We start from the raw sequence: 140,747 nt of genomic DNA on the forward strand, positions 1-140,747 counted from the left end.
GGGACACATACAACCAGTCAATCAAGTTCCAGATAGAATACCTCACACTGTCAGGTCTGTAGGAATTGGTAGTTTGCATCACCCACTATGGCACTGGAAGACACCTGTTTTAACTAGCAACACTAAAGAACTCTCTGAGAATTAACCTGTCTATTTGTGACAAAACACTATTTGTATTTGGCATTAATGACTCACCTCTTCTCCTGCATTTGAGAGCAATGGCATGGCTGCTTTCAGGGATGAGAAGGGAAGTGAAGGATATTGGCTGTTCTCAAGAGCATTTGTATTTTTCAATAGTCTTATGGATGGAAACAGCTGAAATGCGATGATGCAGAAATGTAACACTAATGGACACGTTAATGAGCTTTATTAATGGAGGATAATGATAACAAAAAAGTGAAATTAAGCAAATCTGCACAGGTGCAAATGAATGTATCAAAACCTTTGATAAGCCCAGCATGTTTTTAACATGCTGCAGAATTACATCACTGCAAATGGAGGTTGGCTGTCAATTCATGTCACTGCCAAAGCTTCTCTAAGAAAGAAACATCTCCAAAGTGAAGACTTTTGGCACAAACTGGGAAGTCATTTTGGAGGAAGGATCTTTCCATACTTCTGTTTCTTTGAATAAGTGTCTGCAGCCTTTGAGTAAGTGTCTGTTTAGAAGAAGGTAACCGACTGACAGACCTCCAGGCTAATCTATAATCCATTCCTTATCAGCATCTTTGACTTACATGTGCAATGGTTTTTCATTTTTTTTTTTTTTTCAGGCTGTTGTGTCTGATGACAGACAGAAGCCTTGCTGCTTCCTTTCCAGACTTCTGAAAGAATATTTTTTATAAACATACCAAATCAAGAGCTCTACTAAAAGACTGGAGTACATTAAGTCCAGTGCTGCATGTGGGAAATGGAAAACATCCAGGCTATCACCTTGCCTGTAGTCAAGACAACAGTAAGCATGCCTTAGAGCACAGTGAAGCACTTCTAAATTGAAGAAGGATCAATGCACAATTTGTGCTTTTATCATAGATACTTTATGTCTAACTGAATTGGTGACTTTCCTTAGTAACTTATTTTCTAGACAAAGGAAATGTGCTGGTGTTCTTTTGTATGGATTTCAGTGAAGCATTGATCAGTAGTCAGATGTGAAACTTATGATGGAGATAAAGAGAATTACCAAAAGAAGCTAGATTTTGGGAGATAAGTAGCAAAAATAAAGAGGAGCAAACAGCACTGAAAGAATTGAGCTTGGCAGATACTGAAGACCTGAAGCAATTTCAGAGAAATGACATCCACCACACTGATGCTGCTGTGTGACACAAGGTTTCCAGTATAAAAGCCTTTGTTCCATGGGTGGAAAAAGACAGTTAGGGGAGGATAAGTTTCTTGAGTGAGTTTCTAGTATCTAATCCATGGCTGGGTGAAAAATATTTTTTCTCTTGGTAGTGACTCAAATTTAAGTCTCTTGCCTTCATCCAACTGAGACAGATATTTTATTAAAACTTTAAAGCAAACCTTCCTTGAGACCTCTGTCCTTTTATAAACTTGCCTGAAATCAGCTGTTTTATAAACTTGGCTGTAATCAGTTGGCAGGTGAAAAATTTTGGAAAGGAACGGAAAAACTGTTATAGTTTTTCTGCATGCCCACATATATTATTCCATAGCCTTTTCCCTCTGGGAAGCCTTGTTTAAAATATTCATTATATATTAATAATGTATTAAGTTATTTATAATTATAATACTAAAAAGAGCATCTGTAGCATTGAAAAGTGTAAAGCATTATATGAGGTTGTCACAAAGGATAGTCTGCATTGCTACTAGATGTTCAAAGCTCTTGCATATTAACCCCCTCAGCTTGCAAGCCTTTTGTTTGATACTAAATTTTGGCAGTCCCTTCTCTGAAGGACAGTGGAAAAAGGGACCTGGTGAGCTGACCTGGAGATGGTGTCTGCTGTTGTTGCTTACAATGTTGAATCTGTCTTCCTTGAAGGTAGAATAAAGCAATCAAGTTAATGAAAGAGGAATGCCGAAGTACAACAGAAAATACAGCTTCTGTGGCTTAGCATCAAGTGTCCAACTTTGAAAGTCCCTCGTGCTGGTGGAGGGCACAACCAGCACTTGTGCCCATTTTCAGGCTCTGCATAAGATTCTTATCCTCATATGCAGTCCTAAAGATAACTAAATTAACTACAAACTTAGTTAATTACACAGCCTCTGTCAAGCAGAGGACAGATACTAAATGGTATTTTCCTAGCAAGAACCAAAAACATAAAACCCCAGTTGTCTTTATTCTGCTGAAAGAATAAACTCCAAACAACAAATTTGTAACCCTGGGGATTCAGCAGTTTCACTGGTTCAGTGAGATAACCGGAGGACCTCAGTGTCCCACTGTTGTGGATGAGTGATTCAGGGTTCTGCTTACTACAGAGCAATGTTACTATCACTTAAAGTACGACTTAAAAGAGTTCAAGGGCAAGGTTCACTCTATTACTTACTACATTGAGGAAACATGCCAAGCAGAATTGGATGAGAGTTGTTTCAGAGTGATTTCTATAGGGCAAGAGATATGAAAGGATAGAGGGAGGCCCTCCCGTTGAGTCACAATGTTCAGAATGGACTCCCTTGCTTTCTGAGCGCCTTCTCAGAGAGGAGCCTAGGTGCGGCTGTATCCAAACTTAGTTCCAGACTTGATGTCTAAGACATGTAGAGAGTAAGGTAAAACAGTTAAGGGTTTCTATGTACTTATGGCCAAAGGATTCTATGTGCACACCCGATTCTTTGTATTGCTCGGCCAGGATTTCAAAGTTTCACAAATCCACATCTCAACCTGCTTACCTCCCCTCCAGGGCCTTGGTGTCAGGTTGCTCTGAAATCTGGATTCTAGGCCTCTCAAAGCAAACTCTCAGGCATCAGAGTTTGTGTAAATAAATAATTTAGTAGAGTAGTATAGCAGCATGTTAGCTTGAGCTGGGTGCCTTTGCAGAGGTCCCAGCCAATCACAGAAATCTCTGGGTTTTTATATCCCTGCAGACTATTTACCTACCCCTCACACCGTGATTCAGTCCAGTAGCAATATTTGAGTCTGAGGTCTTCTTGCTTGTCATTGGATCCTTTTCACTGATCCCAGATGGGCCTTTGTTTTGTTTAACTGTAATATATTCTTTATAGCTCATAGCTTTGAAGGTGTTGTTCTGTCTGAATGAATCCTATTTCTTCCCAGTAAAGTGCAAAACAGGCCTTATCTCACTGATGTTCACTGTAGCTGCTTTGTTTATATTAAGTAGATATAAGTTTGGCAAATATCAGCAGAACTTTACAGCATAGAGCTTAAGATTTCAGCAAATTCAGCTTACTAGGTAACATGAAGCATATAGTATATTAAAAATCACTCAATCTTATAATTCTAAGTGATTCGTTCTATTTAGTATTAATTTACTTAAGCTAAATGATTGGTATGAAACTTAAATTTGGCTTATCCAGGGATCTGTGAGTAGTAAAACATCATTGCCATGTATAGTAGAGAGACCTCAAAGTAGTCTCACCCAGGCTACCATATTTATCGAATAAAGTGGCTGATTCATAGTCAAATTGTATACAGAGGGAAAAGTAAGCACAAGCCTCCTTGTACCTACAATGTATCGGTGTTCAGTGTGCTGTTCTACTTCCTTGTGCATTTCCTAAAAGGAGTTCTTGGCCTGGCAGCATCTTAGGCCTTTACCTCCTTCGGAGTCTGCTCCTGGTTTGGCTCGTGGGGGAGAAAGGGTGTTGAGTGTATCATCTGCCACATCCACGTGGGCAAAAGGGTATATAAAGGGCTAAACAGCTAGAATGTTTCGTAAGTTTGGGAAAATATTTTGGCAAGGATGAAACTACACTGGCAATCAAATTGTGCAGGAAGAACCCATATTGCTTTTGAATAAACTGACAACGTGCCCAGATACAGAGGAAGGACACATCTTGAAGGGCTTCCAGCTTCACCTAGAGACTTATTCTCTTCCTGGTGTACTCTCCTGCAATATTCTCTCGTCTCATAATCCCTCTCTGTTGGAAAGTAAAACGTGGGAAAGCAAGATGTGCAGTTCCAGCCACCTGGATGATAAAGGAAGATCAATACTAACATGACCATCTGGATGGTCAAAGACATAATACTAACATAATAATATATAAAGGGCCTTGGACAGATTACTTTGAAGTACGTTTCTCATAATTGTAAAAAGTTATAGCCCAGACTTGTGAGAATGGTATCTTGGGCTGGATAACCACCCCCAAGTGCATGGGATGTGTGAATGTCCTTGGGCCTGGTCTGTGAATGAGTGGAAAAACAAGTAAGACAAACATCACATGAGTTCAGTGTGTTTTTAATAACAATTAGTGGAAAAACACCTTCTGTAAACATCTTAGTCCAGGCCCATACCTGTAAATCCTATACATTGTCAATGGTGAATAAAGAAGGCAGTCTAGGCCTAGGTCAGGTCTCTGCTTGGCCAGGCTCTGCGCTCCTTCCTGAACAAGATCTCTGCCTCTGCGTGAATTTCTGTCTGCATCCTGGTATGCGTCGTTTCTAATCGCCACACCTCTCCTGTCCTGCTATATTTGAAAAGAGGAACCGGTTTTTAATCCAGCTCAATGGAATCCTCTTCTTAATAGGAACTTTTAGAGACTTGTTCAAAGCAAAAAATTAATAAATAATAATTATGCACACAGTGCAGAACCACGGTTGCAAGCTTCACATTAGTATTTCCTGTCTTTTAAGTGCCCAACAACACAAAATTTATACCCTTTTAACACAGGTTTTCTGAGGGAGATCGAAATTGCTTGTAAAGTACTTTGCACATGAAAAGCCTCTGTTTAAATGATGTATTTATGATTAATAGTAATAACGTAGGTGCAGAGCAGCCAAGTGTGATTGCCTTTTTGAGGATCACAGATGCTCCCCGCCAATAAGAACAAAAAAGCACTTCAAGCTCTAGACCCAACAGAAATATACGTAACTACTTTAGTACAAAGCTCTTGACTCAACACTAAATAAAGTATGAGGAAGTCAGAGTGGCATAGGGAAGAGCTATGGAGGGAGGAGATGCTGGCTAATGCCCTCTACATTTGGGACACTCATTGATCCATGATGAAGAAAGCCTCCTAACACTTAAATGGGAAGCAGAGTTCCTAGGGGCCTGTGAAATAAAAGAGACTCCAGGATGTATGCTGTTTCAGTTGGTACAAGTAAAAGCAGCAAAAAAGCAACAACAGAGTCTCTAGCACAAGCTAACAAGCAGCATGTCAGTCCCCTGCCTGCTGATCCAGTCAACATCTCCACTTCTTTCCTTTGTCCCAGGAAGCAGCATGGTGGGAGGTGCCTGTAATAGAGACACGTCCAACGAATGTCTCCCTTTTCTTACCCTGCTCAACAGGGCTCCTGCTCAGCAGATTATACAGATACCTGTGCTATTTGCTGTCTATTCATGTTTCATCATCTCTGCAATAATTACAGTTGAGTGAGAGAAAGCATACTTTCACGGTACCATCTCCAGCTGTATCACCCATATGTAGGATCCATTCCACCATAGTGGCCACATGTACTGACACATCAGCCAGAAACACAAATGGTAACTGTTGATTGGGCAGCTAGATCATGAGCTGCTTATAAACATTTACATCTACCAAGATGCACAGAACTTCACAGGCATGTGAAACAGAGACACGCTAAACACAGACATGGGAAATGAGGTTACTGTGAAGTCAGTAAAGCTGTAATGATGTTTGAAGAGAACAAGGCAGATGTGATGGGGGACATCAGATGGGAACAATTCTGTTATTTGGAATGGTGAAAGACCATCAGGCTACCAACACTTTCCCTATAGGGAAACTTGTTTGGAATCTCATTCTCCAGGGTGTTCCCAAGGAGATCACAGACGTTACCCAGGAGTTACTTAGGTTTATTCATATGACCAAGTTTGAGCCTGTCAGGGACCGTATTTTAAGTTGCCTCAAAGTCTGCTTGCTCCTGTCTTTGCTGCAAATGATGATGTCACTCTTCAAAAGCCTCTCCAGCTACAAGAAACATGCCTAGCTACAATTAATAGGAGACTTGTCCTGTGGGGATCCTGCCTGGCTACAGGTAATGGGAGGCTGGCCTGGCCACAGGCCGATCACCTGCCTCTGCCAGAGCATGCGTGGTGCTGCACAGGATCAGCGTGCCGGGACTGGGGGAGTGTGTGTAAAGGCGCTGTAAAAAACTGTATAACCATGCAGAATGCGTGTGACCCGGGGATCCCCACCACCAACCAGCACCATGCGTACACCTCCCGGGGATGTAAGGGGCAGCCACGTCATGAGCGACAGATGAGCTGCCTCCCTGGGACATGCCGCTCTGCCTAACAGAGAAGATGATTGGATCCTGGATCCATGGTGGTAATTTCTCTCTTGCAAACCTGTCCTCACCACCTGCTAAGTCTCCTACTTTCCAAATATTTTCATTTCCATCCTGTCCTATCACTATTTTCTTTACCAGTGTTCAATAAAGTTCCCGAATTTGGTGGCATTTGACCTCATTTGCATCTTAATCTCACTCCAGGCAATATTAAAGAATCTCTCTGGTTCAGGGCTTCCTGGACCAGAAGCCAACAGAACCCAAGAAGCCCTGCCTCTCTCCTATTAGAAGTTTGGTGTCTAGCTGGAGTACAGCTAGTTCAAGCATACACAAACAAAATCTCAGCATGTCTTCCACCCTCAGTGAAATCCATCCTAGTCTTTACAAAGTAAATCCCAGTTCACCAGAGTCAAAAGCTGTTGTCAGTTCCTCTAAGCTGGCAGAAGATACATGAACACCTACATGATTGTATTGATTACTTCTGTGGGATCCAGAGCCTCACTGGGGAACAACTGTAGATCACCACAACCATTAATGTCAAAGACAAAGTATTAGAGGTCTGAACCACAAAGACTCCAACCCCAAGACCAAAGAAGTCAGACAGATTTTTTCGAATTACTTCCACACACTCTGAAATTTGAAAGAATAAACACTCTGATAACTATTTTCCTAAGAGAGTTAGCTGTAGCTGTGTAACAGTTATACAGTTGAATACAAAGAGCTAACCCCATAATAGTCGTATAGCTACTGTTTGAATCTATGTCAGCTCTTAGGTATGCTCATAAGCCATGATGTATTCTCTATATAAGCAGACTTAAGAGATTAAGCTTCTTTCTGGTTTTGAAACCAAAATCTGTTATTATCTTACCCAGGAATTCTAACTCAGATAATTTTATTTGTGAACACTGTTGCACAAGTTTCAGCAGCCTGAAGGTATTTAGCATACAAAGGGCAGTGTTAAACATCAGTGAATTAAGTCAGGTGGCAATATTTGGCAAGAAAGTTGTTGGTCAGATATCTTTTAGCATCTTATTAATGACCTGGAAGATGAGGGTCAACAGCATGCCAGTTAAATTCACTGAAACACTTAATTTGGAAGTGTCATTACCATCCCTGGGGTCTCAGAAAGTGATGTGAAACACAGAAAGGAAAAGGAAACGCATGGTTCACTTGGAAAATACCATATTCTCAGGAGGTCAGCCCAGAATACATGATTAATAGTTACCTTTGGCAGAAGACACAGTATTTGGTGAAGCTTTCCTTCACATTCCAAGATTGCCGCAAGCATTCTTAGATAGACAGCCAGGACCATGCTAGTCCCTTCCACCAGAGATCATCCTTCAGGTTTTTCAAATCTGTTATCATGCAAGAGGATTCCTCATGTGTTTTCATCATGTTTACAGTCTCCACAAGTCTCTTTGACCTTCAGCCATAGCTTCCCAAGAGCAGGGCATGGAAACATGGAAACTGTGCTAGACTCTCTCCCCTTCCTTCTTATCAATAGAAGATTCACTTGCAGAACTCTCTGCAGACAGAGATCCTGCTTGGTCCCTTTGTAGAAATAAATTCACCACTTGGAGGAGGTGAGTCAGCTCTCTCTTCTGAGAGGAAAAAAAAAAAAAGCTAAATGCAGTTTGGTTTTGTTGTTTTGTTTTTGTTTTGTTTTGTTTTGTGTTGTTGTTGTTTTTGTTTTGTTTTGTTTTTTGGTTTTGTTTTTGTTTTTTCCCCTCGGTTCAGCCCTGAGCTCTCTTCAGGCTCAGACTATATTTCAGAAAATCAGGGCAAAGTTCATATGTTCCCCAGCTCTTGCTTATCTCCTCCTTCTCTCTTCAAAACTCTTTGTTATACAAAACAAGGCCCTGTCATGTTCAAGGCTTTGGTACCCCTTATGGTCAAAGGATAGAATTGTCACTCACCATCAACATTGTCTGTTGAGTGACTTGTTCAGTAGCTGTTAGTTCCTGTTGCCTTCCCAAAGAGACTGAACCTTGCACACCCATCTTCATTCACTGTTTCCCACATTCTCTAAATGTAGGATAAGGAATAGGTAAAGAAATGAAGAAACCAACTTAACAACAGAGTCAATTATACTTTTAAGCAGCATTCTTTATTTTATCAGCGCTGGAGAGCTCTGGAGATCGTCCTCCATAAGTGCTCCAAAGACCTGATGCTCTTGCCTTGCTTATATTAATATAATTATTACATATGAGTTACAATTTTTGAAAATTTTGACATATATCTATACTAAAAAAAATTGATGATATTAGTTATAATGGTTTAGTTTATTTCTTACAATACATCTATTAATTATTAGTTAAATATAAACTAAGCACTCTGCTTCTAAACAATGTGTTACTTAATCTTCTGTCTCCCTCTTGTCATGTAGAAGGATCTAAAACTTGAAAAATATCCCCTTTTTTTGCAGGTGGTTAGAAAACATTTATCATGTCAATTGGTTAATGATGGGTACATCTTTTGTAACTTAATAACAGTATACATTAATTTAGCAGCTTCTCTTCAGTAAAACAAGAGAAAGCATTTGCTAGGTCAGCACTAAGTCATAAGAAAGCAATTGACTCCTGACTCCCAGGCTCTATCTCGGCTGCTTGCACCCAAAGTGCTTATATCACAGATGCAAAGTGAATACAGAGTTCAGTTAGCATGCATTGAACAGTTTATGTGGATGACCGCCCTTCTGATTCATAACATACACAGCTGTTCTGTGTTCTTTGAAGGTTTTTTTTTGTTTCCCATCAGTGTCTTAAAAGCACTGAGAAATTTTCATCTGCCTTCACACTTTTCACTCTTCCTTATTTTTCAGTTCATCCAGGGTCTTCAATTTTGCACACCTGTTTGCAATCAAGACTACTTCACTGTCACATTTCCCCTTCAGTGTAACATCCACGTCATTATTAAGACCACATACAGTTCCATAAGAAACTGGACCATTTCTTCTAGGAAAGGAAACAATCAGCACAAGCGTATTATTAGTCCCACCATTATTTTAGGTCATAGTGGATTTATGATGGCCTTTTTGGTGTTTGGTGTGCTGTTTGTTTTACAGTATGGTCAACCTGAAGTCAGCAAAGAGATATATGACTAAAGATATAGAAAAGCAAAATTGTTCAATGGAATCTACATCTAAATCAAAATAAACTGGTTTTGTAGAACACAGAGTTAAACAAATGAAGTGTAAACTGATTCTTATCTTCTTTCCCTGCAATAAGTTTATCAGGTTTACCTTTTTTCCATTATCATTTGTTTCCTAAAAAGTCACATTTATAATGGAGGTTAGTGGGTCTGGAACGGTGTTGAAGGCAAATATTAAAAAAAATTGAAGCAAGTCAAGCTACTGAAATTCTGATCAGGACCGGTCCCTGGCTAATCAAACTTGTCTGCACTAGAATCATTAAAATGGGATAATCAGAACACTTTCTATCCATGCATAAGTCCTGTGTTCTAGGAGAGGCTTGTCCCAAAAGTTGTTATAACTGATCAGTTGTAATTCTTCTTTCCATGGAAGAACTTTTTACTTAGGTCACCTAAGCTGCCCTGCCTGTAGTGCCAGGCTTGAAATTTCTCCCAGCATGCCCTTGTTACAGGACTGAAACTGCAAATATGAAAGAAGAGTATGGAAAGGGGAAATAAGAATGACTTTGCAGGCAAGGGCACCCAACCAAGTAATGCTGATTTCAGTGTTTATGTTCAGAAGGTGGTAAAGAAGATGTATTCTCCAGCAGCAGCTAAAGCATCATCTCTTAGCATTTTAATGTCTTCTGGCCTCTCACGAGTGAAATCCATGCAGATCATGGGAACACAAGTTCTTCGTCAGCATAGCATCCTGCCTACACTGTGAATGGTTGCACCCAGGGAGTTGTATTTGAAAACTAATGATGCCTGCCCCTCTGAAGGCTGGCTGTAGTTTCTTACTGGGATGTACTTACCCACTGCAGACAAACACTGGTCTCTCCAAGGCATACCGTGACCTGCCAGCTATATCCATGATCTCTGTTCCAGTTTGGCCCCTTGAAGCTGTGGTCCTTCATGTCATGCCTTCGACACCCATAGTGCCCTGAAGGCAGAGAGACAGTGCCAAGAACCGAAATAGAAACTGCCTCTCCACTCCTCACAGCATGAGGCATGATAAGGCCATGGGCAAACTGGGGATGCTGAATAAAGATGCAAATCTAGACAAACTTTTCTGAAATAAAAGGGGGAAGAGGAAAGGAAAATGGAGAAAATAATTAAAAGAAAAAGACGAAAGACAGCAGCAGCAATGTTATCCTTCACTAAGCCAAATGCACAACAGGTAACTTTGCAAGCCCAGGAAACACACTCACTCTACCACGTCAGAGAAACCATCTCCCAAGGCAAATGACAGTCATGGCATGCTGGTCACACCTTTAAGTCCTCCAGAAGTCTTATTGAGTTCAACAATAGCTGTTGGCAGCTCCAGACTTTCATGAGATAAGCTGATGATGATAAGCACAAGTCTTCCCATGTATGTGAGCTTCGGTACCAGAATAAGCACAATAAGCACTTCAAGGAAGTCACACATCTCAAAGTGGGAAAGGAGGTTAAATCATCATAATAAAAAAATTTATTTCTGGAGTATGTCAGTGACATTTCAAGTTCTCTGGATCTTTTTCCATTCAAAATCATGGTTTTGTTGCCAACAGTCCCAGTAAGCAAAACACAGGATTTTTCAATCACTCACTGTAATAAAGCAAAAAAACCTATTTAACAGAATCTGAAAATAAATCACTAGGAGAACTAGATCTGCGTTGTCACTTTTCAGACTGGTTTCTCAAATCAATAAGCTAGCCTAGAGACCTGTTTTTCATCTCATTATTATTGAAAGGAGTTCAAATCAAATGAAGCTATCAGAAATCAGAGTAGGTTCCCCAAATTAAAATTATCAGTAGAAGTGTTAAATTGTAGTGCTTGATTACACTGTATAATCATTTCAGGTTGTATAACTGATGCAACATTAAGTGACAGAACTGAAGAAATGCCAAGAATAACACATTAACTGAGAACAGGTTCCAGGCTCTCAATGCAGAATAGTTGTAACCAAGAGCTGCAGCTATGGATCTTTCATTTGGTGGAGAGGTTTCTACAGGTCAAACAGTAATTTGGATCAAATGTCTTTTTCAAAAACAGGCACATATGCAAATTCCTTCAAATCCTACCAATTCTTCATATGATTTTAACCAAGAGATTTGAGGTCCTGTCTGTTTTTCTCTGGTGTTCTTTTCCACTGATTTATTTATATACTACTTTGTCACAGAGGCACCCCAAAAGTCAATTTTAGGTGGACAAGAAGTTCCATAACAGACTGTATTCTAGCTGGAAAAATGTAGCCCATAAACTGACTAGAAACAGGGTTTATACAATTATTTAGCACTCCAACAACATAAAATACAGATTTGGATATTAGTTGAGGAGATTATTGGGGTATGACGATATAAGAATAATGAGGGTCCACAACGTGCACTCATTCAGTCACAAGAAACAAAACAAGAGGCCTCTCACTCATGGCTACCCAGAAGAAATAATCACTCGCCTGCGTTAGGCAAGGGCTCACACTTGCTTGGGTTAGGCAAGGACTCCTTCAAGGATATATCCAGTAGAGAAAAATAATCACTCATGGAAACAAGGACGTGAGCCACTCTCAGTCCTGGAAAGTCTCCTTAGACAGCTTCCCAGTCTAACGAGAGCGCTCCAGTTGGCAGACCTGCTGCTCTGAGAAGACCACTCAAAGGGGGTCTTTGTTGGGGATCCTGTTTAATAGCCTGGTCAGATCTGGCTGTGGGCATTACAACATGGTCCAGAAGCTTCTCAGCTTCTCTGGGCACCTCCCTTATTGAGGACCCTGTCAATCGACTAAGGGTCCCACCCTTCCTACACCACCCAGCTGGGTGGAGGTGAAGTCACCTTGCCTAAGGATAGGGGATGTCACAGCTATGAAGTAAAATTTCTAATACCAATAATGCCAACAAGGAATATTTTGCAGTTTCAGATTTGACCTGTGCAGACATTTCTTTCAGTTCCTTTTGGGCTATAATAGCTTTCACTAAAGATTAGTGTTAACACCTAACTAGGAATAAAAGCATTTGTTACTGCAGTTATCCCTTCTAGAGTCACTAAGATAAATGCTGAGAAAACTGTGAAGTGGTAGGTCTACTAGTTATGACCTGTCCTGCTTCTTATCTGATGCTTTCTTCACTCTTGAATAATGAATCCAGGCAGGTTGCTCTTCAATCTTGATTGCAGTAAAGGCCATCAGCAACACCTGGAATGGTTCATTTCACTTCCCTTCTAAAGGTGGACCTGAAAAAGCTTTAACATAAACTTAATCTCTTGGCTTGAAAGAAAATACTCCTTGGCTCAAGGCTTAACTCTAATTCTGAGCAGCACTAAAGGTAGTGCTTGTTTTTGCTCCAAATTAGCTTCTTGACAAATTTTATTTAACTGCTGTTTGATTATATGATTAAATTGCTTTTCTACCTGTCCACTTGCTTAAGGCTTGTAGGGAGTATGCAACTACCAATCAATCTCTAACGTTTTACTGACTTACAGTACTACCTATGCAACAAAATTGCCCTCTATCAGAGGACATCACAGTAGGCACCCCAAATCGGGGTATGATTTCATTTAACAAAGCCTTAGTTACTTTTCTGACTTTACTAGTTTGGCAGGGAAATGCTTTTGGCCAACCTGAGAAGGTATCTCTTAATACCAGCAAATATCAATACTCCCCTTTTCTAGGGGAGTCTGGAGAAATTTATTTGCCAATATTGTCCTAGTACATTTCCCTTTTCCAATTGTTCTTATTTGTACCCAGTTTAAGATTGTTTTATTAAGATTGTTTTCCAGACATAATTCGCATTGCTGTGTCACTTGTTTCTAAATAGTATATAAATTTGCTCTTACCTTTTAATCAAATCTTGGTATGAAGCATAAGCTCCCCAATGAGTTTTGTTGTGTTCTAATACAATTTCCCATAACATACTGCAAGGCATATTTTACTGATGTTGGTTTGAGAAGACAGCCCTCCAGGATCAGATGTATCACTTTCAAATCTGCCTCTGTCATTTCAACAGCTTGTCTCACAGTATAATCTGCCCATTTATTTCCAATTTCCTGATCAGTGTTTCCCTTTTGATGCTCCTTGAAATGCATGATGGCAACTTTTCTAGTAACAGCACAGGTTCCAACAATTGGAGTATCATGTTTAATCTGTTTTCCTTGTGTTGTTAATAAACTTTTTTTTCAAATGGATCCATAGGTATGCACCATTCTAAAAGCATACCTTAAATCAGTCCAAGTATTAACATTCTTCTCTTTGGATAATTTTAATGCTCATGTGAGTGCAGCTTTCTGGGCAGAAGTCCTAGGAGGCAAAGGTTTAGCTTTGATTACCTTGTGGGTAGTTGTCACCACAAACCCAGCTTTACATGCTTCTTACTTTACAAAGCTGCTTCAGCTAGTGAACAATGAGTCTTGAGCATCTTCCAGTGGCTGTACCTTTAAATCCAGTCTGCTGGAGTAAACAGCTTGTGTTGTTTTCAAGCAATTGTGAACCACAGGCTCTGAAACAGATCCACTGAGGAAAGAAGCTGGATTGTCAATATTAGCAGTGACTATATTTACATCATCTTGTTCTACTAACACCACCTGGTATTTCAGGAATCTTGAGGGGGATAACCAAAGCTTACCCTTCTGCTCCAGTACAGTTGTGACTGTATGGGACACAAACACAATCCTTTTCTGTCTCATAGCGAATTTGTGAGCTTCCTGTATATTGAGTACAACCCCTGCTGCAGCTCGAAGACATCCAGGTCAGCTTTTGCTCACTTCATCTAATTGCTTAGAGAAGCAGGCCACTGCTCACTTATAGGGTCTTAATCGCTGTGCTAGGACACCCAGAACAATGCCTAGCCTTTCATGTGAGAATAACCAAAATGGTTTGGTGACATCTGGGAGGCCCATGGCCAGAGCCCTCATCAGTTCCTTTTTAAGTTGTGAAAAGCCCGCCTGGCTTCTTCTATCCAATTCAACTTGGAATTGTTTTCTTTTCACAGTTCATACAAAGGCTTTACTAAAAGTTCATAATTATAAATCCAAAGTCTGCACCAGTCTGTCATTCCAAGAAATGTCTGGAGCTCTTTTAGCATTGCAGGTTCTAGTGTCTGGCAAATAGCTTCTTTTTGCTCTGTCCCCAGCTCTCGCTGTCCTCTGGAGATCTTGAATCCCAGATAAGTTACTTGGTGCCATATCAGTTGGGCTTTCTTTTGGGAAACTCGACACCCGCTTAATCCCAGAAAATTAGTAAAATTACAGTCCATTGCACATGATCTACCTTGTGGGTTTTTTTTTTGTGGCTAAAAGGAAATAACGAAGTCCCATTTCCTGGAAGAGCTTCCCAGGCTTCAAGTTCCCTGCAGTAACACTGTCCAGGTTAATTGGGTCTTTCTCCCAGTATTGGGATTTTCCCATTCAAAAGCAAAAGCTTCTGACTCTCTTTGGCTAATGCAAGACAGAAAAAGGTGTCTTTCAAATCCAACAAACTAAACTATTTGTGATTATCTCACAATGTATTTAACAATGTGTAAGGGTTAGCTATTACTGGGTATAAATCTTCAGTAATTTTGTTTATTGTTCTCAAAAATTGCACTAACCTATAGCTTTTACCATCTGTTTTTTTACCGACAGCAGTCTGTTCTGTCTGTTCTTGACTACCTTTCTGCATAATCTCACTCTCTATTCTGTGTGTATGAGTGCTGCAAGGACTCAGTGCCAATGGCTGGGCAACTGATGTGAGAGGACTGGGTGTCAGATGGGTGGTGTCCGACTCACTGGAGCAAGTGGGGGATCTTAGTGCCAGCAACGGGAGCAAGGGAGGTCCTTAATATCTAGCCATGGGGGCAGAAATGGTGTGTGTGTCCCCAAAATCAGCTGCAGGGGGGATCAGAGTGACAAAGGGGCTCAGTGCTGGCAGCTGGACCTGGACCATGAGTCACGATATGTGCCTTGTGCAGGCTGCTGAAGTCGGTTTAATCTAATTATGATTCAGTTGGAATAGATTTGGCAAAAAAAAGCAGGGCAGTGGAGATTTTTGCATGCCAAAGTAAAATTGCTAATTGACCGACCATCTAAAACAGTTTGAAGTATAGCCTAAAATCAATAGGAAACAAGAAACTAGAAGATATCTGGGAGATGGACTTGATAAAGAAGGACTTTCTCAATCATGCGGGGACAGTATAAGATCCAGGGCAAAGGAGGGGCTAAGGACAGATGCATTACTAAGTGGGCTATGGATGCTTCCAGGGTGGATTCAGCTGGGCTGCAGGAGAAAAAGGGAATGAGAAAAGTAAAAAATCAACAATGCATCAGAGAATTACATTGCAAGTCTATCTACAACCCAACATTAAATTTTGACAGCAGAGTCTGGGTAACAGCCACGTGGTAAAAGACATGGAGGCTGGCCAGTCTATAAGCATTAGCTTATCATGGAATGAAAAGGAAAAAAAAGAAAAAAGCCAATCAATCACCAAACAGAAAGATTTTCCAGGTGTATGATCATGGGTGAGGAGGCTTGCATTGAAAGAAAAGGCACTGCTTCCACAATACACAGCTAAAACCAATGCAGATTGTTCCCAGACAGCAGGCAATGATGCAAGGTGTGCTGTATAGCATGAAGAATACAGGATTTCATGCAGAGAGAAGATGACTGATGTGGCCTTGTGAATCCATCTCTCCTTCCAGCCTATCTCAGCTAAGTGCATCACTTTTCTTCATATATCAATGAGGTACCAGGTATTATCCAAGATATTGGTTACTTGTGTAGCTTCCCCTGACCGTACAGCCCTGTAGAACTAGATCTAGGCTGAAGATTATTTGGTCTTGGCCTTGTAGAAGCAGCTTTTAAGATTCATGTTTCCTCCTGTCTTACTGCCCTCTCCCATCTGCTACAAAACCCAAGCCTGGCTTTTCCTCCTATTCCCAGTGGCTTAGATCCAGAACCATTTCTATTAGCTAGCCATTGCTGTTCCCTCTCTAAGGCATTTCTTACACCTTTCACATACCCTCATCAGGCTACAGTTAAGATGCCACAGGAGAAAAAAAGAAGAAAAAAAAAAAATCAATTTATGCCATACAAATCTTCTCTGCTGGACTTTTAAAATTCAATTTGCCCAGGTCCAAACTGTGAATAATTCTACAGCTCTCCAATTTATTTCATTTAGATGTACTGTGAGACCTGTATACTCCAAGACAAGTTCAAAAAGTCTGCTGCATTGGTTGTAAAGATTGCCATCTGTACAGTAAATTCACTGCCAACAAAATCAGAAGGAACAGGCAGTCACATTACCTGAGATGCTAAGATGGATCATTGTTAGAGACATCCCAAATTAGCATTTTTATTAAGTTTTTTTAAAGAAAGCATCAATTTTTTCTTACGTTCGCAGATGACATTTCTGACTACCAGGTGAACAGCTTTTCCTGTCCAGGCTGGTGGGACCAAGGCAGGAATGAACACACAGTTCAAGGGGAAGAGCCTGCAAAGCAGAAGATGAGGTCTTCCTCTGAAAGAGTGCAAGGCGGGGAGAGAGGTGACTTCTAGAAGCATTAGGTGTTGGTAGCTGCTAACAACTGTTTAGTAGACTGCTATAAGTTTTCACATATTGCAACACAGTGCACAGTCAGTGCACCTGTGGGCAGAAGGTGACAGTAGTAACCATATCACATCTCTACACTGGTCCCACGGGACTCCTCCAAAAGCATGCACCTCATTTTGTCTCATTGCTGGCAGTCAGTGACAGAACAGCCAGAAGGATTCATTTAGAGTTGAAAGTAATGAACTGTGACATGGTTATAGCACAAGTGAACAGGGACTACAGTGGTCTACAACATGTATCTAAAGTATTAATTACCTCATAGGAAGGAGGAAGTACTCAGAGCAGCACAAAGAAATGGAAAAAGAGAAAAAGGACCCAGGAAAACATTAAAGTTGTCATCAGGAACTTCACATTGTCAGTACTAAGTGTGAGAGCCAATTTTAATTAGAAGGGGAGACTATGCAGAGACATCAGACACTCCAATAAACTAGGCACTGGAAATTCATTACATTTAACTGCTGTGCCTTAAGCAAGCAGAGAACTAGATCAACTCATTATATCTTACATCTACAGTCTTTGTTATGCTTGAGCTTTTGCTGTCTGTTAGATCACCAAGAGAAATTCACTGAGATTTCCACTCAGTGGAATTACAGCGAATAGTGGCTTGGCAGAAGTGTGTAACTGTATCATAAAACTTGGCAAGACTTTAACAACAAAATTCACAAGATATTACTCTTATGTGCCCACAATAAACTTAGAAAAAGAGAAAGAGACAGAAAAAATAAATAGATTAAGATATAAGAAGAAAGGTAAGATCTCACCACTCCATTGATCCATCTTGTGGGGGGTACGAAACTTGGTTAATGCCAAGTGGCACACACATACACATACATGCAAACACACACAAAAAACCACTAACACAAACAGTAACACACAAGTATCCCATGAGGAGGTTTTATAACCCAGTCTATTTGCATGCAAGATAGGAGAGGTCAGCTCCTCTCCTCCCTCTATTCACTATTCGTGTTAATTAAGAGAATGGTTCCAGAAGTTAGTCCAATGGTCAAAAAATTAGAGGAAAGGTCGCACTGCTGACCAGAAGTGTGTTGGTGGTTTTGATTTATCCTAGCAGCTGATAGTCTGCTAGATGACCCATCTTGGCCATCCCAATTAACTGGTAATGAGGACTGATACCTTGGTAGGCTTCATGGAAGAGACATAGTTAATTTTCTTTATCTCAAAAAATTATGCCTTCATTTTGCAGGACATTGAGGTGAAAACATAGAGTGTATGCCTTTGCAACACCTATGTTTTCCCATCCAAAATTGCAAAAACCAGCTGTTTAAGGCATAACCTATACTGTTAATGAGTTGTCTGTTTTGAAAAGGATGGGGGTTGCTTCAAGGCTGTCACAATATCATCACCCTCATCAAGCTCTAGACAATCAAAAACCTCCCTAATGTACAGGGCTACCCCATCCCCTTTCCTTCCTTGCCTATCCCTGCACCAACAGAGGCTGGCAGTTCACTTGATGATGACTAATACAACAGCATGGGGGATCACTGCTATGAAAACAGCCCAAACTTCCAGAAGGCTTCTAAAGAAAAAGCTTGTTGCTAGAAACAGCTCTGCATTGATGCAGAACCAGATTTTCTCTGCTTCTTTCATCTTAATTCATAATTCCATTATACAAGGTCTCAAAAATTAAACACATCTAATTACAGAACTTCAAAATGCATCCAGAAATAGGAGGAGAGCAAGCTCACAATTAGCACAGTCCTTAATGCAATAAAGCCCAAAGCAATTAAGATGCAAAGCACCATAATTTACATAAGCAGACAAAAATAGCGGTGGGTGTAGAAATGTTCGCTTCAGAAACAAAACAGATATTACAAACAGCTCTAATACAAGACTGTACAAGAAGCTACAGCATGGACAACTGTACTGGGTTGGCTGAGATAGGGTTAAAATCTACACAGCCAGGACAGCTGACACACAACTACCCAAATGGGGTATTCGATACCACATAGGGTCATGCTGAGTTTAAAAAATGGGGGGGTGTAGCTTCTCTTTCTCTTTCTCTCCCTGCTGGGAACAGGGCAGCCAGTGAAGCTCCTGGTTCTCTCTGGACCATGCGTTTTGGTGTTTTTGTATTTCAAGCACAAGCTGCAGTTTGGGGCGAGGGGGCAGTTTTGGCACAAGCTGCAGCCAGGGTGGTGGGAGGTTTTGGTGCAAGCTGTGACCAGAAGTCCCCTTGATGCTTCAGAGTTGGGGTGGGCTGCCATGGCAGGACTTCCACGGGGTAGTTGCGCTGTCTGTCCATTGCTTTGCAGGTTCTTCCATTATTGTTACTGTTGTTCATTTTTCTTCTCTGTTCCATTAAACTGTTCCTATCCCAAGTCATGAGTTTTGCTTTTGTTTTCTGATTCTTCTCCCCATCCCACTGGGGGAGTGAAGGAGGGATGAGTGAGTGACATGTGGTTTTAGCTGCCAGCTCGGGGGGTCTGGAGCTAAACTACTACAATAATATTGTTTAGTGATTCTGACTGCTGCCTCCATAGACTTGGCTTCCTTCCAGATGGGACAGCAGTTGAGAAAGAGAGGCTGGGAAAGGACGGACTGCTTCTATCAGAGGTTCCCACAACACAGCACAACAGCTAAAATATGCCAAGAGCTATGAGACAGCTAAGAAAAAGCTCTTCCACATCAGTGTCTGGTCACAGAGCATCCAGGATGCAAAACGAGATCTTCACCCCACATTTTAAGTGACAGCCTGTGACTACACCCCTGAAACTTCTGCAGGAATGTTACAAATCTCAGCATTTACACACTTTGCTGGACAGCAAATCACTACAATGACAGGGTGCTCCCAGGAATCCTACATATTCCAGCCCTCCCCCCTACCCACTGCCATGGTGAGAAGTGTCTTGGCCCCATAAGAGAAGGGGAGTACAAATCACTTTCAGAAGACCTCTCTGAGGAGTAACAGCACTTAACTTCATTGGGAGAAGTTACTCTGCACTCTCATTGAGTATCTCCTCAACTACTCAGTGTTGTGGCTGCTCAAGACAATGGGAACAGTTAATCTTAAAGCTCCCTCACAGCCTTTGGGCCATGCTGTCTAATCTGAGTGGGCAGGGGTCAGTCCTGGCTCCAATGGCCAACGTTTTCATATAAACAACTAATCTTTCAGGATCTGGAGAGGACACGCCAGTTCTCCAGACTGCTTTTCACCTAACTGCCTGATGGGTAGGGGCTCTGGGGCTTCCAGCTTATTTCAGCCATGCTGCTGAAAAACAGGAGAAATTTGCCTCTAAAAGTATATTCACAGGCTGTGAGAGAAATATGTCATTTCCCCTTTTCATAAGAGTGAAAAGTATGTGGAAATGTCACAAACAATATCCCCACAGAAGAGGAATCCCTCTTTCAACCAGTTCACCTCTGAAACTCATCAGCATTCTGGTGTCCTTGCTGCCACTTTGGACAAAACAAGCATAGCCAGAGGACTGCTCAAAGAGACCTCAGCCAGTCAATCTCTACATAAACAAAACCTGCCCTACCTGGGATCACCACAGCATGTTCAACATATTCCCAGCTGCTCTGTATTTGTTAGGCATGGTCACTGTCAAGTGAGACAGCACAGGTGTTGACTCTGAGCTCTGAGTCATCAGACCAAAGACCTGAGTGGTACCTGTTCTCCAGGGGTATAGCCAAACAAAACCGGCCTGACTGCATGGCTCCCATAGCAGCCATTGTATTCCCTGGGATGTGTCCACCACAGTGCATTCACAACTCACTCCTCTTTAGTCTGAGGAGCAACATAGGAACCTCACTGCCAAATGTTACTGACGGCACCCAAGAACTGGTCCCAAAGCAGAGTTTGCCTGGTAACTCACTTCTCTGGAAGACAGCCATTTGGGATCTGGCTGCAGGTGGCTCCCTCACAGCTCTTTAGGATCTGGCTGCAGGTGGCTCCCTCACAGCTCTTCACACATCAACACCTGCATACACCCTCTCAGAGAAGCAGCTGGGTCCTGGCTGACATTAAGAGGCACAAATTTCCATCCTGTTCCTGGCACTGCCATCTGCTGAGTAAAAGTACCATGTCAGCACATGCCAACCCACCAAAAGACTTCAAGCAAAACCAGAGTGCCAGTACAGATCTTTTAATCCTTGGAATTATTCTCTTCCCCCTGTGCAGTGGATGGAAGTTATTATAAAAAAAATAATGCTCTGAAATGCTACAAAAGGTCAAAATCATTTAAAAGTAAATCATAGATTCAGAACAAAGCTGCTGTGTTTATGGACTGACATCTCTGGCAGGACACATCACTGTGGAATTCACAGTTGTACTGGCCATGGCCACAAGTGAAGAATAAAACAAATATTTAGGAGTTTTATCTTCAAAGACTTCCCAAGTGTTAGAACAGTGAGAAAAGCAAATCTTCTGGTCAGGCCTGTATCTCCTTACTGCATTGTCAGTGCAAATCCAGTGGCAAAAGAACTGACCTTCTCCTTGAAAGCAGTTTGGCTCCTTGCGAGAGGTTGAATTTCTGCCAACTTAAGCACATTGGACATTGCTGTAGGATTTGATTTGCCATTGGGATGGATTGAGTAAATTTTTATATCCACTACAACGTTTAAGCAGTTTTTCTGAGGAAGTTGTATTTGAGCCCACACCTCCATCCTGCAAGATTTAACACATTTGCTGAGGGTGGGAGCTTGAAAGATGCTCAACTGCACCTCCTGTAAACAAATCAGCTGCATTCATACTTGATACCTATGGATCTTCCCCTGTCAGTGTGGATTAGAAGTTTTTTAACCTAAACGTACTAGGCTTGAGAAGATTCATAGCCCTCAAAGGACTGCATATCTACAGTTTCAAATCTGACCTCCTTGGCACTACATTACTTTCAGGTCGTTACCTACCTGCAACCTATTTATGAAAATTTTGAGGGGCACAAATCATGTAAGAGGCTACTAAGCCTTTCACTATCTTTAAACCATGGTTGCAGAGTAGGAATTCATATAGTCTACTTTCCTGCTGTACTGGTTGATTTTTATTATTTGAGAACTTCGCTTTGCATTTAACCACAAGACTTGGGATTGTGTAATGTTGTATTTCAACTACTAATACCACATGCTGGTTTGATTGGATTTTTTAAACTTCTAAGATTTATCTGTCTTATTTTGGGCTGAAATTTTCTGTGATTTTTTTTCATTCCCAAGGTGGTCTGAGAAAAAAATCTGATCATGGTTGTTTCTCAGTTCTGCTTCCATGTAACCTATACTATATCTTCATGTTTCAACTGCAAACTGATAACTCAATATCTAAAACATTGCATAATCTTTACATTTTTCCTATATGCTGAGATGGCTCCACTAAATGTTAGAGGTTATATAAAGGGAATTCACTTAATGAACATGTGTTTCAATATTTGCAATTGGCAAATTTGCTAAATTTCACCAGTATCACGTATCCATATGCTGACTACAATAACAACACCTCCAATATCAAAATGTTGAGGTCTGTGTTGCTTTTTAATATCTAGCTCGCTCTGACTGTAGATTCTGTGGTCCTTAGGATACACTGGAAAGTTCTTAACAGCTCACATGGAGAAATCTGGGCAATTACAGCTCCATGCCTATGAAAAGCCTTGGCTATGAATGCTTATGCTTCACCAGCTGAAGAGAGACTTTACAGGGTCCTTTATCTATTAATTTCAGAGAATTTCTATCCTAAACTCTTCTCTGCATTACTTTCTTAAATACAGGGTTAAAAATCAGGTGAAAAAGATTTGGATTAAATCAACATGTCTACACCACATCTACAACTTTCTTTATTCATTGCCTCAAAACTCTGACAAGACTCTTCATAAAACAGGGGTTTCACAGTCCTGAGGCTACTAAGTTAAACAAAAATTCTGTTCTAATGTGTTTGAAACAGAAACCATGCCTTCACACATTAAAAAAAAAAAAAAAAAAAAAAAAAAAAAAAGAACAAAGCCACAAGCCAGAGCATCTTTTCTCCACGCCAGTATAAAAAAAAAAAATATTGACGGTAGCTGTGACATTCACATCAGTTTATTCAGATATGAGCACAGGTCTCTGACACGTTGAGGAAGCCTGTGCTGTCCATAGGAGCAGGCCAGCCTGGACTGAGGGCAAGAAAAGTCTACCACAGAGTAGTCAGCGGTGACATGAGCCTTTCATTTCTGATAAACTGAAGACTCGGTGGAAGCAGGGGAAAGGGATTCAGATAGTTTTGTTATTTGCTATAGTTGAGGAACATGTTTTTAAACTCCCCTCCGTGCAGCAAAACTCAAGAAGATTTCCTTTTTTTTCTTGATTTCTTTGTTCTGCAAAATCCATTTTTCTGCTTAAGAGTTTTTTTTTTCTCACAGCAGAATGGGGATATATTCCTTAGGACAAATGACTTGGTGTATTTATATACACCAAGCAATAGACAATACAACTATGTTTACCAGAATACTCTAAATTGCTGAGTGACATATATTTGGATTTCTGTTGCATACTGAAGTCACAAAGCAGAGGCCAGACCTTTGCAGCAAACACAGGCAGCTTTAGTATTGTTCTGTAAGGCACCTGCTGACAGGCAGATCTCGCAGTTGGCCTTCTATCACAGCACCCACGGACAAGGCCACACAGAAACCCAACAGCAGCTTGAGCCTGGAAACCAGGAGAGCACATGAGGTGTCAGACTTTGAGAAGGTACCCTGTCCTTCCCAAGACTTCACTAAATTGCAGAGGTAATGAACTGGGATACACCTTGCTCAACTGTGCATGGGAGCTGGAGACACAAGTACTGGCCATATAATGTAGACCAAACCAGGACCATCCATTCTCAAAGGTTTGACTGCTTAGAAGAACATTTTACATTATAGATCCAGATTTTCATCTTTCCTCAAGCATTGACAATTCATAAAATCATAGACTCATAGAATGTCTTCAGCTAGAAGGGACTCCCAGGGATCATCAACTCCAATTCCTGTCACTGCACAGGACAACCCCAAAATTCACACCATGTGTCTGAGGGCACTGTTCAAATGCTTCTTAAATACTGTCAGGCTTGGCCCAATGACTACCTACTTGGGGAGTCTGATCCAGTGTTCCATAACCCTCTAGTTGAAGAATCTTTTCCTAATATCCAACCTAAACCTCCCCTTGCATATCTTCCTGCCATTGTCTTGGGACCTAGCGTTGGTCACCAGAGAGAAGAGACCAGCATCTGCCCCTCTGTAAGACACTGAGAGGGTAATGTCTCAAACATTGTAGCAAAACCAGTTTGGCAACATCCAGCCAGAGAAGATGGGACATCCCTAGAAGCAGGAGGTGGGAAATTGTGAATTTACATTGTGATTAAATGTCAATGACAAGCTAAGAACCACAGACAAAGGCTGACTGGCTGATACAGGAGACGGGGGACATGTTGAAGGACACATAGCTTCATGTTCTGATAGGCCCAGCATGACACTAAGAGAGAAGACCCTCGACCCTTCAAGGTGGCCCAAGACCCTTCAGAACTCTTCCCTCCTTCACAGTCACTGCCCAGTGACACCTGCACAAAAGATCAAAGATGATGCAAGCAGGCAATTCAAGGGACTATAAAAACCCCACCTCTACAAGCACTGACACTGCATCCACCAACCTGAGGACTACTTTGCTCACAACACTCACCACAGGAACTGAACAAGACACCACAGGACAATGCTGGATCGAAGACTACAAACCCCATCCTACACATTGTGGAGCCATAAGGGTGGTGAAATCTCTCTCTCTCTCTCTCTTTCCTTTTTATAAGTAAAATAGTAACGTAAGATTTGCAGCCCCACATGTGCCAGCAAACTTTTTATGTTTACCAATTGAACCTAGATAACAAAATTCCTTCTGCCAACAAATCATTTGCCATTTGGGCCAAGCTGCAAAATAAAAGTCTTTCATTTATGGACCTCAAGTATTGTGTATACTCTTTTCCAATCAAGGGACTGATGAATCTTAGTCACCTCTCCCCCCACACACACCTCTGAACAGGACGTGACAACATGGCACAAGGCAGACCCATCCAAAACATAAAATTCAGGGAAAAAAAAGAAAAAAAATCATTGCCAGTGATGGGGGTGAGACAGAATCTCCTCAGACGCTGATGACTGGTACAAGTCTCAAGGAAGACCAATGGCAGATCAATGGATAATTGCATCAACTAACCAAAGGGTAAGTACTAAAAAACTAGTCCCATGGAGTCAGTCAGCCAAAGACAAGGGTTGGAATGAACAGAGGATCCCAGAGAAGAATAAATATACCCCAAAAAAGTTGTCAGCCTGCAGCCTGTAGTAAAAGCTCAATTGCTGCCACGATTGCCATGAAGACTTCTTAAGAAAACAGGTTTATAATTGTCTTTGTTTTAAAAATGTTTGGAACTTAATTTTGGGAGCAAATTCACTTTTCCTTTTGAAATGTATATGTGCAGAGGCTGATGGTTTCTTTTTTCCTATTTTCAGTCCACAGTTTATTTTTAGATCTAACCTCTTGTTCTGAGCCATGAGGGGGAAAAAAATACAGCAGTGAAAATTCCCACAGAGCAGAAAAAAAAAAGATGTTGCAGAACACCAGTTCTTGAGGAAGACACAGACTGACCTCAGCCCTTCCTCAAGCCCCCACAAGATGATCTGTCTAACTTTGCCTGTGGCACTGTTTTAGCACCCTCTCCTTCCCCAGACTGCTACAGCCCTGCCCTTTAGAAGACTTCCTCCGTGACACACTATTTCCGTCTGTTCCCAAGAAGGGTTGCTGCAATGTACAAAAGCCACATAGCAGGCAGGTCATCCCAAACATTGCCTAAGATCACCATAATTGCATAGATCATTGGAGACTAGCAAAGTACATTAGAAAATGTGATTATTTAGAAAATACTGTAACATCGAAACATCCTTTAGCGACATAGGGAAAGATGGAAATATTTCACAGAAAGAAGACCAAAAAAAGTAATGTGCTTTACACAAAACCCATTTAAGTGCTTCTGTGTACAACTGATGTCACTGCTGATAAACGAAGCTGTTTATATTACAAAGTGGGGAGAAAAAAGAAGAAGAAAAAAAAAAAGATTTTCACCAACTGGGGTTTAGCTTGATTCCAGGATAATATCATGGACACAAGAAGTTTCTCATTTTTGCTTCCTTAGTCTATCATTTCAAAAAACATTTTTCATAAGGAGAGTGATGCCTCTTAGTTTACAGTGCAACAGGCACTTACAAATTTTTCAGGGCAACAGATGTTGGCACTAGAAAGCTAGACTGCATTGTTTAAAATTTGAATATGCATAACTGCTCTAAATTGCAACCTGCTTGGGCATGTTCAAACCCAGAAACTGTATCAAGAGCCACGTATTATTACATGGCTAAGAAACTCAAGTGGCTGTGAAGCACTTACCCAGCATGGTTTGAAAGAAGCAACACTGGCTAGGGGTGGAGAAAAGTATGCACCACACATGGATTGTGATTACCCAAGTCCTTTCACTTTGAAGAGCAGCAACTTTCACACTCTCAGCTCTTTCACAAAGGTACTGCCCAGATGATAAGGTTAGTGAACTCCTTTGCCCACACCGACTTTAAGCCTTTATAAGTACAGGGGCTTGGCAGTGCAGCAAATTCTGAATGTAAGCTGCATGTCTTTCCTCTAGCATATTGTCTGGGAAACAGCTGCATGAGTGGAGTAACCTATTGCTCTCCCTCCTCCCTAAAAAATCCCACACAGTCCTCACAGGCAACCAGCATGGGAAGCTGTCTTCTAAAGGGCAGCTCCTAGGGAATGCAATCCCAAAAGAACAAAAACCTGCAGAGAAGCAGCATCCCTTTTCTTGTTATTTAGCACCCTGAGATGCCAAATTCCACTGCTGTGCTGCCAGAACAGAAAAACAATCAACTAAGTCATCTTCTAACTGAGGAAAATTCTGCCAGAGGAGACAGATTGAAGAAAAGCATTTGCAAACACTGTTTTTCTAGCAGAGGGACATCTATTTCTCTAGTCATGTTCTCAACACAAATTTTTCCCATTTATACATATGTCATGATACAGAAAGGATCGTGATTGAAGGTAATCGATCACTAAGGTCAGAATTAAGGCACAACTGAGGTCAAATGGCAGGAAGATACCAAAACTAGACTCATTTAACTCAATTTGAGAGAAGGACAGAGCAAGAGAGAGAGTCACCACTATGGATCCAGCAACATCGCCTACAACCATTGTCCTCTTACCTTGGAGAGTGGTGAGGGGCAGGGCAGTGGCACTTGTGATATATAAAGGGTGAGTGTCACGAGGATGGAGCCAGGCTCTTCTCGGTGACAACCAATGATAGGACAAGGGGTAATAGGTTCAAACTGGAACACAAGAGGTTCCACTTAAATTTGAGAAAAAACTTCTTCTCGGTAAGGGTAACAGAGCACTGATCAGGCTGCCCAGGGAGGTTGTGGAGTCTCCTACTCTGGAGACATTCAAAACCCGCCTGGATGCCTTCCCGTGTAACCTCATCTAGGTGTTCCTGCTCTGGCAGGGGGATTGGACTAGATGATCTTTCAAGGTCCCTTCCAATCCCTAACATTCTGTGATTCTGTGATTCTGTGAGCCTGTCATCAGCTTTCATAGTCTTTGCCTTGGTGAGGATCTTTACCTGTTGCTATGTCTGCACTCTTCATGACACATTGTTACACTGTGCATGGGCAGAGCTGCCAGTAGCTCAGGTAGCTGTTCCCGCCATGACCGCACCACACCTTGTTGCAGTCCACGTGACGCTGCACCATATATGCCACTCTTCTAGCGCATACGCTAAGCAGGGGGTAGGGGTTGCCAGGAGCATCCCCTCCTGCTTTGGGCAGATGCCTTCTTGTCCTTGTTCCATTGTATCAGAAAGCAGGGACTGCTGCTCTTTCCACCGAGTCCAATGTCTATCAACTTAATGCTTGAGAAATGAAGTCCATCAGAGCATTACAACATATATAGCTGAAAAGGTTTTTTTCTTTTCAAACAGTTCCCCAACTATTTTTTTCCAAGTGGGATAAGACATGGGATGGCCCAAAATAGCAGCATCTTTCTCCATTGGTGAACTCCTACACCATAACACTCTTGTACAGATACAGGTTGTGCCCTTTCTTTGGCTTTCCTCCTATGGTTTCAAAGGATCCCAATTTCCATTTGATTAAAGCATGGAAGAGGATAGAGGCATTTTTTTCCTGAGTATTAGATGGTGCATCTTTGAAAGGACTTCATAATCCTTTTCTCCCAATTTACGCAATGCACTTGCTGGTGCATGCACCACAGCAGTTTTTCTTTATGATCTCTTTTCACCTCTGCAGTATTTGTCCTTTGTGTCATAACAACACACAGAGGCTGCTCTGTACTGCCCACACACACACTGCAAGAAGAGGCGCAATAAGGCCATTCTGAACTACATGCCTGCGAACTGGAACCAACAGTAGAGCACAGCACAACACCATTCTCAAAACAAGGGAGATGAAGAGACATGCCAAATCAAGTACATTTCTACATCTTTTTCCAAGGTGTCATAAAGCCTTCTCATGGGGTGAGAGGGGGGAGGTAATAGAAGCTGTGAACCTGACTGCCATCACAGAGGTGCTTAGGAAGAACTGTGATTCAGCTTATTGATTCTCAAAGACTCGGGAATTGCAAAGGAGCAGATGCTGTCACAAAAAGGCTGTGACTGTGAATTCATCAGCAGCACCACTAACCATCTAACATCTTTAGAGAAGCCTAACTCTACAGAATAAGAATGGTCTAGTACCTAAAAATTCATATGTTGATCCCTAAGTATGTCTTCTGGGGGAGGGAGCAGAATCTTCATATATCTGCACATGCACACTGGCCATTCGATGAATACATATAGGAAAGATTTATGGTGCTGATACAGATCTTTTTCAGTCACCTAAAGGAAAATGCTTACATTACTATGAAACCAGTGCTGCTGAAAACTGAACAGAAAATTATGGAATCGGTGATAACAGCTTTGGAGAGGGGGAAATTCACAGTATTACATTTTACAGCTTTGGAAGCCTTTATGATCTGGAGACAAGGTTACCATTTTTCTATTATATCAACATGGAAGTGATCACGATGTGTTGAACATTAAATGCATCTCTAGGCCGTAAGCTTTTCAAGCTAGGAATCATTACTTTCTCCTATCTGTATAGCATGTAGTATAATGAAGCCTTCACTCTAGTAGTAACATGTAAAATGAAATCTTTCTGCTATTACTACCGATGATTGCACTACACATTTGCCAGTTTCTGTTCTTTGAGAAAAGTTTAATGTCACATTCATGGGCCAAGAATGGTACAGAAATGTTTTGCACAAGATGTACTGCTTCCTGAGCAGCAACTGCTGGAAGCAGCCCACGGTGACAAGAACAACTGAAGCAGTCTTAGGGACAATGGGATGAGCACTCATGATGGGCAAAGGTGAATATAAAAAAAATACTCTTGATGTGACTCTACAATTAACAGCCATGTCACATCTCCCAAGCATGTGTTTGCTTGTGCACAGGGAGAGAATTAGCTATACAAACACAATCGTGCACTGCCATTGATCATTTTCTTTATCTGCCATAGTTCTTCACTATCAAATACCACCACAACTGGGGATAAATATCCTTACCACTATGAGTCTATCATCAGTTCTCATCTGACAAAGGAACTGACTTTAATTGAGACCTAATAAATATAACCTGGCTGCTTGCTTTTATGCTGCTGCTTCTCTTATTTACAAATCATTAACAAGGAGATGGAAATTCTTCTCATTTCTCCACTTTCTGCATTAGTTTAGCTAAATGTCAGACTACGTATACCTGTGCATCCTTCCGCCAAAAACCAGCATTCTGTCACTAGTTCTTCCACTATTTTTAAACATCTTTTAATTCCTCACTCAAATTTCTTCACGCAACCTCTGTCTTTGCCGTTTTTCCACTCATAGCAGAGAACTGAGTGCTCTTCTGTTCCTTTTTTTGCCCAGAGCTCTAAAGGACAATGGAGAGTTTTTGTAGGTGCTTCTCTCTCTATTTTTGCTTTCCAGCCCATTCCCAGGTAAATCTACATGTATCTGACCTGGTTAACATGTCCAGATTCTCCTGCTGGTGGGAACCTCCCTAAAGACCATCAGGTCACCAACAGCCAGAGCCATGAGATCTGGGGAGTCACAGACCTACAAGTGTGCTGTCCGTACCAGGTGAACTAGTAGAAAGTCTTCTAGAAGACCAGAGCTGACAGGTACATGGATAAATCAGAGATATTGAGGACAGGCCATAGTGATTTTAGCGAAGAAAAGCTATGCCTTACAAACCTATTAGTGTTCTTAGGGTGGCTTGGCAAACATGTCAGCTTGAAAACATTTTGATGGCTTTCACAATAGCCCTCAGGAGACATGAATCATCCATGGGATAACAGGTTAAATTCCTCATACAGACTTAAGCAAATGGTTAAAAGACAAGAGATAAAGAACAGGAAAAAGCAGTAATTTTTTTCCAACAGAAGACAATCTCCAGGGAGGTGTGCATTAGTCAGCTTTGCTGTTCAATACAATCTCAAATAAGCTGTAAAAGGTCAGGAGAGAAGCAGGGAGGCCAGAGACTTCACTAGCCTTATCAGAGTCATCCAGACAAGAGCCAGCTTTGCATAAGTATCTGGTAATAATGAGTGACTAGGCAATAAAACAGCTGATAAAATTCCATGTAGGTAAGCATAAAGTGATGCACATGGGAGGGAAAGAAACGCCATTGATTTCACATATAAAATTACGGTGTCTCAGCTAATCATAACCATATAGGAGTGAGATCTTAAGTGATGATACATCAAAACCACCAGGTCTGTGCTCAGCAGTAGTCAAAACCACCACATATTCAGAATTATTACAAAAGGGGTAGAAGGTATTGGAGAGAATATAATCATCATCTTCCTGTATAAATGAATAGAACTGGAATGCTCTGTGCATATTTTTTTTTGGCACTGAAGAAAATATAATGGATTTACAAAAGGCAGCAAGAGGAATGATTACATATCTGAGACAGCTTCTACCTAAGGAAAAATAGTTGGAATGAGGGGAACATCTTATAACATTGGCTGCATAGTGTCCTGATTCAGAACAAAGAAAGGGAGAGCTATATGAAATGACAGGAAGCTCAGAGTGACTAGGACATACTGTTTCAACTGTTTCCTCTGGTAAAAAGTTGGGTACAGATGAATCTCTATGTTATAAATTCAAAGCGAATGACTTTTGAAACAACGTGTAGTTCATCTATATGACTGCCCGCTACAGGATGCTAGAGGTTTACACAAGTTCAAAGAGAAACATGGAGAAATTAATAGATAAAAGTCTGTCCAGGGCAGATAATTTAAATCTACCATCTGCAAGAGTCCAGAGGACAGTGCTAGGACAGGGGACAGTCCTAAGCAACAGGACAGGGGTTTTGGATCTGCCAGAGCCCATCAGCAAGTTCCAAATGGTTCTGTTTGTTCTTATGTCCTATCTGAAGCTGAACTTGAAATTGCTTTAACTGGTGGATAAGCACAAGTTGCAATGATAACTCACTATAATTACGGGCCTATAGTTAGGTAAGTAACTATTTAACTATATCCTCACTACAGACTCTAACTTGCTTCTCTGACCTGTTAAAAGCTGTCATTGTGTTTATTCCTTATGTGTCAGCACAGCACAGTATCTTAGAGAAGGGGGTACAGAATATTAAGGAAACAGAGCTAATAACTGGAGGAAGGAGGAGTTTACAGGGTTAAATAACTTGGGTAAAACTAACATCATTCTTCACAGCATGTTTTCTAGGCTGTGTGCAAACCTATCTAATTATAGATTATAATTATAAAGCCCAGCATGCTGGAATAGTAGCACCTGCCAAAATCAGTAATGTCAAAAGGTGGACATAATTAGAGACAATATAATTATAATCCTGTCAAGAATTTGCTCTGGCACACTGTACTAAACAACTCATAGCAGAGCTGTTCCAGTGGGTTCATCAGCATCCTAATAAAGCTACATCAGTGGGTTCATCAACATCCTAACTAAGCTACAGATGTTTTCTAAGGTTTATAATTGCTGCCACCAACTAATGCTATTTTCCCCTTGTTCACTTTTTCTTCTAAAGAAAAAAAAGTGCTCTGATCTATTTAACCTCAAAGTACACAGGTTCCATGTCTTATGAGTAATTTCTGATTGTAGTCTGACCACAAATCAAACTATCTTACTCCTCACTCAGCACTCCATTTCTACTAGAAGTTCTTCTACTTAAATTGTTTCAGCTTATATCAGACATGGGCTTAAAGCAGAAGTGGATGCTATGAGCAGCTGAAATCGTTAGAGGTCTATCTCTTTTATTTCCATTTTCAGGTGTCCTTTATGCTGCCTAGTGTTAGTAATGATGCACCGATCATAGCATATATTATCCTATCAGGAGGGGTACATCTAGCTGAACCAGTAAAATTTCCTTTTCCTCTCACAGTTTCTACCTTCCAGAGGTGGGAGGGAAGCACATTCAGGCAGGTCTCATCAGTGCAATAACAAATGAAATTCACTGACCAGATGGAAGAGTCACAAACCTGCACAGGCCAAATAATGAGATATCTTCTGAAGACCTCCTGCAGAATAATCACTAAAATATCTAGTAATTTACCTTCATCCGTAACACTGCCCTGCACAAACACATTGTGCAATGAATTTGAGGGATCAGACTGCTGTGTTAGGGTCCTTGTCAGGGAGGGGAAAATGTTTACCCGATTTTGCTTATTAAAATTCTCTCCTGTTGATATGGCTATCACGATTTCCAAGTAACCTTCTGTCCAACCCCTCTTGCGTATACCCAGGAGAGCCACCCCAAGCAGCCCTCTCCAACTGCTTGGTGTCAGGAGACTTAGAGAAGCAGAACAGAGCTGCTGGTGACTAGCCAAAATGTTTACAAGAGCAATCATACACTTTGTGGCTCCAGCTGTTAGGCTGCATACCAAGCATCATTCCAAGTTACATTGCTATGAACTTTACTTTTCAACTGTGATGTAATCTGTCACCCATCAAGGCAGAGAAGCAGGCAGGCAGGGCCTTTCAACAGCTTCCTCAGAAACCTCTTCCCAGCTTCTGGCTCCAAGGCTGCTCCTGCAGACCTGAGGAATACCAGTGTCAGCCATTTCTCCATAAGTTGGAAAGGGCTCCTTCTGTAGAAGGTATTAATTAGCATCTTACAACATCGTCAGCAGTGGGGTGGGAGACGGCAGGAAGCAGGGGAAGGTGAAAGAGCTTAGCGCAGGGTTAGTGTCCAACCCTTTGTCCCCCAGCCTGCAGATCTTGGAAGGATTTCATTCTGTACCACCCCAAAGGGACAAAGTTTGCTTACTGTGTGTGACAAAGCATCTGTGGATTCAGAACAAAGAAGCAATTCATGTTTTAACACAGCTGAATCCAAAGGATGTTCCTTCCGAACTCTCCCCAAGACTTTTCTGTCTCCACTGGGGCCAGTTTCCCTGGCCAGAGCTTGTGACATGCCCAGCTGTTCCTGCAGCAAGGCTCCTCTGTAATGTGAAAACAACCTTGCTGTCTTTCTGGAGATGGAAAAAGAGAGTGCCCCACTGCAGAGTGCTGAAGGTTTGGCCATGCTGCTCAGCCAAGGCTGATGTCATTGAATTGGTCTCTTAGCCCAAAGCCATGTTGGAATTTCAGATGCTCCTAGGCAAGGATCCATCTAGCAATAGCTAGCAAAGCGTGAAATATGTGTAATATTTCAATGAGAGCCATCTCACATTATTAGATGTATCTGTAAAATTCATGCTCTCTTAAAGGGAACTTACACACAGATGTGTGACAGGGATATCTCTTCCACACAATTTTTAAATTTAGTTTATCATAATAATACCCTCTCTCTTTTGCCAGCAGAGAGCTGTCAAGAGCACTTGTCCCCTGAAATGCTCACTGTGACCAATTTTTTTACTGTTTCTCTGGTGAGGAAACAAGGCTCTGAACAAAAGCACTCAAAATTCTTCACCAGTTCTTATAGAGTGCGCAAAATTAGTAAACAGTGGTTATTTCAGCCCTAAATCAGTCTGATGGTTAAAAGCAGAAAACATTTGTCCTTCCCATCTCTGAGCTTCTTTCTTTGCCTCTTGTCCACACTGACATGCAGAAAAGTTCCACGGACAATCCATTCTATTGCAAATTCTATACAAGAACACAGAACTGAAAGCAAACACTATTCCTAGCCAGAGAAAAACATTTTATCTCTGTGTCTGTGAAGGCTATGTTTAATTTCAAAGTCTATTGTAACTTGCTGTAAAAAAACAGATACTGCCATTCATTTTGTAGAGCTTGGCAGTACATCAAAAATTATCTATTCTGATACTCAATTTTTGAAGGTATGTAACAGTAATAAATTATAAAGAATTAAGAAAAACAAATTAAAATATGTAGCAGTACTTTCACCTGTACAAAATCATGTGCATGACTTCCTTGGTCTCAAGGGGCTAAAATGTTTAACTAAAAAACAACTCACTTATCAAACCACTTGCAGAAAACTTATTTTAGCATTAATTTCAAGGTGGAATCTGGCTCTCCCAGGGCAACTGCAATTCACTTTTTTGACCTGACATTTGGAAGCAGACTAAGCAAAGCAAAGGCATAGAAATACACTGAAGAAGATGGCTGGGAAATGTGCAGTGACATTCTCTGCATTAGTAAGCAGTGAGACATGGACTTGCACTCTCAAAAAAAAGTAAATACACAATGACTTTGCAGGAAAGCAAAATAAATCCAGACTAATTAATTGTATTTAGCATTGAATTAACAAATATTTTAGTATAGCTCATATCATTACAGAATAGACATTTTCTGAGTATTTATGAAGTGGGATTTTTCTTTTATCAGCAACCCAAATTACATTACTGCAGTTTGACTTTCAGGCTGTGGTCTGCAAAATTAAGTAGTGGAATTTAAGTGATGAGTGAAATTGTTGGTCAATGCTAAAATAGTTCTGCTAATGTATTTTCAGTAATTTTGCCAGCTGGACCAGTTCTTAGTATAAATCAGAGGTAATAAAGGCAACTGGCTGCTGTCACAGAAGACACAAAGCCCTCTGAAAAAAGAATTGAGGTCTTGCAGTGTAAACCGAGGGGGTGGTGGACACAGTTGGCTCCCCCGCGGCAGGGTCAGGGAAGCAACCACCAGCAGAGCGTTTTGATTTCCCCTTTCAAAAAGTGTTCACATCTACTTTCTTCATCGGAAGGGGCTGGTTTGGGGTAGACAGTACCGCAATTTTGTTAGAGGTGAATTTTACGGTGGCCCCATGTGGTTGCTGAGGGCGAGAGGTATAATGTAGGTGAAGCAGAGTCTTGTGAAAAAACAATTTTGTTCTGGCTCTGAGGGAAAAGTCTGGTACTGCAGGATTTCCCCAGGACTGGACGAGGTAATTCCTTTATAAAAACATTGCCAGGATCAGAACTTCTGTGCACTGAAAATGAGTCATCTAAAGTAGGTTGTATGGGAGTGAAAAGTTAAGTGTGAGTCACTGCACTACCATTACATATATTTAATTAAATCTCTCCCAAGAGAAGGTATGGGGATTCTCATGAGAACTGCAAGTGATGGGTATGTAGCAAGATAGACTGAAGATTTTGAAATAACTAAAAGTTAAGCTAATAACTAAAAGCTGAATGTTTAACTTTTCTCTCTTTGGATCACCTTTTTGCTTAATAAAAGGTGTTTGATTAATAAAAAGGTGATCCAAAAGAGAAGGATCATTTTTTTGAAGACTCAATATATTACTCAGAGATGCTTATATCATTTACTTTCTCTTAATTTATAAAAACAGCTATAGGGTGTCAAAATAAATACATGCTTACTAGCTCAGCTAGGAAACTCTCAGTTGCAGCTAGTGTTGGCCAGTCAGGGAACACAGAAGAAATAGTAACACTTAAACTGTTTGGATGGCAAGCTATCCATTTCAGCTGCCTTTCTAAAATAAACTTATACACAAATCTTTTCTTCAATCAACCCATGCTAATATTACAACAGATATGAATGAACAAAATGCACTAAAAAAAGAAGATCAGAAAATGTGTACATGCCAGCAATTTATCAGAGTCATTAGGACTGATTTAGCTGTCTACCTCTACACAATTGGAGAACAATGCTAACCAGCATGCACAGGGACATAAGGAAATCTATCAGCAAGGCCAGTGCACATACAAACATCCCAGGTTACTTCTGTTAGAGATTCTGACTGATGCAGCTCAAGTCTCTGCAGCCACAGTTTGAAAAACACAAACAGTCTGAACGGAATAAAGATGAAAATCTGTAATGACAATGGAGTTTTACTCAGCCTTCCACTAGCATGCACCTGCTACCTGGCCAGGCAGGGTCTAGAAGTCTCTGCACAGTGATGTTGGCTGCTGATGGCACCAAGCTGCTGGGCAACCGCACAGGCGCTCAAATCAAAGGCCTGTTTTCTTCTGAAAACCTGAAGTAGCCACGTGTCAGTTGGCTTATCAAAGCATAGTACTGCCTAGAGTATAGCTGTCTAAAAGACAAGGCAAAGGGAGGAAAGGAAAAACGAACAATTCCTTCTGCAATTTAGCTAACTTTGGTTACTTCAAAACAGTGCTGCTGTAAGTGACCTCAGAGTCACTAAGAAAAGCAGCAGGTGACTCCACAGTTCACAAGCTGTGTCAAACTACTGGTGCTTTCCCTCCAGCAGGCATGTATTAGCTATTTATCATCAAGCTATGGGGAGAGTTGGTTCTCTGCGAAACAGTTCTGGTTAGAATCAAGTCGGCTTGGCGCTTGTTGCCTGCCTAAATAGACTTTTGGGGTGCTTCCACGGCAGTTTCTCATGCTGGTATTTAAATTGATACAAATGATTATCACCCATCTATACAAAAGTGTGGTGCAACAAGCCTATCATTGCAAAAATGTGCAGACTGTATTGACCAATCAGCTAACTAGAAGTATCAGGAGGGAGATATCTATTTTGCATAAACCACAACTTGAACCTCAGTGACCCTTCCTCCAATGTCCATGCTTAATTGCCTTATACATATTAACTTCTCTACCCTGCCTAGAGTGAGATATAACGAACATACAGCAGGTGTGTTGGAAAGTTGTAGCCTCTGACTACCTCAGCCAATGGGGAGAGGAAGGATCCTGCAGCCAGGAGACGAGGAAATGAGTTTTTAATCCTTCTGTGCATTGAGAGACCCTGCGTGGACCTGCCTTGTGGGTTCATTGATGTCCCTAATGGACTCTCTCTTTATTTGAATACAATGACCTCTTCTATTCCTGTCTCCTTTTCTGAACATTTACCTCTAGCGAGGCAAATTTTGGTACAAAATGAACCTAGTAAGTGGCAAATGCCTAATGTCCTCAGGACAATTATACATTGATACTATCAGTGCAAATAAGAAATATGTGTATGAATAAACCCCTAACTTCAAACCAGCCCATTGTTTTTGGCAATTTCTAACAATCCAATAGCAGGAATACAATCCCTTCCTGCCTTCTAAGTATGCATAGAGCAGTTCACAAGCTATACATTTGCATTACAGCATGTAGTAACTGCAAGGAACTCGAACTACTGTAGCATCTGCTTTGCAACTTTATTATATCGACTACGCATTTCAATTAATTTTACCCTAAAAACTCCCCCATACCTTTGACCTGCTATTAAAATAAATCTCGAGGATTTTGAAGAAAAAAACAAAAAACCAACAAAACCTTGTCAAGTTACAAAGAGGGCATGGACCAATGTTTGCCAGATACCACAAAAGACCAATTTTTTCAAAAGCAAAACATATTCAGTTAATTAATCAAAGCATCCCCTAAGAGACCATTTTTCCCCACTAGCAGCTCAGCAAAGTAAAATTAAAATAATAAAATAACATAAAATAAAATAACATAAAATAAAATAACATAAAATAAAATAACATAAAATAACATAAAATAACATAACATAACATAAAATAACATAACATAAAATAAAATAACATAAAATAAAATAACATAAAATAAAATAACATAAAATAAAATAACACAAAATAAAATAACATAAAATAAAATAACATAAAATAAAAGCAGAATATGTGTGAATATGTTTTCCAGTTTGCCATGTGTCTAAGTGAACATCTGTATTCCAGAATGCTGAAGCTGGCCTCTGCACATCAACATCACCAGTTAAGGGTAAGATTAAAAGTAACACATACAAGCCAGGTTAAGTAATTTTCCATCCACAGATATATAAAGAGATCAGGGCAGCTGTGTTTCTCCTCTTGGTAGCTGAAATTATTTAATTTATTAACTGTGGTTCCTTGCAACATACTTTGTCACAGGCATAGTGCCATTCTGTGCAGTGGAGTAATACTTTGGGCCATGCTTGTGTTTTGACTAAAAGGCTGATTATGACAATGCAATACCGCACCACCACTGTTTCAGTCACACTGTGTTTGTTCAGCACTGTGATATTTTGATGGCTAGTTCCTTATGTTCTTGGAGAAAAATGGGACAATAACTTCCAGCGTGGCAGTATTTCAGTTACTCTGCTTTTATTAACAAGCATATAATATTAATTGGCAAAACACTGGATACAAGCTTCACTATCATAAAATCAAAACATTAAGCAATAATCCCAAAAGGCTTATTCAGACAAAACTAGCCACCAATAGTACAAAAATTACACAGCAACACAAAGCATAAAAAATTGTAAACTTTCAAATGAAGCTAAGCCAAAAATATGGTCTTACACTGTGACAGTTCCAGAATCTTTATTATGCCACATAAAAGGATAAAGGCTTAGTGGTTGCATTGGCTTATTGTCCCTTAACCATAAAATAGTCTTGTTGCAGAAGAACAAAGTCTCCTTTTGTTGAGATAAATCACTTAAATTCAAGATTCTATTAAGCCAATGCTTTGAGTTTCAAATAGAAATTAAAAAACCAAACAACAACAACAACAACAACAAAAAAAACAAAAACCAAACCAAAACAACAAAACAAAACTGGAACATCAGTATTCAAGAGTCAGGGTCCCTCCTTCAGCCACACCTAACCATTCACATGAATTACCCTACTGGTTTGTATAAACCATCCAGCTTATCAGTAAAGTTATCAATGTAATTGTTCACAGAATTGGACACTTAGCTCCTACCCTACCACTAGGATCTGGGCAGGTCATTGAGGCTTTGGAAGATTTCCAAGAAGCCCTAAAGATGATCAAACATAGATCAAATACCAGGACCAGCGCTTTAACTTTTATATAAATAAATCATAACTCCACAGTAAGACACTACTGCTCATTTGCCAAGTTCCAAGTTCAATACAAGTTCCTAGAAAGTGTACTGATTGCAAATTTTGATTAAAGCAGAGATCGAAGCATTGTTCCATGTTCCTTAATGCTGTTATCTCTGTATCTTTTTACTTCAATAACAGATCTCAAGACCCTAGTTCAGTTAATTATATCTTACATAGAGATTCTATTGTACAGGACAATTTTTTGCCCTGTTAACAACATTAGACAGACTAACTGAAGGTTGCAGGAACATTTCCAGTGAAAGATCCAAACTGAATTGATTACCTGAGGAAATACAGAAACTAGATTTTTCTGTACAGTCAAGCCTTCTGCACAAAATGCATTTTAAGTACTCATTAAGATTCATCTTGCTGATGTACAAGCAGGTTGGCTTTTTCCTATTATATTTAGTTCAATGCTATAAAATACACTAGTTGTATGGTTATATTTATCATCCAGTAGAAAAAAAAAAAAACCTCAATGAATCTCCCAGGACTAACTATGTTGTTATAAAGACAATAAGAGCCAGGTAAGCTTTCAAAGGCTCATAGCCTATTGGAAAAAAAACCAGCACCATCATAGTTGTAGTCTGATACTTCCTATAGTCCCATATCCCCAGAGGTAACGGTGTTGTGTATACTGTTGCACAGCCAATACAAATATTCCCAGGTTTGATGGTACATAAATATATGAGACATAACAATGGCACAAAACATTTTTAGATAGGCTGCAAGCCTTGACAATTGCTTCCACAATTCACATTAAGGTTTCTTGCAAGATCATGTATTTTGAAGTATTGCTGACAGATAGTTCTTGTACTTACACAAATTAAAATCCCACACTTCACTCTTAAGATTAAAAAGGAGTAAATCAAAAAACAACACCCCCAAATAATAGCTCCAAATAAAACCCCATTCAAAGAAGTGAGAAAAGCCATCTACATTCCTTTTAAGTTTAATGGTAAGTAGATGCCACATTTACAATTTAAACATACGCTTAATTAATGCATGTTTCAAATCTATTGCACAAAAGCATAAGTAATGCTCTTTATCCATATAAAACAAAAACATACAAATAAAAGCTACTCAAACTCAATGTAAAAGGAAGAAGCTTGTAAAAACATCTTACAATTTCATTTTATATGCCCGTAAATAAAGCTGGACCACTAAAACCAAAAATACTTGGATGGTAAAATAAGACAGAATGCTAAAAATAGAATAAATAATTTTATAAAGATAAAATTTAAACCCCCAAATCTTATTTAAATTCAATATTATATATCTATCTGAATTCTCTATTTTTAATGAAACTATTAATGAGACTCTGAGCCTGGGTGATTCAGTCTCATTGCTGCTGAGGATAATGCAACAAGATACATCTTTACTGCAATTATTTACCAGCGTAAGCAATTGTGAAAACTACTTCATGGTAATGGCATCTTCACGAAAGCCAAAATGAACTAACATGATCTCACTAAGACTAACATATCTATGCTGAGTCCAACTTTTTGTCCAACTTAGAACAGTATCAGGCTTATTTTACACAATATAATCTTGATATAAATTAACTGTCTCTTAAGCTTCACAGAAGTGAAACAAGGCTCTGACCCAAAGGACCTCACTCTGACCTTAATTGAATTGCATTGTAGTCTTTTAGTAAGGCTAAAGGAAATAAAAATACGGTCCAGACACTCCAGTCACATCCCTCCTGAGGGAAAGAGTTTCTGTAGCTAGATCTTGCAACATGTGATTCAGAAAAATAACTGGTGGTTTTATATTTGTTTGTATTTGACTCCTTTTGTTGTGTTGTCTTTTGTGTGTCTGTTTGTTTGTTTTACTGGTAAGGTTTTATCAGACTAAACATTGCAAAAGCAGTTACACACAAATATTAGAAAAAAAAGTTGTAGGTATTAATACTGGCTTGGATTTATGTATCCATATAGGTATGTATATATATGGATAGCACCATAACAAATTCAAGTGAGTCTAAAGATGGTTATAAACTTGTATTTTCTGTACTGCAGCTTGTTACAGTAAGAGACAGATTTGAAAGGCTTCTGAATTTGTGTGTTTGTAACTAACTTCTCAGTTGCACAAGTACACAGGAAAGTACTAAAATCCTAATGCACTTTAACAGTACTGCATCAATATCTAGTCATACAAAAAGTTTCTGCAGTACACACATTCTGAGGTAGACAGATCTCTCTCACACACAAATATATATATATATATATATATATATATATATATATATATATATATATATATATATATATATATATATATATATATACACACACATATATCCTGACCAAGGTGGTTCATCAGATTGCTGTCTGGCAGCTTTAGTTTCATGTCTACATCAGGTACAGCCAGTGTCTGTTTACTCAGGGTGCACAGAAGGTGAACAGTAACAGCCCTGTTCATACTCGCAGTGCCTCAGTGGCTAGAGCAAGTCCCTTATTTACACTAGGACAGTAACAAGTACATTAACAGCTCCAGAAGGGCCCAGTATGTCAGTGTACACATCCATACCACCTGCATTCACTGCTTCATGAGAAGATAATAAAAATGGTAGATCCATAATCTCATTTGTTCTCTTATGCCAGTTCAAGTAATTTGAAAGACAGGAAAAAAAAAAAAAAGCGAAAATACAGGTATCTGAGTCCACAAACAGTAAGATAAAACCAAAGCCAAGGTTGATTCCAATGCTTGTGTGCATGCACACACACTCCCCCTCCCACAAACCCAGCCACCTGGCCTCGCTGTGGAGCTGTGCCTAAACCAAACATTGAAATGCAGCATCTGCACTTTTGGTTTTTGTGTGGCCCTTCTTTCCATTTCCACGTTTTAGTAGGCTCCCTTTTATTCTCTGCTTGCATACTTTTTTTATTTCCTTCACATTCTTGTCTATGACTGCAATTAAAAATGAGGAACCCTGTTTTCAAAGGTAAACACAAGTTGTATCATCCCTTCTGAAACAGCACAGCTGAGAAAGGAGGACTGAAGAATTTAAAGTAGGAAATTATGGGACACGTGCTAAGGAATGTTGTACTTTGAAAGCCCAAGAAGAGGAAGAGGATTTAAAATGCTTGGATAAACCTCTTGCAGTATCAGCTTCCTGTTATCAAGTAATACTTTATAGCACAAGAGGGGAAGAAACACAGCTAGACGAAGCAGGGCAGTTACAAGAAAACTTGTTTTCTTATCCAAACACAATTTATATAAAGACCACAGGGTTTAATAATAGGAATAGCCACTAGCATTTTCAGGTGACTGTAAAACTCTTACAGAAATTAGAAGGTTAACTATTTCCAGCTGCCAATAATATGGCAAAACTTGTCTTCAGTGACTTGACACCTGTGCTAGACAAATACTCTCGCAGTCATACTATATATGCTATATTGTATACAGTTTGCAGAAATCACTTTCAACTATTGTTTTTAAAAAGTCAACGATTTCAAAAACCCTTAGAAAAAGTGCAGTGAACCCTGCTAAGTGCTATTGAGGGTGTATTCTATAACATATGTAGTTATGTGCGTGTATAGATGTAAACACACATACATGCATACATATTAACTTGCATCCATTAGGACTGATGCAAGTAAAGTTATCATTTAAGTCCAGAAGGTGCTAGAATAATCTCATCTGACCACCGCCCGCCTCCCCCTCACCCCCCCAAAGGACAGCTAGGAATTGCACTACAGAAAATGCTATAGTTTCATAAGAAAACAGGTAAAGGAAATACAAAGCTGCTCATAATGATCTTAGGAATTTTTAATCACTGAAATGAAAATTGTGCAATAACACCCAAAATTGCCCAAGTGCCAGTGTTTCAATAGCTAGTGAGAGAAAATTCTCTCTAGATTAAAAAATGATTTCTGCAAGATTTCTACATAAGAAGTGTTTATTTTCTTAAAATTTCACACATCTAGAACTTTGAGTATTTGTCATTATTTGGTGCAATTTATGCCAGAGCAAAATATCAGGGCACATTAAAATTGACTGCAATTATTTCTGTTAATCTTACCAAATCAATGTGCATAGGTGACTATCAAAACTTTACTGAAACACAAAATGAAGAAGAGTAATAACTGGGCAAAAATTACAAACTCATTGGCTTCCCAGATTTTCAGAAATTTTCAATGCAGCATAATAAATTATTACCAGTCACTATATCATTATGTATGTTCAATGCCCTATAGAATAATATGAAAAAAAAAACAATGCAATCAGGCATACTATATAAGACAACAACACTTAGCAAAAATATATTTTTTAAAGATTCAGATTGTGAAAAGTAGCTAAATGCAACTTGGTGTCAAAAGCAACATTTTAAAATCACCTCACAACATTCTAACTTATTTCTGTGTAACTGTAAGAGAGAAATCAGGCTGAGCTACATGGAACTGTGAAGTGTTTTCAGTATCTGTAAACTTAGTGCTTGTTGAGTTGCGACTTCTTTCTTCCATACAAAAAAAGTATAAATATTTTATGTCCAAAAATCTAGGTAACACATCCCTAGAAGAAATTTTCAGAAGGACAGTCCGCTATGAAAGCACTACGGTCTTCCGAAATTATTCAGCTGGTTTGTGTCATGTGATTAGTGATGCACTAAGAAGGTGCCAGATGATAGTCTCTGCAAAAAACTCTGTCCAGAAGGACAATAAAGTTGTCTTACAGCAAGTCCATTTTGGGTCTGTAATGTAGCAGTAGAGGTGCTTTCTGCAACACAAAAACACCAGATAAGAAACAAAACCAGAACTAACCTGTTCAGTAAACAACACTTTTATTTCATAAACTAAAGCTTAAAGTAACTATCAGGGTAGCTATCTGACATGTCAAAATTCCACCAAGACAAAGAAACGATGTAATTTCATCTGTGGAGCTCAAACAACAGATGAAAAATCCTTTCCATTTTGTCTCGGGAGCTGATGAGTTTTACCAGATCTGTTTACCCTGGAAAACCCATCCCTAGTAAGAGAGAAATTACAAACAGGTAAACTTCTCATATCCACAATTTCCTGCACCAAGGTGTTCTGTGTCTCCTCTTGTTTGTTTTGGACCTCCCACCTCTCAGTTTCATTTTATATCCCCTACCTCTTTCACTTGAGAAGGCAGTTAGCAGTTCCATTTTCTGTGTGACTTACAATTTCATAGATTTCCATGATACAGATGAACAGTAGACTTCTAGAGATGCACATCAATTTGATGCTCTTGTTTGGTTTTCTTTCAGCCATCCGTCCTTCACACCAAATCCCTAACATTTGCTTTGTATCCTTTTATGTTTACCTACATGGAACTTAAGGTGCTCACTAAACATCGGTCACTCAGAACTGTAAAGGCTTGCTTTAATCCTTTGTCATCAGTCTTCACTATCCTAAATAACCACAATGTTGTCAGTGCGCTCTTACTGCACTAATGAAATCCCTTTCCAGGTCATTCAGGAACATCACATGAAACTGATTCCAGTAAGAGTCCACTTGTGACCTCTCTGCATTTCAAAGACTGACCTTTGACTTCTATCCTGTGACTCTTATGCAAGTCAATTATTTTTCTACATATAGACAGAAAAATGCAGCCCTACTCCCCTGTGCACCTCTTCTAGATACGCATCAAAAGCCAGCAAGTGGTTCTACCTCAGTGTACATTGTAAGCTTAGACTGTGTTCCTTGTCCATTATGAATACTAACTCCTAGTTCAAATATCCCCAAATACATATACGCTGACTCTCTAGGTGTGATGTGCCTCTGAAGTGTTCAATTTTGCAATTCATTCTTACACCCACTTAACTTGAGCTACCTTTATTAATGTAATAACTAATACTCAGAATGAATGCCCTACTGTTTACTATTCGGTTTCCAGGAAGTTGTTTAAATAAACCACAATAAGCAAGTCAAAGACATACTCAAATATCAGCCTTGCTTATGCCTACTAAATGCTGCTAGAAGTTTCCTTAATTAAGGCAGACATGCATTGCAATTACTGCCCCTCCTTTAGAAAACAGCCTTCTTGAGTTACAGAAGAGAACTGTGTTGAAAATGTCTGCCTTTTCTGCATCACAATCTATTTCCTTACCTATGTCAATTAAAGGCAGTTTTACTTGAAGTAGCTAAAAATAATCACAGAATGTTAGGGATTGGAAGGGACCTCAATAGATCGTCTAGTCCAATGCCCCTGTCAGAACAGGAACACCTAGGTGAGGTTACACAGGAACGTGTCCAGGCAGGTTTTGAATGTCTCCAGAGAAGGAGGCTCCACAACCTCCCTGGGCAGCCTGTTCCAGTGTTCTGTCACCCTCACTGTGAAGAAGTTTCTTCTCATATTTGATTGGAACCTCCTGTGTTCCAGTTTGTACCCATTGCCCCTTGTCTTATCATTGGTTGTCACTGAGAAAAGCCTGGCTCCATCCTCGTGACACTCACCCTTTACATATTTATAAACATTAATGAGGTCACCCCTCAGTTTTCTCTTCTGCAGGCTAAAGAGACCCACCTCCCTCAGCCTTTCCTCATAAGGGAGATAATTTCTTTTGGCTTCCACTTCTTTGCCAGACTTGAAAACAATTTGACAATCAGTGCAGTGTCCTCTTCTCATTTTCTTGGAAACAAATTAATACTTGGCATTCAGGGATGCTGTATTAGATATTTATTAGAGTGTCTTTCTATTGAGTTTGCAGTTACTGCAGTATAGTTCCAAATTATGCCTATTTATAAACATTTTATTTTGCCACTTCATGGTTTACTTGGAACCGCTGTATCATACCTTAAATCTCCATCTAGTAACGACTACAAACTTGAGCGTGTGGTCCTTGCCAAGAATCTCTTCATTGCATAATATGTCCAGCTGACAAAACAAAGGCAACAGTTAAATCATTGGGACACAGTACATGAAACATATTTCAGATAATATTACAAATGTTTTACAAGATCGTTTTCCTCTGAAGACACTGGAACCATTCATGTTGTAGTTGCTCTGCACACAAAAAAAGTACCAGGAAAGAAAAGCAAATCTATTTTCTCAACATGAAGTGCTGAAAGACCATGCCTGTGCCTACCTAGGAAATACGGCATGAATTGGACTTAAATGTTTGATTTAGCTTCCCAAGCTGTACTAATGCACTTTCCTGAATGCTTTAGATGTTTTTAAAAATGTCCAATAAAATAATGAAGGGGAGAGAATTCACAAATCTCAAAGATGGCTGTTATTTAATATACTATGAATTTTTTTTACCTAATGTCAGCCAAGTGGCTGGTACAAGGATACTTTTTTTCAAAAAAACCCTGTCTGCCACCTCCCTTAAATACTGTATTTATGGATTTTTTTTTTCAGATATTCAACAGCTAGTTTTATTTTTCTGTCTCAGTATTTAAAGATCTAGATATTAGAAACAGTGAGGTTTAACCATAAATACATGAGGATCATATGACTACTAAGAGCTGATCTACAATAGCTGAACATGAACTAAAACAGTGAACATGCATGAAACAGTAAGTGCTACCATGGTGGCTTATATTAAAGATGACTTATCACACAACCCAGAAAGGTCTGAATGTACATGCAGACTACTTACATCGTTTATCTAACCGGCAATAACTCAAACCTGCAGTAATCTATAGCAATCAGCTAAGTGCCCACAAGCTTAAATCCTTCTGCTATGCACCACTTACTTGGTACTGGTACACTGATTACAATACAATTTATGTACTCTTTAAGAAGATTGGAAGGGATAGCAAAGGAATAAATAGTACTCCTGAAAGTTTGTTCCTTCAGTAAAAGCCAAGGAAGGGATAGCAAAGGAATAAACAGTACACTCCTGAAAGTTTGTTCCTTCAGTAAAAGCCAAGCAGGTTGTTAAGTCACAGACTGGCACGGTGGAATGAAGGGCTTAAACACATAAACACACTCAAAAACCCCTCTTTTGAACAGTGATGGTAGAAGGAGTCAAACACTTCCCAGTGGGCTGAGGACAAGACTGGAGATACAGTTTTGTTTCACAAAGACTAGCAGAGTTTGGGGACATACTCCAACCAGAAGACAGAGTGTTGAAGTGTACAGAAGCTAGGAAGGAAGAGTGACACAGATACAAATTGGCTGTTGTAAAGTTTGAGCAGAAAGATGTGTTGACTCATGGGACTGGAAAGCAGATTATTTCATTTGAATAAAAATCTTAAAGAAAGTCAGTGAACCAGTGACATTAATATGGGGGTGGGAGATGTCAAGCTGAGAGTCAACTGAGATGTCTAGAGGCTATGACCAAGACCCAGTAAAGTGGTAAACATACACTGTATTCATATGTTTGCCATGGGTAACTTCAAATCTGAACTAAGAAGTGCAAACAACCACCTTTCTTTCTGTACCTTTCATTACAAATTCTTCCCATGATTCCAAGTATTCCCTACAAAGGAAGGGAAGTGTATGTATCTGATAACACTCTGCTTGTGGTAGGTAGCAACTTCGGGTTAAGCTTCACTGAGAGCAAAAAAAGAAACAAAATATGCTTTCTCTTAAGCTAGGCTTCAGTAGTATTAAAGTGCTCCCTGCACTACATGTGAAATATGTGAAAGGGTGTGGTATACTTGACTACAAGTTGTGAAACAAAGCACCTTACCAGAGTCTATTTCAACATATGTGGAAGCACGTAACAAAGCCTTTTAGCTCAACTATTTATATATGGACATGAAAAGATGCAGTGCAAACTAAGTGGCAAGTCCTGGATAGACCCAAGTAAAGAAAACAAAATGACTATGTAACATATAATTCACAACACGGTGCATGCTTCTATTTTCTGAGAATATCAGACTAAAAGACATTCCTTTGCAAAGGAACAATCCAACACTTTTTTGTAAGGCTTTCATATCTTCAAAGTAATTTTAAAAAATTACAATATTACCTCATTAAAAGAAGAAAGGTTAAGTTTTTTGGCAATGAACTTCTTTAGATGCAAGACTGTCGCTTGTGCTGAGCAGCGAATCCATTTTCGCTTCAATCCCCGCAATTTGCTGCTATTGCACTCCAAGCAGATGCTTACCTTCATGAAAAGCAAACAGGGTTGGTTGGAACAATTTTCTGCAGTCCTCATTATGTATCCACATGCAGTTTTTATTAATTAAAAAAAGTGGAAAAGTAGAGTACTAGTATTTCTTAAACTGAAATGCCTGTAATCCTATTAAAACTTGGTCTAACATCTTGTCAGTTTAATGATAAGCACTACTGCAACCAAAACAGATCTAGACAACAAAGTTCACAAAATAATTTTTGATGTTGGAACAAGCATGCCCTAGTTCAAATTCATAGGCTGCCAATAGCTCAAGGTGACCCTAAGTCAAAAGCTAGAGTAAGATAAACTGTAAGAATATCATTGCCAACTTTTAATGATTGCTTCTAACGTAACTTAAAGATTACCACCCAAAACGCCTCTTCTCTAATTTCTGTGCTTCAGTTCTTACTTTTCTCATGCAGCTATTCATTGTTTAGACTACACTTTTTGTAATTATTTACTTTATGCGCTAAGAGGATCTAGTACTAGGTACAATCACTTTGAAAGTACCCTTACATTATAATTGAAAAGAAAACTAAACCAAATTTAATTTACTCTGGACACACATAAGAGGAAAACATAAAAGAAATTGCTTATTTGTCCCAAAAGAAGATTTCACTTTCAAACATGATTAGTGTCTAAAACTTAGTGGTGAACTTCCTGGCTTTCATACTATTTTTATGGTCTTGTCTTAGTATTAGAGGTTTAAAACAAAATAAATAGTAAGTTAATAAAAGTGCAAAAGGTTTTATTCATAATTATTGAAACACATTCAGCTCAATATATCACAATAACACTGGGATATACTCCTTCAGAAGGGGGGGCCAAATAAATTTGTTTTGAATGCAAATTTTGGAAACTCATAAACAAACAAGTCAGAACTACTAAATCTTAATGCAGATGCCTTTAACATATGCTCCATTCGTGCCAAAAACCAAACATGAAACTCATGCTTGCACAAAAGTATTGAGCAACACTGCACCTTGTTCGTATCAGAAGACAGAAAACATAGCTTGAAACACTTACTTTTCTTCTCTTTTAGCTTACCAATACACTAAAGCTAAGATAAAACTAAAACATGCCCAATGAGCTCACCTGTTCATCACTTCGATGGTAGTCATTATCTTCTTCCTGTTTTTCCTCAGAAGTTTCTTTGTTTGAATTTTCATCTGCTTTAGTTTCACCTTAGATAAGAAAGCAGATATATGGGATAACACTCAGCAGCAGCTTGTAATGCTAATGTGATTAAAACAGCACAGTTCAGGACTACAATATAGAATTAACTTTGCTACTCCCAAGTTGCACTCTTCTTCTTAGGCAACCCCAGCTGCCAACAGCCCACACATGAAAGAGAGGCATAACATATAGAGCAAAATCTTCAGGCCAACTAGTAGCAGCCCAGAATTTCAGAGTCCCCATGTAGGCACTACTGTAGAGATCTCCTTTGCCAAGAGTAATATGCTACGACCAGCTAAAAAGAGTCTATGCACAAATACGAGACGAAGCAACAATCCTACACCTACTGTACTGTGCAGTGTTACAAAACAATAGTGACTGTAATAAACCAACTAGGCACATAGCACTCACAGGCCTGTTCATCAATTTACTGGCCCTCACCCACCCAAGACAGAATAAATAAAGGACCATTTACCGTTTCTGTGGGAATCTAGGTGCTGTTTTGTAGAACATGTCTCCCCTTTGATGTCCCCTGGAACTTCCATGCCCAGTTTGTGATAAAACTCTCTTTGCTTTTTCATTTCCGCTGTTTAAAATTGTAAATATTAATAACTGTAATAAAGTTTTAATGCAATGTTTATGAAGTTATTCCAAATCCCTTCCCTCTTAAGTGAAACAGGCTTACCAACAGTCATTTTGTCAGTATTTGCTACCCTTATGTCTTTGCTATTGCATCAAGTCATGCCTCGTTTTCAGAGTTAGAATACTGCAAAGTCATGTGTATACCTACTATTATAGCATTCCTATTAGAATGAGACAGTATTTAAAATACTATCCATTATTTTGAATCTTCCCCCCCACCTCCCACCCCCTATTTCAGTCAAATAACTAGTTTTGATTTTTTATTGTTCTGGTTTTCAATCTGCTAGAAATAATTTTAAAATAATCTATTTAATCTTGGGAATGCTTGTGAATGTTCCGGGTTTTCAGCTTAAATGGATTAAAATACTCTATTTAAATGAAAGTTGTAACATACATTAAGACAGAAAATTACTGAGCAGCTACTGTAAGGTACTACTTTACTTGAACAGATCCAGTCTCAAAGATTATTATTAAAACACAAATTTAAAGTCACATGCTAAGAAAGGACTCACACAGTAGCAGAAACTTCACTGAAACTAAAAGCTGTTCTGTATTACATTCTACTTCTGAGAATTCTAGAAAGCTGGTTTAAGTACACAGTTTAACAAGAACAAATGAGAGTTACATTGTGCCAGCATTCAAAAGCCGAACTTCTATTCCACTTTACATAATACTAATTTTTGAAGAAATACCTCATCTTTCCTCCTACAACCCTCACTCACACTTTCAGCTACTACAGGTATGAAATTAAACTAAAAATGACACAAATGAAGGAATATATTTTCCATTGTATTTTTCCTCAGTTCTCCCCACTACTGCATTTTCATGGCCTGAAACTACATTTTTCTTTTTAAGTTGCAAAAGAAATATGTGCAAAATGACCTCTAAAAAAGGTCATACCACAACATACCTTCTTGAAGGCCTGGCACAAGTTTGTAAACAATATCTTGCATTGTTCTGTCATGACTAGTAAGGGGAAAAAAAAAAAAAAAATATATATATATATATATCTATCTATCTCTCAAAAGTTCAAGTCAACCATCTTGATTCAAAACGTTTCTCTTAAAAAAGTTCCAGTACTAAACTAATGTAAAATCTCTAAATTCACTTAAGAAGAATTTCAATTCTCAAATTATTATTTATATCAAACAAGACAGGACAGTAAAATGAAACTAATTATGAAAAAGCATAGTCTAAGACAGAAACCTAATCAAAGTTAGGGAAAGAATAGTCTCAAACATCTGGAGGATGATGCCCCATGGAACATAGCATCCTGCATCAAGGGAAGTTATGTCATAAATAATCTCAAAATTCTTTGACAGCTTTGGGGTAAACTCATTTTTATTGCAAAAGAATCAAGTGTAGTCCATTTATTACCCCTACAGACTCATCTCTCACATTTGCAGATTACTTAGTTGTCTTTACTAGGTCTTCCAAAAATGCAACAAAACAGCTTACAGAAAAAGACCACAAGAACAAAAATTTTACTTTACTCTTAAAAGCCAACGTTTTAACTGTGAACAACATTGTGTAGCTCAGAAGCCTTTAATCCCACTGGAACTGGAGCAGCAGAACCAGTTAAGATTCTAAACTTTAATTTCCAGCTTATCTAGACAAAATTCTGTTTTAGTCAGAAATAAGTCACTCTCTGAAAGAAAAAAAAAATCTAAATAAAAAAAAATCCAATTGATAAATAAAATTAGAAACATTTCAAATGTCTGTCTTGGCTGCAACAAGGTCATTAACCCAACACAGCCTGCAATGCCAAATCCTGAATCTGACTTAAACATGAGAAGAGGCTTACAAGAGTAATCTCAGGCCCCTTATCACCTGACATGAGCACTTGGAGATGAGTGAACAAGCACAGAAATGGTGACAAATCAAGAGATTTACCATCAACCACCACAGTCTTTAAAGTGGTACTAGAAGAAGAATCAAAATATCATTAATTCTAAATTCATGTCTTTTGAACCAGTAGCAATGCCATTTGCACAGGCCGGGATTTTCAAGCGTCACATATGGAGTGTAGAAACATCTCCAAAAATATTTCAACATGAGCAGTAAATCAGCCACCACTATTAGATCAGAGGTAAGAATTTAACAGCATTCAGAAATGTGAAATAGGAGACACATTTGGTTTACCTATTTCCCAGGTAGAGGGGGATGAATAGCACTGCACATATACATTCTAAGACATATTGTAAAATTCTTGACTGTCAATTCTTCATTAAAAGTATATGTATATCCAAAAGTAGACTGGGCAAAGGCTGTTTCAGTCTCAAAAGGGCAGTATTTTATAACTAGCTCAGGCAAAATACTTCCTTTGTAGTGTATTCAATAACCAACAACAAGTAGTAAATTCCTTTCTAGCTCAGTTCTCAATTTGGTGCTGTTTCCTGGCCCCTTTTAGCACAGAAAATAAGCTTCTGAACTAGGGCACTGGTGTATTCCTTTTGCAGAAGACAAACGTACTGTCTTAAGTGTCATTTATTCATGCTTGCCTATTGGCATCTACTTGTCCCTTCAAAGCGTACACTCATATAGGGTATTATAATTGTATATACAATGCTTTATCAGTGTACATTATTATTCTTCAAATGCAGAGATGGCATAATTGGTTTCAGGCTCCTCAATCAGGATCGGCTTGAGCAATGTAAGTATGTATGGAACATCTGCAGTTTTCTGTAAAGTGAAATCAGACTCATTTTCTATAAGTATTGCTTCAGAAGTTGTTCTAGAACTGAGAAATGCATTTGAAAACTGCCACAAATGAAAGCAAACTCTTCATAAGGTAGGCGAAACACTTTTGCACTTGCACTTTGCTAGGGCAAACACACTGTCACAATGGATTTTCATCTGCAGAAGTTACTACAGTTCAGTAAAATGAAAGGAAAGCACTGAAAAAAATGAATGTCTCCTTTGAAAAAAAACAAGCAAACAAAAAACCCTTAGTAAAAAAAAAAAAAAAAGAAACCCATGAACAATACCACATGCATGGTAGGTCAGAAAGTGAGAGCATTCTGTGTGGAGATCAAAATAGAACAAAGGACAAGATTATTCCATTCTAGAGATCAAAGGCACTGGTCTAATATTTTTGCTGCCATATTGTTTCCTGTTCCTATGAACCAAACAGGCCTTTGAAAGATTAACTGAACAATAAAGCTGACAATTATTTCTCTCATTACTCTGTCAGACACTGAAAAGCACCATTAAACTATGACTAATTATTTTGAGGATTTTGTAGAAGTACAATTTCTACAAATGTTTCATTTATTTGACTTTTACGACCCAAGCATACGAAATGAGGAATGACTAAATTCACACAAATTAAACAGTAAAGTGCATGCTTTGCTTGCTTTTAAGTGTGCAAGAAGCTAACAGGTGTCAAGGAGTTGCAAATTCATAGCAAAGTTTGATCCCATATCTCCTCAATCACCTTCAACCTTCCTTTTAAATGTTTAACATGTTGAAAAACAAGTAAGAAAATTTAGGAAAAAGCCGTGCTGTATTAAAAGAGGCTGAAACAGTCGAGGGTGAAGCTAGTTGCACTTTTACTGTCATACTTACCCAATATACTGTAGTGGGTGGCTCTGATGTATAACAATTCTACAGGTTGGACAGGTGTTGTTTTCCTCCAAATATTTCACTAGGCAGCTTCTACAGACTGGTAACACGGACATTGATAATTAAAAAGAAACAAAAGAAGCATAATGAAAGAAAAAATAAGTTTTTATACAGTCACAGAAAGGTGCCTTACTGAAATTCACACAAAGTTCATCTTTACCTCATGTAAACATGATGTCTGATCATGCAGAATACAGTTTCTAGCATATTTCATTAATGTTCTTGATACAGGGAAGTGATGCACTAGAATTAAGGCATCTGTACCTAGCCAAGTCTTCATAATATAGCCCTCAACACACAGTCTCACTCCAGAATTTACTAGAACAGCAATTTCTAGCAAATCAGCTCCATGCTGCTTGCACCATTCAGCTTGCACAGATGATATTACAGGAACTGTGTGCCATTAAGATACTAAGCCTATTTTCTTTAACCATGGCCACATACAGAATTAAAGTGCATGGTGGCAGTGAACCCAACACAAAAACAAGAATATTCCAAAATTGGATACTTCTTAAAAGAACAGAAAATTTTCAAAAAGTGGATATCCAGGTGCTATTTTAACTCTAACTTTCAGAGAGTACACTACAGGTAAACTTCCACCAGTAAAAAATTTAGATGGACAGAGACCTTCAGTATTTGTAAAATGTCCTAGTAAAATTTGCTAAAGCAGTCACTCATTATAAAGCTACATGCTTTTGGAGCTGTTTCCACATGCATACACATAATCACCCATATTTCATTCAAAGTATACTATTTACAATTCCCCCTCACTCCCAGAAAGAAGTACTCATAATATACACTACTCCATGATATCCTTACTCACTTGAAGCTACAACTCAAAAATGCAGGAAAAAAAAAAAAAGAAAAAAGAAAGAGAAGGGGGGAAAATAGCTTTTTCTTAAAAAGCAGAAGTTCATGTAGTCCTGATATTAGCATGATCATTCTTATCACATAAAATGAAAAATTCTGTAACTACAGTGCCATCTACCTCTGAGACAAGACGATAGTACAATTAAACAAACACACATTAATACCCCCCAAAATAAGCAGCAGCAAATAAGCATAATAAGTTTTCATTCTGCATTGTATTTACACACTTGAGATGACAGTACTCTTGCTTGTAGAGGTTATGGTTGGACCAAACTTCATAGCTTTGCACACTAAGCACAGATGTTGCACAGCAGTCTGCTCCAGCGGAATGCCAGAGCAGTAGATACGTTTACAAAAGTTAAGCCAAAGCCTCGTCTTACCAAGTCAATGAAAGCAGAACTTGACAGTGGAAGCAGGGACAGGTATCCTGGGAAAAGCAACTACAGGGACCCTGTCTAGTTGCAAAGGGATGGAGTCAGGAAGGCCAAGGTACAGCTGGAGCTGAACATGGCAAGGGACACAAAGAATAACAAGAATAGCTTCTTTAGGTATGTCAGCCAGAAAAGGCAGGTCAAAGAGAACATAACCCCTCAAAGAGCAAGACTGGCAAACTGGTAACAATGGATGAGGAGAAGGCTGAGATACTCAGCAACTTCTTTGCCCCAGTCTTCACTGTCAAGCCCTCTTCCCACACCCCTCAAGTGGCTGGACCATCAAGGCAGAGATTAGGAGAGCAAAGAGAAGATCAGGTTTGTGACCACCTGAGGAACCTGAACATACATACGTCTGTGGGAGCTGACGAGACACAAGTCCTAAGGGAATTTTCTGAGGTACTTGTAAAGCCACTGTCCATGATATTTGAAAAGTCATGGCAGTCAGGAGAAGTCCCTGGGAAGCAGAAAAAGGGAAACATGGCAACTATTTTTAAAAAGGGTAGAAAGGGAGGTTCCCTGGAACAATCAGCCTGCCAGCCTCACCTCTGTGCCTGGAAGATCATGGAACAGGTACTTCTAGAAGCTATGGTAAGCCACATGGAGGACAGGGAGGTGATTTGTCACAGCCAGCATGGCTTCACCAAGGGCAAGTCCTGCCTGAGCAACCAAATGGCCTTCTATGATAGAATGACTACATCAGTGACAAGGGAAGAGCTACAGATGTCATCTATCTGGTCTTCTATAAGGCCTTTGACATGGTGCCCCACAACATCCTCCTCTCAAAACTGGAGAGATAGGGATTTGTTGGGTGGACTGTTCAGTGTATAAGGAATTGACTGGATGAGAGATTAGGAATCCAGAGAGCAGAGCTCAGCAGATCAATGGCCAGATGGACACCTGTGACAAGTAGTGTCCCCCAGGGGTCTGTACTGGAATCAGTGCTATTTCATATCTTCATCAATGACATAGACAGGGGGATTTAGTGCATCCTCAGCAAATTTGTGGGTGACAACAAGGTGATTGGTGCAGTTGATGCACCTGAGGGACAGGATGCCACACGGAGCGACCTGGACAAGCTCAAGATGTGGGCCCATGCAAACTCATGAGGTTCAACAAGGAAAAATGCAAAGTCCTGCACCTGGGTCAAAGCAACCACCAGTATCAATACAGGCTGGGGGATGAAGGGATTTAGAGCAGCCTTGTGGAGAAGGGCTTGGAGGTACTGGCGGATGAAAGACTGGACATGAGCCAACAATGTGTTCTTGCACCCCAGAAGGCCAAGTACATCTTGGGCTGCATCAAAAGGAGCAAGAAAGTCAAGAGAGGTGATTCTGCCCCTCTGCTCTGCTCAGGCCTCACCTGCAGTACTGTGTCCACGTCTGGAGCTCTCAGTACAGAAAAGATAAGGACTTGTTGGAGATGGCCCAGAGGAGGGCCACAGAAATGATCAGTTATCCCATCTCCCCTGCCATTGCATCTTTGTGCTCCTTTGTGGGTATGCATTTATGTTTACCATGTAACCTAACAGATCTCTCTAAACATGTTCACAGAAGTATATTCCAAATAAATTGGAGAGAGATGAGTTTGATGGATGGATTGTAAGATGGATGAGGAATTGGCTGGATGGCTGCATCCAAACAGTTACAGTCAATGGCTCAGTGTCCAAGTGGACACTAGGAATGAGTGGTGTCCCTTGAGTGTCTGTATTAGGACCAGTAATATTTGATATCACAATCAGTGACATAGCAGGATTGAGTGCACTCTAAGCAAGTCTGCAGGTGACACCAAGATGAGTAGTGTAGTGGATACGCTTGAAAGAAGTGGTATTGCCCGAAGGGACCTGGACAAGCTCAAGGTGTGGGCCCATGGAAACCTCACAAGGTTCAACAAAAAAAAGTGCAACGCCCAGTATCAATATGAGCTGGGGGATGAAGCGATTTAGAGCAGTCCCACAGAGAGGGACTCGGGGGCACTGGTGGACAAAAGAGCCAACAATGTGTGCTTGCAACCCAGAAGGCAAAACATATCTTAGGCTGCATCAAAATAAGTGTGGCCAGCAGGTCGACGGAGGTGATTCTGCCCCTCTGCTCTGCTCTGGTGAGGCCTCACCTGCAGTACTCTGTCCACCTCTGGAGCCCTCAGTATGGGAAAGACCTGTTGGAGAGGGTTCAGAGGAGGGCCATTAAAAAAGATCAGAGGGATGGAATGCCTCTCCTATGAGGGCAGGCTGGGAGAGTTGGGGTTGTTCAGCCTGGCAAAGAGAAGGTTGCAGGTAGACCTTATTGCATCCTTTTGTTACATAAAAATGGGCTTATAAGACAGGGACACAGACTTTTTAGTACAGCCTACAGGGACACAACATGGGGTAATGGTTTTAAACTAAAGGAGGGAAGATTCAGGCTAGATATGAGCAATTTTTTTTTTTTTTTTTTTACAATGAAGGTGGTGAAACACTGGAACAGGTTGCCCAAAGAGGTGGTAGATACCCCATTCCTGAAAGCATCTATGGCCAGCCTGGATGGGACTCCGAGCAACCTGATTAGTTGAAGATGTCCCTGCTTCCTTGCAGTGCAGTTGGTCTAGGTGACCTTTGAAGGTCCCTTTGAACCCAAACTATTCTATGATACCTTCTAAAACAGGCTCCAATTTCACTACATCTTCCAGTTTGGACTAGCTATACATGAACTCCTCCTAAACTGAACTCGTCACAAGTTGGCTCAGGTTCCGGCAGGTTTACTAGTCTAAGCATAGCATCAAAACAAATGCAAATAGACAGTTTATGGATGGTGCTGCAGTGTTCTAGATTGTCACTTTTTTTCACAGGGTCAAGCTGGGATTCACAAACTCTTGTCAAACTGGAAGTCGTAGGAGTATAGTACAGCCAATATGCGAACCATTCTAAGGTCTGAAACAATAGTATTTTTAGACTTTTTCCTGCACCTGGGATTTTCAAAGTCTCCGATTTCCATTTACCCAGATATTTTGGTACTGTTTGTAGGGTGAACTGAGCTGTATATTTTCTGGTTACTTTTATAGTACATTTAAACGTATCAGGGAACTGTCATTAGAAAAAGGCAAGGTTAATCTTTACCTTTTTTCCCCCAAACAGTTATATTCCTCTTAACTTCTTAAATTTCTCTATCCAGTTCAAGAAATACAGTTGGTCTTCCATTACCCCTATGAATCCACAAAACAATAGCTTTCATAACATATGAGGCTTTCCCTTTCATAACGTACAAGGACAGCTTTCATATGTAAACACTAATGAAACTCAAATTAGAAATGTAAAAGTTTAACAAGACCTGGATACATCTTCTACGCTGGAATTCTAATCAACAAACAGGTGTAAGCTAGGAAAGATTTAACAAAGAGTTACTACTAATGAAGCTTTTAACTACTGGCTTATAGGACTGCTTGCCATCAAGAAACTAACGATATAGCAGAGAAATAAGTAGTAAAGGGATCAAGAAGCTTGTTTTCCCCTGAATTCTGTTTTACAAAAGAAGTAGGCCCTGTCCCTTCAAAGGACTGGCCCTGGTCCTCCATATGACTCTCACTAAAGGACCAAAGAACTACCTTTACTACTGAAGTGAAGAGTCTCTGAATGTCTGAAGTACAGGAAATTGGAGAAAAATTTAAGATAAGAAAATTGTGATGTTCTGAGTTGAAACAGAAATAAAATTTCAAGGTAGTGTAATTCAGCACAGAATTCACTATCTCAACTGACAGGGAACTTTCAGGATAGTTTTTACAATGATGCTTTACCAGGAACATAGATTATTAGTATTAACATACACAACACAAAAGATGCCAATGTGTATAAAGATCTTAATAAAGAGAGGCCTCTGTCCCTCTTCTTAGAAAACTCTAATTCTACAGGATACAAACTCAAGGAGTATTCTGAAAATACAAGCTGCCAAAACAAGGACAGGGCAAACCACAACAAAAAAAAAAAAAAAAAAAAAGAAAAAAAAAAAGAAAAAAAAAAGAAAAAAAAAAGAAAAAAAAAGAAAGAAAGAAAGAAAGAAAAAATGCTAGCAAGGAGCATTCCCTGGCTTTTGACGCAAGCACTGTATCGCTGGGGATTAATCTAAACATTTCCACGATAAGCAAATGTAAGAAATGGTGTAGATGATGTGATGTGAGTTCAGCAGGTTTTGTGGGTTTGTTTGGTTGCTTTTTTGTTTGTTTTGTTGTGGGCTTTTGGGTTAGTTGGTTGTTTTTTGAAGAACAACAAAAAATTACTGTCTAACTCCACATCAGACATGTTAACTTATTATATAATAATACTTGGTTTGTACAAAATCTGGTTAATAGCAGCAGTAAAGAATTTTAGGCAACAAAAAACTCATTAAAGCTGATGAGCAGAACTTCTAAATGAAATATGATGGAAAACAATCTCTGACAAATCACGAGCATTGTATTTCCCCTTTGCAAGAAATTTTAGGTGAAGAATTAGTCTGCTGAAACTTTCATTTTGTGGAGATGAAACCACTGTCACCAATTAAAGCTTAGGACTATGGGTCATTAAGCTATTGAAACAACATAGTAGCTTTATAACAGAAGCATTTTAAAACATGACATGTTTGAAGTTGCATGACAAATACTATTTAATAGATTAATGCAGGCATATGTAAACAAAACAAATTATATTCTCTGGACAGGCAAAACTGGACAAATGGAAGCTCCTGGGTGACAATGACACATCAGTAAATGGCAGGGATTCTGAAGACACAGCTAGGAAATGTACATTTTGTAAAACCCTCTAATGTAATGTGTAAAGTCATTAATGTGTCTGCTACAGATGATATTTAATGTCACTAAGGTCTGGATATTTAATATCACTAATGTTTGGCCTGATGATTAATTCCCCAGCTGATACCTACCTTGGCAAAGGAAACTGAGGATCAGGAAAGATTCATGACAAAGAGTTTTGGAGTTACCACTTTGGACTACAAGGTTGCTTCTCCTCAGAAAGAACTTTTCTAGATCTGTAGTTGGAACTGTGCTAATATGCCAGGTTTCCATCAGAATATTGCAAAGCCTAGCACTTCTATATCCCACAACATCAACAACAAAGACGCACTTAAACCTTCAGTTTTCTTAAAGCTTAAGGTTTTGCAAGATACTAGGGTACAGTTCACTGATGTGAAACTAGAAATTGACAAAGTAACTGAACAACAACCAACTCCCTCATCACTATATTTTGGTGCAAATGTTTATTTCTTGGGTACAAGACAATATATATATTCTCTATCAATAAACTATGGCTGCTTTCTGCAGAGGAACAGGAAAGCAAGATGCATTTGGAAGGTTCCAGCTGGAGAACAAATGCTATGTCAACAGAAGAGAGAACTAGGCATTCCACATTTCTTCAGCAAGACGACGGACTGCATTCTTGAAAGCATACACTACCACTAATTGTATATGGCTTCAAGTACATGCAGTACAGCTTTAATGTTCTCTTCATTTGCTTTGTTGAAAAAGCAGATCATCTGTTAAAAAAAGCAGTGTCTAGTAAAGCACGCACTATTTGAGCTGATGCACAGGTTTTAAATTTCAAGTAAAAACCATTAAAACATGTTGCACATCAAATTAAAACAAACAAACAAAACCACACAACAATTTATCTTAATTATACTTCTACTTACAAGTATGTAAGCATTCTGTTACAGTAGTAGCATCAATCAGGTATCCATTGCACAGACGACAGGTTATATGGGCATTAATGTCCCAAAGTTTAATCTTTCTCGTTAGCATCTTTGGTGTCTGCAGAAAAGACATACCATAAATTAACACAGCTGCAGTGATCAGGTAAAAGTCATTCAGGAATAAGTGATCAACAAGAATTAACCCTAAAGATATCTTTATACTGCTTTATGCTCTCATATAATGTATAGGTGCGTGCATGCACACACAATGATATCACTAACTTTTAAAGTATGTGACATAAAGCAATGTGAACATGGTATTATTAAGTTCCTTCAACAAAGGGACTTGGATTTAAGGTGAAACACTGCTAGTCTAGTGATCTAAGTTATCACATTTGGTCTAGTAATGAGGAGAAATTAAAAAAACTTGGAGAAAGAAAATCCTCAAACAAATTTGAGAATTAAAAGCATTTTAATCATAACTAAGTCTGATTTGGCATAGTACATTTAACCACAGTTTTTAGTGTTTGCCTTGTGGTAGTATGGTTAAAGCATAATTTTTAAGCTGTGCCTCAATAATGGAGCTAAAAATACAGCTTCTGAAATCCCACCTCGTTTAAACTCAAGGTAATTAAAGAGCACATTACAAACTAAAATAGCCTCATTGGCAGAAATGCAGTTTGCTGTATGTGAACTAGAAATGTGAACTAGAAATTTTTCCTCAAGAGCAAGGGATGGCATAACCACCCTTAAAGAGGAAGAAAAATCAGAAATTATAAATGAAACATGAAACAGTTTTTTTTTGCAGCAACCTCATTGTTTTTTAGAGAAAACACGAGAAAATAGCACATGCCTTAATAAACTAACTGTTACCTTTTATATACAGTTACTATTTTTCAAGATATACTGGAAAGAAAATTCTACTGTTACATAAGTTGACAGCATTCAAGGTAATTAACAGAGCAGGTTAAATTTGTTTAGAACCTATTACATGTGGTTCCCACACTGCAGAAGTCACCAAATTACACTGATTTCCATTGAAGTCCCTGACTCAAAAATACTAATTTTCATCTACCTTAGTTTGCAATACATTTCAGAATTTGAATGGTGACATGTGTTCACTAAATTTCACATAGACATATCCTAAGAAGGTTCACAGAATCACAGAATGCTAGGGAATGGAAGGGACCTCGAGAGATCACCTAGTCCAATCCCCCCGCTGGAGCAGGAACACCTAGATGAGGTTACACAGAAAGGCATCCAGGATGGTTTTGAATGTCTCCAGAGAAGGAGACTCTGCAACTTCCCTGGGCAGTCTGTTCAAGGTTGTATCATCATTAATTTAATTTGTCATATTCTTTTTCTATGTTTAATAAAGTAGCACTAAACCAAAAGAGCTATCAAAAGGCAAACTCTCACACTAATTTGAACTATACCAGCAATTTCACATGGTCCTCCATGACATCCTTCTCTTGAAACTGGAGAGACAGGGATTTGATGGGTGGACTGTTCAGTGTATAAGGAATTGGCTGGATGGTTGAAGCCAGAAAGTAGGAAGCCAAAGGGTAGGGCTCAGCAGATCAATGGCCAGATGGACACCTGTGACAAGTAGTGTCCCCCAGGGGTCTGTACTGGATTCAGTACTATTTCATATCTTCATCAATAACATAGACAGGAGGATTGAGTGCAAGCAAGTTTGTCGATGACAACAAGCTGATTGGTGCAGTTGATGCACCTGAGGTACAGGATGCCACCCAGAGGAGCCTGGACAAGCTCAAGGTGTGAGCCCATGGAAACCTCATGAGGTTCAACAAATAAAGGTGCAAAGTCCTGCACCTTGGTCAAGGCACCCCTGGTATCAATTCAGGCTGGGGGATTTGATAGCCGCCTTGTGGAGAGGGGCTTGGGGGTACTGGTGGATGAAAGACTGCACATGAGCCAACAATGCGTGCTTGCAGCCCAGAAGGCCAAGCACATCTTGGGCTGCATCTTCAGGCTAGATACGAGTATTAATTTTTTTTTTTACAATGAGGGTGGTGAAACACTTGAACAGCTTGTCCAGAGAGGTGGTAGATAGCCCATCCCTGGAAGCATTTATGGCTAGCCTGGATGGGGCTCTGAGCAACTTGTTTCGTTGAAGATGTCCCTGCTGATGTTACCCCGTGCAGCTGGTAACACAAATCAAACTTATTTCATTGTATTTGACATTTCTTAATTAATCTAGTGACTAATCATTACAGAAATATGAAAACACAACTTGGTTTTGCCATACACAAGACAGGTGAGAATCTATGCTAGGAAACTAGCTTTCTAAATTGTGTTTTATAGATTTATTTCAAATCAACTGAAAACCAGCCACATCTTAAAACTTCGGAAGTCAGTGTCTGATGTCTCCAGTTACAGAAGCTACTGCATGAAATAAGTAGATTTCTATGGCACAGAGGAGGAGTTATTCAACATCATTGTTTAAGAAGAGTTCAGAAGATGGTTTAAAACCACCAGTTAAACAGAAAGTCAGCACATTGGAAAACATAATTTATGACAGCCAAATGAGACATTAAGCTACAAGAATACTTAAAAAGGCAGTATCAATATCACTCTAGTTACTTGCCTAGGCAGGAATTCAGAAAAAAGGTGTTCAGGATCACCAGACTGAATGTAAGTACTAATAAGGCAGAAAAGCTAAAGATAGTATGGTGGAAAAAAAAAAAAAAAAAAAGTAACAAAGAATGGGATGGGGTAGAGACAGAGAGAGAGAGAAGAATGAATGAACCATATAATGAACAAGGTAAAAATACTACAGAATGGTAATGAAGTCCACTATGCCAGAAAAAGAGGATAGCAAAGATAATACATTCTTCACTGACTGAATAGGAAACAGAATCATATACTTTTTGGCAATGTAAAAATGTCTTTTTGAATATCCAGAGCAAGCCTGTCAAATCAACCTAATGAAAATTTTATATACCTTTCAAGAAGGATGCAAAATCCCTCTCATTAGATGTTTAAAGACTAGAAACCAGGAACTATTGGAAGAAGCAACAGAATGGGAACAGCTGTTTTCCAGGGCACTAGACACCTTAGTTTCAAAGCAAGACAAAATGTAGTAGAGGAGTTCCCCATAAGGCTTCGTCCACATTGCTATCTTATAGCTTCTAAAACAAGAGAACAAACTCTTCTCTGCATTTGCAGAGGCGCAGACATGATAGTATCAATGCAGTTTGGATCTCCAATAAGCAATGTAACTTCTAAGGTTTGTAGGCAAGCTGGCAGTGTCAGACTCCACTTTAACCTGCATCTTGTGCAGTTGAGACCTGTCCTCTAGTCTCAGGAAAAAGAAGAAAATGGGAATGCCTCTCTTATTTTTCAAAGCAGTCAACCTGTAACAATTGGAGGCTTCACTTAAAACAAACAAACAAACACAGACGAAAAAAAAAGGCCAGAGTGGTTAATATCTATTTAGAAAGAAAGGGAGTAGATAGCAACAAAATGGCATATTACCAAAATGTCAGTTCAGTTAGACAACGTATTTAAAGACTCAGACGTTGAAGACTTCTTGAATTGTTTCCAAAACAGAAAAAGGAAAAAAAAAAAACCAACAAAAACAAAAACAACAAACAGCAGAACTACTGACATATATAAAGAAAATATAAAAGGACTAACCTTACCATCTCATATAAGAAATTAAATTCATTAATAACAGCAACAAATTAAAAATATAAAGTAATTCCACGTTCATCACCTGTCCTGTATAATTTCAGAGGAAAGTAGAAAATATAATTGCAAATTCCACTTACTTTATCATTATTAATGTATTTTAAAAGGATACACAGTCATACTACAAAATATGAAGCTAACCTACCACTCAGAACACTTAGGAAGAAACTCTCCATGTGGGTAGATGGCTAACATAGGATGTCTTCCATGCTCCTATCTGGAATATGTTAACGGCTATCAGCTCAGACACGGTACTAATCTATTTGAACCTCACATCTGCTTGAGAGGGACTTTCAACATTCTCATGTTCCTACAGCCTACTGCCAAATAGAAATTAAAAGTCACTTTCATCATACAAGACAGCCAAGCTCTTATCACCTGTCCTGGTTTTAGCTGGAATAGAGCTAATTTTCTAGTAGCTGATAACACACTGATGTTTTAGTATAAGCACTATGTAGCAACAACTAAGTCGAGGACTTTTCAGCTTCCCATGCCCTTCCAGTGAGGAGGTGCACAAGAATCTGGGAGGGGGCACAGCCAGGACAGCTGAGCCAAACTGGCTTAAGGGATATTCCACACCACACGATATCATGCGCAGTATATAAAATGGCCAGGAGGCTGGATCATTGCTCAGGGACAGGCTGCGTATTGGTCAAGGGGTAGTGAGCAATTGTACTGTGAATCGCTCATTTTGTATATTCTGTTATCTTTACTGCCCTGTTTTCTGCCCTGTTAAACTGTTTTTATCTCAATCAATGAGTTTTACTTTGTTTGATTCTCCTTCCCATCCCACCAAGAGAGGGAAGGAGAGAGCGAGCAGCTCCATGGTGCTCAGTTATCAGCTGGGGTTAAACCATGACATTACCCCACAAAAAGAAACACCCCAAATGTATTTGTCAAGTAACCATATATACACTGAAGTATACTGCTCTAGCAGAAAAAAAAAAAAAAGTGGATTAGATCTGAGGATTAGAAGCAAACAGAAGGTACAAAAAATTTCCAAGATATTAATGCTCACAAGCGTAATATAAATAAATCCCCAAGCACTATTTCTATGTCATCTTAACTCCACCTTGATTGTTATAAAGACTGTTACTCACATTATGAGTACAGTAATGAGTTAAAAATCTATTTATTAAAAGTTTAAGATTTTACATCAGTCTAATCAGCTTGCAAGTTGTACCTGAAATACTGAGTTTACCAACCAAGCAACTGAAAACTTAGTTAATTTTTTTTAACTGCTGGGCTCTCATGAAATCAACTTGACATATATCTCGAGAAAATCTCAGTATCCTTCAGAAGTCTCAGCATCTGTATTTGTAATTTAAGTATCACTCTTGAAGAGTTACTTTTACCTTATTAACATGTAGTAACACAAAGAAAAGAGAAGCAGGACATTCACTAGCCTCTGGATTTCTCTGAACAATTCTGAATGAAGTCACATCCTTCTGCTTAGACTGACAATTTCTGCACACACAATTAATTCATGTTAGTAATCTCATACAAGTTGGAACTAAACAACAAAACTACACAATCTTTAAAAAAGAAGTTTCACTAAGAACCATCAAGATTAGCCAGCTTGTTTTAACCAATCTATTTTTCTGTTTTCTAGGCAAATCCAAGTATCCTTTTAATACCTTCCTTTTGAAAAAGAACATGAGGTTTTCCCAAATCTGAAATCCAGAGGATTTCTTCCACAAATCTCATCTTCCCCTCTCTCTAACAGTGATATGTTGAAAAGAAAGCTAAAAGTGAATTCAGGAATTTCCAAAACAAGTAATCTAACCTTAAAAAGAAAAACAACAGAAGTCCAAACCATCTCTGAAAACACTCTCCCAAGCAAGCTTGCAGCTTAGGGCCTGGAAACATTCAGACAACTGGAGAAAACACTGAGCAACCTGGTCTAATCTCACAGATTAGACAGTTGGATTACATGATCTTTTGATGTCTTCTCCAATCTGGATTGTCCTATGATCCTATGAACTTACTACACTATTACACTACCTTCATCTATACATGCAAGCAGAATTTCTTACTGTTTTGACTGCTCTGAAGCAGCAAATTGAGTACTTCAAGCAATGGTTATTTGGTCAGAATCACACAGACATCTACTTAATGAAGTTAGCATGAGCTCAAAATCTAAAATTGGTTGCTTTAAAAAGAAAACTGGCAGAATCAGGTTGAGCTTAAAGTCACACATATGAGCTTAAAGAAATAACAGGAGGGGACGACAAGTTTATTCTTCCAAAGCACCACCTAGGCTGATGTCTTCTTGCATGACATTTTAAATATCTAAAGAAAACTAAAACATATCTCCAAATTGAGCCTTATTTTTAACAGACACTTTATAAACTCACCAGACTTCACATGACTTAGTATGAAAAATATACCTATACAAAAAACTGAGGCTATTTGAATTTGCCTTATTTTGTGATGTGTAATAGCCCCTTTTTCACAGTTAAAAACTGCAGATCTCAGGCTCCCAACCTCTATGGCAGTTAGCAGACAACCGAAATATCATACCTTAAATTGAGTTTTTAAAAAGCTAAAGCCAAATAAGGCAAATCTGTCAGACACAAAGGTTCCTTAGGTCTTCTACACAGAGTTACCTGTTTGAATAGTAACCTACTACACCAAGCAATCTCAAACTTTAATAACTGTTGATAACTTTGAGACTCTCAATCCACTGACTGAACAGTGACATTTGATAAAAGATTTAAAAAAAAAAAAAAATCTAAAAGTTTTTCTCTCTTTATCTAGTCAACAAGTGAACACTAGAGCCAAAGAACAACACACTTCCCTCAAACCATGTTGCTGGAATAGGAACAAGTTACTCTGACTCCTCAGTTCTATAATCACAGAACACTTCTCAAATACAGTTGCTTCTTTTTTTAAAACACAAACAAACCAACAGCCACCTGAGCCTCACCTGTTTTTATAGGAAATGCACAAAAAGTGGCCCCGGAGCAGGTTACATAGATTCATAGGATAATGTAGACTGGAAGTAACTTCCAAACTGCTCTAATCCAACCTTGGACTCAAAGCAGGCCCACTTAAACTGAATTGCTGTGAGCCTATTCCTGCTGCATTCAGATAGCCTTCAAAAATGGAGATTCCACAACCTTTTTAGGCAACCTGTTCCAGGGTCTGACCACCCTCACTGCCAAAAAATGCTCCCACTGTCTCAAAGGAATGTTCTGTGTTGCAACTTGTATGCAATGCCTCTCATTCTACAAGTGTGCACCTCCAGAATTAGCACAGCACCATCTTCTTGATTTCATGCAACAAGTGTATTGCAAACAGCAATAATACTTTTCCTTATTCTTAGCGTCATTTTCTTCAGGACCTTTGTAAACACAGCATAAGAAACAGCAACAACAGAATCTCAGTCAATAGCTGAAGAGCCACTTTTAACCCAAGTTGTTAGTACTTTACACAGGGAATTATTTTTGAGTCAGAACGAAACAAATTAGCACTATACTGCTTTTAGAGAAACAGGAAACCTTTTAAAGCTTCAGAGACCTGAATCATGCCTAAGAAAGAATTAAGAGGTCCTGTTTAAAAAAAATTAAAATGAGAGCCCTGAAAAGACTGGATTGGACAAATCTTTCTCTTAGAAAGACAAACATGGCCTACTTTCTTAAAATCTGCCACTTATGAATCCTGAAATGGATGTGAGACATAATAGACGAGCTATCCAACTCTATTTCAAGAGACTGCTTTCCTAATGGCTGTAAATAATCCATTATTCAGAAACAACATATTAACAATGGAGAGAGAACAGGCAGTCTCCTTAAGAGCCGGAACACGAAATCCCAAATAAACACACAAACATTCCAAATACACAGCTAATATGCAAAAATGATCACTTGTACAAAGATTAATATTCCTTCATGTTGGTTCCAACTGATATTCTTTTATAGCACACTGTTAGCATGGTGTCAGCCTCTCACTGTCTGTCACATCTTACATCACACAAACAGGAAGTGAGTCAAGACAATTACAAAGGCATCTGGACTATATTCCCAGTTAAAAAAACAAGGAAACAAACAAAATCCCTCATATAGAGCCAGGAGAGGCTGGCAGGGCATACAAACATGTCAGATAGTCAACTGGTTTTGTTTATGCTATGCTTCATCCACTAAGGCAGTGATCTCTCTGCTGAAACTGTCACCAAGAAGGGAAGCCTGGCTCTGTACAAGCTTTCACATTTCAGAGAGATTTCAGCACTGAAAACTATTATTCATGCAAGGATCAGCAGAGGGACTTCTTCAAAGTACAGCCTTATCATTTGTATATACACTAGTGAGGAGTATTTTGGCCCACATGAGGCGTACCTCTTAAAACAGCATTTCTTTTCAGAGTCTGCCATCCAGAGACCTGAAAAGACAAAAACAGTCTGAAAGTTAACATCCAAAATTCCATAAAACCCATCTGCCACAAGAAATTCTTAGCTCACTAAATTCAACTGCAAGTATCTAAGTATCTACACTAACTGAAGGTAACAGTGGGGCAGGTACACGTCTGAGTAAGAAAAATAATTAGATCCTCAGGAAAAAAAAAAGGGGGGGCTGGGGGGGAAGATGTAATACAGTCTCCTATGAAAGGACACACATAGGCAAGGAAAATTACTCAAAAATCCAAGTAGTCCTGTCACCATGTGATAAGAAAATGAAATTCATTATCTTCACAAATGACAGGGAAAATAAGCAAATAAATAAGCAGGAACCTTGAACGACAATTTATGGACTAAATAGTGATCAACCTATAACAAAAGAAAACATTTTAGATTGAAGATCCACAGCCAGATGAGTATTATTCTCATTTTTCAAGTTATACTTGCAAGTAATCTGCTCTTTTCTCTTAAGTTTCAAAAAATACTTTCAAGGAAATAATCAGCATTTCCAGAATCTTTAGTTAATTTTCAAAACTGAAATTATATTTAAAAAAAAAAAAAAAAAAAAAAGACCTTTGTATCACCTTTAGCCAAAGGATGAATAGATTAGCTTGACAGATAAAGGCAATTTTTCTTACTAAGTTTATTCACACAGGAAATACTCAGGTGTTACAGAGACAGGTAAAGAGTAGTACTGTTTCCATTGTCCTTCGAAAAAACCAAAGGCATAGCCTGTAGTTACAGATCTTACTGTTATATTGCTAAGGGAATTATAAATACAATGATACAAGAAAATATTCATGATAGCACTAGGTGAGAACTTCAGTACAATGCAAATAATCCCTTGGCTATTCCACTGTAAATATTTTTTACTGTATTCAGAGAAAAAAAAAAATTACTATAAACTGAGGGCAATGCAGAGTTGCATAGGATGCTCTTTTGTTGCAGCTGACAATAAAAAGTCCTCACTGAAGATGAAAAGCTTTTCATATGGACAGGGGAAGAAACTCCAGAAAAGATTTGCCAAAAAAAAGATCTATTTCTGCAGCAAAATGTGGAGAACAGAGCAGTCAATGGCACTGCTTCTCAAGAAACCAAGTCAGAGGCATATCACCTGTCCAAGAGCACATCACAACATAAACTTCTGAGTAAAAACTTTTCAAAAGGAATTGCCATACATCTTCCATCACTGCTACAGGAAGAGGACAAGCTAACAGCTGGAAGAAGAGAGTGGCACTCAACAACAAAGTTGATCCTACATCACCATCACATTCTTCATATTCTGGTTACAGGAAGATAGTGACGCATTATAAATGCTAGAAGACAGTGAAATTCAGTCCATTTTTACATCTAGAGGGTTGCTGGAAACCAGGCAAATGGATCACTCTACTCATCCTGCACGCTAACAAGTCAGAAGTGAGTACTAATATTCCAAAACAGATTTTATTTACAGGACTGTTCAACTTCTATGACTGCTCTTGATAACTGTAATTCTCATTTGCACCACCTAGCTTTGTAAAGCAAACCAGCAAGTTACCCTTATGAGGTACAGATCCAGAACTGAAGTGAATGCCTGAAGGATTTACAAACCATTACAGCCTTGCTCTATTTTAAAAGGATAAAAACATATATATATTTCTTTTGCTGCAATATAGCATAATAATGTTACTTAATTAAAAAGCAGAACTGGAGAGAGCCTGAGAAAAAAAGCTATCCTAGCAGATCCTAGCAATAGTGCTGAATAAATACTGAAATGTACTACGGCCACACAGCATTGAAAGCTGAATGACAAGAGAATAGAAGCAGCAGGTATACCTAAATTCACAAGGACAGTGTTATCAAAGTGAAAGTCATAGGTCTAAGAACAAAACATTACAAGACCTGAACTTTCCTCTGACCCAAAACTTAGTGTGGGAAAGAAAATTTTAAAATCTGAAGTTTATGATTGTATGGTTTATGGCAGGCATAAGCCTCGTGGACTTTTGTGAGTAGCTGCATGCAGATGAGAACCAGTAGACAAACCTAGGTTCACAATGAGATTCATTAAACTGTGGAAAAAGAGACAGTCCCTGCTATGGCAGCCAGTTTAATTGTTCTCAAAGACATCCAATAAATATTGATACATTAACTATGTAAACATTAATTTAGACATTAATATTAAATTCTTAAATATCATTAAATATTTTCAACTTTAACAGCTGTTTCCATCTAATTCCACAATCTACATTAGCTGAACAGGCCTCCAAACAAATCATTCCATCAAGACCGGGTCCACAAACAGCTCCTGATATTGTGAACATAGACATGTAACCAAAGAACTAATGGCTGGTTAACAGGGAAGTCTAACTCACACTTTCAATACAATGCATCTTCAGGCAGTGTTGCATGGTCATGAGGTCACAGATTATCAATAAATAGAAGCACAGCATTTGTGCCTCCTCAACTAGCTGGATTCAAACATAAAACTAGTCTGTTACTATAATAAATTGCAATAGAAAGATATAAGTTGTTAACAGCTGAACAGACAAGGAAGGAAATTCATTGTGCAAGGAAATTTATCTGGCAGTAGCTTAGTAGAATAACATTATGCTGACCCACAACAGATCAAAATAATTATGGCTAAGTGAAATGAATTAAATTACCCCACTAGCTTATCATAAAGTCACTTGTACTTCTGCAAATCTTTCCATCACAGGGCAAGATATTTATGAGTCAAAATTTATTTCAAGAGAACTGGAGAAGCAGTCATAGTTCTACTTTCATTGCTAACAAAGTCAAGACAGCGTATACTGTAGTCCAGAAAATGATGCGGATATTACCTCAGGTAAACAACTTAACATGCAGGACACCTTTTTAAAGAGATGGCAGGATAAAGAAAACAATATTTGTGGCTGATTTGGCTTCAGATATCCAAGTTGTTTATTTCAACTGCTGTCACGTTTATGTTGTTGAATTTTTACTTTCAAACTTAATGTATCAGCCACTTAAAAAAAAAGAACAGTTACTCAAAACGTGCTAACAGTGAGAATTTTACACTAGCTTTAGCAAAACGCAGTAACAGAAGAAAAATTTTCTTCCAAATTGAGATTTAAAGTACTGTAAACTTCAACAAAATTCTTTGTGTTGTGTTTGCAAATAACTATTTAATAAAAGAAACTACTAGAAATGCATCTTTTTATTGAGCAGAAATAGGATTAAACATTTAAATTTGCTTAGCAAGCCAAGTCATGATTAACAGCCCATGTGCAGCCTTTTATGACTTACTTCATCCACATAATTATACATTAAGGCAGCAAATACATCTTTTTAGTACCATATCAACAGTTTCTCAATTCTCAGTGGAACACCTTAGAAGTAATTTTCCCCATTTCTGAGAATGCATTACCACCACCAGATGGCACCACTATCTTAACGTCAATAAAGCAGCTCTACATGTTGATAACATAAGGAGGACCCCCTCTGAACAGAAAAGGAAATGAAAACCAATTTTTACACATTTGTTGTCTCTGTCTTCTTAAAACAAAGATCCACTGAGCACAAACACATCATGCTGTTAATTTGAATCAGTACACAATATTTTGACATTATTGCGAAACCAGCACTACTCCCAGAATACAGAGAGCAGCATGCTTCCTTATGCATTTTTTCAGCATGTTTTCTTGTTATTTTACCTGCTGCCGAGTGGAATACTGCATTTCAGTTCTGTGCCTACTTCATGGCTGCGCTGAGCAATTTGCAGAGATGACATCACATATGAACTGACAGGTCAGGTCTCCCTTGTTCCAGTGGAAATTAAGGTATTAATTTTTAATAATCTCAGAAAAAATAGAGATGGCCTACAAGAATAGTACACTGCTTTTTTCATTTTCCTGTGTATTTGCTTCACTGTTACATCACTAAAACACTACTAAAAACTGACATGCAGTTAGTCTGAAAGAAGGATTTTAAATAATGTAATATGACCTACAGAAATGAGTGCTATACTCTATTACCACACTTTTGCAAGGAAAGCCATTTGCCTGTCACCCTACTTACAGTAAGTGTTCTTTTCCTCCAAAAAGATTCAGGAATGATAATTGATTTCTCTACTGGTGGACACTGTGGAGGTGAAAGGCAGAGCGACAAAGAAGACTTAAGAGAAAAATCACTGTACCTAGAGGCCCAAAAGGGGTGATGCCACAGCAGCTCCAAGACACCAGATACAACTTGTAGAGAGGCTGAGCATATATTCAGAGATGGCATGCACGCAGACAGAAAGCACACATATACATACAACACATAGACACCACAGGCAGCGACAAGACAGACACACATGGCATGCAAACAAACCCAAACAGCACCAATACGCCCACCCTGCTCCCCTCTCTGGCTGCATAGGAGTCCACTAGTGAGAATACATACATGTAAGACGGGTCCCCCCAGCAGCTGGACTCAGGCACCAAGCCTGCCCCTGGAGCCCAGTCTCCAAAATTGCCATGTGTGACACGTGGACATACATGCCTTCAAGGCCACCATCCCACTCCATTTGCTGGTAGAGACTGTCTGGGGTCTAAATGCTGGTATGCATTTAGACACACAGACACATGCACACACAGAGCTCACTGGGACCCTTTTACTCCCCCAGTAGTTTCCCCCTCCCCTCCCTGCCATGATCTCACACTGTCAAAGACACACGGGCACACACACACACAAATGGCTGAGACGCTGGTGGTCTTCCAGTAGCCAATCCCCTGTGGTTTTGCCCAGACATTCACCAGCAGCCTCATCCTTAGAGATCCACAGATCCTACAGTGTCCCTGGCAGCCATCCAGACTCACCTGGTCACCCTAACAGTAAGTTCCTGCTCTGGTCTTCCCCTTAGAGAGGCACAAACGCTGACCACTTCACCTACATGCAGGCTAGGCTAGTTTGGCTTGCTCTTCACTAATGCTCACTTTCACTTAATGTAATTGCTGGCACTATGACATGCGGGCATCAAACCACTGGTCCTACCCCAGCATCTAGCACTTGGTTTCACTCATCCAGTCTCTCTAGCCACTGGAACTCAAGCACATGGTCCCTCTCGCCTGCAGTCCCACTTCAGCTGCAATGCCCATATACTCACTTGCTCCAGTTCCTGGCACCACGGACGCATGTGCCCCAGTGACCTGAGGTCCCACTCTTGTTCCTGGCACTTATCTCCACTCATGCTCATCTCTCCAGCTGTTGACACTGTGGGCCCTCTGACCCATGGTTTGACTTGCAGCTGCAGGCACTCAGACCTCCACAGACACACCTGCACACAGCGACTCTCACCCAGCGAGTAGCTTAAGGAATTTAAGACGAACAGACGCTGCATGACCAGTACTATTGAATATTGTCATCAATGACATAGACAGTAGGATCAAGTTCACGCTCAGCAAGTTTGTGGGTGACACCAAAGTGAGTGGTACACTTGATGTGCCTGAGACATGATGCCATCCAGAGGGACCTGGATGAGCCCTCCAGAAGTGGGCCCACGAAAACCTCATTAAGTTCAACAAGGAAAAGTGCAAGGTCGTGCACCTGGGTCAGGGCAAGCCCCAGTATCAATACGAGCTGGGGGATGAAGAGATTTAGAGCAGCCCTGCAGAGAAGGGCTTGGGGTACTGGTGCATGAAAGATTGGATATGAGCTGGCAATCTCTGCCTGCAGCCCAGAAGGCCAATCGTATCTTGGGCTGCATCAAAAGGAGCATGGCCAGCACATCAAGGGAAACGATTCTGCCGCTCTACTCTGCTCTGGTGAGGCTCCACCTGGAGTCCTGCATCCAGCTCTAGAGCCCTCAGTACAGGAAAGACAAGGACCTCTTGGGGAGGGTCCAGAGGAGAACCACCACAATGATCAGCAGGATGGAGCATCTTTCCTGTGAGAACAGGCTGGGAGAGTTGGGGTTATTCAGCCTGGAGAAGACAAAGCTGCAGGGAGACCTTATTGCAACCTTTCAGTACTTAAAAGGGGCCTATAAGAAAGATTGGGACAGACTTTTTAGCAGGGCCTGTTACAACAGGACAAGGGGTTATGGTTTTAAATTAAAAGAGGGAGGTTCATGTTGGACATGAGGAAGAAATTTTTCACAATGAGGGTGGTGAAACACTGGAACAGCTTGCCCAGAGAGGTGGTAGATGCCCCACCCCTGGAAACATTCAAAGCCAGGCTGGATGGGACTCTGAGCAACCTGATCTAGTTGAAGATGTCCCTGCTCATTGCAGTGGGGTTGGACTAGATGATCTTTGAAGGTCACTTCCAACCCAAACCATTCCCTGATTTTAAGTATAGTAAACGTAAGCTATTCTTCAGTGCTGCAAAAGGGAAATACTTGAAACAGCAGGTGCAGAACACAGGATGAATCCTCACCTCACCTCACCAAGTACAGTTCTTCTTCCAAGAAGTTATTTCTCAGCTAGCTAATGAGCAACTATTATTTTATCTTTACCATACCTATCAAAATAGGGCATTCCACTGTGTGCTTAGTTATAGTTATCCCTTCTTAGTCTCTCACAGCAAAGCTTGTGGAGCATACAAATGCCAAACCAGAGTAAACTGCTGACATACTTCAGCTGCAGTTCAGAAAAGAAGAGAAACACACATGCATGACCAAGCAGTATAACTTTACTTTCATGTGCTCAGGCCTAGGACAGTGTAGATGATCCCTTAAAGAAATCCACAGGAAAATCTGCTAAATGAACATTTTGTGAAGTCCTCTTAATACTTAGAGTTTATCGCAATTAAAAAACACAACAGTCATCAAGCTCAGAAGTCATAATATATATATTTAAAACCCAGTTAGAGCTAGACCAAAGACTATTTCCCAAATCTTCCAAATTACAAATACTCTACCAAATCTATTTAAGAACAGGGTGAACCTCTAAAGACTTTAACTCAGCCATATCTTTTACTCTGTGTATTGGAAATGTGTAGCTCCTGTTATCTTAAAATATGACATTAGAATAAAGAGCCTTAATTTACTATTACATCTAAAATACTAGCTGTCTTTACCACTAGAAAAATGCGTCTAACCACTTAACAACTCCACTTAACAGAGTGCACATAATTATTCAGACAAGCCACTACTCCACTATTTCTTTTAAGAACTTGCCTGCCTGCCACAGCTAAGTGTAGGTTAACAGCCTGATTCTTATAACACAACTTTCTCCATTCTTTGAGTTTCTAGCCAATTACAACCCAATATAACTTCCTTTGTAATCGCTATTTCAAAACACAGGTGTAGGTTAATTTCACCAAAGGTGAAAACTAGGATGTTAAAAGGCCTATATAAAAGTGGTATTATTAGAATGGACATAATCTTTCATGAAGGGATTAAAAAGCCACCATGCCCTCTTAGAGCAAGCAAACATTAATACATATTTCATTTTTACATATTCCAATATTTTGGGGTTTTCTGGGGAGAGGTGAAGGCGGTAGGGTGGGGGTACTGAGACATTTCACTGTTTCCTAATGAATCAGGAGCTTTATTTAGAAGGTATAACTTTATAAGCTGCAGGCAAGTTATTGATTTTTTCCCAGTATTATGAATTATCAGAGGTTTGTGTCAGAGGTACTGCCTCCTGGCATCGAGAACACTTTGCTTGCAGAAGACACTGACAAAGCCAGTCACACAACTAAGCGAAAGGGTAAGTGAAAAGATAAGCACAACTAGAACAGTACCTAAATGTATAGAATGCTGTGGCATTTTTCTCTCTGAAATATTCCTTAAACCTAAGTCTATTTGTTTTAAGAACTGTTTTGAAGAACTACAAAAAAACAAAACCACATTCTTATTTTGTAAACAGTAAGTAAAAGCCCCTTCAAGACAGACATCCAAAAAGTTTTAATTAATACAAGACTATTACAATCCCCACAGGAATACTAGGAATTTTTTATTTTTTTTTTAAAAAAAAGCTCATTAACCCAATTTTAAACTGACTACATGAACTGGTAACAGAAAGGGTTGGGTTTTGGTGGTTTGGTCATTTTTGGTTTGGGTTTTTTTTAATCCCTGGTCTTGGCTCCACAACTAGACAAATGAGTGGGATGTTTTTTCTAGCCATCCGGGCAACCACCTAGCAACCAAAATAAGCTCTGCCTGAATACTTCTGCAGTAAAATCGCCTGTACATAGTGACTATAACTTGATCTTCATTATTACTCCCCAAGACACTGCTTCAACTAGTCAGATTAAGTCAGAAATTCTTACTGTTCACTAGTGATTACACATTATTCTTAAGTTTTTAACAATTTATTCATGATCAAAAGTCAAACAGCAGGAGGTGACTAGACAAGTCAAGCAAATCAGGAATAATGTGATATTTAGCCAACTGATTTGAAACAAAGTCTGCCATGTTCTCACTTTAGAGAATTTAGATCGTGATTAATAGCAAAATCAGACATTGAATAATAAAAAACAAAGAGACTCTAATATCACATCACTTTAATGAAAACATACTCTGAAAATGACCATGATATGACTCATACCTTTGGTCTTTTATGTTCAAGACTAATTCCGTCTTTTTTTGAGAGGACTTGATTAACAGGTTAAAGAGAAACTACTTGTGGTATAGTCACACCATTACTAATAACTGCACTAGAGTGGCTTAAATGTCCACCTCAAAGCAAAACACATTCAATTTTACATAGGCCTCATTCGTTTTAATGTAAAGTAAAAGGCACCGCTGTTAATGAGTGACATCTAAAAAGTAACACAGTCCTGGTTTTGCTAAAAACAAGTTTCTCTTTCAGTGAATTTTGCCTGTCAGCTAAAGCCTTCATATTAACTGCATTTTCCTGGAGAACCAGACCCATGTTTTGGTAAACCTAGCAATGGAATGCAAACATATTGATAAGCATGGATGGACATCTCGCAAGAGGGGCTACGAGAAACAAGTGACCAAGAAACTGACCAACTGTGTATAACATTCCATTCACGTGAATACTTCATATAAAAGTGGGAGACCACGAGCATCTCGTCCCTTCTGCTTATGGCCGACCTTAGGAGAGGATCTCGCTGGTTGTCCCTGAGAACTGAGGCCTAGTGAGAGACTGAATCCAGCTCCACTTGGCTGCAGAGTCTAATCCTGGACTTTGGTGGCCGGCTCTGCAGTTGCTGAGACTTTCAAGATTGGTTTTGTATATTTTGTATTATTTTCTCTATTCTTATTAGTAGCATTAGTAAAACATCTTTAATTTTTCCAACTCTCTTCTCTCTGTCCTTCTTTCCCTCCCGATCGCCTGTCCTGAGTGGGAAGGGGGGAGAGGGAGGGGCAAAAAGGGGGAAGTGGGGGGGAGAGGGGGTTAACAATACATCTGCCAGGGTTTTATTGTCACCCCGCAATCTTAACCCTCGACAGATAATTGGCGCCCAACGTGGGGTATCAGAAAGTGGTAAATTTGAAGATTTTTGGCTTTTCTGCTGCTCTAACGTACCTTTCAGTTTTCTTGGCACGGTGCCAACTCATAGAGTTGTGATACTCGCGCGTCTGTTTGCTTCGGACATTATTTAGTGGTATTAAGGCAAAGTGAATTACATTGATCTAAAGATGTTGTGGCATAAGTTGTATCAGTTATTTTCTACATTGTGCTCACTGATTCCATATCTGTGTTGGGCTTTCTTTTTAAATCGAAGTATTCATTATATAACAACAAGGAACTGGACAATGATCATGATGATACTGTGTGGTTTGTCACTGGTTTATTTCATTGTACTGCAGCCGCTAATGAATTTCTACTCGCTTCTGCTTTACCTTGAAAAGCCTCCAGGAGAGATTAAAGAGCAGTACAGCTCTGTGTTTGCTAATTGGTCAAGCGAATCTTTAGAAAGGCTGACTAACAATACTTTCGTTTTTTCGCTAGGAGAGTTCGCAAATGTTTTAGAGAATTTTGAATATCCTTGGAGTTTTGACAGAACTGTTATGGTGTTATCTGGTTTGCTGAATGTGTGTCAGTTTGTGCTTCTGTTAAGAGAAATGGCGTTCAACAGGAGGTTTGCATCTCTTTGTTGTCCTGAGATTTGCGGTGCGTCTTCGGAAGCTTTAGCAAAAAGCTCTCCCAGCCGCTCGAGAAAGAGCAAAACAGCAAAAGCTGCAGCTGCTGCCACTTCGCCGGCTGAAGGTACGGCTCCTATGCAGCCCAAGGCCGATGCTGATAGCGTTACTTCTCCAGCCTCACAGGCTAAGGCAGCCCCCCTTTCTTCACACACTGGGCACTGTTGCTGCTGTAACCACAGTAACCACTGTGACAGTCATTCAGACTCTGGAAATGAATCAAATGATGGTAAACCCATATCAGCATCAGTTGCCGGTTGTAAGAAAGTCACTAGAAAGACTACCCGTGCAGCAGATGATGGCACAGGGCCAACATCAACCCAAGGGGCATCATCATCAGGACAGGGAGGAGATGAAGTGACCACTACTCGGTCCTTTTCTCCAGGTGAGCTGAGAGATCTGCGAAAAGACTTTAGTCGTCGTGAAGGCGAGAATATTTTAACCTGGCTGCTCCGATGCTGGGACAATGGGGCAGGAACAATTGAATTGGAAGGTGGTGAAGCCAGGCAGCTGGGATCTCTGTCAAGAGATTCCACCATTGATAGGGCAATTTCAAGAGACTCTAATGCCACTACTCTCTGGGCCCGACTCCTGGCAGCTATGAAAGTAAGATTTCCCTACAAGGAAGATTGTATATCCAGGTTAGGGAAATGGAATACTATGGAGAGAGGTATTCAGTTCCTGAGAGAATTAGCTGTGCGAGAGATCATTTATTTTGAACCAAACAGCCAAGAGGGGACAGACCCAGATAGAATCAATTGTACACGACCTCTGTGGCGCAGATTAGTACAAAGTGCACCACCTGCATATGCTAAGTCATTGGCAGGAATGGTCTGGTCATCACGAGGTATACAAGATATTACTGAGGTGATTGAGCAGCTCCGGAACTTTGAGGACAGCCTTGCTGGTTCTCTACGGGCTTGTGTCTTTGCTGTAGAGAAATTGTGTGAAAAATCTGATGACCGGTTTGAAAAGCTATTGCAAGAAATCAAAGAACTCAGAGAAGACACATACTATTCACGACCTGCACAAACCTATGTTTCAGCTGTTAGGAAAAGGCGTTTCCAATCTCGAGAGAGAGGACAGAGGCAGCCCACAAAAAGAGGTTCACTGTGGTTCTTCCTACATGAGCAGGGAGAAAACATGAATAAGTGGCATGGAAGACCTACCTCAGAACTTCAAGCACAAGTACGTGAGATCAAAGGAAAAACTCCTAGGAAGGTGGCTGCTCCGGTTTACAAAAGGAGCAGAAGAGATTCTGATGCTCTTGAAGGAACCTCTAATTCACACCCAGAGACTGTGCAAAACAGAAATTAGAGGTGCCCTGCCTCCAACCAGGTGGAGGAAAGGGATAACAGAGTTTATTGGACTGTACAAATACGATGGCCTGGTACAACACACCCCCAGGAGTACAAAGCTTTAGTGGACACTGGTGCTCAGTGCACAATAATTCCTTCTAATTATAAAGGAACGCAATCCATCAATATTTTTGGAGTGACTGGGGGATCCCAGGAACTGACTGTTGTAGAGGCTGAAATGAGCCTAACTGGAAAAAACTGGCAAAAGCATCCCATTGTGACTGGTCCAGATGCTCCGTGCATCCTTGGCATAGACTACCTTAAGAGAGGGTATTTTAAGGACCCAAAAGGGTATAGGGGGGCATTTGGTATAGCAGCTGTGGACACTGAGAAAATTGAACAGCTGTCTGATTTGCCTGGTCTTTCAGATGATCCTTCTGTTGTAGGACTGCTGATGGTTGACGATCAGCAGGTGCCAATTGCTACCACGACGGTGCATCGCCGGCAATATCGCACCAACCGAGACTCTTTGATTCCTACCCAGAAGTTGATTCGTCAATTGGAAAGCCAGGGTGTGATCAGTAAGACTCGCTCACCTTTTAACAGCCCAATCTGGCCAGTGCGTAAGTCTAGTGACGAGTGGAGACTAACTGTGGACTATCGTGGCCTGAATGAAGTTACGCCCCCACTGAGTGCTGCTGTGCCTGACATGCTAGAACTGCAATTTGAACTGGAGTCAAAGGCAGCTAAGTGGTATGCTACAATTGACATTGCTAATGCATTTTTCTCTATTCCTGTAGCAGCAGAGTGCAGGCCGCAGTTTGCTTTCACCTGGAGAGGCATCCAGTACACGTGGAATCGCTTGCCCCAGGGGTGGAAACACAGTCCTACCATCTGCCATGGACTGATCCAGACCACGCTGGAGCAAGGTAAAGCTCCAGAACACTTGCAATATATTGATGACATCATCGTATGGGGCGACACAGCGAAAGAAGTCTTCGAGAAAGGTGAGAGAATAATTCAGATTCTTTTGGATGCTGGTTTTGCCATAAAACGAAGCAAGGTCAAGGGACCTGCACGAGAGATCCAGTTTTTAGGAATAAAATGGCAAGATGGCCGTCGTCAGGTCCCAATGGATGTGATCAACAAAATTGCAGCAATGTCTCCACCTACTAATAAAAAGGAGACACAGACTTTCTTGGGCGTTGTAGGTTTTTGGAGAATGCATATTCCTGACTACAGCCACATTGTGAGCCCTCTGTATCGAGTGACTCGTAAAAAGAACCAATTTGAGTGGGGCCCGGAACAACGACAAGCCTTTGAACAAATTAAGCGTGAGATAACTCATGCGGTGGCCCTTGGACCGGTTCGGACTGGACTAGATGTTAAAAATGTGCTCTACACCGCAGCCGGAGATAATGGACTTACCTGGAGCCTCTGGCGGAAAGCACCAGGAGAAACCCGAGGTCGACCCTTAGGTTTTTGGAGTCGAGGATACAAAGGATCTGAGGCGAACTATACTCCAACTGAAAAAGAGATACTAGCAGCATATGAAGGAGTTCGAGCTGCTTCAGAAGTGATCGGTGCTGAAGCACAGCTCCTCCTGGCACCTCGACTGCCGGTGCTGAGCTGGATGTTCAAAGGGACGGTTCCCTCTCCACATCATGCAACCGAAGTTACGTGGAGTAAATGGATTGCATTGATCACGCAACGAGCTCGAATTGGAAGTCCCAATCGCCCAGGGATCTTAGAAGTGATTACAGACTGGCCAGAAAGCAAAGACTTTGGGATGTCTCCAGATGAGGAGGAAGTAAAACGTGCTGAAGAAGCACCACCGTATAATACCCTTTCAGAGACTGATAAGCAGTATGCACTGTTCACAGATGGATCCTGTCGCCTAGTAGGAAAACATCGAAGGTGGAAAGCTGCTGTGTGGAGTCCCACACGACAAGTTACAGAAGCCACTGAAGGACAAGGTGAATCTAGTCAATTTGCAGAAGTAAAAGCCATCCAGCTGGCTTTGGACATTGCTGAACGAGAGAAGTGGCCAATACTTTATCTCTATACTGACTCATGGATGGTAGCAAATGCCTTGTGGGGGTGGCTACAGCAATGGAAGAAAAGCAACTGGCAGCGCAGAGGTAAACCCATTTGGGCTGCCACACTGTGGCAAGACATTGCTGCTCGGCTAGAGAGCCTGCCTGTGGAAGTTCGTCATGTAGATGCTCATGTGCCTAAAAGTCGAGCCACCGAGGAACATCTAAACAACCAACAAGCGGATCAAGCTGCTAAGATTAAAGTAGCTGAGGTGGACTTGGACTGGCAACATAAAGGTGAACTTTTCCTAGCTCGGTGGGCCCATGATGCTTCAGGGCATCAAGGTAGAGATGCAACATATAAATGGGCTCGCGATCGAGGGGTGGATTTAACTATGGACACTATTTCACAGGTTATTCATGAATATGAAACTTGCGCCGAAATCAAACAAGCGAAACGGTTAAAGCCTGTATGGTATGGGGGGCGATGGTCAAAGTATAAGTATGGAGAAGCTTGGCAGATTGATTATATTACACTTCCACAAACACGTCAAGGTAAGCGTTATGTACTTACAATGGTGGAAGCAACCACTGGATGGTTGGAAACATATGCCGTACCTCATACTACAGCCCGAAATACTATTTTGGGCCTTGAAAAGCAAGTCCTTTGGCGACACGGTACGCCAGAAAGAATTGAATCAGACAATGGTACTCATTTCAAAAACAGTATTATAGACAATTGGGCCAAAGAACATGGTATTGAGTGGGTATATCATATTCCATATCATGCACCAGCCTCTGGGAAAATTGAAAGGTACAATGGTTTGCTAAAAACTACACTAAAGGCACTTGGTGGTGGAACCTTTAAAAACTGGGATTCACATTTAGCAAAAGCCACTTGGTTGGTCAACACCAGGGGATCAACCAATCGATCCGGGCCTGCCCAATCAGAAACTCTACGGACTGTAGAAGGAGATAAAGTCCCTGTAGTACACATGAAAAACATGCTAGGAAAGGCAATCTGGGTTACTCCTGCCTCAGGCAAAGGCAAGCCCATTCGTGGGATTGTTTTTGCCCAGGGACCTGGCAGCACCTGGTGGGTGATGCTTAAGGATGGAGAAGTTCGGTGTGTACCTCAAGGGGACTTGAGTTTAGGTGAAAATATTCAATACTGAACTGCATGATGTGAATTGCCGTACTAACAGTATTTAATAAGTGACTTTCAGATCAAAACAGTGATGATGAAACCAGACCTAGCTTCTTCGAGTAGCGCCTGACAAATTCCTCGAAGTTGATGTCTTTAACCCACAAACAGTGGTCATGAGATGCACTTGCACCATTTTTCCTGCCCTGGGAGACTGTTGTGACAAAATGAACTTAATGAACTTTCAAAGGATGGTCCACTGATTAATTACTCCTGTGTATATATGTACATATATATATATACAGTAGTAGTGATTAATTAGATTGTGTTGATAGATTGTATTGATAAGGTTTAAGTATTCAGTGAATGGCATATTATAAGGGGTGGAATGTCCTGGTTTTGCTAAAAACAAGTTTCTCTTTCAGTGAATTTTGCCTGTCAGCTAAAGCCTTCATATTAACTGCATTTTCCTGGAGAACCAGACACATGTTTTGGTAAACCTAGCAATGGAATGCAAACTTATTGATAAGCATGGATGGACATCTCGCAAGAGGGGCGACGAGAAACAAGTGACCAAGAAACTGACCAACTGTGTATAACATTCCATTCACGTGAATACTTCATATAAAAGTGGGAGACCACGAGGATCTCGTCCCTTCTGCTTATGGCCGACCTTAGGAGAGGATCTCGCTGGTTGTCCCTGCGAACTGAGGCCTAGTGAGAGACTCCAGCTCCACTTGGCTGCAGAGTCTAATCCTGGACTTTGGTGGCCGGCTCTGCAGTTACTGAGACTTTCAAGATTGGTTTTGTATATTTTGTATTATTTTCTCTATTCTTATTAGTAGCATTAGTAAAACATCTTTAATTTTTCCAACTCTCTTCTCTCTGTCCTTCTTTCCCTCCCGATCGCCTGTCCTGAGTGGGAAGGGGGGAGAGGGAGGGGCAAAAAGGGGGAAGTGGGGGGGAGAGGGGGTTAACAATACATCTGCCAGGGTTTTATTGTCACCCCGCAATCTTAACCCTCGACAAACACAAATGTTTGAGATAAAGTAGAAGTACTAATCAGGACATAGTGGTATTAAATCTACCTATTTAATCTTTATTCACACCCTATACTTACCTTCCATGCACAGTGAAAGACTGATATATCTGATAATTTTCCATTTAACACCTGTTTCTGTCTACACAAAATTAATTATGCCCTCCAGTAAGTTGTCAAAACAGCAAAGATGACTGTTCAAAATTTGTCTTGCATGTTATTAGTAAGAGACATAATAAGGAAAAGAAGGACTTCAGTAATGCAGGAGAAATAACAATACAGTTGAAGACTACTGGCTGACTCAAAACTGGGTCCTATGCTCTTTCACACAAATTTTGCTAACTTATTCTCCAGCATTTCACTTCACAGAGAGTAATGTGGAACATCAAACATTGCCTCCTCCCAGCTGTTACAGGAATTAACTTCTTATAAAATTCACAAAATACAAATACTATTGAAAAAAAGAGCTATTCAATCTCGGTTTGGCATCTAATGATAAGGAGGTCGAAGTTACTACACACATAATTGATACCATGGCTGGATACTAAGACATTTTAATACAAGGTTTTATTTAATTTTTTTTTCTTATACATTGCTTAGATTTAGAGTCTGTATTATAACTGACTGTATTAAAGCCCTGAAGTCTAATACCTGCTTCATAAATTTTAGCTGAAAATGGTCACACATCCAATCTCTCAAACTGTCTGCAGCCAAAGACATATACAAATACCCAAATTATTTAAGTTAGCTCTTTAACTTTTCATCAGAAAGAAGATGCTTGCTTATAAAGCACTAAATTAAGGAAGACACTTTGAAAATCAAGTAAATAATTGTTATTTCTTTAAGAAAATCAACTGAGAGCATATAAGGTGGCCCTACTGCAACAGCATGAAAATTTTAAGTTTCATTGTACCTGCAGCACCAGCTGCCAAGAGAAACAGGATCCTCTCATCTTCAACCCCAGACTTCCCAATCACTGACTCTTTTTAACGTCTGAGGCAAGTAATGTGGTGGACAGAGTAGAAGTCAGCAGAAGAAAGGCAGGGGGAAGCGAAAGGGCAAGACAAAAAGGTTTTGGCAACATCAAAACTCTTTTAAAACTGGGTGTCTTGCACTGATTTTGGTGGCTCTGTTTATACTCAACATCAGTGAAATTAGAGATGTGGTACCTAACTACAATTGTCAGTTATTAAAATAATATTAAGAGAAAGTTAGGATGAAATTTTATTAACAAGAATTTTATGTCCTCCTTTTACACACCCCAACAGACTGAGTACGATCTCAGAAAAAAAAAAAGAAAAAAAAAAAAAAAAAGGTATTAAATAGAAAGAATCATAGGACAACTAATTATCTTTTGTAACTTTTGCACTCACCTGCTGTTAATGGGGACAGCAGAGCTTTTAAAACTCCCTTGATTGTCTTGTGCATACCTCTACAGGTTTGTATTTAAGCTCAGTCAGCACCCTAACCCCATAGAAACCAGTTTCACACAGTTGCTTTTACTGATTTTGAGAGTTGCAGAAGTATGCAAATAGTGAGTAACATCAATCATTTAAGCTACCTATCAATAGTCTAAAATAATTTTAAGGTGATGCAAGCCATTTCATTCTGGTAGAGTTTAGGCAGGTGGTGCATAAGCAGAGAAGAACTAAGACAGGAAAATGAGGACACTGTCTCAAAGCAGATGTTTCATTTAATAAATCTTCCCAATTGTAACATAATCCAATTAGAAAAGGTGGTTTAATGGTCTCAAAGCTCTAAAATATCAACACAATTATTTTAATTTTAATCAGATAGACTTACCACTGTGTTTGTTGTTTATTGTACAATACCTGCATGTACACAAAGTTCTTTCACATAGACTAGTAAGGCATACAACTAAAATGAAGTTTAGTTAATGAACTTTTGCTTAGAAAAGCTTTTACAAATTACATCATTAGTAAACTTTCCTGGAATAAAAAAAATCTTTTGCCATTTTGAAGTAGAAAATATTTTTTCTTATCTGCCATCTAGCTGCCTTGATTAGCAGAACTTTAGAATTCCATCACTGTATTGTTCAAAGCAGCTCTTCTTAGTCTCATTAAACCAGCATCTTCCATACAGGTGGTGCTGGGTTTTTTTGGTGGTGCTTAGGGATGCTTTGGCAATGACTCACGAGTATGTGGAGAGTCTTCTGCTGGACTGATAAATTCACTTATTCACATTAAGGTAAAGGAGAACTTAAGAATGCTCCAGGTAAGAGGATGCACTGCACAGTGAAAACTGAACTTTGTTTGGCATCAGCAAGCCATTAGATTTTCTCCACAGCCTCTGAAAGCACATCCTTCAAAACTCTTAAGGTGCATTTCAGACACCTTTTCCAATTAAAAAAAAAGAGTTGTTCAGATCATGACTTGTTCATGGTAGGTTTTGAAATAGTTCTAAGAGTATTGGAATGCAGAAAAATATGTATGTAACAGAAGTTTAAATTTTCTGCAAGATAACCTGGATTAAAAACAATGTCTGACTGGCCAGATTTGATCCCACTAAACCAATTTTCCATTTCTGACAAAAATTCACTGGTTTAATTACATTCAAATTCCTCTTTATATTCTGCTATTTCCTTTGTTTATTGCTAAGGGTACAACAGTGTTTCCTATCAACATGCATTACAACCATTGATAAAACTGGGAAGAGGTCTTAAAGTGTCCAAGTTCATAAAGCTTTTAAAAATTCTATAAAATTTATCTCAGGAGTGAACTTAATTTCACTAATGAATATCACTACAATCTTCTCTGAATAAATTCTGGCTCATTATCAGCCATCAAAATCACTGCTAGGGGCAGCACACTTTTGAAGGAAAGACTATTCTTAACCTGAATACTACCACAGACTAAGTTTTGACAAAAATTTACATTTTTCGTACATTGGAAGAATAGGCTCCAACATCCTGCTCACTGAGAATTTAGAGACAGAAACCACAAGCCATTAAAAAGGCCCTTTGTTTCAATTCAGTACACATGGATCAGACAGATATGAAGAGATCTATGACTTCCAGTAATTAAAAGTTGGTAAAAAGCAGCCTTGAAACTCAATGAATTACAAAGTCCTTTAAAACCAAAACTTCAGTGAGATTGTACTGACTGAACCCGCATCACTTTTTGAACATTTAATATCCATGTGCTTCAGGTAAAGTAATTGAGGACTTAATCACAGCCGAAACAGACTGCAAACTTCGTTCAAAAATTCTAATCCTAGGTACGATGAAAACATCTAGTTACGTATATATGTCATATGTGATTCTACAATCCCAGAAACCAACCACTTATTAACAAAGACAAGGAAAAGTTATATACCTAGTGAGTAACTGTATGGTAACCGAAGTATTGAGATTTTTGTACCTTTTATCTGAAGCAGCTACACATCTCTATCAGAAACAATTTTCCTATTCTCATGCAAATATTGCCTATTTTTTGAGGAAGACTGGATAAAGAAACTTCATATAGGAACCAAAGACAGCTACTCTTGGTATTTAGTAAAAGGCCTTTAAAAATTCAGGTTTTCAGTCACTTGCCTCCTCATTCACTTGTCATTTACAGTGACAGCCCAGTAAAAAACAATAGCTGTCAAAACTGAAATCTGTAGTAGGAAGGCAGAAGCTAACAGCAAGTAAGAGGTAGGAAGGTGCTGAAATTCAGCTGAATGCACATTTTACCAACCATCACTTTTCTTTTTAACATCTCCACATAGTTTAAGACCAGAACACAGCACTTGACAGTTCATTAATCCAAACAATACTTAATGGTTTGAAAGGATATCAAAAATTACAGATCCATGCCTTTGGTTAAAAAATTTCAGTGATCAAAGCTTTCAGCTTCACTGACCTGCCCAGTTACTGCCTCTGTACTGCTATGACAGAAGATGAGCAAATGTTGCTAGAATTGCCCCACACCTTGCAAATGGTTAACAGAAATTCTGTATTCTTTCTGGATTCAAATGTACACACAGTAACTTACATGAAGTTAGGTACCTATGAACTATACAAACCAAGTGAAAAGGAGCCTTGCGAAATCTTTCTTCTTTTGTTCTTGAAACTCAGGAGGGCTTTAAGATGCAGTCTGCTCACACTTCTATTGTCCTGGCATTCGGCTCTTTCAATATAAACTGAAGCAAGAATGTAACACAGTTATTCAGTCTTCTTTGAACTCTTGCTGCTGCAGCTTTCTTACCCTAGACACAATCCTAACTTTTCAACTGACTGAATACGTGAAAACAAACTTGATAGTTAGCATTGTTGTTTTAGTATTAAATTATATAACAGCAACTTAACCAATAAAGCAGAAAAGTTTTTTTTTTCTTTCCACCAAAACCCGTTCAGCCCTCCATATCTTCCAGTATTTGATTGCCTCAATTCTTACCGTGAAGTCTTGAAACTTCAGTTTTGAAAACGTTTTTCCTCTTTAATTCTTTTTTTCACTCTTAAATCAAATTGTTATGGTGAAGACATCGAGGAAAGGACACAAGAATGCAATACAAAATCAGGACCACCTGAGTTGGGATTTTCAGATGTTAAAATAGTGCAAAAGGACCAGAGGCTTGTATATGCTGCTGCAAGATTTTTCCTTGTTAAGGATACGGTAGAATGCACTATTGAAAGCTTCCTTTTTCTTAACAAGGAGATATACAAATCATTTCAATAATACATCAACCCATTAACAGTCGGAATAAAGTTATGCTTGTCAATCAGTGCCAGCAGGAAAAACATTCATAACCTCTGAAGTTTACTCCAATAGACTGTAATTCTTTGTCAACATACCTGCAATGGGCAGGATTCATCATCTAAAAACTTCATTTCACTACTGTGGCATATTTTTCAAGTATCCAAGCAATCTCCTTTCATTATGTCTAAGAACATTTCACTTTATTCAATTTAAAGGAGTTTGCACTGCTAGACATTGTGAACCTAAAAGAGTTAGCTTTGAGTGTTCACTAGTATAAAACCAACTGATTTTAAAAATCAAAATTGTATGGGTTTTAAGCATTTTATCAAATTTGGATACCACTAATTTTACAGCAGACAGCATTCTGCATGTACTTTATGTTTAGAGGGTACAAAGCATAGTAAGCACAAATAGCAGAGAACTTTGGCTTTATTATGAAAGGCATACAACTTTCTTTTAACTAGGTGTTAATGCAAAGGAAACAGAATCTGTTTTCACAGTGAACATTTTCCAAGTTTTATAGGAAACACCTGTTGCAACTACTCATTATTGCTTTAAGCTCTCAAGTATGACAGGAGAGGAGAGAGATACTCATATCACCTGCACTGATGCCATTTATGACAAAATCTAAGCAACACCAAATAGCACTGTCAGAGCCATTTTTCTTGACAAGACATTGTTAATTTTTATATTCAAATGTACACACGGTCACTTTCCAACATCACTGATTTTTACATTTCCATCAACATAATGTAAAGAATGGGAGGGTGCCAAAGCAAGTTTTGAAGTCTAGTATACCTGCATCTTGATCTGCACTAGCTTAATGAAGCACTCAAACAACAGCCCATGCCAATCCTGCTCTGGCCTGCTATGTTTCTATTCCAAAACTCCCACTCTGCTATGCATATTTGCCTGTTTCCTTGAACAAACACACCAGTCTGAGCACACAGCTCATTCAAGAAGCTTGCTCGGTCCAAAACTAAGCTAAAATAGAATTATATCATTGCCCTAACACTCCCAAGTAGAGAATATCTTATCAGGTGATAAACCCCCACATCAGTACATATTTACTTCTCATGGATAAAACTGACTGCACTAGTCAAGACAACCCAATCCAATCCAACACCATTTTACCTGCAAAAAGCTTAATTATTTTTAATGAGCAGGAACACAATAGTGCTAATATTTGGAGACAACATAATAACAACTGACTTCTCCTTTATGAGGACTTGCCATTTTCTTCAGTAAATACCCTGGACTGTGTCAAGTGAACTACTAAAATATATTAGTCCTAGACTGAAAAATCTGAAGTCAAAAGTTTCAAGTTTTCAGTAAGACAAGAATTCTCATTTCTACTTCTTTGGTTAGTAGAATCTTTAACATAGATGAAATATTAGGAACTTAAGCATTTTTAAAACAAAATTAATCATTAGTTCAGTGCGCTTATGACAGTAGAGAGTAATACCCAAAGGAGCCAATTCTATCTTTTCAGGCGCTTTTAGGGAGAAATGTACAATAGTTCATATATAAATTTCAGCTTAAATGTCTTAGAAGATAAACATATTATTAAAAACTACTTTGTTCACAACAGTATCATGGAACTTTTCAAATCGTACTAAGAAGCTCTTAGCCCAAATTATGTCACCTAACTTTCCACCAAGCTAAACTGCTGCTTGTTGCATAGAATCATAGAATGGTTTAGGTTTAAAGTGACCCTAAAGATCATCTAGTTCCAACTCCCCTCGCATGGGCGGGGACACCTTTCACCAGACCAGGTTGCTCAAAGCCCCATCCAACTTGGCCTTGAACACTTCCAGGGACAGAGCATCCACAACTTCTCCAGGGAATGTGTTCCAGTGCCTCACCACCTTCATAGTTTCTTCCTAATATCTAATCTAAATCTACACTCTTTCAGTTTTAAGCCATCACTCCCTGTCCTATTACTACATGCCCTTGCAAAAAGTCCCTCTGAGATTTCTAGTACCCTTTAGGTACTGAAGGCTGCTATAATGTCTCCCAGAGTCTTCTTCAGGCTGAACAGCTGCAACTCTCTTAGCCTTTCTTCACAGCACATGTGCTCCAGCCCTCTGATCATCTTTGTGGCTGTCCTCTAGACTCATTCCAACAGGTTCATGTCCTTCTTCTGTTTGCTGTCATCTTCTCTCTCCTTCCACAAGCAATATCCATAATAAAATACCAGGAGAAAATAATCACTTACTAGAGAGGCTGTGTTTGTTGTGAAGCAGAATCGTCTCTTATTCTACCACTCTTCTTTAGTGTGAGCCCTATAGGCTTCATGCAGCACACATATTTCTCACGGTAAGCCATTCAAGTATCATCCATTACATGTGACAAATTTCCCTTGAAAGACAGTGGACAGCCAGGCACAATGCTGAAGGCCCAACAGGCATTTCTATCAACCTGCAACAGAGCAGCTGAACTGTTAAGACACTGTGAGGCCCTCTATTCCACAACTGTGCAAAAAACCCTTAGAGCCATTTGCCTTCTGCAGAATCAATGGCAATAGTTAAGCAGTTGTCAGCCCTAGAAAAGCAGGGAAAAAACAACCTGCACAAAGCAAGTGTGCTCAGCAGAACTCTCCTTTTCTCCTGTTTTACACATGTAAACTGCACTGAAAAATAGGCTTCAACATAAACAGCACTTAAAATAAAGGTTAACGGTTGAGAGGAATCAGGAAAGAAGTGGGAACGTTCAACATGTAATAGAAAGGAACGTGAAAATCAGTAGTTCGAACAAATGAGGAAGAAAAGGAAAGTTTTTCTCCAAGAAGAAAATTAAACACTGGAATGTAGTCTAGTTTACTATGTGGGAGTTTTTTAATTCTTTCCCATTTATGATGACATAGACTATAATGACATGATGCCATCATGCAATAAGCACAAAAAACATTCCTCTAGTACAGTAATTCTAGCTTTTTCAGCTCTTGACTTATTTTGACAAGCTGACCATACCAACTTTATCATACTGAAACAGAACAAGAACATAAAGAGCAGCCTTAGACTGCTGATATTCTAACCCAGCCATCTTAATAGCTAAAAAGCTGTAAAGATAAAGAACTGTTAAGTGCATTAACTTTATCCATTAGAAGCGCAAACAGCACAGAAATTTGAAAGTTATCTTTTACCAAAACACAGAAGACATTAATAACTACATTTCACCAGCCATATGTCTTGTAGCCCATATCTTCTGAACTCATCTTAATATGTTTGTACTGGAGCTGGTCACATTGCATACAGGAAAAGACTTCACCTCACACTTTTGGCAGGCTTAATAAAATCATGAAAGTGACATGAACCCAGTATCTCCAAAATGTCCTTAAATTGCTATGTGTGCTCATGTAAAACAAATACTACATTTTCAAGTCAGAATGCAGAAGTCAGCATTCTCAAGTACCTGTCTAGCTGACCACCAAACTATTTTTTTTTTCAGTTTTGTTTTGGGTTTTTTTTTTTTTTTTGGGGGGGGGAAGGAGGTGGAGCATGGGGTTTGGGTTTCCTTTGTCTTTTAAGAACTGAAACAATCATCCTTTTCCAACCCAACCCCATTGCAAATGATTGATGGATGCTCCAACTTTCCAGTTCAAAAAGGTTCACAACATTCTCAACAAAATAACAGTGTTTGAAAACTGAAACTTGTAGAAAGAATTATATCTTTAAAGCCCTCACATTCCATTTATTTTCATTTCCTCATCATCATTAGATCTAGTGTTCTGCATGTGTGTAGGAAGGGAGTGAAGAAATTAAATGTCTAGCTTTTGGGGGTTTTGTTGTTGTTGTTTGTTTCAATTTTTTTATTATTATTTTTATTTTACGTTTCACTGGCCATGTTGCAGTAAGGAAAGGTTTCCAAAATGTAACTGTTAAGACATTTTTTAAACTGCATAATCTAATAACGTGTCACAGTTCAAGAAAACCTCACAGAACACACAAAACATCATTCAATCATTCTAAACTTTGCATTAAAGTCAATATTCTGCTAACTCTGACCAAAAAGAAGAGCAAGACTATTAGAACACCACTGTCTTGTCTATCAGTCCTGCAACATGACACTGGTTTAAGGGTCAAGGGCCCTTGACAGAAAAATCCAGTGGAAAACAATAGCATTGGAGGATTCAGCACTTATAAAACTAAATTATTGGCTGTGACCTAATCGCTCCTATGACCTGCTGTAGTAGATGCATTTCCCCCAGCCCCATCATCCACCAGAAACTGCTAGACCAATAGACCACTATGGTCATGCACACGCACCCTGGTCAACAGACAGGGCCCTTGACTAATGAGAGACCTCAGCTAAGAGAAGTTTCTCGACCACTACCATAAATAACCACAGCTCAGAATCAACTACGGTATAAACAGAGCCTGCCAGAGACCCTGTTTTGAGTTCACCTTCCTTGGAGCAGCGGGGAGCAGCGGGTCTGCAGCTGAAGATTCTCCTCTTTAGGCTGGCCCTCAAGGAAAGTTCCTTGAGAACTGAGATACCTTGCCTTACTAATAAGTGACCTTCTGGGTACCCTTAAGGGTCTTCACTTTGTAAGAGGGGGAAGATGTGCATTTTGAATCATCACTCTAGAGTTTTGGGATCTGATCACTTGATTCTGAATCAGCTGTGTGGTAACTGAACTCCTAACCGGTATCACGGAATCACAGAATCGCAGAATGTTAGGGATTGGAAGTGACCTCTAAAGATCATCTAGTCCAATACCCCTGCCGGAGCAGAAACACCTAGATGAGGTTACACAGGAAGGCGTCCAGGCGGGTTTTGAATGTCTCCAGAGCAGGAGACTGCACAAGCCCCCTGGGCAGCCTATTTTATAACATTGTCAGTGTGCTGAATAATTTCGGATAAACATTGTTTCTAGCTGGTTTTCCATTGAAGAGTTATGATTAAAGTTGGTTTGGAGCTTATCACCTGCCTAAACCAATTCTGGGGTGCCTCTGTGACACCTGTGACCTGACTTTTGCTGTTCTATTATAACAGAGAAAATTTGCTGGGCAACAGGCAGGAGCTGAAAGGTCTAACTTGTTAGGGAAACAAAATAATCTTACCACAATACTAGCTTCATTTCTGCCGTGTTAGAAATTACTGGTTCTATCTGCCCACACTTTTTTTCTGGAGAAGGCCACCTCAGAGCAAAAATTCCTTACACATCAGGTGTTTATTTTAACAGTACAGAATATTAGTACAAACCACTGATAAAGGCAGCTTTATGCCCATACAGGCTCAACGTAGCAGAAGAGCAAGGGGAAACTCTTCAGGAAAATAAGCAGATGGAATAAGAGCTAGATCAATGAACTTGTCTGTCAGCCATATATCTCAAGTGCTTACTAATGTATGGTCTAAGAACAGATCACCCAAATGACAGTATGAATTTCCCTTCTTATGTTCAGTAATACTAACACTTTAATAAGGAGTAGCCATGAAAATGTTCTCTAAATTGCCAAATACCAACAGCTTAACCGAATTTTAGACAACGTAAGCAACTACCAGTTTCCCTTACTACAACTTAGCACCTGCTACAGCACATATTCCAGTTAGCAAGAGAAATTACCTGCCTTCTCAAAAGAAGTTTCCCTTTCCAGCCCTACACATAGTCATTTTGTCCCATGCTCAAGGTCTGTCTCTCTAGTGTCACAAGTATAGAAAACACATCTTTGAATAGTACAAAAGTTAAATTGCTCTTCCTTATCCAGTCATGGTAATGATACTCTACAGCCTCTGGAGGAGTTTAGTTTTAGCACATAAATGAGTTGAATACACATTATGCACTTAAATCCTAGCACTAAACTCCTCAGATTCCCTTAAAACAAGGCACAGATACCAGCTTTTATAGGAAAGGGAAGAATGTTGGTGAAAATAAAGCTGAAACAGAAAATCAACAGCTAAGCTGTTATCTCTTTCAAACTTCAAGTAAATAAAACCAGCACTAACAGACAGATGAAATACTGTAATAGCCCTAATAAAAAATAAAATCAGTAGTGTAGTTCTCTTCAATCATGAGCACTAGCAAAGTATTTCAGGGGAAAAAAGCTCATTCTTTTCATTTGAGATTCAAGCTGGGAGAAGAGACCTGAATTTTTTTCCATTTGCATGCTAAAATTTCAATGTCTGCACATGGCAATAACGGATGATAACTCAAAAAGAAGTTACTTAATACAGGAAGCATTAAGTAGCTAATGAATCCAGAGAAGCTAAAGCAGCTCATTTTGTCTTCACTCTTCCAGTGAATACATCTTACAGTTACATCAGGCCTACTAATCAAGGCTACAGAAGAGCAATCTGGAAGGTTTTCACTTATCCTTACACTCTGTGTTTCCATATTCTAAAGATAAATCTCCATGACACTTTCCAGTCATCACCAGAAACTAAACTCAACGTCAACTCATGCTTGTGACTGGGCAATAAAAGCCTTGACAGAGCAGTGGTTTTGGAAGTCTACTTCTAGTTCCACTAAGCAAGTCATTTGACCCATGTGGTGGAGCGATGGAGGGAGGAACTGAAACATGGGGAGAGAATGTACTTTCCCTTCCCAAAAAGAAGTACCAAAATATTTCATTTGAAGACCATAATCCATTTATATAATTGATCACGAAGTGGCTTATATACAGAGTTAGGCCTACACCTATTTGTGTCCCATTTCAAGGATAATTTCAGTAAAAAGTAAAAAAGGCCATTTTGTCCAAACAAAATGAAAACAGAACAAAGTGTTATCCTCTCTCTAACACTTAGTCCAAATTCAAAGCATTTCTAGTCATAAAATCATAATTGTGCATCCCATGAGCTATTATCATCTGGACACTATAACCTTACGTAATTTTAATAACTTCTACAGATAAGAGCAAACATTCCTGATAAATTCTGGTGGTAGCATCTTAGATTATGCCTAAAAAGTTTAATTAAAAATTACTGCAACTAATACAGTACCTTTTGCACCTACATATTTCAAAGATAGTCACAAGTGCCAAGATTCACTTAATACCATGTCGATAAACATACACAGACTACTTCTGGTTACTTGGGTCAAATCTTGAAAGAATCTCATATGCAAAAAAGTGAACTGAAGAAAATTAGCTCCACCCAGATGGCTTTTTATCTGGTCCAGTGCCATTTATGCTACTTCAGATATAAGCCTATACAAATCTAGACTAGTTTTCTTGTGGACAACTGTCAAAATAAGATGTTTAAATAAAGCATTTTATGAATATAAACAAAAGTATTTTCTGAAATTTCTATAGAATTACCTGATCTTGGGAGGATCTCTACCTCATTCTAGCCAGTCAAGAAATAGAAGTACAAGATTAGAAACACAAGATTAATAAATTAGTATGCAAATAAAATACTTACTCTAGTGCCACCAAGCATAATGCTACCATTAACAAGGATGTTATTTAAAAACAACTTTCAATTAAACTGTTCCTGCTCAACAGAAGACTGAAAATCTTGGTAAAATAAGGAATTATCACAGTATTTTGAATAGACTAGATTTTATATTTCACTGCAGGAAAAGACACAGATTGTAGCAATGAACTTCAGAATCTGGAAGTACAGATTCAAGGTAAGGTAATGCCAGTTTATCACATCCAAACACATTGAATACACTGGGAGAAGAGCGTTGGGAAGGAAAACACATATATGGATTTTCCAGGGGGAAAAACAAACAAACAACCAAACACCAAACAGGCATCTCTTCACAATTTGTCTGAAAATAGTATAAGCAGAGATCAAACAACTTTCTTTTACCAAGATTTTAACTAAACATCTGTGAACTAATCATCATGACAACCCAAGAAAAAAAAGCACAGTCTTGAAGCATAAATAGATGTAAGTCCAAGGCTGCTGTGCAATAAGGAAACTGCTAAAGGAAAAGGCAGTTTAGTTACTTATTTTATTCAACAAATAAAATAAATCCATGCAGCTGTTCCTAAAAATGGTAAATGTATATCTCTAAACCTGACAGATTTCACTCACAGAGTATTTTTACTACATTGTTTCCACACCAACACAAAAAAACTTTCCACAACTTCAGATTTTTGCAGAGGAGAAGAGCAACTTGCACTCATGGATAAGAAATTCCAAGTGCACATTTCACAAGTGGTGATGTTGTGTGTGCTTTTCCCTGAAGAAGATTCAGGAAAAAGTAAGTAAAGTACCAGCTAGTACAATGCTAAAGCAAGAAAGACTTAAGAGAATCACTTCCTGTGGCACAGCAGCGGGGGACCTTTCATAAGTGTGGACAGAACTGATCAGGCAAACACTGTACACTGGTTTGGGCTCCACACCTTAGAAGAAAGAAATAATTCAAAAATGGAAAGAAAAGCATTTCAAGCATTAAGAGGATTGATTCTATTACAGTGAGTTAGCAATCTCTTAAAGTGAGGAAATAGTATTAAAAGTATCTTTAACAGATACAGATTTAATAAAATTCAGGGTTTGAAATATTAAAAATTCATTTAGAAACAAGGGCATATGTATTTTCAGCAGTGTGCATTATTAGGTACTTAGACAAGCTCACAAAAAAAATCCCTTACCTCTTGCTTATTTTGAATCCTCAAATCAAGATCGGAGTCCTCGTGTCTAGAACATACTTTATATTTTAGGGGAAAAAAAAAAAAAAAAAGAAAAAACACCCAGTTATTTTCACAGTGGAACGGTATGAAATACAATAATCCAAAACACAGATGTTAACATCCCAGTCCATTTTCACCCAGGACACAACTTTAACTTCCAAATGTGTTTATGTCTAAATGATTTTTGAGATAAGTCACCTTGAATGAACAAAGCATGCCACTAAGTTTAAAAAAAAAAAAAAAAATCCCATTCCCCAGATAAATTCTGCTGATTGCCACTGCTCAGTATGATAAATTCGTTACAATAAAAACAAACATTTTGTCTAGTAAGTTTAAATAAATTTGGCAATGTCCTTCAACTAAGTGATCAACTGACCCATAGCTTTCATTTTGCTAATCTGTTTACTTTAATAGTTCAGGTACAACAAGAAATGTCAGAGACAATTACTCAGAATTAAAGAATATATTAGTGAGCTGTACTGTACCTTTCAGCTTGTTCTTTCAGGTGACAAACTAGAAAAAGCTGTAAAGCACAACACATTACTTGAAAAATCAGCCAACACTGCACTGGCAATGCTTACATATTTTCATGAATACACAACATTTATGGTTACAAACATTATATTTGCATGCCCACTGCAAGATAAAATAGCAGAGATGAACTCTTGTGGCATAACACCACACATAATGCACAAAAGATTTCTATTATATTCAGTAACATCACAATGACTATGTTATAATCAACTAAAGAAAATATCATACACTCACTGTCAGGTTATGCAGAGCGAAAAGAAAGTTCTTAACTAAAGCTGAAAAAGTTGACAAGACAGGCACTTGCAAGTCAGCCAATAAAATGATACTCATTCTAGCAACCAGAAAAACAAAACAAAACCAAAAACACTTTCTTAATTAAGCAAATACTGCACAGCACACTCTCACCCACACACAACCTACAAAGAATGCTTCCTACCTTAAATCAAAATGAATTTATGCTATTCACAAGGCACAGATTTCTTCACTTTCCGACAGTAAGGATAGCCTCAGTTTCAAATGAGAAGAATTCTTATTGCTGCCAAAACACAAGCCCTTTGAATGTATAAAAATTTCTAAGTTATAGTCAGTCACAGGCTCAGAACACAAAATAGTTAATATCAACCTAAATTATGTCTGTAGAGATAACAATAAGTCTCCTTGTCACTTCGCAGAGATGGAAAACAACTGTAGAGCTAGTTTAAGTAAGTTTTTCCACCAGCAAAACTACAAACAAGCTTGGTTTTCTTCACACTTGCACATTTCTTCCTTAAAATCTTACCCTGCATCGTAGTAAAGCCAACACACACTTCAGTTATCTCCAGTTCTTCCCCCCAACCCCTTAACAATTTCCCCCACCGGCTCTGTCAAAACTGTGATTTGATAAAGAGAGTTGTAACTGTGAGAGCAGTCATCTTTTTGGCACAAAGAACAAGTACTAACAACTTGAGCTCACCACACTTCATCAGTCCCCCTACTTTTGAATGATCTGTACTACTCCCTACTTTTGAATATGTGCTATGTTTGACAAATTAATAAAAAGACCCTTAAGTTCTTATGTATAGTATGAAGTTTATACTAATATAAAGCAGTGTTTCTGATTAAGGAAAAAAAAATAAGGAAGAAAAAGGGGAAAGAGTATCATTAATCAGCGCAATGCAGTTTTATTTCTTCCTACAATGCTGGCTCTGCAATACCATTGCAAGACTTCAGGTCTCTGCAGTAGCAAAATTCAATCAAACTTTCAATAGCAAGTAAGGCTTTCAGTTTCACTAATTCTCACATACTGACTAGTTCGCATCACTCATTTTCATAGTCTGTTGATTTAAATGGACTTACTCAGTAAAATTAACCTGAGAATACCTAATTCAGATATAACTACCAAGTTTTTTCTTGGATCTTCAGAGCAATTATAGAACAAACCACTATTTACAGTGTGTCTTCAGTTACATATCACAATAGCAAAGAGTGCTTTTAATGCAGAACAACCCATTTCTCTCTTCCCTTTTATTGCATTTATGAATTGCACATATTAGCTAAACTTGCAGTCTAGTAGACCAAGCTTGTATTTTAAAAAGGGAGGTGCAAGGAATAAACAACTATAATTTTACTTCAAGACATAGCTCCAAAACAAGTCTGGTATAAGCTAAGAGGCATGAACCGCTTCTGCCTGGCTTTTAACCTACTCCAATCAAACTGCCCTAAGAAGGTTTTCTCCACATTTTCTTTAAATGTTACATCATATCTAACCTAGCAAATTGGAGTAGTTTCAACCATTGTTAAACACCCTTACTACCAATGACAAAAAGACAACAGATTTTAAACTACTAAACTCTCAGGAATGCCAGCAGTTCTAAATTCATTGCATCTCCAAACACCATTATCCAAACAAGGTTCCATTTAATAATTCTGCTTCCACATGTGTACAAATTAAGACAGTAGATCCAAAACAGAGAGAAAATGTTTGGTTTATAACATACAAGGTCTCATTACACTTTCTGTAAGCTGGTATCATCTCATAACACAGTAGTTGAAAAGTGAAACAATATCAACATGCATGATTCCAAAGCATCGTATCCACATCTACTTTGTAGGTCATACCTAGCTTAGACCTTCAATGAAAATGCTTCTACTTCTTACAGAGTTTCCCAGAAAGTTCAGAAATCTAATTTAGAATTATTTCAGTCCTGGGAGATGATTACCTGACAAAGACTTCAAAGGCCACCTAGATTAAACAGTCACATTGGAAAAAAGAAAGGGAAGTTATTAAAGCAAATATACAAAGGTCCTTGGTAAGAAGGCTTACCAATATCTCAAATATAAAGCTTAGAGACTACCTCCTCTAAATCATGCAGGTAGTCAGGTGAAGTAAGAGTAGGTTTGACAGCTGGAGCAACTAGAAGCTACACTTTACAGTTTCTTAGCAGCTGAAGTCTTCCATATCATGGTAATTAATTTCTGCCATTCTAGGCATTAGTATTAGGCTAGCATAATCACAAACTTTAAGCCAGCTTTAATACAACATTTACAAGTGTTCAGTCTAGATTTTCTATGGTGACAGCAAAGTAACAAGCTCAAGCTGGCTAGATCAGCTCACAAAAAGAATTCAAACAGAATTTCCTCAAAAAGTAGCTTACAAAATGCTTTACAATTTATTTCCAAGCTTTCTGTTGTGGTACCCTTATGCATCTCTCTAGAAAACCACCTGACACTTTTCAGATGCAGCCTACATGATCTCACCAAGTACCTTCAGTTCTGCACAGGTTCTCTGAACAACATTATAAATTATCTACTAGTACAACTTAAACTGAAATAGTAAAGCTACTGGAAGGGTACAAGGTTTCTATTTCTATTCACTTTGTCACCAACTAAAGAATTTTACAAATTGCAGAGCATCTTTATGAAATACATGGTAAGTATCACAGTTCAGATTCTTATCTGACCTGCCACTAAAAGAATTAATACAAAATTCATAAGTGTCCTACCTAAAAATAATACATAATAATTTTTAAAAAGCACACTACCTAGTATTAAAAAGACCCATAACAACATATTTAGCATATGCCTAGTTATCCGTGTAGTATAAAGAAAACCAAATTACAATGGAAGATATATACATAGGATGCTTCTTAAACATAAGGTTCATCTCAACTTTGCAATTCAAACCTTTTCATCCATATATTTAATTATTTTGTGAAACTCTGGAAGATAATTATGTAGGATTATTTTTAAAAATACCAAACAAAATACTTCCAGAAGAACATTCCGGGGCATATACAGATAATAAACCAGAATTTCTTGAACTGGTTTCTCAGAGGCATGTATTTCATACAGAAGGTAGGAAACACCTAAACAGACTTGACACAAAGCGTACATAGAGTGATACTTTCATAAAATTACAAAGAAACAAACCAACAACAACAAAACCAAACACGAAGTAACAAAAGAACATCCAAGTACTTAATAAACGATAATAATCAAACTTCCTGTGAGCGTTACTAATGTCAGGACATGCTAAATTTTCCACACAGGTCACTCTGAAGTAATACCTGACACTTTCAGACTAAAAGAGACCAAATCTGACAGCATCACAACTCACTAAAACCTAGTGGATGAGTAAACAATTAGAATTTTGTAATATCAAATATATATATGTATACATGTATATGTGTGTGTGTACATATATCCTTAGACCTTAAACCAACTAAAACCACAAGCGTTCTACACCTGCAGGTATCACTTCTTTTCCTATTTCTCACAAGACTTAAAATCCCATATGCCACTTAGATACACAGCATTGAAGACACATACCCGTGCAGCCGAGGTCATACACACGAGTGCCATGTCCCCTCTATAACTTGCTGGAAAGGGTATCTCCACCACCACCCACCCCTCAAAGCGACCCCTACTCCCAAAACCGTGGGGTTTTGGAGTCCTGCAAACTCACACCTGAAGCGGGGGAAGAATCCAGGGACAACTCTGAACAGCTCCACCTACGCCAGCCCCCACAGGCAGGACTGCCTTGTCCGCAGCTGAGCTGCCCCAGGCTCCTCCACACCACAGGGTAGGAAGGGGTGGAGTGAGGGATGTCAAGAGTTTCCTTTCCCCCAGAAGAGCCACCTTCCCCTAGGGCGAGGAGGGGTAGCTGAGAAGGACAAGCACAGCCGCTCCCCTGACCCACAGAAGACCCCCTGCTTCTTGAGGGGTGTTTGGAGAGGGGAAGCCCCACATAAAACATCCCCCACCCCCCAAGCATACAGCGTGCTTGTAGCAGCACGGAAAGTTCAAGCACAGCCCTCCTTCCCCAAATCCCGGACACCCTGGGGGGCAAAAGGCCCACTCCTCCGCAGCCCCCACCACCTTGGAGCAGAAACGGCCCCGCACCCAAGCACACGGGAGGCCCTCCACAGCCCCCCACCGCACATAGATCGAAGGGGGGTGGCAGACCTGCCCCGCCCCCAGGACACTCGTCTGGCCTCACACAGCCCGTGGCCGCGATAGTGGGGCGCGGGAAGGCCGAGACCTCGGTCCTGACACCGGTGGATCCTCACGCCACGCCACGGACCCGAACTGACCTGACCGGGGAGGGGCGACGCCGTGTCCGTTGGCGGGGGAGGGACGCGATCTTCTCTCGGGGCTGGCGGGGTATTTTCCTCCTTGCTACCGATCCTCCGCTCCACGGCCCGTCCCTACCCGGCCGCCACCACAGAGAAAATGCAGAGGACGCGAGTGTGGTAACGCGAGACAGAGGGAAACACCAGCCCCTCTTTCCGTTCCCCAGCCAAAAAATTAAAACAAAACAAAGCCAAAACCAAACAAAGACACACCAAAAAGAAAAAATAGAAAAGGCAGGGGAGATAAAATTAAAAGGGTCGTCCCAGAGTTTAAAACAAAGAGGCGGAAATAGCCGACCGCGGCCCGAGCGGAGCCGAGCGGGGGCGCCGTCCTCAGGGCGCATGCGCATGGGGCTCTCACCCGGGCACGACTCAGGCTCCCCCTCCCCGAGGAGCCGGGCTGGCCCATGCGCGCTCCCCGGCCCTCGCCGCGCACACGTGCCGTGGACGAGTGGGATCCGGTCGCGGCGTTCACTGTGCTGGCAGCCTCCGGCCGTCCTGGGAGCCTGGACCGAAGGGCCACAGGAAGATATCCGGGTCCGCGGGGTGCCCAACCTTGAAAAATCAGCTGAACTTGTGAGCAAGATGAGGTTTAATGAATTTGAGGTACTTTTGGTGGGGTATGGCTCTCCAGAGGTCCCAGCTGTCTTGTGTTTCAGGGTTTTCCTCAAAAGCACACAGGTGTCTTTTTAACAGATGGACGCAGAAACTTGAATAGGAGCTGGGAGCACTGGTGGCAAGACACACAAATCGATGACAAACTCAAACACCCCAGCTGATTAAATTAAAATTTTTGCTTCCTAAATGTTGAAACATTGGAGGTCTTAGGTCAAGGAGCATGCATAAAGCTTGGGAAGGCCATGCCACGTTTAACTTCACATCAAGTGGCTGAATGCCAAGATTGTAGAGACAAATACTTGAAAATTAAGCTGTCCAAACTCTAAGACATCAGAGCAAGTTTTATGTTCTCAATTATGTGTATATTTTTGATACAATGCTTTAAAATACCTCTTTCTTTCCTCCTTGCCAACAAGGAATGAGCCACAAGATAGCCTTCCACCTTGACTAAGAATGGAACTGGAAATGGACTGTCTCTGACACAGCACAGAACTATATGTCTTCCTTGTCCAACAAACTACTGAGCCTTTATTGTGTACCTAGACTTCAGGATATGTGCTTAGCTCTAAGAGCTGTGTTATTCAGGAAGTAAGGCTGTGTTAATAGAAAATATGCCAGGACTGTAGATTTGCTCAGTTTGACTTCCAGGGTTGTGCAGTTAAATGGATGCATCTTGTCTGTCAGAAATTTAAAGTTTGTTTTCAGTTTAACCACAAATGACTTTGCATGGGCCTTGGCTATAGTGCTAAACTGTAGTGATATATTCTAGAAAATAATGGGGTTGCCTGCCTGACTTTTGGAATAGGGTTCGAGTAGCCAGAAGCAAAAGCAACGAACTGTTAGAATGTGCATGAAATTATAAACTGGATGGCCGCTTCTTGTTGTTGTTGTTGTTCCTAGTATGTCCAGAGCCAAACACTGCAGATCAAGAAAACCATTAAGGCCAACATCTATAGGTTTTGGTTTTCTCTTACTATAGATATTCTTTAAGAGATGATACCTGAAGCAAGATGATATGGCCATGCCTACTCAAACAATCTACTTTCATACACTCCTTGTGACAAGACTGTTGTGACCCTTGGAGGGCCAAGGCAATGGTTTGCTCTCTTTTCAACCTCATTACCCAAACATCAGTTCTAAAGCCTTTGGCAGTGCCATTAAAGAGTGTGTTAGCCTTTAATTGATATTTCTAAAATATTAGCTTAGCCAGTGGCCAGAATATCTAAGATCACAATTGAGTAGACTAGACTGAGTGATTAGAGTGTCTAAGATCATAAATAAGTACATATAAGTGCCTTGTCTGAACTGCAGCACTTGATATTATAATCATAGAATCAAATAAAATTTTGGTTGAAAGAGACCTTTAAGATCATCAAGTCCAATGTAACCTAAATCTAGCACTAAACAATGTCCCTAATACCGAAAAGTCAGCAAAAAGACTCATTAACGCTGTTTTGAAAGTGTTAAAAAGCTGGCACTTTTATTGGAGTGTGCTGGTCACTCACAGGATTGTTCCTCTAATTGAGCATGTGTATGATTCGCATTTCTTGGTATTTATTACATATTCCTATTGAATACTCATTTGTCTCTACTGCTTAGTTAATGCATTAAACATAAATTTTTTCCATAACCCCACTCTTTGCTGGAAGTCCATCTTTGGTATTCCAGAGTCTTCATCGGGGGCTCTAGTGGTACCCGGGGTTCTCCGCAGCCTGGTGCTGTCCTCCCCGCCCCCGCCCCACCCCCCCCCCCTTCCCCCCGGTGTCAGCTTCTTGACCTAATTTCTGGAGCATGCATATTGTCATTTTGTGCTGCTACTCAGAAAAAGCCATGTAGCTCCTTCTTCATTTAGTGGAACATTCCACTTTTCCAACTTGTAAAACAAGGACATCACGCTTTGCCTCGGGTCTGTTTCTATAGAGCTACTGTTTCTCTTTTAGGTTTCTGTTACATTTTGTCTAGTCTTGCTACATTAGGCCTAGTCTTGCTAGATTATGCGTAGGGGTTTTTAAAAGATTTTTGTTTCCCTTATCATCCCTAAGAGTCTCATCTGCACGTCTTTTAAACACCTCCAGGGGTGGTGACTCCACCACTTCCCTGGGCAGTCTGTACCACTGCTTCAAAACCCTTAGAAGTCTAACTTTTTGTTAGCATTGTGGTCAGCGAACTGTGATCAAACCACAGAATGTCAGAGAATGACTCAAGGGGAACTAGAAATAGCATTTAAAAGATTCCTTCTGTTAGCTTTACATGCATTAGTCCTCAGAGTTTTCATACAAACAAAAGCATTACATGCCCATAGGTGAACTGGAGATCTGGCTTCCGGAAGTATGGATTTCTTAGCTAAAACAAGTCACGGAAGAGAATCTGTCTGTGACCTCTTGACAGGAAAAGTACCCAAAACATTTCAGGTAAAAGAAGTTTATTGTGTCCTTTAGGATTTCTAACAGTGGAAAGGTATCGGTTAACACAAGCACATTAATGGTAATGGTATAAACAGGGAAATGGTTGGAAACCCAGGAAAACAGGATATTTTCATGAACAGTAGTAAAGCACAAAGTAGGCAAATGTATGACTTAATGATTCTAGTTTGAGACTGGTCATAATAGTGTTTACAAACAGCAAAGCTGAGAACAAATGTTTCCAGTAGTTGCTCAGTTCCATTCCAGAGCAATAAAGCTGTATCAATCCTGTAGGTCTGTGGACTAGACTGGCTGCATCTGAGGGTGCTGAAAGAGCCTGTTGATCCCATTGCAAGGCTTCTACCTCCCTATTAGCTCTGCAAGATCACAGTGACCAGGAGAATCCCCCAGTACTGGAGAACAGTAGATATTCCACCTGCCTTTGAAAACAGTGAGAAAGATAATTCAGGGAACTACAGCCTCATGTTGTTCCCTGAGAGAAACATGGAACAACTCCACCCATGCCATTTGTGAACACATGAAGGAGAAGAACATGTCTTACCAAAGGTGAATCAGGGTGGACCAACCTGATTGTCTTCTATGGTAAAATGACTGGCTTTGTGGATGTGAGGAATGTGGTGAATGTTGTGCACTTGGACTTTAGCAAGGCTTTTGATACAGTCTACCATGATGTTGTTGCCCCACATTAGTACATTATGGCCTGGAAAAGTGAAGCACCGAGTGGGTGAAATATTAGCTAGATTGTTGGTCTGAAAGAGTACTGGTTAATGGGTCATATTCTGTGTGAAGGCTGGTGACAGCATGAAGTTCTTCAACAGTTTTCCCTGGGACCTGTTTAATATCTTTGTCAATGAGTTGGACATACAGAAATAAGTCTGTGGACAACAGCAAACTGGGAATCCAGTCTATATGCCTGAGGACGGAGCTGTCATTAGGAGGGACCTAAACAGACTGCAGGATTAAAATTCAGCAAATACAAAGTTCTGCATCTGGAACAGACTTAACTTCCTTCAATGGTACAAGATGGGGTGTGACCAACTAGCTGGAAAGCAGGTCTGGTGAAAATATTTTATGAATTCTTGAGGAGAGTAGGCTAAACATGAGCCACCAGTGTGCCCTGGCTCTCATAAGAATTAACAGCATATTGGGATACATTAACAGGCCGGTACACTGAGGGATTGTTCCTCTTTAGGTGATACTTTTTAGAACCAGTCTAGCATAGTGCATACAATTTTGGGTGCAACAACATAAGAAAGATACTGATAAACGTGATCAAGTCCAGCAGAGGCCACCAGAACGGTAGAGGGTCTCGAGAACATGTCGTACAAGGGGAAGCTGACGGAACTGTAATAGTTCAGCCTGGAGAAGGGATAGCTTCAGGGGGACCTAATAGCAGCCTTCAACTTTTATAAGGGGGTCATCTACAAAAAGTAGAACCTCTTTAGTAAGGCAAACGGCAGGAGCATGAAAGACAATGGTCATAAAGTCAATAATGGGAGATTCCTATGGGACAGAAAGGAAGGAGAAAAAGAAAAAAAAAAAAAAAATCACTATGAGGATAGTTAAACTTGAAAGCGGTTTCCCAGAGAAGCTGTCTTTGGAGATTTTGAAGACCAGGCTAGACAAAACCCTGCTTTAAGGAAGAGGTTGTACTAGAAACCTCTGGATGTCCCCTCCAATCCAAAAGCTTCTGCAATTCTGGGATTAATTGTCAGGAAGAGAAATCAAAATTACCCAGGAAAAAATTAGATTAACAGAAGATAGAAGAAAGAGTATCTAAAAAGGCTGAATTTTTCTGGGGAGACTGTAGCTTTCTCAAACGGCTCAAGAACAACATTACCTTTTAGATGATGTTTAAATAGGCTGATCTAGGTGACTAAACTTCACCATTGAACTCTTGGCTGCTTATTCCATGCTTCACCTTTTGCCTTAGCTGCTGTTAGCTCCCAACAGGCCCCCACCAATTACTGCCACTCTGAGTACAGATACTTACCAGTTAGCTTCTGGTCCCCCCACTGACCTTGTGGTGATTCCAGCCACATAAGCCTCCATTCTCCTGCTAATAATCCAAGAGGTCTCTTAACAATAAAGAGATGGTGCACAACATTTTATGATAGTATTGCAGAATGGATGAGCTTGGAAGGACCCTTTGGAGATCACCCAGGACAGCCTCCCTGCTAAAAGGAGGCTCAGGTAGAGCAGGCTGTCTTGCTTCCTTCCTCAAGATCAAACATTACCATTATTACATAGTAGGTTCTACATGAACATCTTAATGACTGAATGATAACTTCAACCACTGGGGACCAAACATCGAGTAAATTCTGGCTTAAGAGGTGTAGTCTATTAAACCTCTCATTTAAAAACAAGATCTCTTTCACAATCTGGAAGACCACAATTAAGGTGATCACTGAGGCTGGAATTAAGGTACAACTGAGGCCAAATGTCAGGAAAGTACCAAAACCTTATAATAATGTTTAACTCAGTTTAAGAGGAGAGAGAGAGAAAGTCACCATCATAGATCCAGAGACATCTTAGAATCATAGAATCACTGTAGTTGGAAGAGACCCTCAAGATCATCAAGTCCTACTGTAACCTAAATCTAGCACTAAACCATGTCCTTAAGAGCCTCACCTACATGTCTTTTAAATACCTCCGGGGATGGTGACTCCACCACTTCCCTGGGCAACCTGTTCCAGTGCTTCACAACCATTTCCATGAAGAAAAGTTTCTTAATATCCAATCTGAACATTCCCTGGCACAACTTGAGGCCATTTCCTCTTGTCCTATCACTTGCTACTCGGGAGAAGAGAACAACACCTTCCATGCTATAACCTCCTTTCAGATAGTTGTAGAGAGCAATGAGGTCTCCCTTAAGCTTCTTTTTCTCCAGGCTAAACAGCCCCAGTTCCCTCAGCCACCCCTCATAAGATATGTGCCCTTGTGGCCCTCCTCTTAACTCTCTCCAGCACCTCAATGTCTCTCCTATAGTGAGGGGCCCAAAAGTGAACACAGTATGAGAGGTGGGGCCTCACCAGTGCCAAGTACAAGAGGATGGTCACTTCTCTAGTCCTGCTGGCCACACTATTTCTGATACAAGCCAGGATGCTATTGGCTTTTTTGGCCACCTGGACACACTGCTGGCTCACATTCAGAAGGCTGTCAGTCAGCACCCCCAGATCCTTTTCTACCAGGCAGCTTTCCAGCCACTCTTCCCCAAGGCTGTAGCACTGCATGGGGTTGTTGCAACCCAAGTGCAGGGCCTGGCACTTGGGCTTGTTAAACCTCATACAACTGTCCTCAGCCTGTTGATCCAGCTGGTCCAGATCCCACTGTAAAGCCTTGAGCAGGTCAACACTCCCACCTAACTGGGTGTCATCTGCAAACTTACTGAGGGTGCACTCAATCCCCCCATCAAGGGTAGAGAGAGATATTAAACAGAACTGGACCCAATACTGAGTCCTGTGGAACACCACTCATGACCAGCTGCCAACTGGATTTGACTCTGTTCACCACAAGTCTTTGAGCCTGGCCCTCCAGCCAGTTCTTTATCCATTGCAGAGTACACCCGTCCAGGCCATGCACTGCCAGCTTCTCCAGTAGAATGCTGTGGGATATGGTGTCAAAGGCTTTACTGACATCTAAGTACACAACATTCACAGCCTTTCCCTCATCTACTAGGTGGGTCACCTTGTTGCAGAAGGAGATCAGGCTGGTCAAGCAGGACCTGCATTTCATAAACACATGCTGACTGGAATCTTGCAAGATTGTTGTTTTCTTCTCCTGGAGACTGGTGGGGAGGGGAGAGTCCCACTTGCAAAACCCCTGTCATGGGTTTTTATAGTCTCCACCTCCCTGAGGATCTCCAGCTGTTGTTGTATCTGTACTGCCCATGATACGCTATTCCACTGTGCAGGCATCGAGCAGCCAGCAGCACAGACACACTCACTGTTCACACAGCTGCTGTCCATGCCAGGACTGTATGATAATCTCCATGTGCATGTGTTGAGCAGCTGGTGGGGAGTGCCCCCCTCACGCCTTCTGTGCAGGTGCATTCTTGTCCTTGTTACAATGTATCAGGAAGTAGGGATGGCTGTGGTTTCCACTGAGTCAAATGTCTATCAACTTAATGCTTGAGACATGAAGTCCACCAGTATGTTACAACTTCCTTTACAGAAGGAATTATAAGATAGCATCCCTTATGCAAACAGCCACCTAGTTGACAATCCAATCAACTGGAGAAACTGACTGAAGAACAGTGAAACACCTGAAGCAGATGAAAAATACATTTCATGTAGCCAGAGCATACCATCTCATGCAGCTCCAGATGGCTCTGTATGAAGAACGAAGTAGCCTTTCTGGTAGAACCATTAAATATCTTTAATGTGCTTTGTCAGAAATGCTAGCCTTAGAGACTCACTTCCTCCCCTTTTTCCCAACCATTTGCTAAAAGGATGAGGTAGAACTGTGAATAGTCATTTGATATGCCAAAGGATACAGTTAATGTTATCTGTGCTCTGTAAGCTTCTGACAGGTGACTCATGAAGTCATACAGTGTCTGAACTCTGAGGCTTTCAAATAGGTTTGACAACCTAGCCTTGCTTTCGCAGTGTGATGGTTAGAAAGTATTTACCAGTTTCTAACCTTGCTCTTCCCGCTATGATTTTAGTAAATAAAGAAGTTGATATCCTTTGTCTGCAAAATGCTTGTGACATATCTGATATAAGCTTCAGTCAGTTTTCTCTTGACTAAGTAACCACTCCTTCACTGCATTTGGGCTTGCAGACTTCTATGTTTCTGTTTCAACTTTCCCAGCTATCTGCCCCAACAGATCTTTCTTCCTCTTCAAAAGTCCAGTCATTTCTTTCCAAGACAGACAGAAACCTTGCTGTGTCTCAGCAAGAAGAAGACCTGCTTTCACCATCTGGATGTTTTGCTCTAATATGTACAAACCCAGAGATGCAGTTTGTTGGCACAAATCTGACTTGGGACCCACACTTGCCCAGAAACACTGTAACAATCAGGCTAGTCCATCATACAAATCTTAGGTTGGGGAGCTGTAAATGAGAGGCAACTTGGAGGCTCACTGCCCCACAAACTTAGACACATTCTGAAGCATTAATCAACATTTTGTTATAGATTTACTTTAGTTTAAGTGTAATCCAACAGTCTGTAACTATTATGCAACCTCCTTCATCTGTAAAGCAGTAAGACACTTCTATTTATTTCAAAAATCCTTAATCTTTGGGTTTCGGAGAGCTGATATCCTTTTTTTTTTTTTTTTTTATGATTGAAGGATACTATAAACCCCAGAGAGATTTAAGCCCAAAAGATAGGTATTTAGCTATACCCTCAGTCATTCCCACTCACCTGAGCTCTTCGATACTCATTGTTAACTTGGCTTTCAAATTCCTCCATTCCCCATAGCAGGGAATGGAGGGAGACAGATTAAAAGCAAAAAATACCCAAGGGAAAGGACATTATGTACTGCATTCTAGTGTCCTGGAGCCTATCTCCTTAAAAAACCCTTAGCCTTGCAATTTAGTAGCAGCACATGCTGTAATTCAAAAATAATGTTTTGAACCCTTTTTCCAAATGTCCGTCTCTTCCTCCTGTAGCCTGTTCCTTTTCTTAGCATTTACTTCTGATTTTCATCTCTGCTTTTGATTTTGTACAGGTTGTCTGTAAGTGCATCTGGAATGGAATTGCTGGAATTTAAGTAGTGATGTGTTTTCTGCATGTGTAGGCAAGCAAAAATCTCACAAGTTTTCTGTATAAATGCAGTCTGGTATGTTACCAGCCAAACAGCAACTGATGATCATACAGAACTGCACCAGTCATGAAGGTAACTTCCTCCTCAGCTCTATTGCAGTAACTACACCTGACAGTCAAAGAGACAGCACATTGACACAAGTAGTTGTGTAGTAGTTACAACGCAGTAGGTTGCTGACAACTTTCCACTTACTGGAGCAAGCTCCGATTCTGAGAATGGAACATTCCAGATGCAGAACTCCTGGGAACTGAGCATGGGTTTTTGTTTTGCTGCCCCCTGCTCTCAGTGTAAAACTCATCATTTAACAGTAAGAATATAGGTGAGGCTTTTTCTGTTTAAAAAACAAACTCTTGAAGGGATCTAAGCTGTGTTTATATAAGTAGTAAGTGGTAACAAACTGATACTTATTTCCTGAGTCACTACATACCTCTCTATTTCCACTTTTCTATCTAATGCTTATCTTTAAAGCACTAAGAGGTCTTCTGGTGAGGAAGACTACATAACCAGACGTTTCTAACTGTTAGTTAAGAGTTGCTGATGTGTTGTGCCAGTAGCCTTAGTCTTTCACTTGACAGTGGGAATATTTTTAAGCCTAGAGTTACATTAAGTAGCTGGTATTTGCTAAAATAGTGTATTTCGTCTTTTCCAAATGATTGCTGAATCTGTTTGTCTTGAATAGTTGAGTTGATTTGGCTAGAGGGCTTAATGAACCTGATTTATTTGAGCTTGACACTAGAGAGAAAACCACAGAATTCTATTCACAGTATCACAGTATGTTTGGGATTGGAAGGGACCTCAAAAGATCATCTAGTCCAATCCCCCTGCTGGAGCAGGAACACCTAGGTGAGGTCGCACAGGAACATGTCCAGGCGGGTTTTGAATGTCTCCAGAGAAGGAGACTCCACAACTTCCCTGGGCAGCCTGTTCCAGTGCTCTGTCACCCTTACTGAGAAGAAGTTTTTTCTCAAATTTAAGTGGAACCTCTTGTGTTCCAGCTTGATCCCATTACCCCTTGTCCTGTCATTGTTTGCCACCGAGAAGAGCCTGGCTCCATCCCCATGGCACTCACCCTTTATATATTTATAAACATTAATAAGGTCCCCCCTGAGTTGCAGCTTTGATAAGAAACTGAGGTGCCAGTTGCATTGATACCACAATGAAACATGGCAGAATGCTACTTATTTATTGTGCTGAGCCAAGGCATACTTTGCACAAGGTGTGCTTAGCTCACAGCTCTTCACATTCCTGACTTCTTTTTTCAACAGGTTGCTGTGAGACTGGTGTGTAAACTTGACAGGCCTAGAAACCAAGTTAACCAAGTGGATGCAGCTGTATCTCTCCACCCTGATCACATTTATCTGCTGCTGTGTTGTCACATACATACATTCAGCCCTCCATATGTTTTGCAAGTCATAACATTGGTTATAGGAGAGTATGTAACTCAGAGTCCACCTGCTACTCCAAGCAGTTTTCTGTATATGATCAGTTCTGGCTCCAGTTCCTCCAAACTGGGAGAAAGTAGCCACTCTGGCTTGGATAGTGGCCATCCGCTCCTGACCAAAACCAACCTGTGACAGAGCTTTGCTGATTTCCAGTTTTGCCTTTTTTTTTTTTTACCTGGCATAAAATCTTTCAGCAGATGTGTTAAGATTATCCAGGAAAAGAAGGAGGTTCGTATGTATTTCAGCTCAAGTATATCACCTTCATATATATTTAAGATTTGGATTTTTTTCCACCATTTTCATATTGTGATAAACAAATATTCCTCTACTCACACAGTGCCTTGTACACTATATACAGCCAGGTGCAGTTACCAGTCACTTCTTGTTCACTGATCACTAACATTTCTATGGGTCCTGACTGAAATTTCAGGTGTCGATACACAGAAGAGTTGCGTTATCTAAGAAACGTATAAGTTAAGAGATAAGAGGCATATTCGGATACCTAGTTCTTCCCTTTAAAACACTTGTTTCACAGAATGGAATACCAGGAATCCTGATCAGGTCTACCTAGAGAGAGCAAGTGGAGTGCAAACAGTCATGCAGTGTATAATATGTTTCACCAGTCATGTAGACAAGAGAACACCTCAGATAACATTCTTGGGCTGGAATAAACAGTTAGGAATGAAGAAGCAGGCAGAACAGCAGCTGTAATGTCATTTGAGAATCTAACAAGTGACTGAATACGTATCTTATTTTTGGTCAACCATGTTTCCTCGATTAATGAGATGAGAGTGAGTGAGTGAGGGAGAACAGGTCCACACAAGTCACTAATATGGGAATGTTGATCTGCCTGTCTTTCAGGCTGAGTCTCCTCTCAGGAACCCTGATGAGCCTCTGAGCTGTCTGTAAGGTAAAAGAGTGTCTTGACTATATGCAGTGAAGGGAGTACCAGTCAAGTACCTAAGACACTGAGAAGAGCCCATAGTCCTGAAAGTGGAATTGATGCAGTAGAGTCAACAAGCAGGGTCTTGTGGGGCCCATGAAAGGGACACTCACAGGACTACAGCTACAGAGGAGAGGTGGAGATACCATATTATGTTGATGCACAAAAAGAACCCTAATTTCACCATGTGTAGACAGGGTATGACTTGTAAGTCAGTGATAGTTTTTCCATATTGTTTGTACTACTGGTTAAGTATCATACTCAGATAAAGAAATGAGAGAAAGCGGATGAGGATAATAGGTGTAGAAAATATGACCTGAGAGGAAAGACTTGTGGAGCATGCATATAATATGAATGGTCTGAGGGAGACACATCAAAGACAGCTGAAAATATTTTTCCAGCATCCAACTCTGAAGATGCAGGGTGGGCATGTAGTCTCTATCCTAGGACACCAAATAAGCACCTACCAGGCTGGCAACAAACATGTCTGTAAATCCAGGGGGGTTCTACCTTGGAGTGGAGGACGTATTTTTCACTTCTAGGAATCTAGCTTCTAGTGTGTCCTCCAGGAAACTGTCCTGTTTCAAAAGGGCCTTCATCAAGACTTCACCTTAAGAGAACTTAGTATAATCACCAGTTGCTTCTATGTAGATCTCCAAGACAGGAATGGTTTAGCAATCACATGAAACTATATTTGGTAGAGTGACAAGGGCCCTCACTTCTGGGATTAAAGTAACTTCAGTGAACAATTCAAACCTGTTAGCTTACAGGGATCATCTTTGACAGCTCCCAATCGACTTTTCCATCTCTTCATGCATACACAACTGCTAGGTTTGATTCTTGCATCCTGATTTGCTTTTTCAAGCACCTAATTTTAGCTTCACATCTACTGTGATCAGGTCTAACTGGAATTTCCCTTGCACTTCACTTTCATTTGCACTTCACTGCAGAGGGATCAATGTGTACAGTGCCCCCTACTATTTTTGTGTCTCTCTTTCTGAAATCCCCTATTATTTAATTCCAGTTATACCTTTCCACAGCATTGTTAGTCTGCTAGGTGGGTCTCCATTTCTGAAGACAAATTTGCTTCACGTCTCTTAATAGGTCTTTTTGTGCTGGTTTGACTGAAAATGGGTTAATTTTCTTCATGCAGTTACAAATTTTTTTTTTTTTTTTTCATAGCTAGCACAGTTATTATTTGGACTTATTTTGAGATCAAGCAGATAACACCCCAGCACAGAGCTGAAGTTTTTAATTGCTCTGGTCTGAGAGCCAAGGACATTCTGAGTGCTCTGCCTACCGGTGTGAGGCAGCGAGGCAGAGATGGGGCAGAGTTTGACTGACATCCAGACTGATCAATAAGAATATTCCATCCCCTTAGCATCATGCTAATTATTTAAGGAGAGTTGGGAACTTCAGGTTTTGTCTTTCTGCTTTCACTTGTTGCTCTTGCTATCGAGCCAGGGGAGGTTTGGTTGGGACGTTTAGCTCGGTGTTTTGCATCCTGCAGAGGCCTATGAGCTTTTCTGCCTTTTGCTTCCTTTCTCTCTCTGGGATCGGCTGTGGGACCAGGTGTGGCTTGCTGGGACTGACTGCTCAGTTGTGGGCAGACTTCATGAGGAATTGCCTTGAGTATCTTGTTTCTATTATATATATAATATATCATATTATCAATATAATGTAATATAATGTAATGTAATATCATATCATATCAAATCAATTTTATACTATATAAAATATATATTTATTTCTTATATATATGTGTGTGTGTGTATTTATTTATTTACTAGTAGTGTATTAGTATTTTGTTTATCTCATTCCTAGTTTCTCTCTTCCATTTTGGTTCTCTCCCCTGTTGGAGGGCGGGGGGTGGGGAGGGAGTGAGCGAGCAGCTATCATGATTGTATTGCTATCTCACATTAAACCATGACACTTTTAAAACACAACTTTAAAATCAAAACAGCTGTTTTCCTTTTGTTGCATTGGCTCAATCAGCACAAACCATTTGTGCCACTTAGTATACTAGTGTCACTAATACAGGAGTTTTAGCCGTAAGTTTCAATTAATATTCTTTACAATAACTAGAGGTCTATATCACCTATTTTCTTGTGAACTTAAGTGGCACATCCTTCTTTCCATGGCAAAACACATGCTGCATTCTCCAGCCTGGCTATGGATTCTCAATAGATTATTTGATAGACTCCTTTTCAGCCTTTTTTCTGCATCTTCTTGGACTTTCTCACCTTAGCTTTCCATTTCTCTGTAAGTTTTTTCTATAGCGTTTTGCACAATGGTATCACAAGAGGTTCATAAATTGTCTTGGAAGTATCTAGACTATGTCCTATATACTATCAGAAAGCATTCTGCCCTGGTAGGTAACTCATCCACATGGAATTGGATGTATAGTCAGCAAAGACCACCACAAAATTAATAAATTTGGGATCAGCTTTATTGTGGCAGGAGAAAAATACGGAGACATCCTAATGACACGCTAAACCTTGTCAGATGAGTGTCACTAACAGAAAAGCTTCTGTTGATGTACTAGAAGGCAAATATTTCAAGATGCTGCTGCAGCCTTTGAGATGAAGCATGCTGTTGATCTAGGAATCAGGAGAGAGAGAAAAGAAAGCTCATGTACTACCAAAAAGTAGCTCATGTACTTCCAAAAGAAAGCACATGTACTACCATCAAGACCTCAGGAATTCTTACGTTCAACTCGTAATGATACTTGTTTGTGAGACTCGCATATTCTTACTGCAGCAGGCACAACAAAGAGCCACTTCACTCTGAAGAAATACTCGTAGTTCATTATGAAAAGAACTATGTTATGATAAGCTGCATTATATGGCTGGACCTGAGTGTGGCAAGAATAGGCTTCACCTGCAGGCACGGGGAACCATGTCCTCAAATGGAGCACCTCTAGATGGGATTGTCTGTCACTTCTCATTGTGACTGCATCCAAAGGGGTACAGGGATTACATGTGAGATCTTTCTGTGCTAAGTGACACAGAGGATGGAGTCTGAGCTATCCCATGCAACTGCTGTGTCTGCATCAAAGAGGTGATTCTCAGAGTCTTTCTCAAAGCAGAAACTACTTATACCACCACCTATTTATCATGAAGGTGAGACACTCAACTTCAGGCAGAGGCTCTCAGAACTGGAAAAGATTCAGATGTTTATATATGAAGGGGATACAGGATGTATTAAACCAGTTTGTTAGTGACCTGGACTTATCAAGAGCTGTACCTACACCTAAGAAACCCTTTTTATAATTTAACATACAGGTAACTAACGTGTCCCAGTGAAAAATAACTCACCTTGCCCCAGTGAAGACAAAGCATTCCTTTTTTTGTAAGTTGTTTTTTGTTGTTGTTGTTTTTGTTTTTGTTTTTTTTTTTCTGTTTGATCTTCATGATTGTGTCTCACAGGGGAACTAAAGTGTCCTGCTTTTATGGTGTTTACTTGGAATAGTTCATACTTACTCTTTTACCTGGGAAGGAGGAAGAGATGTTGCCTGGAGACAAAGAGAAATGTTTAATGGTCAGTAGAAGTCTCCAAAGTAGCTGTTTCTTTGGGATGAGATATTGATGCCTTGAAGCCAATACTTTTGTGGAGTAATTGTCCAAAGGCAGTTTTAGACATATCAAGTCAAGGCAAAGTGTCTTGTAGATATTAAGACTGTGCTACTGTGCTACTCTCTTTTATACAGAACCTAGTCATAAGTCTTTACCTGGTCCCTTCATCTCCCCATCATCTGCTACTGTGTAGTATTTATCCTTTTTCTTAAAAAAATATATTCTTTGAAAACACAGGGACAAGTGAGAGGTCAGTAAGGACAAGGTCCAGTTGTCCCATGAATATATTTGCAATGTAAGGTCCTGCAGAGTTTGAGCTTTCCCTGAACCCTTGTGGGCTCCAGAGACTTGGCAGGGAAGTCAGGAAATCTTTACCACCAGCACAAGCAGGAATCAATCTGTACTGTTTTTTTACAGAGAGGTTTTTTATTTTTAGCAATTTCTGTAGGGAAAAAATAGATTAAATATAAGAATTTAATTTTCCATGTTCACATTACAAACATCCCAAGTTTAATTATCATTGTGGTCCATTTCTAGGCCAATGAGGTCCTGAATTTTTTTACTTTTTTTTTAACTATTGGTGACATTCAAGAGAGCTACTTGATCTGTTTCGTCTTTCATAACCTCAATTAGGTTGCCAAACATCAAAGAAACCCTTCAAGTTTGCAATCCTCCTTCTGCTTTCTAGATCTTTGTGTCCTCCAAAATCTGTGGAAGGAATGAGTACCCCTTTTTGCTTTGACATAAAGTGCAAACAAGAGTATGAATATCAGCCTATATGAAAACCTTTAAAATAACAGCAATTTATGTTCAGACCAAGTAGGGGATTTAACATTGGAGGTGAGTATTCTTTTGGCATGTTACTGGTTTTTATTCTGCTTTAAATATAATTATTTTGCATACTTTCCTTTGAAAATAAGCACAAGATGAAAAGAAACGTTTGAATTCTTGCATGGACATATTTTAGGGAACTTTGAGCTTTTTTATTATGTAAATAATCTAATAATATTTTACAGTTACCTGTCAAAATGTCTGTGTGCTCTACATATGTTAATACAAAGATGAAAAAGTTCTTGTCAGATTTTTTGGTTCTTTTTTCAACAAGTATAAGTTGATGGAATCATTTGAAGACACTGAGATTGAAACAGTATTTTCCGGTTGCTGGAGTGCAGTGAAGGACCATGATCCATATAAAATTGCATTAATGTAGTAGTAAAGCTGTGTTCAACACAGCTGTCATGCTTGGGAGCTTGTGTTTAAGGTTCTCTGGTTGCTGAGTCAAGTAGAGCCCTGCTGCCATGTACTCAACAGGGAAAGGACAATCCCTCCCAAGGAAAGAAACAGTCAATCAGCAATTGAGGTGCACCAAATTGAGATCTCAATGTTTCCACAGATCTCCTCTGTCATTCTTCTGTGCCTCCACCTCTCAGTTAGATGAGGAGGAGGAAGACTGACTGATCTTCCATTCAGCCTGTCTGAAGAGACCACACCAGTCTGATCAAAGCTTTCAAAGCTTTTTCTGAGGTATTACTAAGCCAGGATGAGGGAGAAGGCTGCAGCCTGTTGGGGCAGAATACTAGTGTGAAATGGTTTGCATACTTCTATTAGGACATACAACATAATTCGAGAAACCTGAACTTCAGAAAGAGTGAGATAGAGGGATTCTGGATTGTTATGCCTAGCAGTTAAACGTTGCCTTCACCCTGAACCCTACCAGTCAAATCAGTATTACTCTCTAGCATGCCATTTTTTGTCGTAGGTGACACTTCAGTTATTAGGACCTAAAAATATATGGGCCACAGAGTCAGACCATCCTTGGAGTTTTGCAGGGTTTGTGGGGAAGGGCAGGTAAACAGGAGTCAGAATTCCATTGCAAACATTGCAATGAATAATTGTCCCTTCTAAGGGGAAAATTGGTTGGCCAGAGCATTTTTTTTTTCCTGAGCTCAGGCAAGAGGTAGAAATAACAACAGCTTAACATTTTACAGACAAGAAAGTGACTCCATATTTTCTTATAAGTCCGAAAATGCTTAATTCTATGAAGAATGAGGGGAAAATCGAAAACAGCTGACCGCCACAAGAGAATACTATATATTGACCATCCCATCTACCCCCTAATCCACCAAGAAAATGAAACAGAAGTGAAGGATGAAAAGACAATAAAAGTTACTTTTGAAAATATTAAATACAATTGAGGTATAGTAGTTTGATTTTTGAGCTGGTACCATTTTACATTTTTTTAATATCTGCCCAACTCATTATGCATAACCATACAAAAGTTTCAAAAAATTGTTATTCTCCTAACAAAGGGTTTTAATTGCACTAAATCTTGGTACCTACTCACAACCCATGGGAATAGTACACATTGCCCACTTTCTGAAGAGCTTCCTAGTTAAGGTCAGTAAAGTTAGTAAGTGGAGACCAGAAACAAATAGGCATGTCAGTCAGCCATCCCTAGTAAGGGGCAAATAACCTCTACTGCAGAAGCAGGGTTGACAGCTGGAAGGCAGGGCTGGCCACCATTTCATCTGCATATGCTCACAGCCAGATGTCTCTGTATTTGCTGCCCCTTGCAGAATCCTGCCCTAGGCAGAACCAGTTGTGCTGTTTGCTTGCTCATGTCAGCCCTGCAGGGAGAAGTATTACTCAAGACAACAAAAATCATTGTAGGTTTTATCTTTAAATTACTAAGTAGTTGTACATTTTCTGCCTGCATCACTAGAAAAATAAGGTCCCACACCCAAGTCATGGATAGATTTCCTACAATCCACTTCCTGAACTCAAATATACAAGATTATAAACCAGGCCAAGCATCTTGTTAAGTAATGCACACCTCAAAACTGTAGGAACAGCAGGTTATGCAGTTCCAGCTAAAGGACCTTGAACAGGTTATACAGAAGTATGTTTTTTCTGAGTGTAAGGAGTGATAGCCTAGGCCAGTGAGAATGATACCTCACATCAGAAAACCACCCTTATATGTATGATGTGTGAATGTTGGGTCTGGACATGCGTATGAGTGCGTCAGAATGCTGCCCACAAGATATGCATGGGAATATAACTGAAAACAGTCACAACATGAGTGTGGTGTGTTTGGAATAACAATTATTGAAAAAATATCCTGTATAACCTCTTAGTCCAGGTCTATATCTGTAAACCTATAAATTGAGAACTGTTAATAAAAGTCAGCTCAGCCTGGCTTAGCTCTGCTCAGCTCTGCCTGGCTCTGCTCAGCTCTGCCTGGCTCTGCTCTCACTGCTAATAAGAACTTTGTGTGTGTGTGTCTCTGTCTGCGTCTGTGTGAATCATTCCTCATCACCACACAAAACCAATGCCACACCTACTCTTCCACTAAAAGCTTCTTTCAAACATTTCACCTTCCTGGCTCTTACCTATGTTCCTCATGGTTAAATTCTGCTTTGGGGAAGGTTTACACACCACTCTGTTTTTGTCAGGACATATACAACAGCTTGAAACCAAGGGCAGTTTATGTTTATTTAATTCTTTGGTTGCAGCCAGACATTCCGTGAGTCTCCTTGCCACCACACCAACAGGTAGTATATCCAACAGTTCCTCTAGGATGCTTCAGCCTCGAAAGCAGTTTTGCAGAGTCAGCATTTGCTGGTCTTTTTCAGTGGGAGCACAATTGTCAGTGGGCATATTAGATCACAGGTCAGATGCTAGATAAATTATTTGCTTCAACGCAAAATGCTTTTGAAATATCCTTTACAGAACACAAACTGAGCTTTTTCAGCCTCATTGTCTTTTAAGGATAGCTCTGTTTCAATGAAAATATTTTGGGTTGAAAGAACAGGTTTCCTTTTGTAAGATTATGTGCTCCAAGACCTCAGATCAGGCTTTGTAGTTCTGCAAACAGAAAAGGGTTTGAGGAGAAAGGGATTATCTTTGGAAGCTGTAGGTGGACTTCCCTCACTTTCCTAGGGTTTATTACCCTTAGGATAAGGAGACAAAATCATTTGTAAGGCTTCTGTCAAGGTTTAAGGCAAGGCGGCAATGAACCGTGGCAGACACTCCCTGTTATCCCCTCACTTCCCACCACCCCTTTCCTTTAGATTAGAAAGATGATAGGAAAGATAAGAGGAAAGGAAGAGAGACTTAGATTTCAAGTTGGAGAGTTTTAAAGGGTTTTATTAATGCTACTAATAAATAGAGAATATATATACAAAATATACAAAACCAATCTCAAGTGCTCGATGTGGAGCTGGTGTCACTCCAGCAGCGGTGGAGCTGGGTGTGCGGAGCTGCCAGCTCCAGCAGGTGCAGGTCAGGCCCCGGAAGTCATGGGCAGGACTTCACAGCAAACCGGAACCTGGTTGCAGGGGTTCAGGGCCTGAGGCCTGTAGATCACAGGCAGACAGACAGGGTCCTCTCTAGATGCCGGCCATGGTCGAAGAGAGAGTGACCCTCATGATCACCCTTTTATATAGGAGGTATGATGATTATGAGGTGGAATACTTCCATTGGTCAGTTCTAGTCACCTGTTCCATCCACCTCTCCTCAAACACGCCCCTCTCACAGCAGGACGTGGGAAAACTTATCAGTCTTTCTTAGCTACCATAGTAATAAATCTAAACACGAGCTTCTTCAACATTCCGTTGGTCTCTTATCAGCACTGAGTACAGCATCCTAGGAAAAGTATGCAGGCTAAAACTCAGAAAAGTACAGCCACCTAGAAGAACTTAGACGAAAGAAAAATCACTAAAAGAGAACCGGTCTTGTTTTTAACAAAACCGGGACAGCCTCAACTCTGTGTGAGCTTTTAGATAATGTAGGAGAACAAAAAACACTTCCCCAAATGGTACAGAGACCTGGGGCTGATGAGCAGGGAGGTGTACCTGCTAATGCACATCTCCCCAGACCTTCAAGCTACCATTGAAATTAGCCAGAATCATCCAGTGCACACCATAGGCAACCAGCACAAGCTGTCATGACCACAAGACTTGACAATTTGTTACTTACTATGGAGACAAACATCAGTTTGTCCCCTGACGATGTAAGGACTTATTTGAGAAGATAAATTGGTAAGACCACAAAGGGACAGACCTAGCTAGAAGCCGTGGGGAAAGGTTAAAATCCTACAGAACTGGCTGTTAAACCACCAGAAGGTCAGGAGGGAATAGAAACCATGTCTTAAAATGCTCTATTTGTGTCCTGCATTGGCCTGAAAGGACCAGCCAAGCTAACATATTTCTATTAATAGTACTCACTAGGCAGGAGTTCAAAGCAGTAAGCTTTGAAAATCAGGGATGAGCAAACTAAGTTTATCTTTGCCTGAGAGAATTACTGCCCTTATTTCTAATGTGGATGTGCTATGATCATTCTTTGCCCAGTAGGCAGACGTAAAGCTAGGTCTTTCACCTCATTGATGCTAAAGACCACCTGAATATATACATGGTATGGGAAAGGCAGAAGGTGGTTAATATCTTCATCCATTTCCCTAAGGTAATCCAACCTAGGAATGACCAGAATGAGATTGTCTTCACAGACTGGCTTCAAATTGCTCATGATTGCTTTCTCCAGACAGAGCAGTCTGCAACAAGAAGGACTGTCCATAGATGTCACCTGCTATAGTGGCCAGGAGAAGCTGCTGCGATGCCTTTGCCTCTGTGGTAGGGCGCAATAAGGCATCCACTACCCAGAGTAGCAGGAGAAAGCTAGGCAACAGGTGTAGACATGAGATTATAGTGAGTGAGCATAGTGATGGGGAAATTTGTTACATCAAGGAAGGGAGAGTAGATGCCAAGCTGAATTTCAAATCAGATTTTAGAAGGCAGATGTTTCCTGGATGTGCTAGGGGAGAGAACTAACAGTGAGAGACAGGCATACCCATGAACATACCCACATGGTTATAGTTGCAGTGCAATGTCAGAATGGGACAGTGATGGGGTCCCACAGCCAAGAGGCAAATCAGTAGTTAAGGAGTGAAGTACAAGAAAGTGCTGGGGACAAAGAATTGTATAGGACAGCTCTGGTGAAGAAAAAAACAGGAGTGCATGGGGCTGACAGTCCAGTTAAAGGGACTCAGGGAAGGGGAAGATATTCAGTGAAGAATGATGATTGGGATGGACCTCAGCTGGCTGCCAGGCTCCCACCCAGCTGTTCTCTTACTCTCCCCCACCAATAGGACAAGGTCATAAAATAAGATGGAAAAGCTTGTGGACTGAGATAAGAGCAGAGAATTTGCTTGCCAGTTACTATCACATGCAAAACAGACTCAACCTGCTCCACCATGGTCTTCTCCACAGGCTGTAAGGGAATCTCTGCTCCATCATCTGGAGCACCTGCTCTTGCTTCTTCACTGACATTAGTGTCTGCATGGCTGTTTCTCACAGTTTTTTTTTCCTTTCCTTCTTTGCCTTTGTGGTGTTTTTGCTCTTTCTTAAGTACTTCTTGCCCAAGATGCCACCATCTTGGCAGAGGGTCTCAGCTGTGCCCTGTGGTTGGTCTGGCACAGAGCAGCCCTGGCCTCTCCTCAAAAAGCCCCTCCTACAACCCCTCTGCTTCTGAACATTGTCACATAAACCAAATACAAGTGAAAAACTCCACTGATTGAGTAGATAAGGAGCAGTTGCTAACTAGAGAGAAGGGAGGAAAGCTGGAGAGAGGTCAGGAGCCTCAGCCACTGATGGCAAACAAGACAGAAGGAAAGAAGTGAGCCAAACCACAGAAGACCAAGGAGAAATGGGGGAAGGAGTCGTGATGACATGACTGGCTGGGTAAATGAGGGGACAACAAAGGTTGTTGTCTACCTTTACTTCAGCACAGCTTTTGACTTTGTGTCCCAAAAGATCCTCATAGGCAAGCTCAAGAAGAGTGGGCTGGATGAGTGGACAGTGAGATGGATTGAGAGCTGGTGGCATGGCAGACCTCAGAGGGCTGTGATTGACAGTGCAGAGTCCAGTTGGAGGCCTGTAGCTAGTGGTGTTTCCCAGGGGTCAGTACTGGGTCCAGTCTAGTTCAACCTCTTCATCAATGGCCTGGATGAAGGGACTGAGTGTACCTTCAGCAACTTTGCTAATGGTACAAAACTGGGAGGAGTGCTTGATACAGCAGAAGGCTGTGCTGCCATTCAGTGAGATCTAGACAGGCTGGAGTACTGGGCAGAGAATAAGGTAGTGATATTCAACAAAGGCAAGCATAGGGACCTGCACCTAGGGAGGAACAACCTCACACACCTCTACAGGTTAGGGGTTGACCTGCTGGAAATCAGCATTGCAGAGAAGGACCCACAAGTCCTGGTGGAAAACAGGGTGACCATGAGCCAGTATTGTGCACTCGTGGCCAAGATTCCTCCAAGTTATCCTCCCCCTCTGCTTTGCCCTGGTGAGGCCACATCTGGAGTACTGTGTCCAGTTCTAAGCTTCACAGTTTAAGGACAAGGAATTACTGGAGGGAGTCCAGCAGAGGGCTCCAAAGGTGATTAGGGGTCTGGAGCATCATTCTTATGAGGAAAGGCTGAGAGAGTGGGGTCTGTTCAGCCTGGAAAAGAGAAGGCTGAGAGGGAGTCTTATTTATGCTTATAAATATCTCAAGGGTGGGCATCCAGAGGATGGGGCCAGACTCTTTTCACTGGTGCCTAACTATAGAATGAGGAACAGCAGGCACAGACTGAAACAAAGGAGGTTCCATCTGAATATGAGGAGAAACTTCTTTACTTTGAGGGTGACAGAGCAGAGGAGCAGGCTGCCCAGAGATCTTCAAGACCCATCTGGATGCATTCCTGTGTGATCTGCTCCAGGTGAACTTGCTTTAGTAGGTGGCTTGAACTAGATGTTCTCCAGAGGTCCCTTCCAACCCCAGCCATCTTGTGATTCTGTGATTCTACGAAGGAGCAAACAATAAGAACTGCAAGGAGGCAGAGAGATGGAGGAGTGGCAAATTAACGGGCCCATAGCCACGGGCCATAATGAGGAATGGCCATGAACAAATCAATGGGCTATGTGAGAGAAGGGAAGAGAGGCTGGGAGATAGTACCTACACATAAAAGCCGATTCCCTGTCTATCACTTTCAGGTATTCATGCCGTAAACTCAGGCCTTTCTTGCATACAGCTTGAAAGCACTTGTAGACAAAATGAAATAGGTGATTCCCTTTCTGCTCGGCTTGCAACCTGTGACTGAGCCTGGAAGGCATGTGGCAATGGCACAAGGTTGTGCACCATTGACACAGGGAATTGACAGTTAACTAATTAACACTTAAAAAACTATCACTTGACACTTAAGGAACTAACCTTACCCTGCATCACTAAAGACACTTAGAGAGCTAACCCTTTAACCCACATCACTATTACCTAGCCTTGCATAACTCTCTGTAATCTACATTAGGTGAAATGATTCCCCGTGTGTCCGGTGTCGTAAATAAATACATACCTTCCTTATAACCTCAAGGGTTGTAAGGTCATTCTGCACCTAACCATGTCCTAAAGCCACCTGGCTTGTTGGATTTGGATTGTTTCCAAACTGACACTAGTGCACTGTTTCTTTTACTTTCCAACCAATGTACACTGCACTAAGGTGTTGGAAAGTAAAATGTGGGAAAGCAAGATGTGCAGTTCCAGCCACCTGGATGATAAAGGAAGATCAATACTAACATGACCATCTGGATGGTCAAAGACATAATACTAACATAATAATATATAAAGGGCCTTGGACAGATTACTTTGAAGTATGTTTCTCGTAATTGTAAAAAGTTATAGCCCAGACTCATGAGAATGGTATCTCGGGCTGGATAACCACCCCCAAGTGCATGGGATGTGTGAATGTCCTTGGGCCTGGTCTGTGAATGAGTGGAAAAACAAGTAAGACAAACATTACACAAGTTTAGTGTGTTCTTAATAACAATTAGTGGAAAAGCACCCTTCTGTAAGCATCTTAGTCCAGGCCTGTACCTGTAAATCCTATAAATTGTCAATGTTGAATAAAGAAGGCAGTCTAGGCCTAGGTCAGGTCTCTGCTTGGCCAGGCTCTGCGCTCCTTCCTGAACAAGATCTCTGCGTGAATTTCTGTCTGCGTCCTGGTATGCGTTGTTTCTAATTGCCGCACTAAGGTACAGTTGAAGCCATGAATTTACATCCAGTTTTGAAAGGACATTGCAGCATGTGGGCCTTCTTATAAAAGCCAGCCACTATAAAAGTGAGGGATTTCTGCATCCTCTTAGTCCCCTTCACGCCTGCCTCTGTCCTGTTCTGTAACTGCACACTGGGATGTAGAAGAACTATTTACCTCAAAACCAAAACCAGAAATTATTCAACAGCCTGAGTGGAAAAAATGCAAGTAATTCCTCTGGAGATTTGTAGTTGTATATCTAAAAACTCGTCTGTAGTGGACACAAAAGTATTCAGGAGGAGAACCTGCCTGCTGCTGTCATGCACTCACTGGATGTAACAGGGGAAATGAAGCCCTGGCTCTCATACCCCTTCTTCCAGTCAGATTTAGTAGAATGGCCTCAGTTTGTGATGGGGGACATTCAAATTGGATATTAGGAAAAATTTATTCACGGAAAGCTTTGTCAGGCATTGGAACAGGCTGTCCAGGGAAGTGGTTGAGTCATCATCCCTGGAGGTGTTTAGAAGACATATACATGAGTTGCTTAGGGACATGGTTTAGTGTCAGAGTTAGGATATGGTTGGACTCAATGATCTTGAGGGTCTCTTCCAACCAAAGTGATTCTATGATTCTATTCTTCTTTCTCTCAAGATGGCTACATTAATGTGGTGTCTCTTGACCCAGCCACCTGTTACCAGAAACCTTGTGACTACTAGAGACTGAGGTCACTACTTTATTGATTAATTCTTTGGAGATTAGCAAAGGAAAGCAAAGGTTTTGGGAAGAGAGATAAAAGTGAGGCACTGTTTACATAAGCCGTGTTTCTTAGGAAAATAAGGATCAAAATGAGAAGACTACAGCTTAATTGAAGACATGCAATTTATTTCAATTGGAAATTCCCATAAAGGAGCAAATCTGAATCGTAGCTTTGTGGAACACATAGCAGTCATCCACTGATTAACAATCTGCTCTGAGGGTTAGTGAATCAGACAAATCACCCACACATTATGAAAACTACAGATAAAATTTAGAAGTGCTGTTATTTTCTTTGAGGGAAAGGCAGTGCTGATTAATTAATCTTAGTCTGCTGAGGTCCTCAGTCATGGATATTTATCCCTTCTGTGAATTCTGAAGATGATATTATTCGCCAATGATGAATGATTTTGGATGTTTTGAAGAGATGCAGTACAGGAAGTATTGCATGCTCACTCTGAAAGTCAGGCATCTGTCTTTGGTTTCTGAAATTGATACCTCTAGTTCCTTTTTTTTTTTTTTTTTTGTCAAATGAGAAGCAAAATTAACTCTGCAACCTCCTTCCATTCTTAAACCCCTGGAGTTTTTGACTTGAATGAGTGTTGTTTTTTTCTGAGAATAAAGAAGATTGCTTAGGCCACTTGAATAAAACTGCAAGCCATTCTGAAGTACCATCCATTGTTCTAGCCTGCTTTGAAGTCCTGGATTTTTCCCCAGCATCTTTCTGCCCTCTTTGTACCTCAAATGCTATCTTATTAGCACCATTTTGATCTTTTTGGAGTTAGTCTTCACAGTTAACATGGAGGAAGAACAGGCTGACAGTAAAGGACTTGGGGAAGGCAAGTAGTTAAAGTGTTAACACCAATTATATGGCTCCTTTATCAAGCACTCTGTGAAATTAGGTTCAGCCACCAATGTCAACCTAAGTAAGTTTGTGAATACAGAGTTTTGTGCTTAAATCCATGCTTAAGACATTTAAATGAATTCTCCATTATATGTAAAGAGAGAGTCAAATCTTCACACTTACCTTATCTACTGAAGTAGGAGATCTGCTTAATGGGCTGTTGCATGGACTGAGGAGAGTGTTGGGACCACCCAAGCACTGGACTGCAGCTGTTCTAGCACCCTCATTTAGACATGCCCAACCCAACCCCCAGCAGGTTCCTATAGGAGCCTATGTGTGAGGGTGGGAACATGTCCTACGGTGCAGCCCAAATCTCTGGCAAAGAGAATTCTGTTGAATGCTGCAGGTTAGAATTGAATCTACTATTGAAGATAAATTTCTAATGGTTAATCTATACACATTTATTTAGACATTCGGCTTGGCTCATGTAACACTGGCTAATTCAAAGATTTGTTTCATGCTACAACACAGAGTTCCCATATGGGTACTTTTCTCTTTTTAGAGCTCAGTGTCAGTTACAGCATTTGAATATTGAGCAGTCATCCAGCACTTTGTTAGTCTATTTGGCCAATAATATCAGCTCAATTACTGTATTATCTGAAATACATATAGTGCTCAACCATAGTTAAAAGAACATAGCAACAAAAAAGTTCTGCAAGAGCTAAGGGACCTGCACTTGACTAAGTGGCCTCAAAAGTAATTCCTTCTCATTAGCCCCATGTCTAACATCAGATGGACAGTGAAAACCCTGAATGTCTCCTGCATGATTCTCCTTTGAGGAAGAGAAAATCTTTCATAAAGATTTTGGTACATCCTGATTTGGTAGCATGCGTAGCCCTGAAGTGGTGCAGCATGCGGGAGCTACTGCACCCTGAAAATAAGAGCCATGAAGAAAGAGCTCTGCAGGGACCAGCAGGGAAAGACAGAAGTTACTTTCGTTTGACCTGATCTGATTCTTTTGAGTCCCTGGATGGGTACCTATAGCTTGCACTCTGCACAGGCAGAAAACCTACACAGTTTGACTTATATTCCTGACTGTGTTTCTCATTAAAAATCAGCATTTCAGCTCCACTTATGGCCTCTCTAGAAGTGCTAAGAAATCCATTTCCTCTGTGGGGTTCCAGGAGTGTTCCTCTGTCTGCAGTCAGAAGACAGCCTTTCACGCTGTGCTTCCCTGACTGGGACAGGACCCAGGCCAGAGCTGGGATGTCATGGCTCTTCCACATATTCTCTTCCACCCACTCACCCCATGAACCTCCAGCAAATGGGTTTAAACACTGACAGGGTTCTTGTACATAGCCAACCTCCCCATCAACAGCACAGCTCCATCTGTGCAGCATTTCCAAGAACATGGGGGAGGATCTGCAGGCTGCAGTATTATTTTAGTGGCATAAGACTTAACAAAAGCTTTTGCAGCCCTGCATGGGCAAGGGTTTGAGGGCAGGGAAGGTGCTGTCCCACATTTCTCTCTTCCCTCTTCCCAAATTAGCCTCAGTATCAAGAAGGAAACTGCAAACCCAGGATAAATCAAGATCCCAGGCTCCTGCAAAACAATGACGATTAACAGCATGATCACACCAAGAGATTTGTGGGTTAGCTTACTGCAGTTAAGATTTAAAAAAAGAAAATTGAGATGTGATTTTGCATGATGAGAAATGCATGAAAGACTCACAGTGACAGGGTATTTTTATGGTGACCAGTGCAGCATCATATTTAGACTATAGAAATAAGAGATGTTAATGGTGGAATCCCGGCTCCTGAAGCACACAGATCTTTAGAGAAGCTCAGTACTCTTTAAAAGGAGCAAGAAGATGTTTCAAAGAAAAAATATAGACAGACTGTCCCAGCCATGTAGAAATTTGAAGCTGAGGTGTGAGGATTCTTGGATTCCCAAGTATAACTCCATGAATAACAACACTGTTTTTCAGGGTTTCTAGTGCAACAGGCAGAAAACAAGCAGAAACAATTGGCACATTTTTGAAGCTGGATAACAGACGAATACGAAGGCTGTATTTTCAGATTCTCATTAGGAAAAAACCACAGTTCATTTTTACAGCATGCACATTGAGGTTTTGTTACTAAGGAAGCCAAAGCAAACCATTGGACATGAGGCTCTGTTAGGGTTTAAGTCAAGCCAGCAATAAACCATGGCAGACACTCCCTGTTAACTCTTTACCTCCCACTTTCCTGTAGATTGGAAAGATGATAGGAAAGATAAGGAGGAAGGAAGAAAGACTTCAAGTTGGAAGGTACTAAAGGCTTTTACTAATGCTACTAATAAATAGAGAATATATACAAAATATACAAAACCAATCTTGAATGCTCAATGTGGAGTTGGTGTCACTCCAGCGGCAGCAGAGCTGGGTGTGTGGAGCTGGCGTGGCTCCAGCAGGTACAGGTCAGGCCCCCAGAAGACATGGGTGGGACTTCACAGCAAACTGGAACCTGGTTGCAGGGATGCAGGGCCTGAGGCCTGTAGATCACAGGGAGGCAGACAGGGTGCTCTCTAAATGCCAGCCATGGTCAAAGAGAGAGTGACCCTCGTGATCACCCTCTTATATAGGGGGTATGACGATTATGGGGTGGAATTGGTCAATTTAAGTCACCTGTTCCATCCACCCCTCCTCAAACATGCTCCTCTCACAACGAAACGTGGGAAAACTTATCAGTCTTTCTTGGCTACCATAGTAATAAATCTAAACATGAGCTTCTTCAGCATTCTGTTGGTCTTCTTATCAGCACTGAGTACAGCATCCTAGGAAAAGTATGCAGGCTAAAACTCAGAAAAGTACAGCCACCTAGAAGAATTTAGCTGAAAGAAAAATCACTAAAAGAGAACTGGTCTTGTTTTTAACAAAAACAGGACAGGCTCAGATCCAAGAAACAGAAAATAATTCCAAAGTCCATATCTAGATATAACCTGCACAGTATTTCTTAGAAGAGATATGTGTAATGGGAAACACATCCCTTAGCTCTGTGATGGTTTCCTCTGAAAAATCATGTTCTGAGCAAGCCAAGCTGACAGCATTCCCCTTATTTTGACAAATCCAAAGCAAACACCCATCTTAGATGCCAGTTCTGTTCCTTTCTTTAAAAAGTGTGGGGTTTTGTTTGTTTGTTTGTTTGTTTGTTTGTTTGTTTTGTTTTCTCAAGTAACACCTTCCTCAACATATTCTTGCATAATTTTCTCCCTGGAGTAGAACATTAACCCTTTTTCATTACTTGTACCTGGTACTGCTACTACAGTTTCTTCCGTCAACTTTTCTTACCACTCTCCAGTAGCCAAGGCATCATCTAGGTTTACATATAGAGGCCCCAGACTCCTTTTCCTCCTGTAAGGTTTTCTTAAAGCTTTATACCTATACGAATCCCACCTAATATGCCTGGCTGTAACATGACACATTAAAAGTCTCTTTTTTAAAACACTACTAACTTCTAAAATCAGGATAAATTTGGGGATCATAGTTTAATGAAGAACAGGCAGTAGAAATATATTTGGTGACCTAAGGCTAGGGCAGTTGTCAGCAATACTACAGCTTCAGAGTGAAGAAGCCTGACAACAAATTATCTCCTCTTGCCTGTATTTGTCCTCCAAGGTGATGATTCAGCCAGCACACCAAGTACTAGACCTGTTACCTCTGGAATACCAACATGTTCCAGAGAACATTTCAGGAAAATGAGCGGAGCTGAAGCAATGTTCAGGAAGATGTGAGCGAGTATTGTAGAATAATTTTGTTCCCAAGGGACCTCTGTCAGTCAGTGATCCATCACTTGGCCCATGACCACCCATGGAGCTTAAAGGAGTGCCAGCTGAATCAAGCTGCCGCAGGACTTGTCCAGTAGAGCTGGGAAGATCCACAGGAGTGGAGATCCAATGGCTTCTCTGGGTCTCCCTTCCTGGGTCAAGCATCCATTCTGGGGACGAAGGGGCTCCTTTGGTCTCAGTCACCCGGAGGCACCCCTCCTCCCCACACAAGACAGGTCACCAGTCAAACCACAGGTAAAGACGTCTCAGCTCCTTACTCCTGCCCCTGCTCTACACCAGAGCTCATCTAGACCCTACCAGCTGCAAGCACAGGCTGAGGGGAAGAAGATGAATCATTTCCTACCAGACTTGGTAGGAGCTAGTGCTGAGAAGAAAGCTGAAGAGGGTGTGAAAATGCTGTAGTGCTCACCTCAGCATGGGGCACAGCACTGCAGAGAAGAACTGCACCACCAAAGCTGAAGCCCCATGCGTTTCCTGACCTAACCTTGAGGATCAAGGAGACCCCAAAGCTTGGAAGCCCAGAAAATGCAGGGTCTCACCTGAGATGGAATAGAAGTGTCTTTCAGGTGACACAGGCCACTTCTGTGGTGGCTTGTGCTGGCGATGGGGGAAGGTTTATTCTTATGGAACAAGAAAAACTATGATGCTGAAGAAGCAGCTCTTGAAGGACTTGTTGCTTGCTGTCACTGCATATGGGAGAAAGCACTTTGCACAGATTAAGCCTTCAGCTGGTCTCAATGAATTAGCTATGGTCAGGACATGGGACATGTTGGCGAGTCAGAGAAAGTAAACGTCCATGCATGATGCAAGGCCCACAGCTGCAGTGTCCTGGCAGGACTATTGGACAGGAGGCACAAGTGCAACCGGTGTGGTAAATATGAGAAACCCTCCCATACACCACAGTCTTTGGGAGCCCTGACTTTGGGAGCCCTGACTTGCCTTTGTAATAACATTACCACACTCCAAATATTCTTCCATACCTACCCAAAACAAACCACCAGCAGGAAAAACAGGCTGCAGATCAGATGCAGAACATTCAGTTTGGCACAGAAGGAGCTGACATGAGTCTCAGTTCATCTTCCATACGCCTTATGACATTGTTAATATGAACACATACATTCCTGTGTCGGGGGACAAGACCCCGGCATGGGTTCGGGCCTACGGCGACGGAGGAAGAAATGCGGCCATCCGGTGCGGATGATAAACATGCTTCATTTTATTGACACAGAGCGCAAGCTTTTATAACAGTTCTATTAATTATGCCTACTTGTCAAACACCGATTTGATAGCATACGTAATGAGCCCATCCCAACATACATAATGAGTCCATCCCCTTCTGTGGCCCCCCTGGTATGTGAATTCCCTCGTTATCTCGGAGCTGCCTCCTGAGACTTGTTTATCCAGGCCTTTCTCAGGAGCTGCCTCCTGAGACTGGTTTGTCCAGGCCTTTCTCAGGCAATACCTTCTCACTTACCCTTGCTCAGCTCATGCTAACTGAGGCCTACTCATGCTAACTAGAAGAGATCCTCTTCGTAGAGAGGGTCTCATGCCCTTTCTCTCTTGGCCATTCTCCAACATCTCCCCCCTTTTTCTTTTAGGACGAGCAGAGTTTGTCTCAACGTGTGCTCAAATATTCTCTTAATACAAGATAAAGCACAACTTAAACACAAAAGCCCAATAACTGCAATAAGCACAATAGCTAACAGACTTTGCAAAAGGTCTTTGACCCATCCTCCCAGTCCCAGCCAGTTCGTCAAACTTTCTAGGCTGAAAAACCCCATATCCTTTTGAATCTTTTGGGAGTAGTCCATAAGTCGTTGAATTTCCTTATGGATTGAAATCTATTTATCTTTTAGATCCATACAGCAGAGACCATATCACATCCTTCACACCCATGTCCTTGAGCCAATAACAAAAGTCTGTCGCAGCTCTACTCTACCGTGTGGCATGTCTTACAGAATCTACATCTAACAAAAGTCCACTTAAAGCCTTTGAAGTTCTGTTAGTTTGCTTAACTAGCTAGCATCCTAATTTTCTAAAATATTTAAAGCTGTAGCTGTGCCAACACCAGACACAAGCGATCCTAAACCCCTTAACCTTAACCCCCAAAAATCTACATTATCATCACATTCTGACTTATATGCACGCAAAAAGTGTTTTTCTCATCTTGCTCTTCTGTGATCTATTATCATAGAAACATTGGGTGTTAAGAGAGTCAATAGTCCCAAATTACACAGTCCTCCAACAGCATTAGAAGGAATTCCTGGTTAGGCTCTATCTTCACAGATCAAGAATACACCATACAGTCTGTCCCACACTATCAATGACATCCCTCAGATTCTTCTGCGAAGCATTACACCATCGAGTTTCATTTCTATAATCACCAAGGGTAGCATTAATATTTTGCAGTCTTATCCATCCATGCTTTAGCATATTGTCCTGGCACTTTTCACAAACCAGCTGTATACAAGCATCCATGGGCACAGATCCCAGCAATTCCAGTTCCTGTGGTTCAATGTCTGTTTCCAGGAGACAGTTAATCCAAAGTGCCATGTTGGTATTATTACAGTTTGTTGCAATGCCTTTATGCCGACCACTATTTTGAAACAGTTGTGTGATGCTGCTGTAGTCATCAAGGGCGATGCCAACCAAGCATGTGTGGAATGGTTCTTCCGGAGACATCATAGAGTCCTGGTCAGTCACGTTGGCTAAAGTAATCCACATGTTAGTCCTTGTCTGTGCAGGCATTCAAAACACGGTAGCTGGAACGCAGGTTTCACGTTTCGTGCCAGCAACCATTGCGGCCCTTGATCTGTAAAGACACAAGCACAACCTCTCCCCCAGGTTATCAATTGATGTGGCCTTTTTCATTGACTACTGATTTGACCATAACTAATGTAGGTTCTTTCTGATTTAGCATGGTTTTGGGTCACACTTGCAAAGTATTTAATCACATACAATGCTTTTTATAATTGGTTTTGTGATGTTTTCCCTACTTCTCCCCCCTTTTTCTTTTAAGAAGGAACAAAACTAAAACAAAAGCACAGTGCAGAATCAGATACGTCCGTTGGATTTTGACTACGTACTCAGAATCACAAATCAAATTCAGAGGTTCCTCCTTAAAAAGCTCTAAGTAATTTAAAGCTGTGCCAAGTTCTGTTAATTGGGTTGAGCCTTCAATAATTGTTACAGAATGATGTCAATTGTTATCTTCACACCTCCCAGAATCATCAACAAAACTTCGCAAGTATGTAAGATCAGACCAAATACAAGTATGACCTATGACCTGATGTTAAAGACTTTCAGGTTCTGCAGCAATTTACATTTTACATTTATGCATGCCAAAAGCTGTGCTGTTAAGAAAACCAGGTAGTGCAATTTATAAAGACATAGATCACAAACTAAAGAAATCAGAATTACATTTCACAAATGGTGCATATGGCCTATTAAGACTTAAAGTCATTTCCTGCATTTTCTTGATCAGAGTGACAATTGGCATATAACAGTGAGTATATCAGTGTGCTAGCAGTCTCATCATACTGTCCCACAATAGCCACAGGTTGTTTCTAGGTGGTAGCTAGAAATAGACAAATCTGCAAGTCCAATCGAATACAGCCAGCCTGTAAGGTTGTCATAAATTCATTCCTCAAAGTTCCTAACTCCATTTTGGCTGTCATAGTTATTGGATATTGCTTTCCCTTACCAGATCGAAGTCCTGTTTCAGATTTCTCAGCGTAGTATTTGCTTTATCGAAACATTGGCTGTTAATGCTAGTGGAAATACAGCATTCGGAATTTCCTTGGAGATTTCTCACTTGCAGCAAGCAGATCTGCACCATCCCAGCAGCTTCTTGTAGGCCATGCAACTAAACAGAATTCTCAGAAAACGTTATTTGAGCTTACAATTTACTTAACAAATCTTAACCTAAGAGGGGTATAGGATTTTCTGACAACTATAAGTATTTATGTATTAAAACTTTGTTCCAAATTTGGCATTCCATTTGTCTCAAAAAATGGCCTTTCTTTCGTTTTCTCCCATGACCTCAAACTGCACCCTCAGACTGCTCCATTCAGTATTACATCGCTGCAGTGGGGGGGGAGAACCCCCCTTTCACTGCTTTAAAAGCAGGCAGCCAGGTTTTTCCATTTTTGTTTTTCTTTCTCTTCATGCTGCAGTTTAGAGATAACCAAGGTCACGCAGCTGGCATAATGGCTGGTACGAAGTCGGAGGCTCTGGGAGACTTCTCAGTTACACATTCCTTAGTTCCATTTACCTTTTACAAAACAGTATAAAGCAGTATAATAAACCTCAATCCATTACTCTATTTTCCTAAATCTAAATCAGTTAATATTCTAGCAACTTTTAAATACAACTTCATACAATAGCAAGTTCACATCCATTATAGCATTTAAGGTATCATTTCAAGTTTATCTCTCTCTCTTTTTTTTTTTTTTTTGAATATTTCCCCTCAACGTTACTCTAACGTGTAAGGATGCATCCTAAAGTGAAGCAAGGCAGAATTTTAGCAATGGAACCGGTTCCCATTATAAATATGCAAATTAAAATACTGAGCTCAGATGCGAAAACCAAATACCCAGTTCAAATATGCAGATAGATCACAGTCACACTAATTTAAGACAATATCTCAATTTTTGCATTGCACCTTTGGACCGCTCACTGCTCAGCCAGGTGGAGGTACCTCTGGGTCTCCCTGACAAAACAGGTCAGCGGCGCCGGAGCTCATCGGCCCCCCCACTGGACTGAGCAAAGCCTTCTTTTTTTTTTTATTTTTTTTTTTTGTTTTATTTTGTTTTGCTTCGTTTTGGTTTGGTTTGGTTTCTTTCAGTGTCTCATCTGGTGCGCTATAACTGTTATTCCAAAACCTGGATTCTTTACTTGATGTGCATATGAAAAAGCCAAATTTAGTGTACCGAGATGAGAGACAGCCTGTCACAGAGTTGCGCAAGTCTGGATATTGGAATAAGGCTAGTACGCTAGAGAGAAAAACAACAGCTACTACACGCAAAATTTTTACGACCACATTCACGCAGCAAGGAACCAAATCACTCATGATCTTCCGAACCATCACAAAATGCACATTTTGAGTCAACGGATTCTCACGATTTAACAGAGTACGAACTTATCATACCATATAGCACAGACCTACCAAAATTGCAACATACTTAAACAGATACCCTCAAAGAAAACAGGTTAATGAGGAGAGAATCTTGCAGACTTTAACAAGGTTGCTGTGACCTGTGTGTTATCAGTTAACTCCCTTTCAGCTGTCTGAAATGATTTAACGATCTCTTGTAGGGATTTATTCTGTCCTGCTCTGCTGGCCTCAAAAACAACATTAATTGCAACAAGATTCTATCCTCCGGACACTTTTCCCAATCATTTAACTTATACAGCAACGAACACCGATGTCAACATTTAACAAGATCTTCCTTCCTCACAATTCTGAATGTTTTCCCAAGCCTTAAAACACCTTCCAACACTGATCTTCTAGGAACACAACTGAAAGCAACTATTCCTGACCCCATCTTGCAAGTAAAACCTTGAAAAGAGGGAGGGAGGGAAAGGGGGGGGGAAGGGGGGGGAAAACACACATTCCTGACAAGCTGCTTGATTTTCAAAGAGGCAATACACAGGAGCACATAATACGTACTGTAAAACTCACAAATAACATGTTGATAGCAAACATTAGCATTCTCTACTGCCAATCTCAACACCCGTGCTTCCTCAGTGTCTAAGTTTTCAACCTGCTTACTGATGGCCTTTTGAAGATAGTCAATAAATTGCAGCTGTTACATTTCACAGAGTTCTTTTGCCCAGTTCTTATCCGGCGACTCCTTCTGCTCTCTCGTAGGGGTTAGAGGGTTGAAAAACAGTAAAAGCAGACTGGTAAAATTGGTAAAAGGACTGATAGTACACTTGTTTACGACTTTAGCATTCTCAGCTATCACAGGTCCTTCAAGCAAGTTGTCTGACTTCAATCCTCTGGACTCGTTGTTCTCACCAGGGTTAAATGATGGTACAAAGGCCACCCGCTCGGCATTTTTCCTCCCCCCGCCCTGGACTGCAACGTTGCAAAAATCCCAGCAGCAGCAGATCGTTCAGCCTTAAGGTCTTTTAAGACAGTCCCATGATTTCCATTGCTGACTCTATCCCATTTTCTCTGCTCTATATTGTCCCAAAGTTCAAGTTTTGAGTCACTAATGCTCGTAACAGTCTTTTCAGGTTTTAACTGCTTCACTGTAGTAATTATCAGTTTCCAGGCGGTTACAAGGCCGAGAATATATCGTTCACGGTGACTTACTGCCTTCCACAACACAGTTCCCATTTTTTTTTTTTCCAAGTCCCTATTTGAAAAACTCCTGACAGGTCCTCTACACCAAATTAATAGTCCTTTGAGGTTCTTCGCTGATCCACTCTCCCTCATCAAACAATAAATCAGGATCCTGAAAACACCCTTTAGCTCTCCCTGTTGCTACTAGACCAGCTAGCTGTTTAACGCAACTATTATTAACCCCCCGCTTTTTTAAAAAGCTCCGTAAAAGATTTCGGGCTACTTTTAAATCTATACCGCGGTTTCTCCTCCTCCTCCTCCTCCTTGTAAAAACAACATCTATTGAAATACCGAGGTTCCTCCTTCTCCTTGTAAAAAAATAATATCTATTGAAATACCTCGGTTCCTCTTATGTTTCCTCTTACGTGCAGCCCTGCCTGTAGCCCTTCAATGGCAAACTTCAATCGGTTCAGGCGTCGGAGACGACACACCGCAGCACAGTGTTCGGTCGCTCTTGCCCGCCGGTCGCTGCAACCCGGCGCCTTGTCCTCTGTCGTATGTCTGTCACTTTTGGGCCCGCGCTGACCTCCATGGTCCTTGCTAGTCCTTGTAGGTCCCTGTTAATCCTTGTAAGTCCTCGTTAGTCCTTCAGGTCCCTGTTCGGGCGCCAAATGTGGGGGGACAAGACCCCGGCATGGGTTCGGGCCTACGGCGACGGAGGAAGAAATGCGGCCATCCGGTGCAGATGATAAACATGCTTCATTTTATTGACACAGAGCGCAAGCTTTTATAACAGTTCTATTAATTATGCCTACTTGTCAAACACCGATTTGATAGCATACGTAATGAGCCCATCCCAACATACATAATGAGTCCATCCCCTTCTGTGGCCCCCCTGGTATGTGAATTCCCTTGTTATCTTGGAGCTGCCTCCTGAGACTTGTTTATCCAGGCCTTTCTCAGGAGCTGCCTCCTGAGACTGGTTTGTCCAGGCCTTTCTCAGGCAATACCTTCTCACTCACCCTTGCTCAGCTCATGCTAACTGAGGCCTACTCATGCTAACTAGAAGAGATCCTCTTCGTAGAGAGGGTCTCATGCCCTTTCTCTCTTGGCCATTCTCCAACATTCCTGCTCTGAAGTTATTTTGAAAGCAGATGTTGTAGACTATAGGCAAAAATGACCTGAAAATGGCTGATGTAATTTACTATCTTCTTTAATGTTCCTGCAACAAAAACATCTTGGGATTCTGCCTTCTATCCAAACCGTGTTGAAAAAGATGCTTAAAAAAAATATTAACCTAACAAGTCATTTTTGCTGGACATAAATTGAACACATATGATTCAGCTGCTGACTCAGATTTAAACAGAAGCAAGAGACAAAATTCCTGAACCTAGGGTAATTTAGAGGTGTAAGTAGGGCAACAACACATTGTCAAGTTTTATGATAAGCTTGAGTCCATGTAGAAGGACCCACAAGGGAAAACATACTGAACAAGGCAGAGACTGCTGCAAACAGGGATTGGGGTTTGCATACCCTGTTGCAGTCCAGCTGTCTCTGCAATGAGGTCAGGTTCTCATGGCACTAAATTACTGTATGTGAACATAAATTTTCACTAGTAAGACCTCTCAAAATGCAGAAGTAAAATTCCAGTCTTCTGGAAATAATTTGGTAATCAAATGAGGGAATCCTAAAAGCTTGGAGACCAGAAGGCAATTATAAAGTTAATGTTTTTTCTCTTAAATGAGTGGTTTACTATCTGGGTAACACTGGGGAAAATGGGGCTGAGTAGGGGTTAACTTTTCTTTATTTGTGGGTGCTTTGGTAGGCAAATGTAGGCCTGACAACTAGACCAAAAACCTGTTAGTGTTTTGGTATTGTTGCATTGCATGAAAAAGAACATTATGAACCGTGCTGTCATACCAGATGTGCTATTGTCTGAAAGTTGTTCTTTTCCCAATTTGCTCAGGACAGAGAGGAGTTTTAAAATAGACATTTTTCATCTTATGGTTCTTGCTCATTTGACTGCCAGGCCTGTAAATTATCTTGTTAGAAGACTTTTTTAATGAGGATTTGATGCTTTGCTGTACAAAAGGATTAATTATTTTGATGTGTGTTTTTCCTCCTGGTTTTAAATACAAGCAGACCTTTCTGCATGCTCTGTAGAGGAGATGCAGGAGCAGATTTGGGAAGCTTTTGTCTCCATTTCAGAAGCAGTAACCCTGCAGCAGGCTAAAAACCTGAGTTCCCAATGTTCACATGAATAAATGGAAAACACTTCAGCAAAGAGGAAAGCAACTTCCCATCAGAACCCTCTA

The 140,747-nt window shown here is 40.2% G+C and overlaps 1 protein-coding gene across 14 annotated transcripts; it reads right to left on the reverse strand.

The window, feature by feature from the left end:
* Positions 1 to 38,574: 38,574 nt before the first annotated feature.
* On the reverse strand, positions 38,575 to 103,203 carry PCGF3 (polycomb group ring finger 3; the record flags this gene model as incomplete). Of its 14 annotated transcripts, none has more annotated exons than XM_082075726.1 (14): positions 38,575 to 44,057; positions 46,098 to 46,178; positions 48,226 to 48,363; positions 49,468 to 49,556; positions 50,024 to 50,134; positions 51,101 to 51,156; positions 53,758 to 53,854; positions 60,770 to 60,887; positions 68,824 to 68,866; positions 69,456 to 69,590; positions 97,703 to 97,758; positions 98,227 to 98,264; positions 98,712 to 98,827; positions 102,847 to 103,203. In XM_082075726.1, 8 exons carry the CDS (start codon positions 60,876 to 60,878, stop codon positions 44,010 to 44,012), a joined length of 729 nt encoding a protein of 242 aa, XP_081931852.1. In that variant the 3' UTR covers positions 38,575 to 44,009. The 14 variants fall into 14 exon arrangements, with proteins under 14 accessions (XP_081931852.1, XP_081931851.1, XP_081931850.1 ...); XM_082075725.1 differs by lacking the exon at positions 69,456 to 69,590 and adding an exon at positions 88,483 to 88,599; XM_082075724.1 differs by lacking the exon at positions 69,456 to 69,590 and having other exon boundaries at positions 98,712 to 98,810.
* Between the last annotated feature and the right edge of the window lie 37,544 nt (positions 103,204 to 140,747).

Source organism: Streptopelia decaocto (genome assembly GCF_964273445.1).
Source record: "Streptopelia decaocto genome assembly, chromosome: Z".
Classification (NCBI taxonomy): Eukaryota; Metazoa; Chordata; class Aves; order Columbiformes; family Columbidae; genus Streptopelia; species Streptopelia decaocto.